The 144,179-nt window shown below is 41.1% G+C and overlaps 5 protein-coding genes across 22 annotated transcripts; all 5 read right to left on the bottom strand.

Annotated features, from left to right (window-relative positions):
- Positions 1-25,450: 25,450 nt before the first annotated feature.
- uacab (uveal autoantigen with coiled-coil domains and ankyrin repeats b) lies at positions 25,451-61,294 on the bottom strand. Its single transcript, XM_069525845.1, has 20 exons — positions 61,154-61,294; positions 43,576-43,661; positions 42,846-42,976; positions 39,185-39,273; positions 37,736-37,800; positions 36,148-36,205; positions 35,786-35,856; positions 35,351-35,457; positions 35,045-35,226; positions 34,409-34,446; positions 33,889-33,930; positions 33,366-33,473; positions 33,200-33,232; positions 32,751-32,843; positions 32,362-32,392; positions 32,198-32,244; positions 29,136-31,838; positions 28,767-28,919; positions 28,568-28,633; positions 25,451-28,050 (listed from the first exon to the last, which is right to left on the bottom strand). Coding segments are annotated over exons 1-20 (4,176 nt in total). The 5' UTR covers positions 61,155-61,294; the 3' UTR covers positions 25,451-27,978.
- Positions 61,295-65,382: 4,088 nt separating this feature from the next.
- Positions 65,383-74,060, bottom strand: LOC109637190 (mortality factor 4-like protein 1). Its single transcript, XM_020099396.2, has 12 exons — positions 73,837-74,060; positions 73,473-73,519; positions 72,788-72,855; positions 72,573-72,659; positions 72,358-72,438; positions 72,148-72,173; positions 71,434-71,522; positions 69,296-69,397; positions 68,916-69,004; positions 68,117-68,289; positions 67,367-67,451; positions 65,383-65,958 (listed from the first exon to the last, which is right to left on the bottom strand). The coding sequence occupies exons 1-12, from the start codon at positions 73,874-73,876 to the stop codon at positions 65,874-65,876; spliced, it is 972 nt and encodes a 323-aa protein (XP_019954955.1). The 5' UTR covers positions 73,877-74,060; the 3' UTR covers positions 65,383-65,873.
- Positions 74,061-76,119: 2,059 nt separating this feature from the next.
- On the bottom strand, positions 76,120-78,488 carry rxfp3.3a1 (relaxin family peptide receptor 3.3a1). The gene has a single exon (XM_020099425.2). The coding sequence runs from the start codon at positions 78,320-78,322 to the stop codon at positions 77,336-77,338; it is 987 nt and encodes a 328-aa protein (XP_019954984.1). The 5' UTR covers positions 78,323-78,488; the 3' UTR covers positions 76,120-77,335.
- A 345-nt stretch (positions 78,489-78,833) lies between these two features.
- LOC109637305 (E3 SUMO-protein ligase PIAS1-like) lies at positions 78,834-122,908 on the bottom strand. Of its 4 annotated transcripts, none has more exons than XM_020099570.2 (13): positions 122,804-122,908; positions 103,359-103,866; positions 91,172-91,256; positions 90,945-91,083; positions 90,715-90,849; positions 89,991-90,096; positions 89,308-89,381; positions 88,867-89,027; positions 87,692-87,828; positions 87,067-87,292; positions 86,293-86,432; positions 85,691-85,731; positions 78,834-83,398 (listed from the first exon to the last, which is right to left on the bottom strand). In XM_020099570.2, exons 1-13 carry the CDS (start codon positions 122,825-122,827, stop codon positions 83,033-83,035), a joined length of 2,142 nt encoding a protein of 713 aa, XP_019955129.1. In that variant the 5' UTR covers positions 122,828-122,908; the 3' UTR covers positions 78,834-83,032. The 4 variants fall into 4 exon arrangements, with proteins under 4 accessions (XP_019955129.1, XP_019955130.1, XP_069381945.1 ...); XM_020099571.2 differs by having other exon boundaries at positions 103,371-103,866; XM_069525844.1 differs by lacking the exon at positions 122,804-122,908 and adding an exon at positions 105,909-106,141 and having other exon boundaries at positions 103,371-103,866.
- A 5,125-nt stretch (positions 122,909-128,033) lies between these two features.
- skor1a (SKI family transcriptional corepressor 1a) lies at positions 128,034-141,059 on the bottom strand. Of its 15 annotated transcripts, XM_069529377.1 has the most exons (11): positions 140,952-141,059; positions 138,634-138,697; positions 137,149-137,421; positions 133,696-135,487; positions 133,056-133,131; positions 132,896-132,967; positions 132,664-132,726; positions 131,723-131,797; positions 131,522-131,629; positions 130,868-130,933; positions 128,034-129,245 (listed from the first exon to the last, which is right to left on the bottom strand). In XM_069529377.1, exons 4-11 carry the CDS (start codon positions 135,475-135,477, stop codon positions 129,148-129,150), a joined length of 2,340 nt encoding a protein of 779 aa, XP_069385478.1. In that variant the 5' UTR covers positions 135,478-135,487; positions 137,149-137,421; positions 138,634-138,697; positions 140,952-141,059; the 3' UTR covers positions 128,034-129,147. The 15 variants fall into 15 exon arrangements, with proteins under 15 accessions (XP_069385478.1, XP_069385474.1, XP_069385457.1 ...); XM_069529373.1 differs by lacking the exons at positions 137,149-137,421; positions 138,634-138,697; positions 140,952-141,059 and adding an exon at positions 136,593-136,830; XM_069529356.1 differs by lacking the exons at positions 137,149-137,421; positions 138,634-138,697; positions 140,952-141,059 and adding an exon at positions 135,931-136,545.
- Between the last annotated feature and the right edge of the window lie 3,120 nt (positions 141,060-144,179).

The raw sequence follows: 144,179 nt of genomic DNA, 5'->3' as shown, positions 1-144,179 counted from the left end.
AATGGCTGTGCTGTCTGTCACAGAGATGTGCCATGCATTATTCAGCACACTGCTGTCCTCCTGCAAACAGACAAATAGAGCACTGGCGCCACTAAGGCAAACAGCAAACAATCAAAACGGCAGATATTAATTGCTTAATTAGAAGAGAAAACCAACAGAAGTTAACAACGATAAAGAAATCACTTGATACTGGCAGCTGTACATAATTAATTGGATGCAACAGGTATATTTTTGGGTTGAATATTCAGGTTTTTGCTGCGTATTAATGTAAAGGACGATTAAATTTCATAATCCTGACTCATGTTCTGCCTTTAAATTGCAATAGTGTAGCAACTGCAGTTCTATTTCAACTATGTATCTATATGAAACATTTTTTTGTCAACATATCAAATTGTTGGCTGATGTTTAAAATGTAAACATTACATAATGTACATTCATAAATCTCATAGCTGCAAACAGCTGCATTATATTCTGTGCTGTAAATCATGTTCTACATGTAGGGGGACTTTGAATGTAACCTAAAACTTCTGTTTGCTATGAGTTGGAAAAAAAAGGAAAATAAACATTCTTGTAAACACGACTTTTGGAAGTGCCAAAGACCGATGATGAATGAAAATGAATTATTTAAAACGTACTGGTCATTCTGGTTAAATTGAAGGGAAGCAGGACTGGATTCCTTCGTGTTACTCAATCACACTGATTCAATCTGACTTACTTAGAGGCCCGCCAAAGATCAAATAAAGTAATGGCCTGGGTGTATGTATAGACCTTCTGTTTGATCATCTCGGTCAATACTGTCGATGCAATCGTGGCTCAGAAGTTAGAGGTGAGGAAGCAGGACGTGGCTGCTGCTCCAAGTTGATTAAAGGCTGACGATAATCCCAGGCCGACTGAGAGTCTCAGTGGACAAACACAAGAGAATCAACACGACTTTTATCAGGTGCTCACTCCACAGTGACCAGTCACATAATGATCAAAGTGGGTTGGATATGAGGCTCTCAAGTTTTTCAATAAACCTTGTCCCCTGCTAAAATGTTCTCCCCATCATGTTGTTGAAACAAATGTCATCAATGGCTTTTGTGCTCAGTAACCTTGACCTCTGACCTTCAACCACCAATTGTAATCACTTAATCCCTGAGTATAAATTAATATTTGTGTCCAATTTTAAATGGTTATCTCAAGGCATTCTCAAGACAAAATGAGGGAAAAAGGGATTGGCAACATCACCATTACCTTAAACTTTGAGCTTCAACCACCAAAATCCAAACACTTCATCTGTGAGTCTGAGTTAATGTTTGTACCAAATCTGAAAAGATTCCCTGGAGAGGTTCTCAAGATATCGTGTTCACAATCGGGACGGACCTAATGTCTCTGCCTAACACATAACAAGAATTTATCTAATAATGCAATATTCACTGCACATGCAAAAATATTAACAAAAAATTATTTTCTCAGTAAACATGAATGAAAATGTAATCTGCTTGTAAATTATAAATATATAAATAGATGATTTCAGGTGAGAGGGATGTTTTTAGTTGATGATCCACAAGTCTCCTGCTGTTGAAAGCAGCCACTGAAATGACAGCACATTACCTTAAATCTCACGCAGCACAAACCCAGTTGACTAAGAGCTTCCAGCCCAACAAACTGGTAACATGTCCCCTCACATACAGAAGTGTCTAAGAAAGAGGGCGATGATGTTCCACCCGACACGGCTTCTCCACCTCCCCGACAAGGCACTAATTCAGGGAGTGGTTGTTCCTTTGTTTTCAGAGGAACAACCACCAGGTTGAACTGAACCTGTCTGCTGACGTCTCATCACACACACAATCTCACACACATACAATCACACAAGAAACACACACACACACAATGCCTCTGCCACCTCAGATCCGCTGTTGGACATCCAAGCGTGGACAAAAACACACACAAGTGCACGCCACACATGAGGCTCAGGGAGCAAAAAGGAGGAGACACTTGTTCTGAAAAGACACTGATTTATATTCCAAAGTGCTCGTGTCAGATCCCGCCGTGTAAAAAGGCTTCTATTACTAATAAATGAACATGCGATAAAAAAGAAAGAGTCCCTTCAAATCTGCCTGTGTTACGTGAATCTTTTATGCAAATGGAATTTCAAATGAGGTGCAGCCATCTTCAGAGACCTTGACTGTTTTTCCACCGCCGCTATTAAAATTTATGCCACCGCTGATTTATAAATTTTATTAATAGCTCGCTGCTGAGGAAAGAGAAGCGAAAGTGATGAAACAGCTTCACTTCAGTCTTCCTCCTCCGTGGTCCCTCTCTCCGGCACGTCCCTTGTCACTCTCTCCCTCTCTCACTCTTTTATGCTCCCTCTGTTCCTCGCTCTCACTCCTCTGTGGTGTCTCAGTGATTTTATAATTGGGCTCCGCTCGCTGTTACTCAAAACCCTGTAGAACCAATTAGTAGCAGACCTCTCGACCTTCAGTTGCTATGTAATAGTGCTAACTAAAGACACTAAGTGAAGCAACTGAGAGCAAAGGTCTGAATTTTCTTTAGTTCCTGATTAATAATTCTGTCAACCCTATCACATCCAGACATTAGACAGAATTGCTAGTTTAAGGCCTTCTCTCTCTTTTTTTTTGCCTTTCTTCTCTTTTTACCGCCTGTTATTAATCTTTAAACGTGGCCTGGATGCTCCCTCCCTGCTCTCTTGTCAGATAAATGTTGGAATAAAAGGATAATGAGACTTTGCGGGTAACCTGTGGTGGGTGGTGGGGGGGTGGTGGCAGGTGACCTCTGCCAACAAGTGGACAGTCAGACACTGAGCTGAGTTCCAGGCAGGAGGGTTTTTATTTTTTATTGCTGGTGTTAGACCCAGTGTTAAGACCCACTTTCCACCTCATCTCAGTATTTTATCCATGATGACGACTTTTATTAAACCTATGACATCCGACAGTGGCAGCTTCAGATCTTTGTGCTTCAGCTGCATGACCATGAAAGTCTTCATATTCGGTCACAGACAGACCAGGGATTATGATTTAATGCTGTTACAGAAATATCCAAATATCTGACGCTGTGAGATTTTGTTTCATTACAACAGATTCCACCAAAACTTGTCAGTGTCACGAAAATGTTCTGTGAGAGTTACAATCACAAAAGTGCGTCAGATTTTCTCTTACTATGCTTATTAGAGTTATTATTTTAGTTATATAAGGGAATTAGGAGGTGGGCTAGTCTGACTAGTTATAGAGGAGCACTCACAATCCTAGAGAGCAGATTATAAATAACTATCACATTTATTAATATCTTCCTTATTGAGCTTTTATGCAGCACTTGAAGTTTTTTACATATTTTAAGTTTAGTTTGTACGTTTGTCTGCAGTGTTACATGATCCCTCCTCTATGAGAGTCTAAAGACAGAGGAGGAGGCTGCACGGATTCTAAATGCCCCTGAAGCACTTTTGTGATATTGGGCTGCATAAATAAAATGAACTGACCTGTCGAGTTCCATTCTCTGGTTTCCTTTTGAGGTAAAAAAAAGGCCTTTAGCCAGGTGATGTCAGCAGGTGGTGCCCAAACTTAGTTGAGAGTTTCAACCATTAAATCACAACACTCTTCAGTCAATGGACCAAATCACCACCTATGTGCTCCTGGCTGCCAGTTTACCTCGTCTCGCCTTCTCCTTATCTAGCAAGACCCACATTCTGCCTCCTCGTCCTCCTTCGAGCTGCTTGTTTCCTGCTCCTTATGTCAAGGCCCTGCAGAGCTGACAACAACCATCAAGTAGACTGAGCTTGGAAACCTCCGCAGCCAATCACCACAAGGAACATACAATACCTGCTTCTTGTCCTCACACACCTGAACTATAGGCTGGTAATTCAAAGTCTTTCACCCGTGGGCCTCTTTATATCTGTCAAGGCACGATCACCTCAAACAGAATTCATATCTGGTCTTCAGGCAATGTGGGATTGACCCACAAGCGTTTAGCAGGTCTACCAGGACAACTCGTAGGTCACCATTCTTCAAGGTTAACTTCAGGTCTCCTGAGCGACCACAAACTTTTTTTGCAATCATCAAACCTCCAGCTATTTGGGTTGTCCTTTAATTTCTCTGTGTGCAACCTAAATAACCTTGTTAAGTATTTCAAACTGCAGTGATCTTGCTCAAAGTTCCCATGATGTTTTATTATAGCTCTTTAAGAAGTTGTTTAGAGAATTATAAAGAGTAATAATTTGAGGCATCATGGTCCGTACCAAATACATTCCCCAAATAATAGAGCGTATCTAAACAGGCCAGACATCTGTTACAAAAATAACGGGGGCACCTGGAGAATATAAACCAGAATATGAACTGGGGTGCAACAGAACTGTTTCATATCTTGCAAATACAAAACAGATCAGAAAGCATTTCAGAGTTGTAGTGACAGACTTCCCTGATTCTTATCTCTGTGAGTAACGTCCTCAGGCCAAACCCACTAAGCTGTTATTAAATGTGTGATACTGTACTCTCTGCAAAGACAGAAAAAGGAAGCAGGGCTATGAAAGAGGAGGAAATGAGAAAGACAGAGAGGGAGGACATAAAAAAAAAATCAGCTTCACTCAGACACATCTGGGAAGTTGTCCTTTGACATCCACGGGGAAATGTCTCTATCAGCCCATCCTTAACAAAGACAACCTGCCACAGTCTATACATGTCCGACTGGGCCCTGGTCATGCTCCCAACAAACAGAAGATGAACTCTCTGTGCCCTTGTCCACTGTGAGTCACAGTCGGGAGGAGAAGCCTTTGTTTACCTACAACAGTAAATACTGACAAATGTCATCAGACAGTCCACAGTCACGACGGATAACTCAGACGTAACATTAGGCTGAGTCAGATGTCACCCAGTAACACTTAGGCAGCACCTGACAGCACTCGGTGTCACGAGGAAACATCCAGCATGCAGAGAGAAAGCCTCAGGAAATCCCTATAAATATATCAGCAACTCACAGATGTAACGTTGACTTATTGATGGACGTGCACGCAGATGGAGGCCGACAGACTCGGAGGAATTACGCAGAAAGAAGATGTTCACAGGCTCTTTCTTCTTCTTCTTCTGTTTTTCCGAATTTAAAGTTTCCCGAGATTAGAGGTGAAGATGTGTTGAAGCATTGAACCAAATGTACGATGCAGAGACATGCGTGTATGTGCACGATTATGTTGTGGCTTGTAATCACTGTTCCTACGGAGGCAAGTTTACATTCATCAGTCAGCTGTAACTGACAACAAACTACAAACAAACAGATGTTCGGATGTTAATACCAGCATTGGAAATGCCTCTGAAAACACCAGGGCGGGCATCGGCAAGCATGCAAATCTACGGACCGATCCGATGCCACATCTTTCACCTGATGAAACTGCAATTTTATTTGTAAAAAAACAGCAGTGACACTCTGACATCATTTGCAAATAAGTTCACTTCTAAATCTAATGTCTGTTGTGACATTGTCTGTTTCAAGTGAGAGCATATTTGCAGAAATGATTTGCCAGCAGGAGCTGGTGGAGGAGGCTGGTGTGAAAGTAGAGTCCTTCTTAGTCTGCGTTACCTGTCAAACTCCTGCAAGTATACGAATTGAAATCTCATATTAAATTGTGATTGACAGCCAAATGTGTTGTTGACCTGATTGGTCTGAGAATCTAAATTTTACTGCCACATGCACAGTAAAGTAATTGGAGAGTAATTGGACCGAAAGTCAGATTGAAAATAATTGTTTTTATCGCAATCGGCATGACGTGCGATGATTGACATCGACAAGCCAGAGCTGCCGTCCCAATAATCTCACCTTAATAAGAATTCATGAGTGCAGTCTGCCTCATTTTCCCCTCGACGGGTGGTGGATGTGTGCATGCGTGTGTTTCTAAGAAGAAGAGTGTGTGTGGGTTCACATTTGTATATGTGCATGATTGAGTGTGAAAGAACTGATGGAGGAGTGGGTGCAGGAAAGACAGACAGCAAAACAACATCAAATATCTTATTTTCACTCGTGGGCTGGCAGACGGAAAAAAAAAAAATCAAACGAAAAGCAGAAAAGGTCTATTTTCAGTCCTCCTGTGTTCAGACACCAGGGCGCGTGTAGGAGAAACTAATGACACATAAGAAAACAGCCCTCTTTAGTCCCATTAGCTCTACTAATAATGGAATGAGACCTTTAACGCAGTGTAAATTCCCTTCAGCTCCGGGTGCTAACCCATTACACATCTACAGTTGCCCTTAATCAGCACTGGTCCAGCGTTTTGTGTGATAAATACTGGTTCATTTAAAATGGATGCTTCCTCTCAGCAAACTGCCAGTTAGCAAACAAATCCAACCACAAACTCGAGTGAATTAATTGGTTCGACACATGACCACGAGTGAAATCACAAACAAACACGTTCCCCCACACACACACATGCACACTTCTGCACAATATAAAGAATGGAACCAATGACTGCCGGATCATTTCTACTACAGACATGACTCCAGTATGAAAACACATATCGGTAATTGAGAATATCATGTTAAGAGTCTGACAATTTTCATTGAAGGCATCTGTACTTAAGATGCCGAAAATTCTCTCTCGTCTGGAGCAGCACATGCCTGTCGCATTCCTAAATTGTTTTGTTTTTTATATCTTAGCTGGTATCAAACCACCCCATCTCCTTTGGCCCAGCTTTTATTGTAACCCCATCTGTCACAGGGAGATAGACATCAACAATTCCCCTTTTATATATTGCAGAAATGCGGCTGGATTCCTCACACGGCAGCCTTGTTTACTCTCTTGTAACATCGGCCTTGTTTCAGTGTCTTCTTTTATTTAAATCTGAGTGCTTGTGAAGATAGGGGAGGACGGATGAGCAATTCTCTGGCAGGATAGGAAATTAAGCTTCCTGCTTTTTATTGGGATGCTGGTGGGATCACACGACACGGCCGAGGATGTGTGGCTTGCGGGAGAAAGAAAAGAAAAACCCTGGTGGCTTCGTCACGTGCCTCAGACATACATGTCTGCGAACACAAGGGCTGAGGCTTTTTTAATTAAAACATTCAAAATGTAATTATCTCAAACTAACATGTAAGTAAGTTATTAATTTAAAGAGACAATTTCGATGGTTTTGGTTGAAGTTCAAATATTTTAATATGCTCCTTTAAGTTTTAGAGGCCAACAGACAATACACATGTACACACAATTAGTTGATATTAATACACATGCTAAGATATTACTTGCAGTTACTTCATGGCAGAGGCTTAAGACTAAGAGGAAAGATGCCAGGACATTAAAGGTTACATCCAGTGTCTTGAAGGGAGTTATTTTAATAAATTGCCTGTCACTCACTGAGATGGTAACATCACTCATGCTGCTCACAGTAACATCAGAATTGCCAGGTACCAATCTGTATTCAGCCACTGCAAAATGATTTCGTAAAAGCTTTCAGAACTATCTAAATAGGGAAAATATCTTTGGAGAGTACAGCGTCAGCGTGACCTTTTCCTTTAAAATTACTATTATCTTGGCGTGATGTGGCAACACCAAAGACTCAAGAGTTTTAAAAGAGAAATGACGCTGTCGCAACGGAGCTCGGTTGTGGGTTATTTGAAATGACACAGCAGAGGGCGAGTGGTAAAAAAAAAAAAAGGCAAAAAAAGGGAAGCTGAGGTCACACAGAGGCCCCTGGAAATAACAGAAAGTCCAGAAAGAGAGGAAGAGAAATTATGGAGTAACAAGAGACAGATTGGAGGAGAGAGATGATGGCTCCGAGGACGCAGATGAGAGGGAAAGGTAGGAGACAAAAGGAGAAACGAGAAAGGGGAAGTAGAGAGATGAGAAAAAAATTGGGTGTGAAGTGAGAGATGAAGTGGTCATTTTGTTAGTGAAGCATCATGTGGTTGTGGCGAGATACCATGGGCGTGAAAAGCAGGTTGTGAAACATGCTGACCCAAACCCATGATGTTCCCCAAAAGTGTTGTGATGTTCACACAATTACTCACAAACAAGGGCTGAACATTGAAGTTGACTAACATGTCATGTTCCCCTTTTTTCTTTTTAGCTCCACACTAAAGAATCAATGTGAAAAATTGCCACTGCCTATATTTGTGTATATATATATATATATGTATATTTCTATACAATTTTGTTGACGGGTGGTGCATGACCACAGGAAGAACCCGTCCAAGAATATTCACTTTCTTTGCAAGTAATCACACAAATTAAATAAATATGAGCAAATTAGAACAGTTAATTCTTACATGTAGTTAAAATAATGTTTCTGATGATGCATATCGAGCACGCGTCACATCATGAAGCTTAAATGCATCAATATAATGTTGAATGGATAAGCATGACGACCCCTCAAACCACCACAGATTAATCCACAAAACTGTTTTCCTCACAAGACTCAAAGTAATGGAGCAGAATGAAATTGGCCGTCGCCCTGATGCAACAACTCAACAGGAATATTAAACCCTCCCAACGACACCAGACTTAATTACTTTCACACTGGTAGGGTGTCATGTTTGCATCAGTGAATCTTAACACTTATTTCCATTTCTCAACACCAGCGCCGGCACTGCAAGTACAGAACGCACCCGCCCCCTCCCCACCCCCACCCCATGACCGCCTCTGCAGCCCACCATAAATCCTTAACGACAAACTCTATAAACTTCTCTGGGTTTGAATATTTATGGGTGCCTGTGGTTCCCCAGAGTGCCGTTTTCCGTCTGGGGCTCAACCCATGACAGAAACTTCTCTGGAGCAGCTCTGACCTGTTACAGCTCTCATGGTGGAAAGAGCTTGTGAACACAGACGTGGTGGTCTACTCGGCCTGGGCCATAAACAAAATGGCCCCCTGCGGTATAAGAGAAGTAACATATCAGAGTTTATACAAATACCGAACACGAGCATGAAGGAGCCTCGTCCAGCTGCCTGCAGCTCGGACTCATGGCTTCCTGGCTTTAAGTCTTTTAATCAAACAAAGAGTTGATGGGGAGTAAAAATCACTTCAGGCTGTTTTTTCTCACCAGATCTTTTTAGGAAGTCCAAGTTCCTACATGGATTCAGAGCCTGAACCCAAGCCGACATTAAAGTCAAACTAAGATGAACACTGGAGTATCAGGCTACATTCACTTTAAAACATACAAGCTTCTGATTATAGCCATTCAAACTTTTCAATATCAAGAAGTTCCGGGCCACACATATAGTAGCTCACCTGGTAGAACTGGTGCCCCATGTACTACTACCTCAGCCCTCTGCAGTGGCTGCAGGTTTGATTCTGGTGCCAGTCATCTTTCACTCTCTTCCCCTTTCACACTTAATTAAAAAAATGCCAATATATATATATATATATACATAAGTAAAAAAGATCATTAGCATGTGGACACATTTCTTGTTCTTGAGACTCTGAGCTTCTCTGAGTGAGATTCAGCTTTTCTTCCACAAAGAGCCCACATCTCAAAGGGTCAAAAGTAAATGGACGGCTACAAATGAAGTTAATCAAAACCATCATATGTAATATTTTGTATAATTTGCAGTCAATGACTCTCATCCCAGAGCAGGTGCTCTGTATCTTCCTTGTGCTGCTCTCCCAGAATTCACAGCAGCTACTGTACCTTCAGCTCTTACTTGGTGTCTGTCAATCGCTTGATTTTCAGCAAGTGTGATACAGCTGACTGATTTCACTTGATAAAACTCGGCCAGTCCAGGATATTCATCGTCATCCTGTCAATTCTTTGGTTGCTTCGGTCGTATGTTTAGATCATTGTCCTGCAGAATGAACGTTGTCCGATGTGTTTTGATAGATTTGGCTCAATATGTGCACAGTCATTGGTCCTGAGTGTAACTGTCCAAATACTTACGGCCTGGACTGTATGAACAGGGAAATTAAACTTTGCACACTGGGGAGTTCCTGACCTTTGAAATGTTATATCACTAATAAACATAACGTGCAAAAGCTGTTTTAGTTGATATTATGTTTAGATTTGCTCCATTTTCCCACGGAGTAATTTGGTGAATGAAAAGTGTGCAGTCATGTTTACATCCCGAATGACATGCCACACAACGTTCCATCATTATTGAGAGGATGTTTCGAAAATAAACCATCTCTTCCCTGTCTCACATTTCAAACGTTAATCCAGTTATTTGGCCAGAAATAGTTTCGCATCCATAAACTACACCACAGGGGTCATGACCTCCCCAGGCTTTACTTAGTAAATTCACTACAAACAAACACGTTTTGTCACGTGTTGCGTTTGAAACCGACTTATCTTCTTGTAAAGGCAGCATGAATGAGCCTTTACTTGTTGATGTAGAATGGTTTGATGATGGATACTCCCCGATTCTCCTTCACATCACTACGATAACCATTACATGCAGTTATGTTCTCGGGGCCTCTGCAGCCTCCAGCGCCGGTGGATAATTTTAGCACAGGAAACAGATCCCCTGCTTCACCTCATGAAACTCTGACAGAACGGACACAGACATTTTACTGTGCTCTTACCTGTTTGCAGAAGTGTTAACACGTCGTCCGGTGGAGGCGGCGCAGTCTGTGCTACCGTGTTAAAAACCTCTGACCTCCCTGGTGAAAATGCTTAATAGATTTTACAAGTCTCTTAGCCCCCCCACCCCGACTTCTCAGTGCTAAAGTCTCACTTTTACTTTTTCTGATAACTTTCACTCTTTCTAATAACACTTCATTCCCCCCCCGTTCCCCCTCTGATTCATAAGTAATATGTCTTTAAGGGGAAAACAATACGGAGGTCTTGCCAATACTCAGCTTGCAAGTAATTTCCCTGCAGAGTTGGTGGATGTATTAAGCCGATCTGACTGAGCTGGAAGTTAATGTGCGTTTGATTCTGAGAGGAGGGTGGAGGATGCTGGTGGTGAGATTGCATGTGTGTGTGTGTGTGTGGTTGTTAACGTGTTGACATGATTACAGTAACAATCAACCAGATGCCAATAATACTCAGCATTCCCTCCTTATATTGCTGATTTTTTCCTCCCAAATACACAATCGGGTGCTAAGTAACCGAGCTAACCTGTGGTAAGGAGCGAAGAGTTCATCAACAGGCAGTGTGTCAGTGTTGTGGGGCAATTATGAAGCGCTGCTCCACCGAGCGTGTGATTTCCACTGACGAATCATCCACAGCCTGCAACGACCTGCTGTTTTTGAGTTCTGGCCCACAGTAACATTAACCTTGTAATACTAACATAAAAGTTCACCGAGTGTGAAAGCTTTGATTGTCCGCTACACTCTCCTATGGCAGCATTCCCCGGGTCTTGAGTGGCAGCTCTGACAAGCGCAGGAGGAAATCATTTAAAGAGAGTGTGGTATAATGTTATCGCAGACTTAGAAAAACATCTCGGTGAAATATATATATATACAGTATATTTCAGTCGGACGGCTCATGTGGAAAAGATTAATATGTGAATACAGAAAATGTAGGGTTGATGTCGGGCGTCTGGGCTCCGACCTCGTCACTCACGGAGAGCAAACACCACACTCGGCACAGCAGGGACTGGATAGCTGCAATCAAAAACCTCCCCCCACTAAAAAAAAACAAATTAGATCCAGAGAACCAGAACCAGCCGTTAAGTTGAATCGACTCCGTGTAGGAAACAAATGTGTCACTAAAACTGTTCTTTCCTCCATCCAGACATAACCTGGGGATGGGCTCTTACTAGGACCATATGTAGCACAGTGTACAGTTGATGCACCTGAACCTGAACCTCCTTCATGCGTAAGAAAATTACACAGCTTTCTCACAAAGTAATATTTGCCTTCATTGTTAAAGTACTCATGACTAACAGCTCGAAAAACTATATCGACAGTAAGATCAATCTAGTGAGCAGAAAACACAAAGTTCAAAACTGACATCAGTATCTAGGATTATTTGAATCCACAATAATTATTCTATAATAATGACTGATCAGGTTTCCTACTGAAAAATCTGTAGCTACAAACACACAAATCTATACACTGCCTGAATAATATCACAAAGCTTTTATTAACTCTACTTGCATCAAACCACACATGCACCAGTTGCCTGTTAGGCAATAAATAGACGGCAAATAGCAGAGCCCCTTTGAAATACAGCTCAGTCACAATCAACTATTTTCAGCTCGAAGGTACCGAGGAGATCAAACATTGCAGGAGTTTATTAGCATCCACAGTATCTCTGCTAACAACCGATGGATAAATAATTTATAGCTTTTACCCAACTGCTGTTTCGCAAGGAACTAGAATGCAAAACAACCTGGCTGGTTTATGGAGCAGAGAGATTTTTACACACAAGAAACAAACGTGTTCGAGTACAGAGACAAATTAAAGCCGAGGGAAGTAAAGGCTGCATCGGGCTTTTTATGCCATTGATCTGGAAAGACTTCCTCGTGGCCATTTCAGGAACCTCAGAGAGCAGCAGCGTCTCACAGACAGAGTTTGTCTTCATCTCTTTGTCGACATATGGATGCTGTAATCCACAAGGCGCTGCGCTGAGTGTTTTTCATGATGATTGGAGCAGATGTTGTGGGACAGGAAGCTGAAGCATTCTGGACAGAATTTATGACCACGATTGTTTCCATTTGCCAAAACTGATGCAAAGGTGTGAACCTGGTGAATCATCGGTCAAAGCGAGAACAAAATATACAATATAATTTAATAGAAAACAGGATCTGCACTCAGACAGAACATTCCTCCACCAAGGCTGATTGACTGCTTCATCACCATACTGCATCTACTGATACAGATATATAACATTTACAAAGAAACGTCCTGCAAACAATTGAACCTGTTCATAGACATCACCACTACACATGTCCAGATCACAAGACTTCAATTTCAAACTCTTTGAGGAAGTAATTGTTGTTTAGTCCTAAATCTATTTATCTGTGTTCCATTTCAGTTCTTACTGTCAAACTAGATAATAAAATAAGTTCCATGTGATTTGTTCTTTGGGTTTAACCTGAGCCAGGCCATATAAGGAAACGATAGCAATCATGACTTCATACAGAGTTAGTTACATAGAGCTGTTAAAATATGTTATACAAGTTGTTAAGCTTTTAAATGAACTGGTATCAGATCAGGACTCAGTACTGGCCGATACCCAAAGTCCAGGAATAGGAATCGTGAATGAAAAATTGTATCAGAACATCTTTAATTACAGGTGATTAGAGATGAAACAGATGATTTATATTATCAATAAAAATGCTGATAGTATTTTCATTATCTATTGCAGGTCGACCAGTTGTTATGTTAAGTGCAGACATCGGGACAAAATATCAGTTATTGTTAAATGCACGCAACGTGTCATGGACAGTATCCATCAAATCATCACTGTAATTATGGTAACTAAAGATTAATTGGTGCAAATAACCGAGTGGAATTTTACAGTAATGGTTTCATCCCTGCAGGTGATATTCAACGCACAACAACGATATACATGTTTCTTGTTACTTCACCATGGTCACAGGACTTAGTCCAGTAGCTGCAGTAATGAGCTCCTACACACACAGAAGACTTTAAACACAGAGGTATAACTTTAACAGTTAAGAGTTTAAATACAAATGAGGGATTAAAGAGGCTGAGAGAGAACGGAGGTGGAAAAAAACCCAGAGCTAATCTAATTAAGATCTCAATCACTCAATTAGTCTGGAGCAGGAGAAACAAATGGCAAATAAATTCTTTCATCATAACAACCGGTTTAATTGCTCCAAGACGGAGCACTGACATCTGGCATGTCCCCTCCAGACTGCTCACACACACACACACACACACACACACACACACACACACACACACACACACACACACACACACACACAGCAGAGACTTTGGTACAACAACATGAAGGGATTGGGCGGGCGGGATGACTGTGCTTTCACCGAGCCCTGACTGCGTTTATGAGCGTGAAACTGCCCGAGTGCAATGGAGCAGCAGCCTGGTTTATCCATCTGCACTTCAGCCACATGGTCAGTGGAGAGTGGTTGAATTAATGGGATTGGGGGGGGGGGGGCGTTTTTCTCATGAGAGCACGCCGTTCAGACGCAGAATGAGGTCACCCGCTCTCAGGGAACGAGGAGACGCGGTTTAGTTCGACACACAAACATGCAGCTGGGTCGTCAGCAGACAATCCCACAGAGTTTGTGAGGGACAGGAACCGGCGGCCTGAGGTGCCATGCCAAAGAAACAGCACTTCTCTCCCCTCCGCCTCAGCTTCTCTCTCTCGCTCTCTTGTTATGAGTCTGTTTAACCACTTCCTCATGCTGCTGGCAGAGAGGTCAGGGTTCAGGCAGGTCCTCTGACAGCCAGAACAGGCTGCAATAACAAGAGTGCTGGAAACAAGAATCTTCTTTTCATTTACTCTGCTCAGCTACTACCTTTTTTTCTTCTTCTACCCACAACCTCTTTCCTTCTCTTCCTGTATCAAGAAATCACACTTTTCAGTGAATTGGTCTCAGAGGTGGCCTCGTTATTTACAGCCTCCGTGCACGTCAGCGTCGTCCTCACGTTCTATCTGATCCGTGTCAGAGTGGAGAAAGGTCCACGTTTGAAAATCATCTGGACGTATTTTTGAAATACCAAAACAACCACAGATTTTGAAACGGCTTTCATGCAAGAATCAGGGCGTGTTTCACAACAATGATGAAATCTGTGAAAACGATTGTAAATTATTAAAATGGTTAAACGCCTGCAGCAGCACTGATGGATGCTGCTTCCCTGAACTCGACTCATCCCTCATCAACACAACCTCCAGTGAGGGTGACGGCACCATCACGGAATCAATTCACTGGTTTGGTTGCTTTGAAAATGGAGCTCGCCGCCATCAAGTAGTGTATAGATGGGGTTATGCTGTCCTCTGCTGGTTATGACTGATGCTGCAGCTGTGATAGAACTATATTATGCACTCGTAGACTTGAAGCTGCTAACATTTACTTTTTAATGGAATTAATGGGTCTTTGCATTTAAAATGTACAATAATTTACAGCCTGCGTTTGTACAAGAGTAGTCTGTGGACATCATTAAAAAGAAGATTTTTCCTAATTCTAGTTTTTATTATTTTAACATTTTTAAATGTATCTTTACTTGTGTTTTTATTTGTGAAGCAATTTGTTTTGAGAAGTGTTTTATACGTAAAGATATTAAATTGTGTTGCACATAAACAAACCTGACCAAGTATTAAAAAAATCACACATCTGTAGTGTCACTAACTATTGTTTTCACCATTAACATCATTAATAACAAATTAATAAATCTCCTTAAGACAAACCACAGAATACTGAAGGTGATAGATATGATTTGTACATATACAGTATGTAACACAACGACCCTTTATTTTTTATGATACAACAACAGACAGAACAGACAACACTCATCTGCAAAGTACCCAAATCATCTCATATTCATTATCAGTATTTCAATGTTGATGCCCCTGAGTGTATAAAATAACACTGGTCAAAGTCCACATACACGATTCCTCCCACATACGTCCCAGTCATGTCAAGCTGCATCAGACTTGATGTTCATTCACATCACCAGCAGCATATTGTATTTTTAGGAGCAGTGGATAAATCACGGTGTTCTAGGAATACTACAGCACCGTGTTTTATCCAGCATATGTCACCCTGACTCTCACAAGTCCTACAACTTTATGGAAGTGCAATATAAAATCACTGGAGTACCAAATTTAAAAAACCCCATATCTAAACCGTTCTTTGTGTAGTTTGCATGTTGCTCCTGTGTTTGCGTGGGTTTCTTCTCCAGGTGCTCCTGCTTCCTCACACAGTCTAAAGACATGCAGACTGGAGTTCGGTTGATTGGATACTGTAAATTGTCTTTAGGTGAGAATGTGAGTGATTGTTTGTCTCTGAATGTTGCTGACCTGTCCAGGATGTATCCACCTCTCGTCTAATGTCAGGTTGGCTCCAGCTCCCCTCAAAGGATAAGCAGTATAAATACAGATGGATGGAATATGCAAGACAACAAAACTGAAAAACGGAGGAAAACGCTGCTTCAGCTGATATTGCGTTACCATCTGAGGCATCTAGTGACGATCAAATCAAATGAGTCTGACAGGAACTAGAAAAACAACAAAGAACAGATGCAGTGTGGTGAGGAGCGGCTGTTGAGATTAGATGGTGGAGTTGTTTTCATCGCTGAAGTACCAGATGTTTACATTTGATCCTCCAGCAGCAGGCAGCAGCTCACAGTCCCAGAGGGAGCATGTTGGTATTAATAGGTCTAAATTGTGTGTATGATGTATAAGTCGGATAAGTGGGTCAGAGATGTGGTTGCATCGACACTCCAGTGGGTCGGCGGGCGGTGTCAGAGGTGTGTTTGCACATTTCTGGCGAGGGTCTCCATCGAATGGCTTTGACCTCACAGGTTGGCTTCAATATTAGTTGTGCGGATGATGTATAAATATTTCCCTTTGGTCTCCCCAAGGGCGAGATATCTTGGCAGGGGAAAGCTCTCTCTGAAGTGAGGCCATGAAAGTCAGGTCTGTGAAATGCCTGCATCCTTGCACACACAATCGACTGTGAAACTCACACACACCCACAGACACACACACACACACACAGAGACACACACCTCTGCAGATCATCAAAGCCAAATAACCCAGATCAGGTGAACAGGAGCACTTCCCATGAGACTACAAACTGGAATGGCGGAAACCACCAATCACTGTGAATTTCCATCAAAGCTCAAAAACAAAGCGGCAGTCAACTCGCAAGCAGGCTGTGTCACAGAGACGCAAACACTACAATATCCTGCGATGAAAGCAACAATTTGAAGAACACTCTGTTTTAACCCTCAACTTGTCCCTAATGAGGAGAAAAGGGCATCAATTAAATACGGATTCTGCACAGTGGGAGTAGACGTTATGAGGTTAAGTGACAAGATGTGGCTTTTTCTGCCTGAACATCAAAAGGTTAGAGCCAATGATTAAAAGAAGATGACATTCACTGTGTGGAAACATCATAAAACCCAATTAGGACGTCGTCATTTATTTATTTTTCAGGAAGTCTTAACAGAAAAAATTGGATCAAGCCAAGATGAGTTCATTCTCTGAAGACATATTTAGCTGAATGAAACCTTTCCCACCCCCTTTCCCGCATGACATAATAATAATAGCTTGAATTTAAATAACGCCTTTCAAGATACCCAAGGACGTGACAAGACATTAGCAATAATGGAAAAGCAGATTATAAAAGTATATAAAAGTATATCTGACCTAAAAACACTGAACTCAATGATGTAATCAAGTCATACAATTCAAACGACACTGCAAAACAAGCTGTTTTCAGTTTCTATCCGCAGACGTTTGATGAAGACTTTTATGAAATTAAGATAAATGTGGAGGTGGAAAATGTCCGTTCTTACACCTGAAAGAACAAACCAAGGTTCACGTCTGTGTTACGTTTCCGAATTTTGATCTCGTTAGTTTTGGTTTCACATTGTAATTTTCAGTAATTTACTTTTGTGCGACATACGTATGTCCTGTCATCATCACCTATGTGAGCTGCGTCTACCTGTGCTTGACATTGATTGGTTTGTAGACGGGTGTGGGTCTGCGGTCTGCAGGTGGGAGTCCTTACGTCAAGAAAATAAATGAACCGGTGCATTTAGTTGATTTTGTTGCCACAATGATTCCATCTCAACTTCCTGTGATTGGTCCAAAAGTCTTTATAAATGTTTTCACACTGCAAATGAACCGAACCCTAGTTCAGTTTGATCCAGACAGAGACTTCCTCTGAGGCACGTTCAACAACAAAATTAAGTAACAAAGTAAAAGCATCAAAAGAAAAAGTACTTTCACCTGGCAGTCCAATAATGGACCATGATTGATCTACAAAGCTTTAATAAATTACTTAAATACTTAAATCCATTAGTTATGTCAAATAAGGGCTTATATTTTTATATTAGACATATATTTTATAAGATCATCATTTGGTTTGTATATTTTGCTTTAATCTTACCATTAAATAATATATATGCAGTACAATCAAGTAAAGGTATAATATTACCCCGTGAAATATAAGTCAGTAATGAACCTTGAGTAATAGAGCTATGCCTTTTTTCAAATTTTCATAAAATGTTCACCTTTTTCAGCAGAAGATTTAAACATTTAATTGGAAACATTAACCCTGATCAGTTCTTGATTCTGTTGAAATTTACAATCGCAGACGAAAGGAAAAAATGAAGACAGACGTTTTACAGCCTGTTTACATCCTGTGAACTCCTGCCCAAAGAAAACAGTTTCCTGTTATGTGTCTAATTAGATGGTGTGTGACAATATGGCCTCGTATAACTCGCTCAGCTCTTAACCACCAACCACTGCGTCCAATAAAGTTGATTTGAAGTCAGACTGAGTAATTAATCTACAGTACGCCCCAACGAGACAATAACTCTGAAACCACGGCTGGGACAAGAAAGACTTTTTGAGTGTTTGACCTTTTGACCTGTTGGCTACTGAAATCCCAGCTCTATTGAGGAAATGAACCCCCTGAACCACTTCATCATCATCAGTTCACTACAAAGCAAAACCAAAAGCCAACTCTGGAAAGAGGCAGCAAATTAGACCAAGACGTTACTCTGAGTTCTACTGAATGGAAATCAAACAGGAACTGTTGCTGTTGAGCACTTCATTTCTGTAGTGATTATATTTTAAACACAAATCCTTGAGCTATCCAGTTATACCAGACTGCGTTATTTCCTAGGAGCATTTGCCACTAAAGGGCATACAATTGGTTATTATTGTTTTCCATTAACTGACTATAGCTATTTCTTCACAAAAAAAATCTAATGAATCGAGATGCTTGGATAAGAGCATCTGAAATGTGTCCAATACGTCCGAAAATGCCGTGTCGGGCATTGGCAAGTACGTGAATCTACGCACCAATAAAACAAAGACTGCAATAAAACTGCAACTTTCCTCTCCCAGAAATCACTTCTTCATCTCTCCAAAACAGCAGTTGCACTGTACTACCACTGACAGGTACTATTTTTAGAGCAGCAAAGAAGACGTGATTTCTGGTAGTGTAGCGTTAAAATGTCAGAAATATTGGCAATATTTTACGCTGGAAAGTCCTACAAGTGAAAACAGACTTCAGCTTTGTGCTCGTCAAATGGTTTATACTGAGCCAGGCCATGCAGCAGTGATATCAATCATCACTTCCATACGGAGTTAGTAGCATACAGCTGGTGATACAAGTTATATAACTGGTTGTTTGTCTTTTTGATGCACTGCTCTCGGATCGGTACTCTGTGGCGACTGATTCCTCTAGCCCAGGTATCAGAATCACATTCAGGAAAGGAAACATGGTATCGGAACATCTCCATAAAAATGCTCTGACAGTGGCTGCTCACAGTGATTAACTATCACCTGAGTCTGCAGCTTTCCTCTGCTTTCCATCAAGTCACAGCTCATAAGCTTCTGATTTGAAAATCAACTCTGTTCATTCCCTCTTATTGATCTCATATGGTTTGGTCGCAGTAGGCAGCTGTTTTCAGTTTAAAAAGTTCGATAAAACCCACTTTACACATCCTGTCGAGCACTGACCAGGAAACAGACACAGTTAGCGTACTAACTAGCCGGTGGACACGGTGCAGCGTTTAGAGGCTTAACAGTCAGATATTTCCCTCAGGAGTTGGCAGAGACCAGAACGAAAAAGAGAGGGAACATGGGACCTCTGTTTGCCAGGTGGACAGAGACTTGACTTTTGCTAACAAGGTCAATACTGAACAGTTGGAACCCAGCTGTTGTTTACAAGGAACACTCTAGCACATAAACCATGTAAAACAATATAATATTATTACCATTTCTGTTTGTCTATAGATCAGATAAACAAGATAAGCTGCTTTCAACCCTGGACTGAACTCCGGATAATCTCCTGACATTATCCAGGGGGGCTGTATCTAAGAACACAATTGTCCAAATACGATGCTGCAGACATTCCTGCCAGCCCCCTAAAAAAAAAACTTGGTGTGCGCCTTGATGATGTGTCGAATAAGAGACAGACACAAACTAAGGAAACAAAAATAATACAAATATCTAAGAATGAAAGAGGGGGTTTCATTCATGTAGAATATGAAGACAGAGATGTCAACTTTAAAAGACGATAAGTTTCGACGTTTCAAAGACGTGATTGCTGCAGCAGGATTAATTCATTACGTCCTGCCTCTGCCTGCTGAACCACCACTCACCTGAACACTCCAGAGATTTATTGTGTTGTTGTGAACGTGTCTGACCAGAGAATCTCCGTCATCATGTCTGAAAGGCAAACTCTGGAGAAAGTCCGGAGCCAATTGTGCAGATGTTTGCGGAGTTCTGAAAACGACTATAGTGTTGTAATTAATACGTTTGTTTTATTTTTTAAATTCATACACAAACAGAAATGGGGTTTTAGACTCACCACACATTTCCAAATGCAGTTTTCAGCTGTCCTAAATTGTGGGTCTTGGCCTTCCTACAGTGAAAATGCTGTTGAAGCGATACATTCAATTATAGCTACAACTTTTTCCAAATAGAGCAGCTCTGTGGGACATCGAAGCCTAAATATCCACACAGCTCAATTCTCTATCTGTATGTAAACTTATCCCATTTAAATGTAATAAATCTTCGCTGTAGCTTTGAGGCATCCTTCACATCGGCGGTCTGTTTTGGCTGAAATGGCTGCCCAACCAGCACGACATCCAGAGTCACCGCAACTGAAAACGGAGCAACTCCCAAACGCCAACTTCAAATCAGCGTCAGTCCTCGAGACTCGCAGCTTTTCATCCCGTCCTCATCACGGAATCAAACACAGCCTTTTCCAACCACGCTAACAAGCTCAAGCTAACACCCTCAGGCTCATGTCTTTAAGATGACTGAAGCAACCAGAAGTGGCCTCTGCCATGTTTCCAAGCACCCAGCAACCCCAAAAGCCTTATCCTGTTAAACCACACGCACTGTCTCATATGTTACGCCACAAACAGACATGCAAAACTGGGGCGATTTTCCGTTTGAGAGCAAGGGATTACTGTAAAAGAAGTGGTGGGAAGGATGACAGTCGGAGGGGAGAGGGAGATGTGGCGGTTTGGGCCCCATCTGTTTCTTGCTAAGTCAATGAAGGGAGGAAGAAAAGCTGAGCAGATACACTCAGCATTAGCGGTTAACCGACTACTAATGAGGGAAAAGAAAAACATTGAACTCAGATGAAGCCGTTTAGCATACAGCGGTGTACAATGTCCTTACTGGGTTTCAGGGAAAGACGGCCAACGCTTACGTAAGCCTCATGTGTAATAACCACGGCTATAAAAAAGACATGGAGGCGGGCGTGTGCGTTTTAACTCATCCTCAAACATCTGTTTTAACGCACGTATCCTTTACATGTACTTCCACACCTTCCATAGGATCCGAATGTCCGCGGCACACGGCTCTGTATAGTCTTAGAATGTAAAGCTTGACCTTCTGTCAGGTTTTCGGGGCTTGCGGGTTTTTTCGTTCCTCTGATCGCCTCTCCTCTCTCCCCTCATCTACCCCCGCCGCCGCTCCCCTCAAAGCTCTGGAATAAATCCTGGGAAATGAGAGGGCCTCCTGCCCCCTCGCTGCTACTCATTCCCAGGTGTGCAAATCCCAGGTCAACCCAGGATCAGGCGGTTACACAGCCAAAGTGTTAGAAAGAAGAATAATAAATGATGGCGGATCAAGAGTACAGGGGATAAAAGGTGAAAAAGGTGAGAAGTGGAAAAAGATGAAGAAACAGGATGAAATAAAAGGCAGAGATGGAGAACAGGCAGAAAGACAAGTGAGCTGGTTTTAGGAATGTGACCCATGCTGAAACCATTCAAGTCAAATCAGCACCATGTGTCCTCCAGAGCCTTATTATCCCATAAATGAACTTTATTGAGGCAACAAAGTGCTTCAGAGCTCCGCAAAAACATTAAAAGGGCCTCGCCTGTCTCGGCCCGGAGCCAAGAGCGGCCCAGTTCCTCTGGGGACTAATGAAAAAAAAGAGGGGCCCCCGGCCTCGTGTTTGCTGCCCTCAGCGTGGCCTCACAGGCTGGCCGGACAGTACTGCCCGAGTAATGGCCTATTAGTGACAGACACATAGTTAGCAATTACACCAGGGAGACAAGTATGCCACAGACCTCTGGACTGAATTGACCTGCGGAATTAACCAGGAAGGAAGGATGAGAGACGAGAGGTAAAATGGGAGGAAGGAGTGGAGTGAGGGATGGAAAGAAAATAGAAAGGGGTGGACAAGGAGGCAAAGTGAGAAACTGCAACATCTCAGAACTCAAGGGGCCTGAAATGTCCCAGTTTCACCATGTCCTCTTTGGTCCTTTGATTATCATGTGGATGAATTGAAATTGCCAAATTCGCCCACTTACACACATGAACACACATAAACACTGACGCTCTGTGCAAGGTCAGCACCTTGCACAGAGCGTCTACAGTTTGGGATCAAGTGTTTTGTCCAATGACACTTCAATGTGTTGACAAGAGCAGTTGGGAAACGAACCAGCAACCCCCGGTGCCAGGTTTTGACAAGAAAGAAGCCCGACAGTAAATTCAGGCTCTGGGGCAAACACAGGTTAATCTGTCCATGTAGGACAGGAAGGATGGAGATAAAAACAGAGGTGAAGAAAGAGAAGAGGGTGAGAAAACAATTTGATACGTGGAGTCGTCACGACAACAAAACAATCTAGCGATTACTGCATGTTTAGATAAGAAGGCACAGCAGCGTCGGGAGGAGAGAGGAGCAGCTGCAGAGGTGGAGGACTGCCGATAACAAATGTTCGTGACAGCTCACAGGACTGGAAGCAAAGATGTGGGCGTGTATCTGATGTGTATATAACCACCCGCCTGCTTCCTCAGCCAGTTTACCACTCATGAGGCATGTGGTGGACGGCCGGGGCTTACTCCAACATAAATAACATCTCTGATCCTTCTGGGGATGACGAATTTTATAAAGATGGGATTTTTGTGGCCGGGGAAGGGGTTACAACGGTTAACCAAATGGCCGCAAGTGGATGTATGGAACTGATTAGGACCCTGGAAATGAGATTAAAGAGAGATCTACCAACAGATTGAATTGTATTTGCCATGATTGCTGAGAACAGCTTATTCAGTGCAAACCGCAAAAAAGGGAATCATAAAACCGAGGGAGGAGGAGGAGGAGTGCAGGGGCGGGAGGGCTGCCACTTAAAACCAGCAAGCGTTCCTCACAGAAATCAAACCCAGGACAAGTCTTGTATCAATTTGAGGGTGTGTGGCTGTTGTGTGTTTGTGTGAACACAGGATAGTATAAGGGATTCATCAGCTCGTACTCATAAGCTTTGAGTTCTGCTTGAAGGTCATATTGAATGATATTTTTTGTAGCATTAGTAATCTTGATTATCAAAAGCAAAGGCCAACTCTGCCATATTGTACCTTTTAAATGGAAAATTCCCCCGTGCTCAGTCACCGTGCATGCCATGAATTTATCTGAAATGAGCTCACTTGAACAGCCCTGACGTCTGCTCTCAGCATCCTGCTGAAGAGCTTTAATGAAAAATAAATCTCGTGGAGGGAAAGAAAAGAGCAGGAGACAAATCAACAGAGGCACGGGTTCAAAGATAAAAGTGAGCGCTCTGTGCCAAAGAGCTACTCGCTCTCATTCCTGGGTTGATTGTACTTAAAGTGAAACCACATGAACTGAGCTGTTCCCACAGGGGCAGAGTGTGGGGAGCTAAAAACACATATACTGTATGACCCGAAGCTCCCGATAACTCAGTATGTCAAAGCAACATGAAACATTTAGGACTAAATGAGCAGCCATCAACACATTCAATTCAGAATAACAGGAAATCTGCTTAATCTTAATTTACCTTCGTGATTGATAAAGTTGTGATGTATGATTTGATTTGATCCCATTTGATCTTCTGGCATAAAAAGAACTCAACTGCACAACTGCCATCAGATTTTGATTGAACTCTTTAAGTGTGTGACACCACATGTCATCAATTTCAAACCAATGAGAAAATGAAGGAGAAAAACACAAAGACTGAAATCTCTCATGTAACTCTCATCAATTAAAAGATGCTTTACCTCTAACCTTTCTGATGAGACGACTGCTGTTGACGTCCGATGATGATGATGATGATGATGATGATGATTCTTCTCACCTGTGGTTTCAGCTCCAAACACCTTGCTGAAACGAATCCTCACCTCTGGCAGTAGATTGGTGGCAGCTTTAACTCCACAAACAAAACTGCAGAGTTGTTGCTAAGGTTGTTTCCTGGCAGCCCAGAGAGAAAAACAACATTTCTTGTGATGCAGTTCAGTGTTTTTCTGTAGCTTCTTAGCTGTTAGCCGTTAGCTCACCATGAAACCTGTCTGTGTAACACTGTCAGAATCTGGTTTCATGGAAGCTACTCAGCTCTAAGTCCTCCGAAGGCAACAGAAATAACTGTTTGTCCATTTCTGCAGGAAAGTTTCATATTTTACATTTACTCTTCTCGACTTGACGACCACCATGTTTGTTCCATGAGGCCTGACACCTGTTCCTCCACATGTTAATGAGCTCTTCCTTGTAGCCAATAAGAGCAGAGCTTCCATAACCAATCAGTGACGAGTAAACCTAGACCAAAACAATCCATCAGTGAAGAGTGTGAAGTGTCTGTTGTGATGTTAGTGTATATCTCTGTTTTTATCCACTATGCAGTATATCAATAATATATAATAATATATATTCTTTATACACCATTGAAAAAGTCCAACAAAAACCTAACCCAGTGGTTAGGTTTAAAAGTTAACCTGACGTAAAACCAGAGGAGGCCTCTGAATGTCATGTTAGACTATTTCATTTATTTATACTTCCATCCTGGAACAATATGAATTGTTCTCATAAGATTTTTAATTTTTTTTTGCATTTCCAAAGTTTCATTTATGAATCATCTCTTGGCCGGAGGTTCCCAGTCCCTGATGAAGCATGCTAACAATTGCTAATTAGCACCAAACCCTCAGTAGAGCTGAGACTGATGGGAAATATGTCGCTCCACTTCCTGTCTTGATTACGTGATTAGCCCGTGATGACATCTCCATCAAGTGCCAGGTTCGCTCCCTGTACATTTGTGTTAATTCAGCACAAGTTCAGGTGACGCTTGTTGCAGAAGAACTGCTCCATGATCATTAGTCTGCATCTTAAAAAACTGCTTTAGGAAAACAAGTAGTGTATAATCATGCATTTTATATATACTTATCTTTGAGACAAACTATTCAGAGATTGTAGATATACTGATCAATCCATCAAAAGATATTCTACAACATATATGAATAAAACATCTGTGGGTGCAGCTGGAGAAAAAGCAGAGAGATCATCAAAGTCTGTAGGATTCATCCTGAGGGAACCATGAATGTTTTCACCAAATTCAATGGAAATCCATCGAAACGTTATTACAGTATTTCTGTGGTGATGTAAAAAGAAAAAATACACAGACGCATTATGTAGTTTTCTATGTTAGGCACTTTTATTAATTTTGTATTATTGATTCACAAACACGAATAATGTTGCCAAAGAAAACAACACATTTAAACAGTTTGGTATACAGTGGATGTATGTAGAGATTTCATTGGATTCAATTTACAGTTAATGTAAATAGTAGACAGAAGTAATACCAAACATAATTAGTGCTGCTCTCTAATATCTGCATGATGTATAGTTTTCATTAACTATCTGTTGGTGTAAACTGACTTTTTGGCCACAGTATAAAAAGAGAAAGCAAAAACTTGGTAAAGTGTGTTAGCTTTAAAGGGAAAGACAGGAGTGCTTGAAAATACTAGTCGTTAAAGGGGATGTCTATCCTCATAACAAAGATCTGTTCTATTGCTATCGAATGGATTCCTACAGTAAATGTTACCCTGAACGTGTTTGTGCCGTTCTACTTCCAGACCTGCTGAATATCAGAATTGTCACACTGTAGTACATTAATTAAAATAGTACAAACTATGAAAAATATATCAGTGTAAAGGCACAAGAGACTCGCTCAACAATCACAACACCACTACACGACACCATCAAGACTCACAAAGAGCTGGCTCAGGGGAACGCAACCATTGCTCCGAGAAAGCTGCAAAGTCCGCACATCAGGTTTTACATAAACTCTAGCTGGGACATTTGATGTAAATAATAAGTGGTTTGAATTAAGAAATGCAAAACAAGCGATATTAGTCATACAAATTCATACTGTAATCATTTCTTATTGTTCTCCTCAGTGTTTACACAAGTGTGCGGATATTACAGCTTCCAAAAGCAACCACTGCTCACCCCTGAGCCGCACTGATTATTACAGTTTCTATCAACTTGGCCAGCCAAGTCTTTCCTCTAGAGGACACTCTGGTTTCAACAAAAGGACGACGTGCCACTGCAATCTGTGGGACACAGCAAGAGGTCTCCACTCTACCTCCATGACTCAAATCCAGCAGAACCTGGCGTTACCAGACTTAACTGAGATCTCCAAGAAATCTACATCAAACTGTCGACCATCTACCATAATGGCAAAGCAGGATTTTAGATTTGGATGATCATCAGATTTTGGGATTATTGCGAAAACGTGCGACTTTGGACCTCCAGAGGACAACAACTGTGACAGAAGGTGAGAACAGTCTGACTTAGAAAGTAGCTGAAGTGTTACAACAGACATGAACATGGTGAAAAAGATAGGTTCACATTCAAAGAAACAAAAACAAAGCACTGTACTCTGCTCAACACAAAACCCACAAGCATTTATGTATATACTGATTCATTTAGAGTTCTATTCTAATGTAGAGAGAACGCTACAGTCCAAGGTTAATATACAAATATGTTAAAATTAGTTCTTTTTTTTTCATAATAAAAGTACAAATATCAGTAAAAGACTCATCTGCATCTTAACTGTCTTATTTAATCTTTTCAATGAAAGTATTTAAACTTACAGGTTCTACATTCCTTTCTTAAAAAGAAGAACAAAAAAATGTGTGTAAAATTATCAAGGAGACATTTCCTCCGGACTTCTTTAAAATAATCCCAACAAAAACAGGAAAAATGTTTTAGATTGATTTGTAAACAGCTACAGAACAAGAAATTGTCTTTTGCCTTATTACTACATTGATAAATCAACCAAAATTTACACACATACATTTTTTAATATATTTTTTGTTGTTTCATATTGTTCGCTTTTTATGGATTGGCCACTGGCATTAATCCTTGTGTAATTTCAACAAGTTCCTAAATTGAAATCAGGTTAGAAACGTTTCTCTTCACTGGAATAACTATATCATCCAATAACTCATTCAAATGTACAACTCGTGCAGGCTTGTGAGTGTTGTATTGAGTTCAACCTGAAAAATAATGTGAACCTACCTTTACTATTCTAGCAAAAATGTTAAATAGGAAAACACTGTATGAGAGCTGACTGTCATGTGGGAATGTGAAGAGTGGTCTTTGTGTTCATGTCCATTTCACATTTCAGCTGAGCATTTCAAGTAATCTGTGGAAGGTGACCCACATTTCAAATAACTTCCGAATTATTGAATATTACAGGTAGAATCCACAAAGTAAAAGCAGAGATTTTCATTTATAAAAAGATTTGACAGAACTGTACAGAATTGTATTTTAACAAACTGTACCAGCAACTAGAAAAAGTTTCTACATAAACAGTAGGTAGATGATGAGTCAAAATGTTTCCACTGGTTAGTCTGATACACACGTTTTAAGTAAATTCCAGTTGGCTGTGTTTCTAGTATCACATTAGTATCAAGCAAACCTCCAGCTATTAGTTTGCATCCACAACACAGAGGAGATATCTGGGAACCAAAGTACAACCATACTTCAACAAAAATAAATTCAGAAAACCCTGTCTGGAGAAGTTTTGCTGAGAGACAATCACACAAACACACACACACTGAGCACCCACAGGGGCCACAGCAAGGGACACTGTGAAAATGATGAATCTGAGTCCGTCGGCAGCGTTGTGTTTTGTCGGAGGAAGGTTTAACACACAAACTCCTGCCTCATGCGGATGATCTGCAGTAAGGCGGCCTGGACGTCCTCATCCATGTGACCCTGTGAGACCAACAACAAGGCTTCTGTTAATCAGTGTCATATTTATCACAGGTCAGACAATTTGTGTTAAGAATTACCTAAAACTGATTTTAAAGTTATTTAATGTGTACTTTTGACTTTTTAACTTAGTCCATGTCCCCTTCATTAACTTGGAAGATGAGGAAGAATTTATGACCCTAACTGCAGCCAGCCACCAGGTGGCGATCAAGACGCTCTGGCTTCCCCTCACCTTTTCTTGTCTCCTGAAAATCATTCAGTGTTTGACTTTATAGTAAATAATGTGTGTTGTCATTGAGCCATAAATGGCAAGTCCATAATTCTACCAATTATTTTACAGGAGGTAGTTAAAAGGATGTTGTGGCTGAGAACATCTCATGAGTTGATTAAAAACTATTTTTACAAAAGAGCTCATTTTATTTATATATATATATTAGACCATTAATGAGAACATGACAAAAGTCAGTATTTTAGCACTTTAAAAGTTTAAGAAAGAAATTACTTGATGAGCGGATCTTACCTGCGCTGCACTGAGGAGATGAGTTCGATAAATTGAAACCACCTCCCTGTGTTGCCTCTCAGCGTCCTTATTGAGCAGAAGGGGGGGGGAGAAAGACAACAAGACAATTATTGCTTCAATTCAGAGTTTTCCTGTCAGTCACTAACAGAGAGACAGTTACTGTGCAGTGAAGTATAAAGCACGTAGTGTGTCCACTCACAGCCAGCTGTTGCTGTAGGCTCTTGATCTGGGCGTGGAGTGTGTCGATGTGCTGCGTCTGCCTCTTATTGGGTGCGTTGCTGGTGTACGCCAGCTGGGACAGACCGTTCAGTGCCTGCTTCAATCGCTCGACGTCTGTCAACAACTCTGTGATCTGACACGCAAAGACACGCAAAGATTATGATTCATGTTGGGAGATTATTATTCAGTACAACTTATACTTTCTTTCCAAATCAGCACATCATAGGTTTGAAAAAACACATTTTTAAAAGTGGATTATCACATTTTGAATCTACAAACAAACACTGACTGTACCAAAGTATGTTTAAATAATAAACAGAGTCTGATTATAATGTCTGTTATTTCCTACCTTCTTGTCTTTAGCTTCAGTCTGCTGAGCTGAAGTCTGAATCCTTCTCTGAAGATCACAGATGGTGCTCAGTGATTCGTCGTATCTCTCCTTCAGCTCCCTGATTTCTCTCTCGATGGCACATCCCTTCTCCTGGAGAGCCTCCCTCTCTGCCCTGGCCTTGCTCTCACCCTCTCGTGCTCCTGCAGCCTCCTGATGGGCCTCTTCACACTCTACCGCTAAGCTCAGTAGCTTGTTGCTTACGTTAGCAACCTCCTCCTCCAGCTGCTGCTTCTCCGTCTTCAGCTGGTTCATTTGGTCTTCCTTGTAGCGAATCTCCTCCAGAGCCTGTGTGGCCTGCAGGAGCTCAGACTGCAGGGCGGACACATCTTCAGCCCTCTGGGCGTTGTTCTCCTCCTCCTCGCGTAGAGCCATTTGTAGCCTAGCGACTTCAGCCTCCATCGCTTCGTTCGCCTTGCTTTGTTGTTGCAGCAGAGATGCCTGATCCCCACGGCGCTCCTGCAGCTCTCTCTGTAGGGCACTGACCCTCTGGGCCTCCTCCTGCTGAGCCTCTCTTGCTTTCTTGCAGTCGGACTGCGCTTGTTGCATGGCATCGTGGAGGGCCCGGAGCTCCGTGTCATAAGTTGATATTCGGGTCAACTCTGATTTCAGACGATCCTGGAGATTCTGGATCTGAGAGTTGCAGAGAGCGTTCTGGTCTTGAAGATCGGCTTTCTGACATACAACCTCCTCGTGCTGCTGCTCTAATCTGACCAACTTCTGAGTCAATTCCTCAAATTTACCCACAAACTCTTCCTCCACTTCCTTGTGCTTTTCACCGCTAACTAATGCTGTGTCCAGTCTTTGTTGAACAGATTCAATCTCAAGTTCAAGTTTCTCTTTCTCCTGCTTGCTGTTCTCTCCAGCAGACATTTCTCTGTTGTACTTCTCCTCCATTTCCATGAGCTTGGCATTCAGCTCCTTCACCTGGGCACTGTAGGAGTGTTCTTTCTCCTCAGCTGCTGTCAGTGGAATAAACTTGGACTGAATTGCCTCCTGGATGGTATCAAGTTCTTTCTTCTGGGCCTCTAATTCTTGGGTGAGCTTCACTGCTTCCTCCTGGGCCAACACATGCATATCTGACACTTCTTTTGCTCTATTCTCGGCCTCAACCACAGCAGCGTTCAGATAGTCTGTTGCCGCTTTGTGGTCTTTTATGCTTACATAGTTCTGTTTCATGTCCGACAGAACCTTTTCCAACTCATCTTTCAACTTATCATTTCCTTCTTTCAAATTCTTTAATTCTTCTCCACTTTCTTTTTCCTTGGTATCCAACTTCAACATCTCCGCTTTTACACTTTCTAAGGTGGAACTTAACTCCATCTTCACTTGCTCATGCTGTTGTCTGGAAACATACTCCCCCTCCAGGCTCTGTTTCAGAGTCTGGCTCTGTGTGGTCAGCTGTACACACTCTTTATCTCTGTCTTCACATTTCTTTTGCAGCAGTTCAAGTTTCTTCATCAGATCAACATTCTGAGACTTCAAAGCATCCGTTTCACTCTGGTGCCCCTCTCTGGCAGTTTGGAAACTCCGGATATTCTCTTGCAGTGTGGCTCTCTCAGCGTGAAGCTGCTGGACTTGACCCTCTGCTTTTCCGTAACGTTCACTAGCTTCAATCAGTTTGTCTTCCAGCTCCTCCAGAGCTGTGACCATGTTCCTCCGAGCTTCCTCGTGAACCTTTATAGGAATAAAGTCCATTTCGATCCTGTTGTTGAGCTCATCAAGCTGGTCTCGTAGGATATCTCTTTCCTCCTCACTCTCCTCCACCTCTTGAATTAGAGCCTGGCTTTTGGCGGTCACATCCACCAGTTTTCTTTTCAGTGACGCATTTTGCTCTTCGAGAGCTGCTCGTATCCTCTGTTGCTCCTCGGCTGACATCACTCCTGATCCTCCCTGGGATGACGGACTGTCCAGTTTTCGATGGAGCTCTGCCACTTCCTCCAGCACACGGTCGTAGTCTTCCCTGAGCTCAGCAAGCTGTCGTTCCTTCTCATCAACGGCATTGGTCAGCAGGTTTTTCATGTTGTCAAATTTCTCAGCTGGTACTGTGTTGCCATGTTTAGTCTGGGTCTCTTTCAATTGGGATTCCATTTCTAAAAGGGTTTCGGCAAGTTCTTCTCGTTCTGCATTTAGAACTCCCACCTCTTGGTTCAGCCTCTCTGCCTCTGTAGCTAACTGGCTTTCGCTGGACTTGTACTCCTCTAAGGCCTTCTCGCTCTGTTTGAGTCGGTTACGAACACGGCCCACTTCAGCCGAAGCACCTTCATACTTGGCTTTGACATCCTGGAGCTGGACCCGCAGTTCTTCTGTCGCCTGGCCGCCCATGTGTTCCTTAACGGCGACTACATGGGCTTGCAGCTGTTTGACCTTACACTCAGAGTCCAGCATCCTCTTCTGGACATCTCCCAAGGCGTCCTCCAGTTCTTGAACCTGCTGGTCAGCCTGCCTCTGGATGGTGTCTCGGCTTTGAACCAACTCTTGGCACTCTCGGTTTTTACGGTTCAGGGCAGATTGAAGCAGCGCCGTCTCTTCCTCTGACGCATGTTGCCTTCTTTTGACTGTCTCAAGTTCATGTCGGAGTGAATCCAGTTCACCAGAGAGGTCCCATCCTACAGCTGGCGGACTCTCTACGGGTCTGGACAGGGAACGCGACATGGCAGGATGCTGGAGAGAAAGAAGAAAAACATTTTCTTACCAATACACAGCAAGTAACAAGACCATTATGTTATTTCAATGGAAAACCAGACACATCATTTGAAAGTACAGAATAGCTGTTGATTCCTTTGTGATACATTCACAAAAGGTTCTGCTGGGTCGCCTCAGACTTTTTTTCCCATTTTCAAATACAGACTGATTACATTTGTGATGGAGAACGAAGTGAATGAGTCACAAAACTCTTTTATTGAAGGAGACAATGAATCCCTCCAGGATCTGAATATGTTATTACAAAGACTGTATAAATTTAAAGTACTTACACTGAGTGTTAGTCATTTTCAACATATGTTAATCAGATAGAAAGGTACCTGATCAGAATCCAAGCTGTGAGTTTGTTTGACCAAAATTTCTTTGCCTGGAAACACAAAAGTCAACAAACACATCATTCAAACCAACTCATAACGTACTGGTGGGGTTTGTAATAATGGTTTAAATTGTTTCTTTATAATAATAGAAATAGAGGGAAGCTAACCTTTGATAACAGACTGCCCAGAGTAGTCCCCCTGTGAATGCATACAGATACAGATGTTCATTACAAACGCTTGAAATTAGACTTTTTAGACATAGAAAATACATATAACATTATATAGAACATTTTAGCTGCACCAGCATCAAAAAGAATGGGACATTTATAAAACATGCATTAATTAATAAGTACACTAGATTTATTCTACATTTTCTAATAGGAGATACAATCAGTTGCAAATGTATTATAATAACGAAATGAATTAAGTATATTTTAATTCTGATGTTTTAATTAAATTCCCCTGGGGATTATGGTCTCAAAGTAGAAGACAAACAACACACAACACACAACACACACACACACACACACACACACACACACACACACACACACACCATAGTACTCCGAAGCTGGACTTTGACAGTCTCTGGGCCTCGAGCCCCTTCCTCTCGTTCTTTGGCACTGAGTGAGACTTTCAAGTGATCCTTCTTGAAAAAAAAAAAAAAAAGAGCGAGTCAATGATTGAGTCGAGCAGGAGACACTACAAATGTTAAGATAAATAAATGACTGATTCAATAATATTTCACAGAACAGTTCTGTTTCATTGTAATGATGCTATGAAAATATACATTTAAATAACTTCAATGGTCAGAATCTTCCTTTTGTTCCTAAGTTATGGCATTTAATCAGTGTTTGATGATTATCAAGAGCTACCGTTCTGTGTTGATACAACACCAACCGATATCCTCGCAAGATTGTTTTCACAACTTTGTGTGGCTTTACTTGATCATAGACAGAATAAGTAATAATAGAAGTAATAGTTTAAGTAGGAAAAGATTCATACCCCTTTTGGAGAGCCTTCAACTGCTGTTTTTTCCTGAAGATTAAAAAAAGAGAACTTTAACTGACAATACACCATTAAAATACATTTTAGTAAATTTCCTCATTCTCTTGTGAGTGCAAAAACTATGTGCATTGGAAAAAGGTCCCTGTGGCAGTGTATTGTTTACCTGTGAGAGTTGTTGCTGTAGTACGTTGACCTTTTCTATCAGTGTCCTCTGCTCCTGCTGGTACTTCCTGAGACTTTCCTGAAGGGTGTCGTTCTGTTTCTCCAGGTCCTTCAACACACACAAAAGATTTAAAGCTAAGAAACTTAAACTTGCAATAACTATATTGACCATTTGGAGGAAACTGGAAAGTATTGTTTCTGCTGGACTGAGATTTTGTCATCTTTTGAACTGATATGTCAAAACTATCTTTTATCACTTTACGTCTGGAATTAAAATGTGTTCAGGATCAGGATCAAGGGGCGGAGAACATTTCATTTATCTTGATGAATAAAATCTGACATGTTCAAGGGACAGATATTTATGAATATGTGCAATTTGGTGCAAATAGAAATCCAGTTCATTTAAATGTTGTTTCATAGGGAGACTGGTATACACTATACTGTATTTAAATTTGAGTGCAGGGAATTCAAGTATGAGTGATAATGAAGCAGAGTCAATGTGTGTTTTTGTGTGAGACCCTTACATGTATGATCTGATCCCTCGCCTCTGATCGCTCCACCGAGTGCTGAGGATGAAACAAGATCTTTTTTTACAATCATGTTTACAGGTTATAACATTACCACAAGCTTGGATGGTGTATGGAACAACTTCCACTTGTAATCACTAGATGGCAGTAAAGTACAACTGACTAGCTCAGAGGATCTGAAATATGAAAATCCAACAAAAGCAAATGACTGTATGTAAAACAATGCAGATTCCTGTGTTTGTACAACACAGGCTTCACAGTTTGAAATCATTTGAATGCTGCACGGGAAGGACTCTGACCTATTAATATCCACAAGAGCTTTGGGATACGAGCAAACTTTTTTAAGAAAAGCTTTATGGAAAACAGAATGTATACACAAATGTTACTTCATTACTATTCCTGCTACATGTACACATAAATAAATATGTAGTAGTGTGAAGGGTGTTGCAGCTTCTCCTTTCTATAAGCGAGGTGTAATGGATGATGTGGGAGGGTAAAGTGAAGGCTGCAGGGCTACCTGTCGCTTCCACTGTTCCTTCTTTGCCATTTCTTTATCTGCAATAAAGCAAGGAAACAGCAAGATCAGATTTAATTCCTCCCTCCACATGTCATCAAGATTTGACAAAAATAACATCACTGTAAGGTTAAATAATAATAACAGCACAGCCTCTCTTGAAAACATGTTCCAGGAAAAGAGACTGTTCAGAAGAACAAAACTTTAACTTAGGATATAATTTATTGAAAGTAATTAGAGACTCTACATGTACTCTTCTTCTCTTAAAAGCAATTGATAGTTATTTTCATGTTTCATATGATTTTTTAAATTATTTGTATATCTATTGTAGATTTGTGTTTAACTGTTTGTATGTAAGTAAAAAAGAAGAGATATCATTTATTTAAACTGAAAAGTTACAAAAGAGATTTCTAGACGTAAAGTGGACTTTAAAAACACAGGAGCTGTTTTTTCATACAATTTCTTTTGCATCATTGGGCAGTAATCAGAACACACTAAACTAACGACAGAGGTTAAAATTTCAGATGCTTTGTTGCACTAATGGTCACATTTAATATTCTATTCTTGTATTCAAACTGCTAATGATGTTTATTTAGCCCGTTCCGCCTCAGGTGGTGTTTTTTTTTTTTTTCATTCTACCTCTGGTGGCTTTGTCAAAATAACTTTTGACCATTGCAACAAGCTCCTGGTTCTTGCTGAGGCGTGCGTAGTGAAATGCATCGTGACCCAAGCCATCAACCGCCTTCACGTCAGCGCCACTTTTCAGCAACACCTCCACTGCGTCCCTGCAGCTGTACTCACAGCCCAGAATCAACGCTGTCCTGAGGGAGACCAACAACGACAGTTTAGGACAATGTAACACCTGTGCAACTGATTTGAAATTATTGAAATTGATATTTGACAAGTCGAACAAAGACGAGCGCGGTGAGGGGCGACGTCTCTTACTTCTTTTGCTTGTCTCGTATGGCGATGTCAGCCCCTCGCTCCAGCAGCAGCTGACAGATGCGTGAATGACACATCTGGGTTGCCAGCACCAAAGGTGTCCTTCCATCCTGGAGAAAACCCACACAGGCAGACATATAGATACACACAAAGTCCCACTGGTACGACACAATATAGTTAAACAATACACAACTTCATCCAAGGTGTCAATATGTCACCTGAAAGCACCCAGTGTAACCCACAGTATACAGAAGGTTCAATCAAGTGGACCAATTGAGTTTTAGTGAATCACATTTTGTGTTGCTCTAATAGACCTTACATGTGGTGAATTATTCCCACAATGACACTACGCTGGTGGAACAGGGCAATGAAAAAAAATATATCAGAGGAGACCATTAAAACACAGTGTGTGACATAAAGTGCATCATTAATCCTCACAAAATCAGTGGCATTCACAGATGCTCCGCTGTCACAAAGAAGTTTCACGCTGGATGAGCAGCCTGCCATGACTGCAGAGAAAAAGAGGAGAAACAACTGCAATCATTTCATCCCATTGACAGTAACACAGAGAAACATGTGTTCACCAGCTTAGAGCAAGTGCTGGCGTGGACCCTGGTTTATATGTTGAAGGTATGCAGTCAAAACTAAAAGACAGCTCTTTTTCATCATTATCCTCGGTAAGGTGGTGTCGACATTCAGAGCGATATAGCTGAGTTAGTCCTTGTGAACGTTAAGTAAAAGGGAGTTAGGACTAAAGTTAGTAAAGTGAGTACAGCAGAGTTTCAGTGCTTGAGTCTTACCAGCATCATGTAGAGCTGTTCTTCCTTGTAGGTCCACATTTCCAACTGGACTGTTGTGCTGTGGAAAAACAAACACGACATGTTGGCACGACAGAGTGATGAAGCAAATCATTTTACTAGTGTTAAAACATGAAGGATTAAAGCATAAACTAGTTCTGTAAAATCATGAGGTACAAAATGTGTCATGTATCTAAGAGCACTATTTAAAGCTCACTAACAGCACTGTCAACAGTTGATCTGTAATTAATTAAATCAGTTAGTGACAGGTAAGCACATATGAGACAACACAGATTTAAAGAAAGTTTTTTCATAGCACATTGTAAAAACACAGAGCCAGTAAAAGGCCTCAAACTTAATTTCTTGTAAGTATATAATGATGTTAGTGGAGAAAAATTACAGCTGGGTGACTAATAATTGGTTCTCTGCATTACAGCCAACTCATCAGGTCAAATATGACTATTTTCTCTAAGTGGATAATGATGTTAGCTTGATTTGATTGTTGAGTATTTAACATGAGTCTAGATTTTCAAATTATTCAAAGTGAAAGGACTGAAAAATAGACTGATATACCAAATCACTCAAGTTCAAGGCTGTTAGTTTTAGAGAATTATTCAAAAAGTCCACTGGTTGTCTGCCATTCCTGCATGAAGTAGTTATCTTATTAAAACAGAAAAATAGTTTCACTGAAGAAACAAATGATTTTTTTTTCCACTTGTTGGCAGGGGAACCTAAGTAGGCACCAGCAGGCGGGTCACATAATGCGCTGACATGTTTGAGACGTCTCTTTGGAACCGTGGTGATGTGGACATGTTATGGACGCCTTGAGGACTTAATGCTAACAGGGGCCTGATGTTGCTGGGTAAGCTTGCCAGCGAGCTCTGCCCCCCCCCACTATAAAAACCCAACTCTCTCTAGCAACAAGGACCAAAAATTAGCTGTGCGCTCAAGTGACAAAGCTTGGGGGGTGGAGGCGCTAGAGTGGCAATGGGAGCCGACAGCAGAGCATGGAGGGGGGATACCCTATACTTTGAGGTTTGGGCTGACAGAGGGAGATAGTGGGGGTAGTGGGTGATGGCGTCCAGCTGCTATGTCTGGTGTGATGACGGCACCAAGAATGGACGGCAGGTTTGCAGGAGGGAAGGCTTGTCAACACCACTGACAGCCCCCTGCCAACAGCCACTACCTCTGTTAGATCACTACCATGTGAGAGATAGGGGTGGGGCTACGAGAGCACAATATTACAGAGCTAGCTCCCTCATTGTAAACACATAAATCCTAAAGAGGGGCATGGTGACTCAACAGGTCCTACTGTTGACCCATACAGACTGGACACAGCTGCCAGAGCTGTTTGGCAACAATTATTTAAAGGAGCTGTGACCGACCAGTGACTGAGAAGCTGCTCTGACACATTCAACAGTAACAGCAACATGAGCAACAAATAGAGGAACGGAAAAAAACAACCTAAAATGTAAAGAACAACTTAATATGAGTTGTTATCATGTATTGTCTCATGTTTCCTCACAGGAGTAAATCACAGTCCAGGCACAGCGTGTTTGTGGAGCATTTGCGGAGAACAGCGGCTGTTTACCTGCAGGAGTTTCTGCACGCACATCGAGTGTCCGTTCCTTGAAGCCAGATGAAGAGCATTTTTACCTGAAAATGAGAAATGAGAAAACATTCACACCCTCATGTTTGCATGTATGTATTTTTCGGAGCCAAAAGCCACAATGTGTAATTATCACAAATATTGTATGAAGCTTTTCCCAGAGAATAAATTAAGTCTGTGGCATTATTGAGGGTGCACGTTCACAAGCATCACTCTCACACACACAACAGATTCTAAGCGACAGATAAACAGGCTAAAGGATGAAAGACAAGTTCCCTCATGAGAAAGAAAGTAGGTTTTCCCTGGGAAAAATCAACAGACAAATTTAAAATGCAGCAGTTGACGGCTCCTGTTATGCAAAGATAATGTGAAAACAATTTATGATCCTCATAAGTAGATGGAGTTTACCAATATCAATTTATTGATATAGCTAAATGAGCAAGAAATAACATCCATGTCTGTGCAGTGTCTGAGGATATCGTTTAATAAGTCATTATAAATTAAGTCATTGTGTCTCTTTGGCATTGGTTGTAATTTCTTTAAACAAACATGCTCATTGATAAACATAGATGGTCGAGTTTAACGAAATGGAGATAGAAGCGCTCAACCCTTTTACACCCTTTCAATTCTGCATTGAAATGTACAGACAACACTAGTTTAACATTCTCTTTGAACAGCATTTGATTTATTAAAATTCTTACTCACCACTTTCATAGTAGAATATATTTTTTGTATTTATTTATATTTTGTAACTTGCAAAGAAGCAAAAACCTGAATACAAAGACCTTGGACATAAATCGAAGTACATTGTCTACACAGAGTTACATGTGGTGATGATTAGAATGAATGCTTTTTCGTTTGATGACAGTCTTGATAACTATAGGCTAGTAGTTGCAATGATAAAATAATATAAGCGATAGTCTATCTATTTAAAAAGGTTTCTGATTCCAGCTTCACAAATGCCTCCAATACTGCTGCCTCACTTCGGTTTTACCTCATTGTCCCTTATGTCTACATTGATTCTGAAAAAAGGATGAATCATTTCACAACTCTCACTATTCAGCCAACACTGACATTTTAATATGAACTGCCATGAAGAAAATTAATGTCTTTGCTTGAGAGCAGCACTCTTTTTAGTGGATTAATAGAAAAAGACTGAGAATTGGAAAATGTGGTAATGAAACCAACTGTATGTGAGAACATGGACACAGAGGGATACATTCTTAATAATGGCATAGAGAAGTACCAGTGTCTTCATGAAATACTGACCAAGTACAAATAGTGCTTCTGTGCTTTTTTACCAATTAAACTTTTAAATGTGCATTGAATGTTATAGCAGTCTTTGCTACTGATGTAATTGCATGGACCAAATACGAACACTTATAACAAATATTTATAAGTACAGCTCCAGGGTTGAACTTTGATCCTCACCTGTGGCATCAGTCGCAGTGACATCAACGTTGTGTCCCAAGATGAGACTGAGACAGTCTTGGTGTCCTCGTGTCGCAGCCAAATGAAACCTAGTAATCAAGACAGATGGAGAATATTTAAGAGAGGAAAGACAGGGCATGTGGCAGAGTGAGACGCATGGGAGGGCAAGTGAAAAAGAGATTTAAGAAAAGGGGGGTGAGGGGGGTGAGGGTGAAACTTAAGGACAAGAGAGTGACTGCAACCGTCCGCCTGGCTCCTGGCTATCAGCAGGATCAGCATTCTCAAAGTAAATAAACCTCAGGGTCTGTATTGACTTCAAACAAACCAGAAGCAAATTTTCTGTTTCCTGCTGTAACCCCATATTTTATGCCTCAGCAGTATTATATAATTATTTGGCAAAGTTGTTCAAATACTGCAGCTTGACTCTTTGTGTTTAGTTTGGCCAACAAAGTTACAAAGAGCTAATTTAATATTTAGATTTTATAAACAATAAGGGACGGTTCATCAGCTTGAGGACCATGTGGTTCACTTAACAGCACCAGAGAAGTGATTCAATGAACAATGAAATCTGATTGTTTGTATTCATGTTTAATTTGCAAAAAGTCTGAATATTCGCTTGTTTAATGCTTCATTAAGCAGTTTCCAACCACAAGTGTTTTCCAACCTGTCTTTCATCATCACTTTTGCTTGGAAACATTCCCGTTCTCCTCTGATTTAACAACCAGCAGCACTGCCGCCACAAGCCATGAAGCTCTGCAAAGCACTTGTGTGTAAACCTATCTCAGTCTGTCGCCCGTCAAGTCACATGAACCTGTTTATACACTAACCCCAAAGTATCTGCCAAGGAGACAGCTAGGCTGTCACCTCAACACTGGCGGGGGTATTAAAAGCCGTGTTGATGGCCACGAGATGCTGGTTCTCTGAGGAGCAGTGGAGGGTCCTGACCTCTTGGGGCAAACAGCAGTCAGGAAGCAGACCACAGACCTCCAAGTTCTGACGACAGAACTGATGTGAATCATCAAGTTCTTGTGCCACAGCACTTTCCAGAAAGTAAATGAGAGAATTCCTCTGAACAGAGTCACATGTGCATGTATTCTTTCTTAATTCTCTCTGTCCAACCTGCTCCTTCGTTGTTGCACATTGTCTGTAGGTCCTCTGATGGCTTTATGTGCCAATCAGAAGCCATAGCATCCATATGATGTGTATTATAAAAGTGATTGCTAATGATTAGCCCACACTTCACTGAATTCTGCAGTAATTTGATAACCACACTGTCTCCTACGTCAGCCCTGAACAGCAAGCAAAGAAGCAAACTTCTGAAGAATGGTAAATAACATTATTGTTTTGTGGTTATCGTTCCTTCAAATCTTCGTTTTAACAAAAATAAACCAGAGCAGCCTAAAAGAAAACACATTAAAGCCCATAATCCTTTTCATTCAAGTCCATGTTTGCTGACTTTTATGTCTTCATTAGATTTCTACAGTATGTGAATGCAGTTGTGTCAGTGTTCCAGAGCTTGAAAAGAGCACATGTGTAAATGCCGTACTCGGAAGGGATAGGTTTCATCATGAGGTTCACTGGGATTATGAGCAAGATTTAAATCTTTATCAGCTGAGATGTGAACTATAACTGAATTAATCAAGGATCAAGGATTATCTAGTATTTAAGAAATACTGGCACGGCCTTCGCAGCAAAAGAGTTCCACATGAGATCACAGCACTGGCCTGGCCCTGCAGCGCGAAACTCACAGCTTATTCTTAAAAGACAGTTGAGCACAAAATTAATTGCTGCTAATTCTGACAAACAATGGGAACGCACCATATCTTTAGTCAGTGCCAGTTTCACGCTGCAGGGCCAAGCGAGTGCTGTGATGTCATGTGGACCTCTTTTGCTGCGAAGGCCGTGCCAGCACGCTTTCACAACTGCACAGAATGAGCAGGTGTGATGGGTGGGCTTACCTCATTGGGAGCAAGCTAATGCCACAGCAGAGATGTAAAGCATTTACTCAGCTGGAGGTCACGATGGAACGGTTAGAGCTGAATTCATTAGCTGAACAAAATGAGGTTAATCTGGCTCCCACCAAATTATATATTGGAGGTAACAGTTTGTAATTAGTTTCCCCACAGAGTTCCATGATTACGTGGGATCACCATTCGACATTCCTTTGCTGGCGTTTGCAGTAGTCAGAATGCCACAGACACATGTTGGACTGTGTGTGGCCCACTGAACTATAAGCAGACTTGCTGAGTTGCGATTGTGGTTCACTTTTGTTTTGGGCAGACCTGGCAAGTGTGCAACCTCTTTCCATAAAAGTCCAGTTAAGGTGATGTGTTGATTTTAGTGTGAACTAGTTGTGGTTTGACTGCTCTGCAGGGGAACACGAAATAATGATTGTAACTGTGTTTAGCTACAACAACCTCTACAGTCCGTCTTTGCAAATTTGGCAGCCAAGGTTCTGGATTTAGTTCTGACGAATTCCAGCACCTTATAATGAGACCAGACATTTAACAGGTTGTTTGTATGATTCTGTTTATTTACACCCATGCATGTACACAGTCACTAGTCTGTGCAATAGTGTGACAGGAGAATTTCACACACAGCTGAAAATACTTGGAATCTGCTGCTCCATAGATATATGCTATAACAAAGCCTTTGTCAAAATAAACCTGAAGCTCAGGCCAGACACCACTGACTTCATATATCTGGGGATTAAACTGGGGGCGCCCAGTCTCCCAGAATGCTGGTGCTGGAATCTGGTTAAATTTAGGAAGAAAACAAAGTACCTGCTTTTTTAAACAGCTCAGTGTATTGTTTCCCAAGGCTGGGCCATTATGATCATTGATAGGACCAAAATATAGGTCTGTATGAGATACCTGTAATATCTGTGGTTTTGGATGGACAAGCATCAGTGAATTCCCTGCACATATTTCTGTTAGCTTGACCTATTTTTCCCCCACACACCTTTTATTCTTTCCAATCCTATCTTTCTGTTAAACCTCCCCGTCTAATAAAAACTTGAAAAAACAAATAAACACACCTCAACCTGAGGTTCCCACTGAAAAATACAATTAAATATGGGCTTTCAAAATGTCATCTGATCCCAATAATGGCCTGCAGCTGGATCTAAATGTATTACTTGGTGTTGCAAGCACCACAGTGGTTCTGATCTGAATTTGCAGGGAGTCATTTCCTGTGAGGACTACATAAACAGTCTCAGGCCAATGTGGTCAAGCCTTCAGTGGCCACGAACATTCTTTACAGAAACTCCCACACTGACCTCCAATTTGAGATGGACACCAACAGGGCCATTTCTGGTTATAAAAATGGTTACACAATAATATGCAACTGCAAGGGCTTTCACATGAAGTGCAGCTGGATGAAGGAGTCACATGGGAATTTGAAACAGGCAGGATTGTTTTGGGGTTTGGAGACTTGATGTCGTAAAAGAAGGTATGAGGTACAACATTGTTTCTCAGTAAGAGTGACCTCATTGTAAAGGTATTTGTGCCATTTTTGGGAACCAGGGACAGGAATGTGAAGTGAGACGTCCACTGCAATGTTTGGAATTTGTGATACTCAGCATTTTAAGATTGCAGATTGAAACAACTGTTCACAAATGTGTTTGTGTCTGCAGATGGTGAGAGTGTCTGTGTTGACTCACGCAGAGCGGCCTTCCACATCGAGCTTAGTGGGGATGATGCCCTTCTTCCCGAGAACAGCAGCCACTTTATCCACTTCGCCCCGCTCCACCGCCTTCATCAGCCGGTCATCATACTTGTTCCAGTCTGTGTTCTGACAATGATGATAGTGAACCATCAGACATGCAGTGTGTTTGACAGCATTTCACAAACCAATCAAAGAAGCCAAATTCAAGTAACAGCACTACTTCCCACTTCTTTAAGCGGACTAATTAACACAACAGTGACAAACACAAAGTCAAGTTCTGACACAAAAACAACAACAGACATAATGGCAATGGGATTTTTCTTTATGTTGCACATTAATAGACTTGTGTTAATAAAGAATATGCCAAGAATGTGCCGTAATGCAGATTCACTAAGTTCCCTGATGAGTGACAGCTACAAAGCATTGGAACAGAGTACTCTTAAGGCTTCTGGGAACAACATTCAAGTGGAGTGCTTTATAATGGAGAAAAAAAATGAAATGACATACGGTTATCATTTTGATAACATGCACATTATCATGTAGTTAAGAAACAATTAATGAGTCACCAAATTGATCCACAGATGATTATGTCCCCATTTGCCTCAAGAATAATTTCCTCACTGCATTACCACTTTGTTAAAGCACAGCGATCAGGGAATTGAGTTTGTGATGAAAGCACAAGACAAAAGCAAAACTAACGGAAATTACTGACAATGAATACCTACAAAGTGCATGGAGGTGCATTTCAGCCAGCGGCTCATCTTGGGTGAGTGGAGCTGGTCCTTGCACCGTGCTACTGAAAAGGTTGCCACTGTTCCGGTTTACAAAAAACACAAATTGAGAAAATTGAGAAAAACAATATAAAAGCTCCTCAGTGCACTCAGCCAGTGAGCACAACAAAAAACGGATCCGAAGAAAAAACGATGGCAGTCTCCTGCAGTGGAGGTCCTCTAACAGAAGGCTCAGCCTCTGGAGTTCCCCTCACTTGAGGCAGTGAAATTAAGTTGGCAGGATTTTCTAAGCATTCCTGTGTTGCTCATAGGCTCTGCCTGTAAGTTCATCACTGCACAGCAGCTTGGTTGATGATGGTTAAAGGAAGGAGAAGGAGGAGTAAAAAAGGAAGAAGGAATAGAGGTGGAGAAGCAGAAGGGCCAGCCCTGCCAGCCCTGGGACCTGCCCTGGCCGGCAACTGCAACTCCTCCTCTGGGGTAAAAGTCAGCTCAGCCTGGCTACCTCTCACCACCCCCCAAGTGTCTTGCCCTCTATTCTCGCCTTTCTCCTCAAACCTTCTGTTTCTCTCAGTCTTCTTTTGTTGTGATGATCTTCCACTTCTTCTTCTCTGAACTCTTTTCTACGTGCAGAAGCTGTGAGCTACTTGTTTATCAAGTGAGAACTGAAGAGCTCCCCCCTCTTCACTTCTCTCTTCTATGAGTGGTCTCCAGCGTCTTCACCCCACCAAATGGCAAGGTCAGTCAGGCTCAGTGGGGTAAATATGTGAGCTCTCCCAGGTTTAAAATATCACCCCCTCCCTGGTAAACAGCGGTGGTGCAGACAGCCCTGCAGACTGGTTACCTCTTTATTTTTTGACCCTCCAACCTTTCTGTAGTGACTGATAGGAAGACAGGGGCTAAGAATACATTCTGGACATGCCTGCACCATGAGTAATGGTGATAGTGGCCATCACCGCTGCCAGCATGAAACAAGGCCAGCCAGAAAGACCTTGCTTACACTGCCACCCCCCACTGTGCTCCCTGTTTGCCTCTATCTGAAAATATTAATGTCAGAGGGGGATTATGGTTTGCACATTTGAAGTGGTTCTGGCACTGACCCTCACGGGGCACTACTGGGGGAAAAGCTACGTCAACCCATCCATCTAAACAGAGTGGTGTGGCTCCAAAGCCCCCTGATCCTGGCTGCACAGTGGCAAGGTTAGATGTCAGCCAGTTTACAACTGGCTGTCTGAGACTGCAGCCCCACCATAAACCACACTGCCGCTTTACTTACACTAATACCATACAGTAAACACTGCAACAGCACAACTTTCATTTTCAATAGGTAAAAATATCACAGGAAAACAGCCACAGAGATGGCACTCGAAGGAAAGAAGGGGAGGTATAGGGGGACATGTTTAATTTACACACCGCATCAGCTCTTTGCAGGCTTGTGTTACTGTCCGCTGCCAGACTGGCGTTAGAGCAGCACTGATATCCACAAACATGCAAAAAGACCTGCTCCACATGACCCGTCATATGAAGAAGTAGGTGTCAACTTACGAAAGCTGCACACCCTCGCATGGAGACAAAGGCGCCAAAATGGCACCTAGCCATGCAGCATACTGTACATCGGTCACGTAAATATCTCACATGGGTGTGCTGGTGTGTGTGTGTGCGTATTTGTTTGGGAATCTGTTTATGTACTAGTTAATAATAGGGCTGTTAGCAAGCTAGACTTGCCACTGCAGCAGCCAGTCACTCACATATATTGACACAATCAAATTTCTAAATGGTGACATTGTTTAATTGTGCCAATATTTGGTTTGAATTATGTGTGGGTGATGTGGTTGCCGGGTTTGGGTTTATGGATATGATGCACTTTGTTTTGAAACACCAAGAAGTCTTATTTCATATCAAGACGTCAATCTATCTCCCTGCTTAACTTTCAAATGCTGGAGCAGTACCCAGCTGAAAACGTGTTTATGTATGTAAAGTCTGTGTAAAGTAATATATAAATATCTAATCTGAGGTGTGTGTGGGGGGGGGTAAAATGTGGGAAAACTTTTGTTTATGTAGATTCCTTTGCAAAACATGGTAGTAAGTATATATTTATTTAATTCTGCATCGGAAAAAAAACTATGCATTGTACAATTGGTCATTTGATGTGAATTAAAAACACAAAAACCTTCATCGTTGAGGTTCATCCTATGTGCACCGTGAATATGGACAAATCTCCACCAAAGCATTGAACCGACTGACCACTACTGACATATGACAGCCACATCACGAGTATGGAAACAAAGAAAGAAGGACCAACCATTCAATGCAGAGAAGTAAAAAAATATTTGTACAATGTTAAATTTGTGGACAAATGTGAACCTTAGTGCGTAAAAGGAGCACAAACTAACTTGGACTAGCAGCTTCTTCTCTTCATTGTCTTCTCTGTAATGTATTATGATGCAGATGATGAAATGAAATTTGACCCTAGTAGCCTGCAAACATTACCTAAAGCTTCTATTTTAACACAGACCTTTGGGACAAAACATCAGCTGACACTTGATGAGCTACTTTGGCCCTCTACCTGTCCTCACAGACTATTCTGGGTGTCCGGTAATACTTCAGTTACACGCTGCTGCCATCTTCACTTCAGGTTCTCCATCACTTTTTACAAGCTGCAACTCTTTCCAACACCTCAGTTTCCTGCCTCTCTAAGCTCCTGGCCAGACTGGTCTGTCTCCAATGTCCTCACAGATGAAATCACCAGTAGAAAATACCATACTGGTCATCTGATAACAGACTGAAGCCAAGACCAAAACATAAAACTATACACCAATAATTTATGTGATAGCGGTGTCCAATGCCAAACTGATATGGTTTCATAAGATGACGACTATGAAAATGATCGTGATCGTAGGGGACCTGTGAAGAAACACCATGTCAGGAAGTGATATTCAAGGATAATGGTATTTTGGATTAATGACCTTCTGAAGTACTTTTTACAGATTTTTTTCATTTCATATTTTTTCATCTAGGGTTAAAATATACCGTGTCACACAATAGGAAGAAGGCCGTTTCACATTTTAAGTGCCTGAATGGATGGGTCAGTGATGATAGATTAATCATCCACTGTTCTTTTTACTTGGATTACTGAACCTTTGAATAAATGTCAATGTTGTTTTTCACAGAATTAGGACGTTTTGTCCTTTATACATTTTTGTAGAAAAAGATTCATGGCCAGTTTTTAGAATATTTATTGCAAATAAATGGAATGGCACTCAGAGTGCATGCCTCCACCAAGGCCCATCAGTCCTCTTAAATCCAATCATGCTGCGAAAAATTGCACACTCATAGAGGTCAATCACCAAAATATTCCTGATACTTTTAATCAAAGTTATGAATTATTCTCCGTGAATCTGTGAAAATGCCAAAAACTATATCTTGAAGAAAGTGATGAAAACGTCACTGGATACGGCCCTTTGTTGGGATCCACAGCTAAATTTAATGGGGGTTTTTTTGGTCCACGTCCCAACTTTCCACCACATTTCGTGGAACTCCACTGAGTAGTTTTTGCGTAATGATGCTGAACAAAAGATCCAACTGACAGGGGTGCAAACATAATTTCCTTGGTCGCTGTAATAACTCTTACAAAGTACATATGAGCACAAGATGGCTATATCACAACAAAGCAGGGGAACGAATATTTTAAAAATGATGACATTGCATCTGCCACATCCTTTCGTGTTCTTGCAAAAAGTATGCTTTGTCTAATTACAGCTGGGTTAGTTTATTGGTATGAGTTAAATGTACCAAATCAAAATAAAAACTAGTTTAAACAAAACAACAGGTGAGAAAATGTCCTTAGAACTCAGGTCTACTGACGACACGTATCACGTCTCAACACGAAGCACATAAATCTTTACCTATATTTTAAAATGGATATGTCCCGTTGATGACACCAGTTATATTTTTATATTTTTATGTGTGAATGCCACAGTGACAAGTTGATTCATTGGTGAAATATACCTTGGCAGTGAAAAGCCAAAACTCTAGCTGCATCAGTGTTAATGAGAACCTTGAGTACCAGCTCAAATACCGAAAGGGGAGTTTAACAAACAATTAAGGAAAAAACAGTGCAAGTCCCAGTATCATCCATTAAGAAACAAGGGAATATAACAGAGGGAGAGATTCTGACTTAAAATGTCTTGAAATAAAATATGTTATTTCAATCAGCCATTCCAAGAATACCTGCTGAGTAGTGGACCACAGCTACTATTAATTCAGTTTTTTTATGAAAATGTTCTCGGCTGAAGACATGGAACTCCCTCCATACTACTAATGCTGATGCCTCGCAATCAGCAGACTCTTCCTGGGGCTGCTTTAGCATTAGCACTTTTACACCCATTCTTACAACCCAACATGAACCTCGGCTCTAATTTGTGACCACAGACCGGTGCATGAAGTGGTGAACTGTGCAACTGTCTGGGCATGTAGAGTGTAAGTGAAACCCCTCTGGGGCATATGCAAAAAGAGCGGAGGACAGACGGAGACAATAAATGTGTAAGAGGACAAGGGTTGAGGTGAGAAAGTGGCAAGATACAGCGTGCTTGCAGTCAATCTGTCATTAAGGAACAGGTAAGTCGATGCCTCAGAATGAAAGCCCCTCTTGAATCAGGCCAAGCCTCCACTGATGGTTCGGACCAGGTGTCCTGAGGAAAGAGGCACTCTCTTTTTGGTATGTACATGAGGCACTGGCGGCATATCTGGGCGGCAGCTAAACACAGGGCCGCTCTCGCTGGGCAGAATGTGGACTAGATGCAGGACAGACAGACAGACAGACATGCCCTCTAGTGGTCAATAAGAGGAAGGGTTTACCAATGATTGTCTATGGTGTTGATATTCAAACTATTTAATGCATTTTGGATTTAAAGCAAACATATCCATCAATCATGTATCAATCTATAACTCTTATCCTTTCATGGGTTGCAAAAGCTGGCACCAATGTCTGCGGACATTGGGTGGGAGGTGATGTGCACCAAGGACAGGTCGACAGCGAATCACAGGGAACAACATATAGAGACAAACAACCATTCACACTGTCAATTCAGAGCCTCCAGTTAACCTAACCCTAATCCCTAATAACTGTGGGTGGAAGCCAGAGTACCTGGAGAGAAACTATGCAGAAACACAAAGAAAGACCACCACCACGCCGCTCCCGTAAAGCAAATACATATTAGAAAATAATTTTACAAGAGATTGTGACCCCTGTGCCAAACCATCTACCATCCTCGCTGCAGCTTTGTGTGCCCTGTCAGCAACAGTTATTGTGTAAATACTTGCAAAAGTTGCACACTCACTCTTGGAAAGATGCCACTGCTCTGTTAAACTGTAGTAACACTTGTGAATGCACCATTATGTGATTAGGAGTAAGTGCCTATAAAGGTCTTTTTCATGTTTTATTGTTTCTACCTCAGTGAATCTCAGTGGTGTGCATGAGTAAGGCGTCCATGAGCAACTGAAAACTAAATCAAAGTAAACATTAGTACAAACTGACCTAAATTCAGTACAAATTCAAAAAACACATTTACCAAGAATGCACCCTTTGACACACCTAAATCATCACAAGTGAAGCCAATTTTTTTCCACAGTTAGATAATAAGAATAATAAAGACTAGTCTTCTGAAAGGCTACAAGATAATTTCTATCGCACTGAATATCCCTCAGTTTTAAATCTGCCCAGAGCAGGCTGCCCTCAGAATTGATAAAACATGATAACATGGGTCTGTTTTGTGACAGCTGAGCTGTAGAGAGCACAATAAAATATAGTAAACCGGTTTACATGGAGTTCCCTGTTCACCTTCTCATTTCTTCACTTGTGCTACACATTGAACATTTTTACGAATTGAGGATCGACCTGCAAGGTCAACACCATTTTAGTGTAGTTATGGCCCAGCTTGTCTTTGCTATTTTCCCCAACTTCCAACACCTGCTGCCAGGGCAGGAGCTCAGCTTTCCAGCAGCCCAAACCCTACGAACTTTGCCCCTGCCAACTCCCAGTATAAAACCAGGATCATAAAAAAACTGGAAGGCCATTATAATTTTTCTGAAAGACAGTTCTAGAAAGACTTTAGTGAGAAACAGGGCAAAGAAGTCCCCTATAATTTATTGATATCTGAGTAAACTGTCTATCAGGAAATCTGGAAATAACATATTTTTACAGAAAAGTGCTTCTCATCGCTACCTTTATTCTAAATGGAGCTTTAAAGTTTACTGAAGAATGTGTGAAGAGAGAAAATATTAATGTCAACAGGGCTCCAAGGGAAACACTTTGCAATCACTCTAGAAGCATGGTTAGCAAGTGCACAGCATGTCTTTAATCAAATGGAATTCACTGAGACAAAACAAAATCACAATATGCAGAACAGATTTGTGTATTTCATGGCAGGAGGATGAGCTCTGTTGCACTCTGCAGTGGAAATGAGTTTTACAAAAACATTGATATACAGAAATAATCAATAAGATGCAACTAGGTTAAAAAAACCAAAATAAATTCTAGACTTCCATTTAAGCGTGTTTGGTTGGTGACAATTTGCAAATGCTGGAATGCTAAAATGCTAAACTACGATGGTTTGCATGGTAAATGTTTGACCCCTAAACCTGTCTCTGTGAGCATGTTAACAGGATTTTCCTTGAAGCACAGCACCATCATGGATGTAGCCTTGTTCAAATTGCTTTTTCTTATTGTTCACAAAAATGACTAAATGTTCTAGAGGATTTTAGTCAACTGCACTGACATTTAAAAGAAGTCAATTTGAAAACCATTTAGAACAACAACAAAAACTGGAGTTATCATGAAAGCTGCAGTTCCTTTGGTATAAAATGAGTCAGCAGCATAGCTGACACCTTTCCAATAATGTGTGTTAACAAGGTATTGATTTTATTTAAGAATTATTATTTTTTCAAAAGTCATTAGAATCAGAATTTAATGCCACAAGGAACCCTTTCCACCACATGAGTTAATACATGTGACAGTGACACTGAGACAATGTTATGTGGCTCATGGGAGTGTTGTGAAGAATGAGGGCTGCTGTTTTAATGTCACCTGGAAAAACATGAAGGAGTATTAGGGAAAACAACACAGGAGTCTTGTGCCTTACATGCCCGTATTTGGTTAAATGAGGAGCTCTGTGGGCATGTTGCTACTTGGCCACAAACACTGATGATGATGATGCTTATTTGGCCAGCACTTACAAGTCACACACACACACGCACGCACGCGCACGCACGCACACGCACACGCACGCACCAGGAATGTGACTTGGGGGGGGGGTTGGTGAAGCTTCATAAAACATGATATTTGTTCATAGTCTCATGGAATGTATTAAACAATAGTTGCTCAATGCCATAGCTCACGTTTCATTTGCTGTGTGGTAACAAATGATTTTGGTCGGGTTAAAAACTTTCCACTTAGCCACAATAATCGAGTGTGTCACCAGTTACTGAACACAATGAAATATCCGCTAAGATATGTCACAAACTGCATAAATCACATCTGTCAAATCCCGAATGCAACAACCTCTTTTTATGTTAAAAAATAACATATTCAATGCAAATAAAACGTGAATTTAAGTGTAGTTAAATTGCTGTAGAGATTCAAATACCCAACACATAAGTTCCACAGCGCAACATAAGGTCCAGGTAAATAGAGCAAGTAAGGACACGTCCAACCCTCCACCTATTCTTTACTGTGACCAAGATCTGAGTAAGCAGGAATATCTGGAAAAGTCTCTTCCTGCTTCTCAAAATACTGCAATACATGTGGAAAAGAGTCAACCCCCCCCAAGAAGAAACAATCTACCTGCACTCCAAACAGAGACAAGGCTGCAACGATGTAGATATTGAGAGTATCAAATGCAACTATATTCATAAACTAGAGTGTCACTCAGAGTACATCATCCCCTCTTTAATTAATATGTGCATCATGATTTATTCAGTTCTTACCAGGCCCCTTTCTTCCAGCAGGTTTGGTCATATTATAAAAACATAAAGATAAAATAGAGGATAAAAGTGCTTTTTTCTTTTGTTCTGGCATAATGGAGCCTGAAATGCACACAAGAGTAGGATGAACCTTTTGCTTAACACTGTCACAACAAACAGTATTTTAATCTTCAATGCGTAATCCATTTCCTAACCTAACATCTGCTGGTATTTTCCTTCCCTTTTCATATCATGCATTAGTGTGCATGTCTATGCAAGATGTCATATTTTTATACCGCAAACTGCTGGTGTGACATTCTTAAAGACAAACATACTGCACAATGTATTCTGTCAAAGTTATATATATATTGCAATATATTTGATTCATTTCTATGACACATACTACACAGTGTCCATTAACTACTTTGATGGATTAATTATATAGTGGGTGGCAGTCAGCCACAGTAATTAGACTGTACTGGTCCGCCACAGCTTCATAATGAACCAAAAATATTCTTTAGCAAACTGTTTTGCACCATCGCTTCAGCAAGCATTCCTCACTCCCAGTCGGCGCTTTGCTGTACATGTTGTTTCAGGTCACTTTTTGGGACATCATACTGATTTCTATGCCTGGAGATTTACCTTATTACAAACACTGACCCAAATGTTTCCTAGTTGGGGGACGTCATTTTGTTATCTGGTCTTTCGAGTGAAATTTGTCCCCAAAAGTTTAGCCTACAAGACATACACTCAAAAACACATTACCGTAGCCACCGTAGCTTCCATGAATCTGATCTTAACTCGTGTACGACAGTCAACAGATAACGTTACTGCAGAATGGGTTATTGATAATAAATGTTCTGATATGTTCACATAACACAACACAAGGTGTACAGAGGTAATTAATGCAGACAAGTTAGCTAACCATTTTTTATACATTAACATAGTCAACCATAGGGGTTGTTCAGCCAGGATAGGAAGACTATTGTTTGCAAATTTCCCCCCTTTGTTTCAACAAGATGAAACCAAACTGAACCTTCAGTAGACATCATATATATTAAACCCATCAGTCTCTATTAGATTGAGCAGTTTGTCCTTCCTGCGGCCAAAAAATAATGCATGAATCTAGGGAGGCTTTCCATGTTGCCCTTTAGTCAAGAATGTGACACCAGCGGTTGTCTGACCCATGAGTATTTGCTCGGATGAGAGCATATGGACCAGTCGAATGGGAGACTGCAGCCCAAGCAGAGTTGCTTGTCTGATCTGCAGAAAGACAGAAACATACAAACACACACAGAGCACAGCTTGATGAGGCTTAGTCTGAGCCATTTCACAGCAGATTGTCCCTCATCAGCAGAATCTTTGTGCTCCTGTTGCTCAGCATGCCGCACTGTACCTACATGTGTGTGTGCACCAGCAGCAGCCCACCCAATGTAAGTCAATAAGCTCAGCCCCTCTAATATGCCCCCCTCCCCCAACACTGTAATCTCTCCATCACTAACCCAACACAAACTCAATTCATATTCATGCTTTCCTTAAGTCAAGCATGACACAAAAGCGCACACACATGCACGCACACATGCACGATACCTGTTGGTTATTACAGAGTGATCTCTCTGGTCCTGACCCTAGCAGGCCGCCTCTGGAGCCGCATGGGAACACAGACTGTCGCCATGACCTCATGCCCCCCCCTCCGGAGCCAGACTATAATCCTAAAAACACAGACCATCACGCTACCACCCACTATACAGCCAACAAAACATCCAGTCTAAACCAAACTTCAGCTGATCCTGTCTGACACTTTGTCTTCTACAGTGAATATAAATAGTGTCTCCTTCAACTGCAGTTTGTCCTGCAATCCTGTTTAAAGGGGAAAAAGCAAATCTAAAGGAAAATAAACAAAAACACAAATAATCATGGAGGTTGTGGCGCATCATTTGGACCAAGAATAATATACTGACCACTCAATGTTTTTGCTTGAGTGGTTTTTCAAAATAGCCTGTGAAGAATTTCATTTCATTTCCAGTGACTGTTGTATGTGATTGAATGAATCTGTGGACTGCAGAAGTTTTAAACCGTATTAGCAGCTATTTTCATAATCAACCAATCTTTTCAGTCTCCTAATCTTGGACCCTCACAGACTGTAATGGCTAAATAGTTTAATCGTAATGAAAAACAGGGAGACTTAAAATCTAAGGGGAACGCTGCAGTGACAAAGGGCACATTCGTCTCCCCTATAGGATGGAAGTAATCTATAGTCTTCCTAATATCCGACTCTTATTTATTACAAATATTTACTTTCTCAGGGCATTTTTTTACCTAAAGTGATTTGTTTACTTGAACTGACAGTTGTCATTTTGGTCGTTCAATTCAAAAGCTCGCCTGTAAGCATTCATTTCTACAGATTCACAGACACAGGTGTCTGTGAATATCTCAGAAAATAATGACAGCTGCAACGTTTATGGATAAATTATTCTATTGTGTAATTTCAGACATGAAATCTTAAGCATCTGTCAGTATGGTTCATCATTCTGGATGAATGGGAAAATGTTTTTGAATGACAAGATTGGGCACTTTGAGATCCCTTGTATTCATGGGTGACAGCAGTCCTTGCTCCATTGTATGGTATTAACATCTTCCTGACAGGGCAGCAAACAGAGCAGTAATTTAGTCTGACAGTTGCTTGTCACAGGAGATTTGAACAGCCTTGTAGTCTGACCTCGGATTAACTCAAATGAAACGTTCATTTGATCACAACTCAAACCCAAAAAGCAAACGAAACGCATACTTTGAAAATGAGCAAGGAAGGAGGGAGGGAGGAAAAGAGGATTTTTCAAATCCCAAACCTTCTCACCCCCACCAGCAGAGGGTTAATACTGCCTGCTGGGTGTCTCACAGTTGAAGCCAAATCGCTGCTAAAGTAAGCTTCCACTTGATAATGTTCAGCAGTTACTCTGAGCCTTGAAGGCTGATCAACAGAACGAGAACAAGCCCTCAGTGTTTCACAAGGCTTCAAAACATACAAGTTCCCACACCAGGGACATTTTTGTCATGAATAAACCATCTTCTCATCTTTCTGTAGAATAAACAAAAATAAAATAGTGATTACGTTTCCTAATAGTGATTCAAATAGTGATTAGATCATGTGAGAGCAGTTTTGAATGAAGCTGAGAGAAATCACTTGCTGCTGTTTGACACTGAGTCAATTTGTTCTATACAGTAATTCTCATTTTTAAAATGTATGCAAAAGTGAAGCCTAAGCATCTTGATCGTAACCTAGTGGCTGGCTGCGGTATAGGTCATAAACCTACCTCCTCCATGTTAGTGCATGGGACCAATGACTATATATAAAGATGGACGACATGCCTCCACTTCCTCCCACCTCAGAGAAATAAAACCAAAACAGTCTGCAAAGCAGTGAAATAATAATAATTGTGAAATCATCTAAAAATCAGCATTGGCCATGTAAGTCTAAGCTTCACTTCACAAAGCATTTGAGTGAAATACAAAAGCAAGTTTTCTGATGAATTCCCACTTTTTATAAAAGTAAAATCAAGACCATTGACAAGGACAACCTTTAGTTCCACGAAACAAATAAAAAAAGATTTTTAACGTTAACTTTACCAAAAATACAAATTCCTCTTCCTACGAGACAGCATCAATGTCAAACAGTGCTTCACTCTTGCATTCAAACATACATTTGTAATTGTCTGAGGAACATTCCAGCAACATCGCAATCTTACCTCAGACACACATTAAAAAACAGCAGATAGTGATCACTGCCAAAGGCCCGGAGCCATCATGCTCCCTGCACCCATCCCTGCTCTTCTTTTGTTGGAAAAAAAACAAAAAACAACCTTGAAATCAGAGTCGTTCCAACTTCCCAACAATACATTCCAACTGCATCTGGCTCCTCTATCCTACTCTGCCACCATCAACAACGCCCAGCCCTGCTCTGTGTTTTGTAAAATAACACCACTTTGACGGGAGAGAGGCTCTTACATTTCAGCCTTTTGGAGCATTCCTACCGGGGGAGAGAGGAACGACTGGGTGTGATCATCAGGACAAAGACAAACACCAAACTTATTAATAAAAAGAGTTTGAGTCCATCGTCAACAAGAAAGCTGATGATGCACCACGTGAAGGCAGAATTAAAGACACGCTTCACACTGATATACTGATTCTAGGGAAGCCACAGAAATAGACCCTGAGTAGCAGCAAAAATCAATGTCAATTTCTGACATAGACACAATCAATAGCGTAACAGCTGTGCGTCACATGTGCCACTTAAAGTTGTAACCTAATAGGCAGCCAATAACTAGGCTGGGTACACTGGTGAGTCAGAAAACACAGGAATCAAATAAATAGGTGCTCTATCATTTATTTGGCCCTGTCATTACACTTTTCTGTGTCTGTGTAGAGGCAGCCTCTCATCATGTGACTGATCCACTCCTCACTGATGAAGGCTTTCGAACCAAACGACTGCGTTCTCCGATCAGACTTTGTTAGCCTGAATGCTAATGGAGCTGGAAGCAGAGTACCGTCTGTATGTGTGAACACGTGGGTGGATTTTCATCACTTGGTCGGATTGTTACTAAGGAGGTATCTGTAGATGTTTCATTTTTGGAGTTGACTGGTCAGTGGTCAAGGTCAACAAGAATACGATGAAACAAAACACATCTTACAAAATATCTCCACAGCTACAGAGACAATGCAAAGTTTATACTGATAAGAAAATAATTCCACATCATATGACACTGTTGTTGGTAATTCATCCAGAGCAAACAAACAAAAACACAGAGGTTACACACAATTACAGAGGTTAAAATGCAGCATTACCCTATATGAGTATATGCAGCTTGTGAAGAATAGGCATCTGCCTTTACTACATTATCACTGCAACATTAAATGGATCCTAGTCTGATTGACTGATCTTATCCAAGGACACTGCAGTGTACAGACTGGAGGAGAATATCAAACCTCCAACCTTCCGGCTAGAGGACGACCCACTCTTTCTCTTGAACACCATTATTGTGCATTTAACATAGCTACACATTACATGGTTATAGTTATTACTGAATAGCACTACTGTAAAGTGTTATTAGTATGAGTGCATTCATCTTCAAAACACAAGCAAAACCCACTTGTGAAAACACTTTTTAAATACACAGTCGTCCCTCCAGCAGAGTGTATTACTCGCAACACTTGCCAGCCAGAGTATCATCGCTGGGCAGACAGTGGTAAAGAGTGTGTTATCCTGAACACCCACTGGCTGTACCATGATCCAGAAATGTTACAGCTGACAGAGCCAATCTCAGCAAATCTGTCCAGCGTGCCAATGTCCACAAGAAGCACAAGCCGTGCTCTTTCTTAAACACACTGCCAGACTATTTATGAGCTTTTTCTTATCAAAGGAGGTCACTATCTTGAAATGTTAGGAAATCCTTTCAAATATTTGTGGATCAAGATAATGCTGAACCACGATTCGCACCGATAGATGACATGCTCTTTGACCACCACCTCACTTCAAGTTAACTGGTGTTATAAGACCTGACATTCCCCAAAAACAACAACACATTAAGTACAAACACGGAATCAATACAGCAGAGGGAATCAATACAGAACATTTACAACAGAAATTAAGTTCAGCCCAGTCCATATATCCAGAGCCGTGGGCGAGTTCAGCAGAGTCCACTCATCATCACATTCAGATCCTCACTTCACCCACTTACAATGACATCAGAAAGAGGTTTTAGCGCCGAAGGACTCTCATTTAAACCCCATCTATTCCTCCTATATACTGTGAAAACAGGTGAGGCCTTGTGAAACCAGACAAGTTACTGTGGATCAGTCTTCCTCATAGAGACCTCATTTCATTTTGACTATAGAAGAGATGAATGTTGGGTACAGACTGAAAAGACTTATTTCCTGCCTTCTCTCTCACTGACACAATATAAACAAACAGCAGACACAGTCCAGCTTCTACTGACAGTTGAGATATTTGCACTGACAAGCGTTAACAGTGAGTGACATCTTTGACTTATCTCAAAACTAACCATGAAATACAGTTTCTCTTTTTCTTTTCTTGATCCAGTGATTTTGCTTTAAATCCCTGATTATTTCCAAAACACTTGTTTTATAATTTAGAACCTATTTACAGACTGTCTACAATAATCCTTCAAAATAATTCCCTGCATGTTTACACTTCAATCAATCAATCAATCAATCAAATGTCATGTGTATTCACAAATCACAATGTATCTCATAGGATTAATCAAATAATACTGATAATGCATAAACTGGGACACCCTGAGCTGGGTGTCTAGGTCCCATTGGCTTGCTACTTCATATCCTCTAAATATTTAGTATTATTAGAAATGAAGGTTTGGATGTCAAGGGAAAACTCGTTTGAGATGAATCACTTCAGATAAGGATGTGAAAGATTCAGAGAAGCACATAAAATACCAAATAGGCTTATCTGAAAGAGATTGGAATGGATACATGAATATTTCAGGACTCCTCTTGTCGCCTGAGAGTATGGCAATTACACAAGAAAATGCTTTTCATGAAAAGCCTTTCGATAATTACTCATAGTGGGAGAGAAATAGTCAATTTTACACGGCTGGTGTTCACCTGAGACAAACCTACAGAACTCACCCTGCCTTTATAATCTACAGCTGTTATTATGGAATGTGTTTGAATCCTTGTTTTTTCTACTACTTTAAAGTTGTGTGGCAGTACAGTCACCAGTCTTTGGCCTATATTAGTGCATGGGGATATACTTGAAGTATTGAAGCTAATTCCAGAATAAGCAATATATCTGAACCGTGTTAAGGAAGGAGCCACTGTTTCCTCAAATGTATTTTCTCTGGCCACAATTCACTTGTTGTACACACACTAAAAAGAAAGTTTCCCTTGAATTCCCTGGCACCTCACCCACTTGGAAAAGTGTTTGTATTTCTCTCAATTATTAGTCACCCCACCAGGAAGGAGTGAGTGAATTCACGTCTGTAGCATTGTGTAACAATGCAGGAAGCATGCATCTAAAACATTTACAAAAAGGCTCAGTACTGTCAATGTAACGCCTTGTTGCAAGGCATGACTTATTGATCTTGCACGAGCATCAAACGGTTTCAGAATGAAAGTGGATTAGGAGGTGATGGGCTGATATGAGATGAATGATCACTATGCAAATACCTTCAGCACTCAGCAGATGAATCAGAATGTCTTCAAATAAATGTAGGAACGCAGACCTACAGGGATGTCGTACTGCGATCTCTCCAGTTTTTTTAAAGGAATGCAGCGTGGGAATGTTCTGGAATTATCACTTGGAGCTGAGTAAATGTGGAGCCCGTTTCCTGCAGCACGGTGTACCTTCAGCTTGCCCTGAGGTCGGTTTTGTTTTTAAACAAACAGTACGGAAAATGCTGCATGCCAAAAAACAAGCTTTTCTGCTTGAATTTCAATCGTCTTTGTATCTTTGCTTCTGGCTGAAGGAGCGAGTCAATCGTCAGTGCAGACACAATACCTTTATATTCCTGAAAGGCTTCATCCCACCTCTTCCCTAAAAAAAAGGCTCAGATAGTTGAACACACACACACACACCCTGTCTTTGTGTCTTTCTCATGCTAACTGCTGTGAGCTGGACACAGAGAGCAGTTCCAAACGCCCACTGCATGTTGAACTGGACAGATTTGTAATGACTGTCAATTAAGCTAAGTTAATAGCCCATAGCTGGATTGTGTAAAGTTAATTATACATTATTGCCTGTGATGGGGTTACATAAGTTAGCTGAAAAGCGCGGATCTAATGGATCTGCTATACTTGTATCACTAATTGTGCAACGTTATTAATTCGGGACTCTTGACAGTAACATGTTGAGACTACTCCAGAACAGAAATCACAGTAAGAGCCCTGGTGGGAATAATTAGTTCTGATGATTAATTAATTAAAACAAATTCTAAAAAAAATAGGACCTTTCAATATAATAGTTCATTCATTCTTTTGTATTTTACTTCCAAGATTACTACTCAAATATGCAATGATTGAATGCCGGACATTTTCCCACATTTTTTTTCCGAAGGAGCTGTATACGAGAACGCAAATATCCAAGTCAGTTTCTCCGCAAATGTCTGGAAAATGTCCAAGTGATATAACAAGAGGAGCCAAGCATGTTGAAGACACTAACAAAGATGTCAACTTGGACAGACAACGCCCGAGAGCTCTTTGTCAAGTGGTGAAATGCTGCATATTATAAGAAAAATAGCCAATGTGAATTTTATTCTATTATTATTTATACTCTTACGTTAATTTAAAAACCAGCACTTCATTGTTGTATTTCACCAAGCTCATTCTAAACTATGTTATATCATGTTAAGACAAGGAAGGATATTTCTTCCATTTGTTTTTATCCATTGACTCATCTGGTTTCAACAAGGAGCTGAAAACATTCACAGATAATGTCACAATTACCAAGAGATTAAAGTGACACTTTCCTCATTTGTGAAATAGTCCAAACTCAAAGTTAATCAGCAAATCATATCATTGCAATGGATGAAACAAAGTTTTCAATACATTCGCTCCACTAATTATTTCAGTTCTATTTGTACACGGTGTACTGTTGGGTAGCTGGTATCACGTGTACAAAACATTTGAATCTGCACAGTAACTAGTATCTTATCAGTAAGTGTAGTAAACAACCAAATACTTCCCACAGATATGTGGTGACATAATACAAGTAACACACCAATTATAAAGAGAAACTATCATTTTACTATTTATCCTCATGAATGTATGTGTGTGTACACAGCCTGATGCTGTATTTACTGAAGTGCTGACCTACTTCTAACTTATATTATTTTATAATGTACTGTATGATGATATATTACACTGTGTAAAACAGAAACAAAGAGTCATTTCATCGACTCACTGTTTTCTGGATTGAATGAATTAAATGTTGATTCCAACATTACTTGTAACTGGGAACAGTTAATGTTATGAATCTGCAGAGTTACTGATAACTCTTCCTATCAGGAAAGTGGAAACAGCACAATACTTCCCACAGAAATGGTGAAATCTAAGTATTAAGTTCCATAAAACTTGTTTTCTCGAGTAAAAAGGTGAGTGGAAACACGAGTACACTTCATTACACGCCAGCAGAGGAGTTCGAACATGTCACACGAGTTGGTGAGGAACTTTGAAAGCAGTTTTTTTTTTTTTTTTTTAATGGAGCTGGGTTTATTATTCCCAGAGTGTTGACAGGACACAAAGGAGAGCTCAGTGAAAGACGTCTCTCTGAGAACCAGCTCATGTGGGACCTGCTTCAGTTCCTCCTCTGGGACTAACACCGAACATGAAGCTCCGGTCCACACAGGGGGGGGAGAAGCTGGATCCTCCTCCAGCGGAGGCGCAGGTGCTTGAACCACCGCAGCGGAGCCACCGTGGGAACGGGCCCGCGGTTTGCTTGGCTGTTGCCGGGGTGGAGGGGTCAGGGTCCCGAACAATAACACCACCCCCGTGTTAAAAGTCACCCTCGGGCCTGAGCTCGGTTTGTCAACACGCGGCTGCTCCCGCGGTGGGAGCCGGAGAGTTAGCTTGAGAAACAGAGTTCACTTACTGTGATGGTCACTTCGTGCTTCTTCAGCCGGTACTTCAGACTCTTCATGGTTGGAAGTCAGCGCCTCCTCTCGTTAGAAGCCTCCTCCCGGGAACTCGCTCATTAATTAAGGGAAAGTCTTCACACAAAGTTCGCACGAAGAAACTTTCATCGGCTCCTGGTTTTTTCCTCGCGGAGCCAGTTTCACCTGACGCCCGACCGCAAATCCCCGTCGCGCCTTTGACTGACAGGGGCCCGAGCCAATCGAGCTGCGGGTTTCCGCGTCGCCGCCTGGGATTCTGTCCAATCAGCGCGCGGGGAGGGCGGGACTTCCTGGTGAAGTGTCTTTGGGAGAAGTTGGAGGAAACATGGGAGAGAGGAGGAGGAGGAGGAGGAGGAGGAGGAGGAGGAGGAGGAGGAGGAGGAGGAGGAGGAGGAGGAGGAGGAGGAGGAGGAGGAGGAGGAGGAGGAGGAGGAGGAGGAGGAGGAGTGATGTGGCTCACCTGAGGACTCCACACAAACTGAACACACACCTGACACTGAACACACACCTGAGACTGAACACACACTGAACACACACCTGAGACTGAACACAAACTGAACACACACTGAACACACACCTGGGACTGAATACACACCTGAGACTGAACACACACTGAACACACACCTGGGACCTGAGGACTGAACCAGCACTGAACACACACTGAGGAAGTTGTGTGTAAATTATGTTTCACCAAGAGGATTGAAGAAGTGCACGTCAAACTTTTAAACCGTATCCATCCAATTAGTTTCTCAGGCACTAAATGTAATGACAGTCTAATAGAAGAGCCCTGCAGAAATTTGACTGCACTATTCAGCGGTGTGTTGATTTGACTCTGGGCCCAATTTTCAGGCTGTTATGTGTAAATTACAAATTTACATAAACAGAATAATATGAGAACCCCACATTCAGCCTTGTTGTTCTCATTTAATTTGTTTTCTACATTGTGCACTTCTGCTTTGTTTATATATTTGTATTTGTGAAACAAAGTAATAGATAGAAAGTGAGTTAAAAAAAAAAACAGGTGGACAAGGTTATTGGCAGAAAAAACTGCCCCCTTGTGGTCTCTAATTATGAGCTCGAGCTTGAAGTACTCAACTACTGTAAGGTATTAATACTTTAATTGAGTATTTTATTTCTCTGTTAGTTTATACTTGGAATCCGAGCACTTTTTACTCACTACATTAATTTGACAAATGTAGTTACTTAGCAGATATAGATTAATAATACAAAATACAACCAACAAATACTATCATACATTAAGTTATAGGATAAGATAAGTGGTGTTGGACAAACAGTTATAATCCAGTGTATCTCATAACTTTGAGATGAGTCGTGCTCCATGAGTACTTTTGGAACTTTTGGTACTTTTGTGTTTTGGTACTTTTACATAAATGCAGGACTTATAGTATTTTTCCACTGCAGTGTTGCTGCTTAACCTTAAGCAACGACTCAACCACTGAATGAATGGATGTAAAAAACTGACCTGCTTAATATAACATGGGTTTGAACATGTTTACTACAAACTCACTATAGAGTGACTCTATGTCACATGTTTAAATCACATCTCTGCGTCTGTCAATAAATGGATAATATTTTGTTTATGACAACACTCTGTCTCTTCTCTCCTGTTATACATGGCATTCTTTACTTTGAGGGTATATTTAACTAAATGCTACTGGCCGTTAAATGGTTCTGTGTCTTTGTCTGTGACTCCATAGCAACAGTGTTACCACGGAGTTACCATGGAATTACCACGGAGCTGCCACTGCTGTTCAGTGTGTCTAGGTTGGGGGTGCACTGACCTCAGGATGCTAATGGGACTGTAACTCAGAGACCACAGAAACACTAACATTGTTATCCAGGTCCCAACAACTGATGAATGTCAATGAATGTTTTCTTCTTGTACGCACAGTGTGCCCATGTTTAATTAATCCATACGTTCATGTCTGAGGTACTGAGCAGTTTAATTATGTGTGAAAGTAGAATGCGTCATGAAAGAAACAAAGTTAGTGAGATCTGACTTTCAGTAAATTAAATACCTGAAAGTACTCATTCTCACCTCTAATCATACTGCATTGCCACAGAGCAGCCCTTGTCATCCATTTACAACACTGCTGGAGGCTACTTGCCAAATACCAGATATATTCAGTGGGTTGCTATCTCAGTGGAAATCTCAGGGTCCAGGTAAACCCCATGGTCTAGATGGTATTGACTGTAAAGTGCTGCAGGCGTGCACTGATTCATTTGCATCTTCTTTTCAAAGAAACGTCTCAGCAGACCTGCAGAGAGGAATGACCTGCGGCCAGTTGCTTTCACCTCAGTCTCCATGAAGGGTTTATAGAAGATTGTGCTGTATGCAAACCTCACAGCTTTGTGAAAATTGTATTTGTGATTTTTTCCCAATGTGTTTAATGCCTCCCGTTAGTGCATACACATATGGATCCTGGGGTTAATCCAATGATCATTCTGTGAATAAATGATTCTCTGCTGAATTGAACCCAGGAGGGCAGATGTGACTCAACTGCGTGTTCACCCGAGCTTATACATGCAGGCGCCCCTCAGGTTTTTGTATCTTCAATACTGTATCCACTATATACACCAACTGGCACACAGGAGAGTACATACCTCCACCAAGACACAACAGTCCCCTTACAAAGTCACAACAAATCCACACACTCATAAAAATCAGTCCCTTAAATATGCCAGATTTTTTTCATCAGGATCCACAAATTATCCCTTAAGATATCAGTGACAAAACATCATATCTCACAACATTAAAAAAGTTATACCAAATTCCTTGATCCACCCTTTTTTAACACAGATTTATCTCTTTTACACTATTCTAAATAGTTTTCTTTTAATCTTTGTCTGTGTTTTTTATTGTCAATGTGCAGCACCCTGAATCTACTATCAGTGTATGAAAGGGGCTTTATAAATAAGACTGACTTGTCTTGCCTTTTGCCCAAAAATGAAGTGGGTTCTTTCTTTGCCTATGTCCAATCCTTCCACCCAGTTTCATGGAAATCTGTTTGGTAGTATTTGCGTAATCCTGCCTGCAAACAATTAAACAGGGGTAAGAATATAACCTTCCTTGTTGAAGTAATGTGTCGAGCTTCAGTCTCACCCACACATTTTTGAAGTAGGCAGATGAAACAGCGTTGGTGAGGAAACTAAAAACCTAACTCATACTTGGGTGATTTTGTAGAACTTCTTTGGACGGTGTTCAGACGATTTCTTGCAACCAAAACAAAGGAAATGGTCACAGATGTCAGACGAAGTAAGAAGGTCCCTCTCAACATTGTCAACAATATTCTCTATAAACTCTGACAGTGAATGTTCTTTTCATGGAAACGGAATCCTTTTTTTATGTTAATCATACATCTTTCAAGACCAAGATGAGTTGCAGAGCAGGATCAAGATGGAACAAAGAGATAGTGCGATCAGATGTCACCTGCTCAGTTGTGGAAAGACCCTGGGTTGTGAGAGCAAGGAATTGATTTTGCAAAGACAAATAACAACAACCAGATTTGACAAGTCTTTTGTTCCTTCGGGAATTAGACTTAAATGAAAGAGACGGTGCAAAATAAAGCATTTGATGTATTTCTAGAAAGGGCCATGGGCAATCATAACTTGCATGAATCATAGTTTGTAAGAAACAAATGTAATGAACTTGTGACCATCTATTTGGATATTTGTTTTAAACAACATAACAGTAGGTGTAGCAGAACATTTCAGTCTGAATCGTGTCAATTAATATTGGGCTTTAGGGTTGCATTTTCCCAAACAAAGTTTTAAGTAAATTAGCTAAACATTATTAATTTCTCATGGGGGTGAATTTCTTCAATTTACTCCCAGAGATCCCCCCCCCCCCGGTTTAATAAAGGGTTAAAAAGTATTGCTATGGGCATATTGTATTTTTTACATTTGCACAGCTTGAGAATTTTGACTCCTTCACGTGGCGCAACCTATATATTTCCTGAGCTGAACACGTGCATGAAAGATGGATGTTTTTGCTTCTGTCTTGGCAGATGAATATTAAACCATGTTCCACGAGGGTCTTTGAAGGCTTTGATGTGTGATGTGTGATGTGTGATGTGCTGCGGTACTGAGCTGTGTCTCGAAGCCACTGTGAGCTGTTCCTCCACAACAGTGATGACACAAACTAATCTACAGAATACAAACAAGAAGACAAAGTAAACAAGGCAGAGATTGTTAAGAAACTTCTTTTTTTCTTTTTACAAATTGATACAAATACACAAGATAGAGATATAAAAACATCAACTGTTGAATGCTGACCTTGTGGTCCAGCAACTGATTGCACCTCGTGTGGCAGAAGAAACACTAATAAATACAAGCATGCAACAATAACAAATATTTGATGGAATGCATCAATAACACCAAAGAGCTGCTTGTGGAACAGTAACTTTACAACAGTGAGAACATTTTTTCTTGAGTCTTTTCAAAGAGGTGAGAGAAAAAGGGCACAAAGGGGGAGGAGAGAGAGAGAGAGGAAGGTTAAGCGAAACTTCAAATATTGGACATCTCAACTGTGATATGCTCCTGAGAACGAGGAGGAGGAAGCGCATCATTTCAAGTGAAAAATCTCATCCAAGTCTGCACTCAAAAGATAATGTTTATTTTACATGTGTTCTGGGAGCCTGGGATGATGTGTCTCAATGAGCTGTGTGCTGAGAGTTCTCAAACTGCCTTGCGGTGGTACTCTGGGGGTGCGACCTCGTAGTCACTGGCAATGAACAGGGTGGACGAATTCTTCACCAGGTACCTGGAGGACATGCAGAATTTATTTGTCATTGTGGAGAGGTGGTTATGATTATTGCTGGAGACAGCGACAAATGTGTTTCTGTCATCTCTGACTTGTTACCAGCCACAACAGCTGTGTGTCTGTGTGTGTGTTTGGGTTTCTGCCTTTTGGGACAGATTTCAAACCAGTTTTTTGGGGACAGCTTGTCTGATTGAAGACAAAGGCTCTGTCCCAAGATGAGAAAAACGATTTTGCATCAGTAATTAAGGATTAAATGGTGGAATCTGTCTCAAGCTGCTTTCAGACTAAACTCCACAGTATGTGACAATGCCAATGTCCAAGATTGTCTGGCCAGCACCGAATGAGCCGATGTGAGAACACAACAGGAGATCCTCTGCAAGATTCACCATCAGCGAGTTAGTGTGTCGATGACGTAAATACACGCTAATAAATAATACTAATATAACAGAATAAAAGAGTTGCCATACATGTAGAAGACACAGACAAAGATGTCAATAGAGTTTTTTGGTGATAAGTAGACGCCAGAGGTGATGTGCTGTAAACAAAAACGTGATCTCCACTGTGGAATGTGTACATTACATCCTGCTTCTAGGCGGAGAATCTCCTGCTGTGTTGATCATGTGTGAAAACGTTTTTGATGACTCCCTCTGCTCATCCATGTTTTCATATCATTGTTCACATTGGATCTGGTTAGTCTTAGTTTCACATTGCAATCTGGGGAGTGCTGTGTGACGTCCTGTCATCATCAGCTGTGGGCTGCATCTATCTATACTTGATGTTGATTGGTTTACAGATGGGCTTGCGTCTGATGTCGGCATGTTGTCAATATGGCAGGCAGAAGTCAAAAATGAAGAAAACTGTTCATTTTGTTAATTTCATCTGCCGTGTTTCCAAAATGAGATAATGAGACTGAATTAACACAGATCTCTGCAAATGTTCACCCCCCCCTTTTTTTCATGAACAGCACAAATGATAATAGCGAGTAAATCGATGCTGGCATATGTAGCAGCAATATAACTGAAGAAGAAGAAAACCATTTAGTTTGGTGTCACAGATGAAAAGATTTCACTTTCACAAGAAAAGGTCATTTTTGCTCCTCGAGACCATTTAGTTAGTTTTACATCTAAAATGGAAAATAATCCATCACCAAGCACAAATCTGCTGAAGACATTTTGAAATTGCATTTGAATAACGCACCCAAAAGTTAAATCTATCTGTTAAAAGCTGTTTCACGGTCATTCTGAGCAACAAATATTTTCTAGAGCAGAAAATCGATTTCATGACTTGTGTTTTGAGGATTTGCAACAAGCCTGGCTGCACTAATCTGAATGTCAATGTAGCATCGCATTCAGGATTTGGCCAAACATGACATGGTGTCTGTGGTGGTGTGGTGGGAGTTAAAGCTCACTTGAGGAAATCTTGGAGGTAACTGAGCAGCAAAGCCAGGCTCTTCTCGTCCAGTGGAGTGTAGGCCAGCATGGCTCCGATACGAACTGTCGGAGGAAAGAGTGTGTATGTGTGTGAGGAACAACGCAAGAGGAGACTCAAACATTTTTAAGTTCATAGGATAATTACTGACGATAAGAAATACAAACTTATAAAACGATAAATCTGTTGTTTCTGATACAGAAAAAATGGATTTGCAGTAACAGTGCTGTTCTTTTCACTGGATTAGACCTGTTTGGAACAGGAAGTTTACCTGGCATGTGGTGATGCTGATTGCAGTGTTCTTTCTAAAACTGACCTGCAGCAATTGAGCTGCAGCAAGTAAAGACCTGCTCCAGGATTCAGTCCACAGAACCATGAAGCGGCACAAAGAGCTGTTCACCTGTTCCCTCTGAACTGGGAATCCGTTGTCTTTGCCATTATCGTGAACACACTGTTCTTTCAGCGATTTGTTTGAAATACGACGTCTCTCTTTAGCTTCACAGTGTTTAAGTTTCTATAGAGAGCATTTCAAAATTCTCTTACAAAGACAAATACAAGAACCCTACGACAGTATTCACTCTCACAACTACTGTACCTGTATGAGAAGAATTCTCTAGGAGTCAAATTAAATATTTTCGTGTACTATAGTGAAATAATATATTCAGTCACTCCTGTCCTCTGGGCAGTGTGTGTTTGTTTGTGCTTTAACTGTGTGTTCAGGGATACTTACCAAATAGTCGCAGCAAGTGTGGAGCTCCGTAAACCTGCGACATTGGCATGTCTGGGTGTTCAGCCAGGATCTCAGCATACTGCGGCCTCTCGAACTTGTAAAGCAGCTGCGTGCCCAGCATAACGTTGAAGTACTCACGAATTCCTGCCACCACTTCGTTTACTGCATACTCCCTACGTAAACGGAGAAGAGAGGAGTCACGTATTTCTCTGGAGACCGCTTCCACTGAGACGAAAAGAGATCGCAGCTTTACAGAAACATCAATCATATAGTTTTGAAAATGTACTGAGATAAGAAATCTGTCAAAGCTGACTTTATGGTTGGATTTATTTACTTCAAAGTTGTGTTATCGTTGAGATGTGATGCAGCTTTGACAGTTCAGAGTCTGATATGTTCACATGAATGCCCCATTCTTTCAAACTCTGTCCTTTTTGATAACGTACAACATCACCACAACTTAGATTGAGATGTGTATGCTTGTACATTTACAGCAAGTAAACAATCATAGCAAGTTGATTCCTGTTACCTTTACACATCTACAAAGATGTGGTCTACCAGCAGGGAATGGCCAGCAGCATATACAGTATGATTTGCCAAATGTGGATATTCTGGTGTCATGCTGGGAAAATTGCTCATGATTGTGTTTACACCGTTTGAAACTCAGGAAACTATGAGAGACGAGTGTGTGACCATACTGCAACACTTGGTATGATGAGGTGGACACATGCAGCGATGATGAGCAGGTTTGCTCTATTCTTGCATATAATCTAAAGGGAGCTGGGGTGTTTTTTATTCTCACTTGTTGTCCGAGTTTCCTTTTGATTTCTTATAGTTTGCATAGTCCTCCAGGACAGTCTCTACATTCTTCTTAGCAGGCAGATGAAATAACTGTAAGCAACAGAAAAATCTTCTCTTTATCCACAGCTTTCATTCAGTCAGTCACATTGACAAATCATCACTGTGAGGGATCGATATCGGTTTCCATACAGTGATTCACTCCCTGGTCCATTCTATGATCATTGATAATGATAGAAAAAAGTTGTTAATTCTGTATTGTAAAAGCAGAACAACCAGATTAATTTTTAAACATACAGTTTGACATCATCACGTCATTTTAGCTGAATATAGAAAAAACATGTGACCTTGAAGTGGTTGCGTGTATGTATGTTTTTTTTCCACCTGTTTCTGTCGAGTGATGAGGTCCCAGTCGTCCACCAACCAGGGCTTCAGCTCCTCGGGGATCTTCACCTTCACCTCCACACGGTTAGTGAACATCTCCTCCTGCACACAAACACACACATTTCTTCTTTGTTGATTATCACAATGGTTGCTTGAGAGCAGCAGCTTCTGTCCTTCACCTCAACAAGGACACAAAAAAAAGAGCGAATAGAGAATAGGTTCACCATACAAGGTTGAAAGCAGTATACAAATACATTTTTTTATTATAATCTCAGATATTTTCTCCATTTTGAATATATCAAGATCTTAGATAGTGAAGAAATACAAGCACATGTATTCCAACGTAACCCCTCAAATATTCAGTAATTTTTTTTTCTTCTTTTCCTTCCATTTTATTCTGCCATTAAAACAAAAAGACAAAAGTCCAGCTCTCCGTCCCTGGTGCAGAGAAACCACAGGGCACAAGGAGGATCACTCTCTTTGACAACTCCAGCGCTGGCTGAGGAGCCCTCTGCACTGATGGTGGCCCAGGCTGGAGGCTCTTGGGAGGTAAGGGAAATGCAAGCTGCTCTTTCTGAGGAGGTTCTACCTGTACTGTAGAGGCCAAAGATTTGGATCTGAAAATACAGCAGGCCCATCGATCACTGGCACAAAAACCAAGAGAAAACCTATTATTATTTAATTTCAGGAGTTCACAACCAAGGAGAGGGTACTGAGAGAAGCTCGAGGGGGAAAATCCTTTAAAAACTTCGAAAAAAATAAAAAGTAAATTTAACTTGGAAATTGTGGACCTGTTCAGATATTTACAGTTAAGACATTTCTATGATACAGGAAATTAAAAAAGAATCTCAGCAGAAGGTAATGAAGTAATTTAAGTGTTGACAGGTGCATACAAACAAACCCCCTCAAAGATTGTGTCTAAACTGTACAGTGGATTCAAAGTGGAAGAAATGTTCTGTATGTAAATCAAAGTGGATATTAGAAATTAATATTAAACTGCATTACATGTGCAGAACACAGCAAACATCCACCAGCTCCAAAAGGTGGAAGGATTTGATACGCTTCTTTACTACACTCCACTTAAAAACAAACAACTGGGTAAACAAGAGACATGCTGTACCCTCCCCATTTGTTTTTACTTGTGTTATTTGTAATTGTAAGCTCATTGTTGTTGTGTTGTTGTGACCTTACTCAGTATAACTGAAACTGAAAAGTTAATAAAAAGGTTAAACATTTGTCAAACACTTACTGTCCATTTACTGTCTGTGGAATGCCATGTAATGTGTTATTAATGGTATTGTTTGGTTAACAATGGCTTGCATCCTTCCTGTGCAACTGGAACGCTATCTGAGTGCCCAGTTCAGAGATGTAAGGGAACGCAGCATGAGTCTGCCGAGTTTGTCTGGACTTTCTCCGCCTGGCCCCCAAGTACAAAGTCCACAGAAGTCCCCCCGCTGGATTCCCTTCAAACGAATGGGTCAGGGCGGGGGGGGGGTTAATTGTGCTTCTAACACTCGACAGTAAGAACGACCAAAAAAACCAAACCATGTGATCTCTGCAGAATTAATATGTTAATACTGAATCTCTGCTGCACCACCCATCCCCTGAATCCTGCAGACAATTTGTTACTGTTGTGAGCACGTCTGAGCAGAGAACCCCCTGCTGTGTTGTGCATGTGTGAAAGGCGACTCAATTCTCTGCAGATCCTCCGTAGGATGTCTGAAAACAGCTCATGGTGAGGTGAGGCACAACTACAAGGGATCAAGGAAGGTACCAACATTTTGTGCTGTTTCTTTTTTGCTTTTTACCAACATACAGAAGCCATTCTTTTCTCCTCAGCCAGACTCTAAGCACGAGTGAAAGACCTTTGTGAAAGGGCAATAATCATTCGCCTATTGTGTACCACGGGGGACAGCAGTCACATTTATGCATATATCACTGACTCCTAAACCATATTTATGAGCCAGATGAGCTGTTATTATGACCCTTTGTTAAAAATGTCACAAACATTTGGTCACATTAAGAGCATTTACCCTGAAATGTGACATATTTTTCCACTCTACTCACGCATCAAATAAAAAGTTGGTAAAATGGTTCCATGTAGTTCTATAGGGTTAACAATAACTGATGATACATACACTCTCCACAGTGGGATCGACCCGAGCCCTCTTCTTCCGTGGTCCCTGCGGCGTTTCTCCGCTGCTGGTACCTTCACCCGGCCCTGGGGCTAAAAAAGAAAAGATACCTCATTATTATAAATCCCATAGAAATTAAAGTTAGGGGATTTAATGAAAAACTCTGGGATCAAAAGCATCTTCAATTACTGAGCAGATCAATAACAAGTTCCCCAAATGAGACATTGCTTTTGGGCTCAATGGATGAGCAGGAAAACAACAACTTGCTATATGGTCTGCATTTATAGCAGCAAAAATTACTTTGCACGATCTACTGCTGGGAGCTTTCAATATTCTTTATCTTCACAGATTCACTGTGACATGTAGCAAGTAATAATGATGTGCTTGTTAAAACCTCATATCTATAAGTGTACCATTCAATCAGTTTTTTTTTAATTATTTCTGACACGCTCAATACAGGCTCATTGTACCTCACTTAAAAATATCTGAATGCCCAAAATAGCGAATACAAAACATCATCATATATCATAAAATGATGAAACGCCTATTTTTGAACTTGAAAAATCAGCAACCCACGAACATTTTGTTGTCAAATTTAAAGTTCAAAGTCTCATGTCGATGACCATACAAACTGTCTTTTGAATTACATAAAGTAAATGTAAACAATGTGTGACTTAAATCCACTATGAACATGTCTTGTAAAAACTTTTTACTTACTCTTCTGTTTTGCCTTTTTCACTTTCCTACGAGCCAAAAAGAAAAAAACGTCATGGTGAGTGATGACAGTGACTATATTCAGCACATACTGTACATGTGTACATTACTCCACTCAATAGTTTACATACCACTGGGCCAACACTATGCCCATTTAAATGATGTGTTAGAAATATGTTTAATATTTGATGGCAAACAGGGGTGGACACTTACAGATCAACATTTTTCTGCTGCACAGCAGCAATCTTCTTACTTGGTGCTAAACCCCTCATCTTTCCCTCAACATAATGGTCCCTGCAGAGGAGGAAATTAGGATTGTTACACAAATACACACATGAATAATATGCTGTAATGTCACAAGCAATGTTTCCTCTCATAAAATACTTCTTTATCGATTCCACATTCTGTGTCAATAAAGGGAAACTTACTGATTAGCCTTTTGAAGCTCTTTTTGTTTCGCAAGGTTGCTGTCCACATATTTGAGAACTCTGCTTTCAGGAACCCATTCATCCCAGCTGCAAAAGAGAAACATATCAAACCTTGAAGCTGCATGATAGGGAATAAAAGAGAGTCCAGAACATAGACCAATATCACACAGTGGACAGACAGAAAATCAAATTGTATTTAAAACCAAGCTGCTCACTTTTTGTTCCATCCGCTGTAATGAATGAAGTATTTAATCTGCTTATCCTTTATGCTGATCTTTACACACTGTAAAACAAGAAAACACACACGCAGGCACGCGTCAGTCATTTGGCTGACATTTGTTTCGCAGTAAATATTTGACTCATGATACACACACACAGTTTCTTTGACATCTATCCTGTGAGGACACTCATGGGCTTAATTCATGAAAGAGTCTAATGCTTAGTCCTCATCCCAACCGTAGCCCAAACCTAAACTTAATTTTAACCCTGAGCCTAAAAGCAAGTTTTAACCTTCAGACAGTCCATTGTAAGTTTGAGAACTGTCCAAAATATCCTCAGTCCATAAGTTTGCTGCAGCACAACCACATGCCTACAACCCCAACACTGAGATAAAGTCTTCCCTGGTGAAGATTCCAGAACACTATCCTCACTCCATGGGGTTCGTGGTAACTGTTAGTGAGGGATATAATGTATTCTCTGGCAACTTACTCTAACCCTAACCACGCAAGCAGGTTAAAGGTTTTTTTAAACGTGAGGTCAAAATGTCCTCACCTCCACAACATTTCCTCACTTCGTGTTGTTTTTGTGCTTACTCCAAATATTCCTCTTAAAGATGCACGTACAAGTACACACACACACACACACTGTAACACACACACACAGACACACACTGTAACACACCTTTGCCTCGTAGAGCAATGGCCCATGAAAGCACAGGACTCTTTCACCTGCGAGGAGGGAAACACAAGAGAGACAAACACATAGCATCAACAACATGCTAGCTAGCTACCCAGCTAGCTGTTAGCTTAACGTTATCGTCCGGTTGAAACACTTAGCTTCCTTATCCCCCCCCCCCGCGATGAGCTTTAAAACACGACACACTCGAGTGTAATGAACCCGTGTGTGTGAGTGGATCCAGGTTTCGCTGTACAGTGAATGTCCCCGCGCTCCTCTGTGGAGACATTACAGCTGCAGCAGGGACAACAACAACAACAAACCCGCCCCCCTCGCGCAGATCCCTCCGCGCTCTTCTTTCCCAACGCACCTTCTTGAAATTTGGGTTTCGGCTCCTGTTTTGGCGCCATTCACAGACTCAGCTGGTCGCTCGTCCGACGGATCAAATCGGAGCATCTCCAGAGTCCATGTCTTCCAGCCACAAACACCCCCGACATCGGAGCCCAAAAGCGAAGGAGAAGCCGAGACTGGCCTGCCCACCGCCGGGTCACCTGACCACCCAGCCCCGGGAGCTGCGCTGCGTTCCCGAGCCGCCTGAGAAACCCGTAAAAAACAAACACATTCTTTTGTTCACGCTGAATTTTTGAACTACGCACACTCGTTTTTTATTTGTTCATGTAATTTCATATTTATCTACTCAGCTGAATTAATGCCGGTTTGTGTTTGCTCGGATTTGATACCGGTGTTCAAAATGTTTTCGCACGATGCTGTTGTTTTTATAATCTGTCTTAATGGTGGCATCACGTGTTGAGTTGTTATTCACAACAGTTTTATTTCTTAATTGAGTTTAAATTGTTGACATATAAAAGCGAAGGATTCAGGATGAGAGCTGCATGTTGTGACATTTCAGTCAAAGACTCACAACAATGGAACACATCACAGAAAATAACATCCAGAGTTTAGAGTCTTTGGTGCTAAACAACAAAATAATGATAATACTGAATCACTTTGGACAGAACTGTCTCCATTACTTCAGAGGACATTCCCTTAACTTACAATGACTTCCCAGAGACTTTCTTAATCACAGTGACTACCTAACCTGCGAACATGTCTCCACCTGATATCACAATGATTTGCATGATGGGGACGTGGTTTTTGTCCCCATGAGAAAGACAAGGCCACATTATGTAAATTTAGTCAGTGAGTTATATTGCAGGTCGTCACTGTGATGTCAACAGGATGCATCCGTTAATATGTCTGTATACACGTCGTCCCTGCTTGTGTTGGTAACTGACCTGTTTAAACTGCTGCCCCATTCATTCAATTTAATACGGTTTCATTTGTATGTCACCAATTCACATCTCAAGGACCTGCGCATAATACTATTGGAGCTACATCAACAAGGTTGTGGATAGAAAAATTATTCGTTCATCCCCTATTAACCAGACTCAGGCTGGGAGAGGGGGACAATTTAATCAGTATACCTACTGCTGTTAGGTCCAATTTTCAGGTGCTCGTGCTTTACTTGAGTATTTCGAGGCTTAAATAGGTATCATTATAAAATAAAAATTGAGAATATCCCAAAATTGGAGGCAAACTTTGGCCAAACTTAGTTTTTTCTGCTTTGTGATCCCATTTTGAAATCTCACCCAAAACCTGGATAGGAAATTTGGCTCAGAACTACCAAACTGCATTTAAATATATCATCTGCATATAAAATACACATCAATAAATGCTGCTCACACATATGCATTAGTATCAAGAATCTAATAATGTCTAATATGATAAATATCAGTTACCAAGCTTTATATTTTTTCGATGTGTGCACATCAGAGAACAAGACAGTTCCATCTTGTAAATGTGTCATTTCATTTCATAGATTCATTATTGAATGCTTACAGGAGCATTCTGTTTCTTGCCTTTTTCTTTTCTCATGTTACTTGGATTGTTTTGTCCTGGTTCAGGTTTATTGAAGTCATAATAGTTTGTAATGGCAAGAAGGCGTAAAGGGAAGAAAACAATCACAAAATGCTCAGGATGATTTGAGTTCTGTTTTTACAGTATTGATCTCTCTCATTGCACTCTTTTATTTTCTCAGGGACACGATGAAAGACAGTTTCAGCGTGGGCTGGTGCGAGGAGAGGAGGCCTGATTGTTGCTTTAAAGAACCGTGTTGCTCCCAGAATGTTAAGATTGTGATGAACCCTCCCAGAGTCCGGACGTGCAGCACATCCTCGTGATTAAAGCACCAGCAAAGATCAGTGGCACTGAGGTGACACATATTTCTTTACATATATATAATATTTCTCATAATCCTCTGTGAAAGTAATTTAACTTTTATTACCTTACCTTAAACATGTTGAGTTGTAGTTTACAATGCACACACAGAAGACTTTATCCCTCCAACCATGATCAATTCAAGCCAAACCCAAATTTTAACCATAGTTACAATTTACATAACCCTAATCTTCAACTCACCTAAATTGAACCTTAAACTAAATCTAGTTTATATTTAAATTGAATGATTTACTTCATGAAACACAAGAAGTTCAATAATGTGACCGTGTAAACAGATTCAAGCCCCAACACCATGGATAATACCAGGACCACACACACACAATGATAATAATAAGATTTGTTGATGGGATTTTTTTTGTCATTTAAACTGTCTTTAATAAAGTTGTATTATTTTAACTTACTTTCTAATGAAAGTAAAAGGCAGACAGGCACAACTGATGAACCATTACAAACACTGTACATTTAAATAAATAAATACATCTAACAGATAAAAAGGACGATCCATCCCAGGACATCTGAACAACAACAAAACACTTTGCTGGTTCCTTTAAAAACTAATATGAATACAAACAGATTCAAATCTTGTTCTGTTCAGTTCAGCATTTCACATTCGGGTCGACAGGATCCTTCCTGTCAGAATAAGAAATCACAACGACCCCCAGCTGTGCGTGCACGTGTACAGCTGCAGCTCCTCTGACCCACTCTCAGGCCTTTTGTGCTCATGCGGTGCTCATCTGTACACAGCCACTGTCAGTTGAGAATAAAATATCCATTATAAAACCTGTCTCATCTGTCATTTACGGGTTTGAGCCCTTTAGCTGGAGTCAGCGGGCCGTGAGTGTGAATAGTGAGGCCTGCTCCTCTGTTCTGTTGTTCAGTGAGACCACCTGCTGTTCACACCTCCTCTCCTGCTGCACCTTTATCTTGTAATGAGCCTGTGGGACCCATGTTAGAATATGAGCACATTTTTGCAGCCACACTTTCTTGGCACATACATATTTTATACATTTGGCTCTTTTGGCTCTGGCCTCTATTCTAAATAAACCCATGTCTTCCCTCACTTTGCCTCAGCAGGTGAACAGGTGATGTTTGTAGCCATTAATCTTAAACACGTATCATACACTGCTTACATTATTACATTAAGCGTCCAGCAACTCATCACTTGCTGAATTACAACACCAGCGGTAAAGGTAAATGTCATGCGTAATTACGCACGCAGTCAAGTAGACCGTGGACTCGACATACATCACACCTAATAACTATTTAACAAGCAACTTCACGGGAATCATGCGTGTAATATTTATACACAATTGCAACTCTTGGACGAAAGCAGCCACAATGATTTCCTTATAGAAATCGACGACATTACGCACAGCATTAAAGACAAGAAGCTGATCAAAAGTAACATTCTCCATGAGCAGACATTCTCCTCGGGATGCTGCTTGTCCTGTTGTCTTTCTGACCTGTCTCTTATCTCACTCCATGTCTTTCTGTCGTGCGCAACCGGTGCGCTTTGGTTACTGTTTCTCCCCTTTACGCGCTCTGTCAAATCCACAACCCTCCAAAACCCACTATCCTCTGTGTACAAGATCTCTGAGTTTGTTCCTGAACTCCGTCCTCATGAGGCAGTAAATGATGGGGTTCAGGCAGCTGTTGGTGTGCGCCAGACAGACGGTCAGTGGGAACACATACGTGTGGACTATGTAATACGCTCTGTCCCAGTTTGCAACGTTCAGCTTGACCAGCACACTCCACAGGGTGATGGCATGGTTTGGCATCCAGCACAGGAAGAAGGACAACACGACGATGGTGATGGATCTTGTGACCTGGGATCTGCGTTTGGGGTTGCTCGTTTTCATGCTCCGATTGCGGATGAAACGCAGCAGCATGATGTAGCTGATGGACACGATGGACATTGGCAACACAAAACCCACAAGTATTTTCTGTATGTGATAAACTGCCAACCAGTACTGTCCACCTGGGAACCTCAGCAAACACAGTTTCTCTCCGCTTACGTTGCTGACAGTTGAGAAAATCGACGTTGGCGTCGTGGCCAGAGTCGCCAGAGTCCAAATGATTGCGCACACCCATTTGGCTGAACAGGACTTGTGCGCGGTTCTATTCTTCAGGGCAGAGGCCACCGACCAGTACCGGGTCACACTCATCGCGGTGAGACAGAACACACTCGCGTACATGTTCATCACGGTGATGGAGAGGATGATTTTGCACATGGCGTCTCCAAACGGCCAGCTGAAGTCCAGCGCGGTGTCCACGGCCCAGAAGGGCAGCGTGAGGACAAACTGCAGATCAGTCACCGCCAAGTTGAGCACAAAGAAGTTCACGCTGGACTTCTTCCTCTCCTTTTTCACCCTGATGAAGAAGAGGACCAGCAGGTTCCCCACCAGCCCCGCAGCGCAGACCGCTGAGTACACGAGGCAGATGAGGAATCTCAGAACCGGGCTGCCGTCCGCTGACACGTCGATGTCCTCCAGGTTGCTGAAACGGTCCGTCTCCGCCAGTGACCTGTTCAAGGACACACTTTCATTTCCCTCCACCATGTCAGCAGACGATGTTCACTCCTGTGCGCAGGCTGCGTTAAAGTGAGACTGAAACATCTGGGTCCAAAATCATCTGGATGATTGGGTACATGGCGCCATCCTCACTCCTCTGTCAGTCAGCATCCACCCCACCCTCCTGTCCTGTCATCCTGCCTCCTCTCATCCCCCAGCATCCCTGCTCTGACCGTATGAAAAGAATGCTCCAACACCCGCCCTCCATTCTCTCAGGCCGGGGGAGGGGGTGAGGTGTAAACTGGTGAACATCTCCATCCGTCCTGTGCGTAACGGAGGTTCCTCGGGGGCGTGAGGCGTCTTCCCATCACTTTTAATCCTAAAGTAAAAGTCGAATTAATAATTTAAGACGCTTCCTATTAAGTCCAGCTTGTGTCACTTACATTAAGGCGCCGGCTTGAGTTGACAAGTCGTGCGTAATTGGATTATTACCATGACAGCAGGGGGACGACTTTCTGCTGCCACCTAGTGTTCATATAAACCCACAACAACAGAGAAATAACAGAATGCATTTTATTACATCTAAACTTTTCTACATAAACAGGTAACATTCAATAAGTAAACAATTTCTTCCAATGCAGGTAATAAATATTTTTTTCACTTGGTATATTTGTACAAATTGACAAGGGGTCTACTGTACACCGTCTTCTCTCTCCCCTCCTCCAAATGCCTTGTTTGAGATATTTCTTGGATCGGAGCTGTGAAACAGAACCTGTGAATGTTTTTAAGGCAGTGAGTGCAGATGCCGACTTGAGTCTGACTTGAGATTATTTCCCTTGTGTGAGACTCTTTATTGGCCACAGTCCTTTTTTATTTTTCTCAATAATCGTACAGCTTTAATTTTTCTAAAAAATATATAAATTAATTTATTCTCTCGCTCTGAACTGACACACAAAAAAAGCGTACAAACGGACATCAAATACCCACGTTTGGATCTGAACTTTCAGAGTTCAGGTTTCCATACAGATAATAATATACACATTGTTGACCTTTCCCTTTTATCTACGGAGAGACGTAATGACAACTGAAGAGTTGAGCTGCTTGCAGAGCTCTTGGAACCACTTAAGATCAACTACTGATAAAACCTTTGTCCCCGTGTCCTTCCACAGAATTCAAAATAGCCGACACAAGCTTCTGAGAAAAATGATGTATGGATAAAATGCAGGTTCAGAGGCACTCAGCCTTGTGCTTTTCCATCACTGCAAGTTTTCTTACACACATTTGTTAGAGAATGAAAAGGAAGAGAAAACTCACCCACACAATAACGACTGTCTCTCCCTCAAACTAACCAACGGGAACCACAGGAGGGAGCTGTGAACGCTCAGTGGAACAAGTCGCAGGGGGAGAGGATCTGATTTGATGGTTTTCCAACATAGAGAGTACGTCGAGCACGTCAACAGAAACACATTCAGAATGGTCTCACACTCCATATTGAGTGATCTACTGCATGAGGAGTCTGAAGAAAGATTAAATAAATTAAATCATTAGTTGTGTATCCAAACACTGGTGATTAATATTCAACTGACACAAGGATCAAATTCTTGGTGAGTAAAGATCGTCATGGTGACATTAATAATAAAGGCACAAACACGCAGGTTCATGAGATTAGTTCACACTTGAGAGATCATCACTTAATGAATGTGAACTCATTCATTTTTCATTTCACTGGAATCTACTTATGAAGCTCAGTCAGGGACGAACACTTGAACCAGTCGTTTTTCTCTGGGTCTTATTTACAAGCTAGCAAGTGATTGGTCTTAATGTTGTCTGTATAATTACCTCCAACAAGGAGGTTATGCTGTCATCGCTGTTTGTCTGTCAGCAAGATTACAAACAAACTACGGGGGTGGTTTTCTTGAAACTTGGTGAGTGGGTGTGGTCTAAGTCGAGGAAGAACCTGTTAACTTTCGGAGCACATCTGATTGAGGAATGATCCAGATGTAAGGTTCTTTAACATTTTGAGATAAAATATAAATATCTCAGGATGAAGAAGAGGAGATGAATGACTCATGTCATGTTCACAACTACAGGATAATGCAGCTGATACCTCGAGGTAATTTCAGCAACACGTTAATGTTTTCATCTGACAACCAGTTTGATTTAAAGAAAAAGCCTGAACGGCTAATTTAAATGAATGTATGAACGATTCATTAGATTTTACCTAATCACATAAACTCACACTGAGACCATCATTCCTTAATGATTATCAGCAAACTTCATAACTGAATTAATTGACCTATTATATCATTATGAGTCATTAATTATTAATTAAGCATGTGTTTCGTGCCCTTATTATAAAGTGTTACCCAAGTCAATACTCAGAGATTTTTCCAAGACAAATAACTGAACAAGACCTTGTTGAAAAATTGCTCCGCTGGCAAATAATAACAAAACGCTTATTAAATAAAATCACATTGCAACAGCCGACTCACACGCTCACCCACGGACATCAAACATTTGTGTAAAAAATATAATATGTAGAAATAAGATGACAAAATAAATAAAACACTGCACAACACAGGAAATACACGAGACTTGCTCCAGCAAATGATTGAGTCAGTTTGAAAGCTGGGGTTCCCATGAGAGGACGGGGAAGAAAGTTAGAGATGTCGAGAGTGGTTGAGGGAGCGAGGGAGGGAGGGGGGAGCTGGGGGTAATGCTAGGTCGTCGACTGCGCTCAGTTAGGACAGGACAGGGGACGTCAGGTCATGGGGGGGTGCTGTCAGAGGTGATTATGTTATTGTGGTTGGGATAATTAGGCTTTGACGTGAGCTGCCTGTCTCAGACGTCCACAAGTGGGAGATTGAGGAGAGGCTGATAAGACGGGACTCTGGGAAAGTTTCAAGGACGCACAGGCAGAAGGAGGTGGAGGGGGAAGGTGGGCAGACGAGGCTGGAGGTGTTCCAGGTCTCACTGCACGTCACCAGTCATATGACCAGACCACAGCGGATATAATAACTGTAATGAAAGCAGGAACTAAAGTGAGTCCACTCTTAAAATCTTACATTACATTCGTGAGCAAACCCGACATTTTCAGCTGAATGGCAACAACACGGAGGAATCCTGAAAAAAACTCTGCCTCACTTTGACACTTCCACATTGTACACTGACTTATCTCCTGGGGTGTTTTAGGTTCCAGACAGGTCATGTATTTTTAAACTTAACGGGCTCTGTGCACAGTCTACGCTGACATGCTAAGATCAGCCGCTTTCACTGTGGCTCCAACGTCCTGCTTACACCTGTTCTTTGCTTTGTCCCCGAAGAAAACTCCAGAGACAGAAATCAATCGCAGCTCAAGTTTTTTGTTCAGACAGAGCTGGGCCTCGGCTGTGGTGGGTGACCATAGAAGACATTCCTCTGAAAACTCTACTTCAAACGTGTTGTGGAGAAGCGTGCGCACAAACAGGCACTGGTTTAAACTTGGTCACTCGCTCCAGTGAAGCTGTGGCACATGTCAGGGAAAGCCTGTCTCTTTAAAAGGCCCGGCGCTGCTACAACATACTGACGTCTGTCTGAATTACTTCCTAACAGTCCGGCAGAAAAATACAAAACTAGGAGATGAGGGACAAAGAGGACAAAGTTAAAAGTGTCTGAACAACCACCAGCTGGACAATTGACTGAAAACACTGCGGCAACAGACAGATGCAACTGCACTCTTATTATTGTGATCACTTTTCATAGGTACCGTATATTATTTTTTTGGCATTTTGGCAAAAAAAGGAAAAAGCAAAAGAAACTTCCAGCTCAAAATGTAACTGGTAAATATAAATAGTCTAAAAGTTTGCTGAGTCTCTTTCTGGAACTGGAAATCAAGAAGTGAAAAACCAGAAATGGCTAATTTCCACCTACACACTCCCAACAGCATTAACCTGAAGGTCAAAGGGAATGCACGTACGCACGCACACACACACGCACTCACGCACACTCGCGCACACACACTCACACACACATATATATGTATGCATAACCTGTTTAAATATCATACATAACTTAAAAGCATAATACAATTATTAGCATATGAATAGACTTTAAATTCAGCCTCTGAAAAGTTCTTGTCTTCGATAGAGAAACAACAGTTTAAAAATGAGCTTGAGCAGGAGAGGAGGAGACTTGAAGTTAATTATGGAGAAATTCAAAGAGAATAGAGACAAAAGAGGAGGAAAATAAAATCACATGGCAACAGGCATATGTATAAGCTTTGTGTAAAAGTCCTCATCTTTAAAATGGCGACAGAAGCAGCCCACTCGACTGTAAATGTTCAGATTTAACATACAAAAGTAAAAGAGGAAAATATATTTTGTTCTCTGTACACGGTGCTGCTCCTCGCTTTCGTAAAAAAGAGCCGTCCTCCTTTGTGTTTTTGCTCAGGTAGCGTCTTTGCTGTCTGTGCCAGGTTGGTACCACGAGAACAGTGTGACGGTTTCTGCTCTGAGGTCAGTTCACCAACACAGTGTCACTGATGACTCAGTCCTGTCCTCAGGTCAGCGTCGTGAAGGGAACCCTCAGATCACCCACTCATTACTTTAGTGCTCTTCTTGAGGCAGCCTCGTCATCACGACATCACACTTGGAGTTTAATGACTCAGGGGGGCCAGTCTAGTTTCTGGATCAAAACGTCACCCTGCAGTCAAACTGTTTGTGATTGGTTTTGTTACTGGATCGTAGCTTGACCCAAAGTGTGTCCTCGGCTCTTTTACAGTCAGTCCAATGATATGACGTCGGGTATTCCGCCGTAAATAGCTGCCACTGCTGCTTCAGCGCTGCTACGACTGGCCACCACTCCGGGGTGTGTGTGTGCGGAGTGCGAGCCCGAGTGTGAAGACGAGTGTGTGGAGTGAGTGTCGCGGAGGCTGCTGGACGACACCAGGCTGCTGCTGCTGCCCGAGCTGCTCGCACCGTTGGTCGGCACGGTCAGCGAAGTGGCCGACGAGGCTCCTGATTGGTCGAGGAACAGCTGGGAGGCGGAGGAGGAGGTGGTGCTGTAGGGCAGGAAGCGGTTGAGAAGCAGCTCGTGGTCGTCTGAGGCTGAAGCGGCGGCCGCTGCTGCCATCACCATGTTGTAATGCTGAGAGAAACACGAGAGAGGAGGACGTGTTAGAGACAAAACATCTTGACGCTTACGAGAAACTCCTGAATGTGTGTGCTGGTTTTTTTATGGATCAAAATTTTTACTTGAAAACACATCAAACCGTGGCCCTTCTTGCTGGGAGGTGACAGTGCTGATTACAGCACCACCGTGCCACCTCATTTCTTCCGGCAGGAGCTGATGACAGACCTCTGCTGTCATATGCTTTTTTTCTATTTCACCATCCATTCATTTCAAGGTGCGACACGTCACAAACTGATTGTCTGAAAGTTTGACAATCTCACACTGTGACGTACGGGAAAGTTTCTCGATCGCTGCTGTCCTGCATTTTCAAATCACAAAGCATTTCAGCTGTAAAAGTGGGAGAGAACTCAGAGATACTGTTGTGAGCTGCTGCAGGTCTGCGAGATAGAATAGAATAAAAATAGAAAATGAATACAATTTTAAAGCATATTGTGATAATTGCCAAGTTAATAACAATACACTCACTGCTCCAATGAATTTAATTTAACACCCGACAGGAAGGTTTTCACTGCTCTGCACTTAACTCTCTCAGAATTATTCATCAATCAATCTCTGATCTCTCGGCTCTCACTGAATTATTATTATTGAATTACTGATGATAAATGTGAAATGACTCCATCAAACATTCATACTTTACTTTGTTCCATTAAAACATTTGTTAATGCCGTTCACGCAGATTGTTAATGTGAATCTATCAAAGGGAATTTGTTCTCTGTGCTCCTTCCTGTGTACTGATGAATATATTCATCCACGCTGACAGGTCATCTGTCAACCTGTCGCTGAGGAGACAAAAGTGATGTCATCTGTATCAACGGGGACGACTCCTCCCTTTTCTTATCTGTGATTTCTCACTTCCTGTCAGCAGCTTTGTGAACACGTCTGAAGAGGAGACAGAGCAGCTCACGTTTTCTGTAGTGACTAGATACTTCGAGAATATGGACTGAAAACTAGACGTGAGGTAACCAGCAGTAACTGAATGGACCGAATGAATGAGAAGCAGATGACATTTCAAAAACTCGAAAACGTCCTGTTGTTTCAAGCTGTTCAAGTATTTTTGTTTTTATTTCTCTGAGCCACTGACAGTTTATAAAGACGGACAATATGACAGCTCCCTTTAAGTGAAGCCAAAGCATCTTGATCGCCACCTGGTGGCTGGCTGCAGTATAGGTCATAAACTCTACATCCCCCATGTTAAGGGATGGGAGATACATTTTTCCCATAAATGTTTTTATTTTATTTCAGGTAGTTCAAGTGTTTATTTAGTTATTTGATGCTATAAAAACTTGATTAAACCTCATGATTGACAGCTACTGACTCTGGCTCCAAATATGCAAGATGGCAGCTTTTGTATCTGGGATGTTTTTGGCATAGTTTCCGGAGACATCTTTACACACAGCCTATGGTCTGGGTTTTCTCTGATTTCCGACGCCTCTTTCGTGGTCCACTGCTCACGGCATTAACATTTAAACAGCAGCATCTTTCCAGGGACAATGTTACTGTTAAACCACAGAAAAATCCATTTACACATTCAATATGAGGCTATTTTTATCCATTAGGAGAAAGTAGTTCTAATGGAGTCTGTGGACTAACCACAGTAACAAGGGTATTGATTCTAGAAATACAGCTCCAGCTAAATTGATTGAAATGTCATTTTTTATACAGTATGAGCTAAATGTGAAAGTCTATTCAGCCTCTCTGTGTTGAGGTGGCAGCAGAAATCTCTTCATCTCTGAAGGTAAGAGAACATTTAGTAAGTTTTTTGTCATTTGTGAGAACCAACCTTTCAAAATATTGATTTCAAATAACAGCAGAATAAAAGAGGAGGACTTCAGGGATCAGGAAATTTCATAACTGCTTCAGTGAGTTCAGCCCACCAGTAACTGTAGGGTAACAACCATCATCTGTCAAATGTCTCTCTCTCATTTCTCCTGTAACAGGCACACAGTGTTCCAGGAGGTGTGTGACACTGAAATTCACTAAAACCAGGATTAAAATGTGTTTTTCAACCTCAGGTGATTAACACTGCATGAGGGATCTCCCATCGCTGCTGTTCACTGAAGAAAAACAAGACGGTTATGCAAAGTTAAGTGTGCAGCCTTTTTGCTTAGTTTTTCAGCAGATGCGTGTTTAAAGTCAGAGCCTCCGTGTCCTTTTAAAACCAACTGTGGCTTCAGGTTTCTGCTTCTTTCACTGCAATCAGAAGTGATTCAGCATCTCCACGTAATGTGATGCAGTGTTCTTACGTACCTGATGATTGTCGCCTTGAAGAAAAGAGAAGAAGTTCAACTCTGGAAATCAAGAACAAGCAGCGTCAGATTAGAATAACAACAAAAACTCTTAAATTCAATTCAAGGTTTGAATTGTACATATTTTGTATTTATGTTGTGTGAAACCAAAAGGCCACTATTCAGGTTTAAGTAATAATAATCAGCTCTTCCTGCCTGGTATTATTGATATTGACTTAAAAACTGCCAAAATGATCATATAAATGATTCAACACCTCTCTGAATTTATTTAAATAGAAACTGAAACACATGAATTTCAGGGAGGAAGATTTACAGTAGGGCTGATGTATTAGACTGTAATTCTGGAACTTTTCCCTTCAGCCCCCACGTAAAATGTGTCTGGACATTTTCCAGCAAATTCACTGTGAGCGAGAAGGCGTGTTGATGACGTTTCTAACTTGGGACGGACGTTAAAAACTGGAAGACTAGAAATATCTCAGGATGAATAAGAGGAGTACAAGTAGAAGGTGCAGACGAAGATGCCATGTCATATTCAACTGACTCAAATGAATAATTATTGATAAATGTTACTAAATCATCTCGTGTGTGACTGTGTGTGTTTACCTGAGAGGTCGTTGGGGGGGTGGTAGTAGGGTCTGTAATCTTGGATGAGTGGGGGTACAGGAGGGATGTAGCTAGTGTCCATCGCTGGCATGCTCGGGGTGCAGCTCACGGGAGAGGCCTGGTGGTGCAGGTTCAACACGCTGAAGGCAGATACACAGGGACAGATTCAGAGATTAAGAGCCAATTAAATCATAATTAGACTTTTATTTCATGTCGTGTTTGATGGGGAGTCAAGGGGCGTGCCGTCTCCTCCACTGAGCTCCAAACAAACCTCTGAACAATAACAGTCACGACTCATTAAAGTCTAATGACGCACATAATGAATTTTAATTTGAAAAAAAACGCTCTTGTTAAAGTTTGAATGAGCAGAGATTCAAATCCTCAGCATGTTTAGTTTTTTAGGCGAGAGTTAAGAATCCTTCCTGATCCAGGTTTGCCAAGTGTTTATTTCCATTTTGACAATCTGCTGAACGTTAACCCAGCTCATGATGAAAGCAAATAGACTGAGTCTTGTTGTTTTGGAAAGTCGGCTCTGTCTAGATCTGTACAAATAAAGTTGAGACACATTTTTCTCCTGTGCCAGCCCTCCTGGCTGCTCACTGTGAGTGCTGTTGATGTGGAATTGTCAAAGATACTTGTGTGTTTCAACTCATGAATCATTTAACATCTAGAATCACATCCACCCATGCAAGCAGTTAAGATGAGCCTCCTTTCAACATTTAATGAGATCCAAAATGAGTGTGGAGGTGAAATCACAGTTTCAACGTGTCTCACCCTTTGTTGTTGATGGGCGGCGACGTCGGAGACATAGAGGGACACGCTCTTTTGGCTGGAGGGGGCGGAGGTGGCGGCGGCGGTGAATCCTGCTCCTCCTCATCTGAGGAGCTGTCCAGTGTCAAGTCGATCACTTCCACTTTTTTACTGTTGCTGCCGCTGTCGCCGCCGTGGCTGGACGACGAGGAGCTCCGCTGATCTGATCCCGAGGACGTTCGGCATGAACCTGGAGTGCAACAGAGACACGGACAGGAGGGTTTGCATTTGTTCGGATGTTTACGATTTTATGTTTATGGTTTTATGAAAACAAAGTGCTGTCGAGACGCGTGAGCACGCTCAACTGCACACATACACTTCTCCCCAGCTCTCGTAGGAGATACAATATGTTTGTTACTATGGAGACAAGCAGTTTACTCTGTGGCCTCATGATTGATGCTTCACTAAATTAAAACTGACAATGCATAAACAAAGGAGTGGATGTAAAAGCACCTTCTCTCTCTTCTCACCACGTCTCTTTAATCCTCATTTAATCTCTTCCACCCTCTTCACACAGCTGCAATGTAGAAACAACATTTCTGTTTATCACCCCACCCTGTCTCCATCCATCCCTTACACCCCGTCTCACCATCCACCCCGTTGTTGTAAGAAGCAGACGACACCTCCTGCACTTCCTTCTTAGACCTCATGGGGGCCCAGCTGCCATCCTCTTTAAACTGGATCTCATCACAGTCCAAGCAGCTGTTGAGGATCTCGACGAAAAGCCTGAGAACAAAGATAGGATACCATTCACAAAGATACTGAGGATCTGCTGCAACAGAGTCTGAGAAGTTTTGATGCAACATTTCTGATACTTTTTCTGCTGAGAGTCCAAATTGACTTCAGCTGCTGATTTCCACAAAGCAGACAACAAACCAGCCAGAGTCACGGTCAAGCCAATAAGATGCTCCTAACAAATATTATCCTTCAAAAGGTGACACATGATCTGATGTAAAGAATTTGTGTCTGTGTTTTTGCGGTGTTGAGATGATTGTATATAAAATAGTTAGAGATGGGTCGAGTTGTGTCCTTTCAAAACCTAAAATAAACCACAGGTTTTAGAAAACAAACAAGAAAGTGCATATTTGATAAATAACTGATTTTAAAATATTTGTATTCAGTGTTGACAGTGAAAGTCAGAAGTCAGTATGACATCTTAGTTTAACAAAAACTATTAACTAAAGAAGAACTGAGGAAGCCCACAAAAAGAGATGACCCTGAGTTTTGATTTGTCAAATTAAAACTAGTTTAATTGATTTGTTACTTTATTTTTAATTGGATGATATAGTTTGATAACAGTTGATCGTTTCAAGAACAAATTAATCTGAAACCACGCCCAATTTCTGTGACTATGAAGCTCCAGCCAACAGTGACTTCCTGGGACAGTGTTTTAACTCAGCCTGAATCTGTCTCATTTTCTGCTTCTGTTTGTCATTCATTTAATCTTATTTACTTTTATGTTGGGTGTCTTTTACTGCATCACAGTGTTATTTTATTTTCATTAATACTTGTATTACCTTTCCTTTGCCATGTGTGTAAAGTACTTTGACTTATCGCCTGTTGTTTTTATTGGACTGTATAAATAAAAGTAGATTCTATTCTACATTTTCCTAAAAATCCTTAAAATCCTTTTAGTTTTAGTTTACTGGGTGTTCCGCCCTCTGTAGACGGGAACAAGTCACAGCAACTCATTTAATAGCTTTCTGAACTTTCTTTGTATTATTTCCTCACAGGTCACCTGCAGGTGAGGATTGGGTGACGTACCCGTCAATGATGAGGTGTTCATAGGGAGCCTTCTTGTCACACACGGGACAAACCCAGGTGGGTTTCTTCTCGTTCATCTGGATGTAGAGTGTGGCGTCAAAGCACTGCAGGTGGGAGCATGTCAGCGCCCGGCATGGGATCATCAGCCGCATCTTCCCCAGCTGCACAGTGTGAACATGTAGTCAGGGCATGAGGATGAAACACACAGCAGGGATGGAGGTTATACAAAATGCACAAACATGCCAAGCCCACATGGAAAATATATTTGATAGGGGTGAGATGAAAATTTGACAGGATCATGCATCATTCATTCAACCAGGTGTTAAGTGCATGAGTCATATTCAGGGACAAGGAAAAGAGAAAAGAATGGACGGACATGTTTGGGCATGACTGGATCTCTAAACACTGCCCTCAATTCAGAGGAGCCGCGAGCATGTTTACCGGGCAGAGCAGGGACACTCGAAGGCTGGTCGTGGCTATTTCACTGTCTGGGTCTGCTGTTAGCTTCTCTTTGACTGAAGAAAAGAAGCACAACACACACATGAGAGACAGAAGCAGCTGCAGGACTTCATACAAACATGATCAGTTTCTCATTTCAGGCTGCAACTCCTTTACTACTTGTTTCAAACTGAGGTTGTGAATTAAGCTCCTCACTCTGTGTGGGGCTAAATGAATCACCTCTGTATCTGAATCACTTGCTTTACAGTATAGAATATATATAGATGTATAAATATTTGAAAAGCATTATTTCTACAAAAGATCAATGTTATGATGCAAAAAACACATTTCACTACCAGCTTCTTTCAGAAGACATAAGGGTTCAATAAAAACCTAATGAAAAAACAGAATTAACCAGAATACCATGTTGTATGCCTCTGCCAACCAGTGCAGTGTCCGTCCAGAATTCTATAGGATCACATTGAACTTTGCCTTCACTGAAATCTATCAGTCAACCTTTGAGGCTACAGTGATACTTTATTACTGTGTCTTCTGTTGCATTAGGTCTTTTGGAAAAGTCAAAAACAAACAAAAGTGTCTAAATAATGTCAATATTGTCTCTGATGTTAATTTAGTATGTGATGTAATTACGGATGTAATTGACTGTATAAAAAAGAATTGCTTACTGAGCGCCCTGGAGTGGTCTGGGTTTCTGATGCCCTTCGCCCGTAGTCTCTGCAACAACGCTGTTGACGACTGCTGCTTCACCAAGTACACTGCCATGGAGTAACTCTGCGGACACACAGGACCATAAAATGATAATGTGCAAAGTGACACCTTAAATCTCACATTGAGACAGTTTTTGTTTGCCAGGGTCTACGTTCTGGGCCAGTTACAGAGACTGTTCTTCAAATGGTTTTACTCAAGGTCACTGTGCCGCAGGTTTTCTCATCTAAAGGGAACTTGACTGCTCTGAGACACAGATATGTTTATTTATATGTCAGAAGGAAAATAGGGAAATAAGAACTTTTACACTATAAATTATCGACTGCGGCCAGTGGGACAGATGTTTCCTTTACTGCCCTCTACTGTTTGTCTGCAGATGGCGGGTCAGGCTCCACCCACCTCTATATAAGTTGACACTATAGAAAATAAATATCAATAACTGTAGCCTCAGTCTTCACTCAGGATACGTTTCAAACATCCAAGGTTTTACAATCAAGTTGTAGTTTTACATTACTCATATCTAAGTATTTTATTGTCTTAATAAGAAAGATTTGAGTTAAAATTACATAAAAGAGAGAAAAGTACATAATTTTAACAAGCAAATATTTACAATTTACAGTTTTTGTTTCACATCAATACAACTCTTGTTACTTAATGAGAATTGTGAAAGACTTTGGTCCTCACCCTTCCGATTTCAGCGGTCCACGACACCACGATGGTATTGGGGACAGTGGTGGACAATCTGACCAATGAGGTAATGTTGATGGGCCGGCTGGGCCGCTTGGGCTCTACACCGTTTTTGGTAGGAGGAAGATAACCCTGGATCACAGAAATCATTATTGGAAACATTACAAAGTTTCTCATCCAGAGGCACAAAAAAGAATGATTTGTCTGTTTAATTCACAGCCGCTCACCGGCAGGTTACACGGCTTCCCGTTGACTTTCACACAGAGATTGGGTGGAAAATGGTCTTCCTGAGGACAGCTCGTCTCCGACAGGCAAAACCGCAACTGAACTTGAACTGAGAAATCACATTTGGTCCCCGAGATGTCCCTGTGAGCACAGACGCAAGTTTATCACCACATATCTGCAGGACATGAATGCTTGAATGATTCATAAACCATTGACAGAGCGGCCTTACATTGAGCTGCTGATCTGCTGGACTTGCTGTGGTGTTAATGCGAAGGCGAAACATGTCTCCTGAAACCGCTGGCTGTTGTCTGAGGCTACAAAGAAAGAAAGGAGATTCAATTTGAATAACTTACACAGGAAAAACAACAAGGAATTATTATTATTTATAAGTTCTGCTCTTCAACATTCACATTACAAGTTTGAATTGTGTTATTGTGAAACAATAACTTAGTGGGTCCTGTCAGAATGTCCCTGCTGCTCTGGAGCCCTCCCTGACAATAACATGTTTATGACAATAAATAATTAATATGATTATGGTTACTGAGAAGAAATTATCATCATAGCTATGGTTATTATTTACTGTTATTATAAATAAAATCAGTGGCGAAAGGAGAAGGATTAATTCAGCTTTATTTAGTTATTTATCTCAGATTATCAAAATTTTAACTATTATTATTTTGTATTTTTTATATGTATCATTATTATTATCACAGTGGTTGGATTTTTATATCATTCTAAGATTATCGTTATTTTCATTATAAGATAATTATTATATATTTTCTTGAACCTCTCCCCTCATGCTATTTGCTAAATTATAATTATTATCATTAATATTACTGTTACAACACATTATTATTATTATCAATATTTTAAAAGTGATGCAAAGAGACGTACAGCTCCATTCGGTTAACAGGCCTGTATTCACTGTGCTTGTCCCTAATATTATTTTAGTCTTGTCTCTTGTCTTGCAAAGTTAAATGAAAATGAAAACTGAACTGTGACAAAATGTTGGCCAGTTACAAAAAACTGAGATGAGGAAGAGCAAACCTCTGCAAGAAAGACAGAGCATTAGGATGTACAGAGAAATACAATACAACTCTGATGCACATAGAGAGAAAAGTGGAAGAGGTGTGCGCACAGCAGTGTCTCAGTAGGTGTCTCTTGCACCTTGTAATAAAAATTTCAAAAGTTAAAGAACACCTGGACATCAAAACCACAACACCTCACACAGAGGTGAAGACGAAGAAGAAAATATGTATGGGTGTGTGCGTGTGTGTGTGTGCATACATGTTCTATTTATAGGCCCACCCACAGGTGCTAGAAATAACTGGTGCTTCTAACCCAACCTCCATTAAAGAGACAGCAGTTTCACAAAGGCAAGACATGTTTGTTTTTTAGCATGAACCAAGGAGCTGAGAGGGTTCAAATCTGACTGTGTTCTGTATTTGTACTTAAAGGAATGTTTAAACATATGGAGGGAAACCTTGATAAGTTATTTCCAGAAAAAAAGATTTCCACACATGTCTGTGTGTTCAGTATAAAGGTGAGAGGTGATTAACTTAGCTTAGCATAAAGACTGGAATCAAAGGGGGAAAGCAAACCTGTCAAAATCTAAAAAAATGCAGTAATGCTAAAACTGTGTTACATTTTTTTTAATTTAAATAAATCCATGTTCAACTTTAATTTGAGTTAATGTACTTGAATTATTTTTGATGAGCAACAGTTTTTTCATTCAACACAAAAGCCTCAGTGAGGTTAATGATGAACCTCCACAATCGGTTCTGTAGTTTCAACTTTTCCAGTTCAGGTTTCAAGTTAATCTGTCATATGTAAATAAACACAGGGGAAACGGTAGAAGTGTTGGACAAGGACAGGTCCGCTCAGCAGTGCAATAAGAGCAATGTCATAAAAGATATAAAGTAAGAAAAGGAGAGAGGGAATCTTGAATAAAGTACATTGAAATAAAGTTAAAGAGCTCAATATGTAAAAAGTCTAATACAAGTGGATGCAACACCAAAGTAACAAGAGTATACTGTACAGTGAGTCATTGCAATTTTTCAGAGGTGACTAATCAAACAGGCAGGCAGCAGATATGCAAAGGATTTTTGCACGTGAGCTGAAATATGAGTTTCGAAACCTGATGGCCTGGTGATAAAAGCTGTTATAAAGTCTGGTCGTACGTGCAGCCCTAATCCTGTGCTGTCTGCCAGAGGGTAGCAGAGAGAACAGTCTCCATGCTAGATGACTGTGGTCTTTAATGATGCACCTTTACACAATAGTTAGTCTCTACTTTCAGTTTTCCTTTAATTTCGAAGGTACATAATGCAGGAGTAAGAGAACCGTGTTTTGAGGAGCCAGAAAAAAACCCAACAGACACTGAGAGAACATGCAAAGTCACAGAGAGACTTTGGATTCGCCAACACTTAAAATCTTTCATTTAAAATACAAAAGAACAAAAAAGAACCAAATTCAAAACTCTCGACCTTCACCACTGGATGCTTCCCACAGTGGTGATTAAGAATTACAGGCTGTTAAAACACAGTGAGGTTTGATACCGTGTGTGTGTGTGTGTGTGTGTGTCTTATTTTGGCCTTAAGGCTACGTGGATGAGTGGGGACGATGAGATAATGAATATCCTATAATGAATCATGATGGTGGCTTTAATTTCTTGAAGCAACATTGAATTATCAGTGAGTGACAGCTGTGTGTGATCACACAAACACACAAACACACACACATACTTCTGTCTTAGTGAGGACACTCGTTGACACAACACATTCCCTAGCCCCTTACCCTAACATTAACCATCCAAACTAAATGCCTAACCATAACCAAAACCTAATTCTAAACCTTAAACCTAATCTTAACCCTCAAACACCCCTTTGAAAAATTGAGGACCAGTCAAAATGTCCTCACTTTCCAAACATGTCCTCACTATGTGGGGTCAATGCTTAACTGTTCCTCACAAAGACGTAAGAAAGATATAAGTGCAGGAAAACACACACGCACACGCACGCACGCGCACATGCACGCACACACACACAGAGGGGTCATTTATTTCCATGTAGGCTGATGAGGGGGGCGAAGCTTTCAGTTCTGCACATGATTACTGGACCAGTCGTGTTTCTCCTCTCATCAGTCTTTCAAACAGCCGTTATTTTTCCCAGTAATGACCCATCTCACCACCCACATGCTATATAATTTGCATGGCATGCATTTATCATATGTTCCTGCTCCTGCATCTTTTGAGTGGCAGCCTGCGTAACACAGAACAAAAATCATATGCACCGAGTGAGCTTTCGAACAACAGTGAGCCTTCCTCCTCCTCTCTGGGCACACAGGCTATAAATAGAAAGTGCTCTCTCACTCTCTCATTCTGTCCTTGCTTGCTCTCTCTCTCTCTCTCTGTTTCTCTCTCAGCTATCCATCACCCTTTAAGTCACTCTCTCTCTCTGGCAGTGGAATTGTTTCTGGCGTTTCAATGTATGTGATTAGGAGATATGAAAAGGGTTGAAATGGGCTTTGATAGATGTCTTCCCCTCTCTATCACACTCTCCCTCACGCACTAACACACACACACACACAAGTAAAACAACGTCTGCTTGCATTTGACTAACTTTATACTGTTTTCATTTGTCTGAAACATTATACAAAAAAAAAACAGGGTAGATATGAGACATCGCCATGGACTTTATATAAAGATAGGCAATGAGTCTCTACTTCCTGTTACTATCAAGAAACTACGCTAAAATACCCCAGGTTGGAACGCTGCCATCTTGCGACGATGATGTCTGGTTTGGTCCGTGTCCCATCTGCTAACATTGAGAAGGTGGTGTTTATGACCTCTTCTGCAGCAAGCCACCAGAGGGCGATCAAGATGCTCTGACTTTACTTTAGGGGAGCCGTCATGTCCATAATTATATGCAGACTGTGGCAGCAGCTCGGAATTGTACCATCCTTTACCTAATCATGGCCACAGAGAGGTCTGGTCTCTCTCACAATGTTACTGAATTATCAGATCCAAATACTCCACGGCTGCTTGTGTTAGACAACATTTCTAAGAAGCTGATACCACTTTGATGATCTTTATGCTAAATTCAACTAAGTGGCTGCTGAACGTGTCCAGCTTCATATTTAGCAGAGAAACAGGCTAAATATAAAGTTATCGTACTGATGCCAAAACAGAACCAAGATGAAAACAGGCCTTCAGTGTCTCACAATAAAAAATAAATGTTGTTTTTTACTTCACTTACTTTTATCACATACAGAATAATTTCAATAAATTAGGCCTCTACTTAACTTCACTGAAAAAAGACACAAAATTAGCAACGCTGTGAGCAGAATTGTAATTCTCTTGTTGAGCTCATTTTTTGCCACTTCATGTAAATCAACAGGACATTAATTTTTTGAGACACAGGCCTAATTACAATAAACACATAAGAGCTTATGGGATATAGCAAGAGTTTGTTCTGACTAAACATCACAGCTCGTGACGTTGCTGTCTGGTTTAAGGTGAAATCAGATCTGGTCATATTTCTACAGGGTGTTAAATTCATGCTACAGATTTCAAACGTGCTGCTTTGTGAGGCATTGTGAGCTTGACATTGCATTGGAATAATTCCAAGTGTTTTGAAAAAATCTTAACTTGCCGGAATTATGTTAAATGTGTTATTGCAAACTTCAAAATGCACATTGAGAAATGATGAAAACCTGCGTTCACAGCCACGATGCTGCTGCTTCTGGTTTGTCATGTAAAATGTATGTGTTGGAGAGACAGATGGTGGGAAGGGTAACAGATGGGAAAACGACCTCTACAGAGAAAAAAAAAAGTATGGACGAACCAGAATTTACACTTAGTTGCCATTTTAATATGTATCATGAATAAAACTACACTGAGAAATATTTCTAATATTTGGTCCCTCCCATTTTCAGATAATTATCTAATTAATATTTACTTTACCTTAATTAAAATAAATGAGCTGGAAAAACGTATCAATGCAATTTAACGCAATGCAGTTTAATGACGCCATAAACTATCGGAACTAAAATAATCATTAAAAAAAACACTTGTACTTTCACGATCATCAAACATCTGGCTCTTCAGTGTGAAAAGGTACATTCAGCCTTCACTCTCGGGTCAAATGACTCTGCTGTCATCAGTCGTGTAAACATGACACCTGGGAAGACATGATCATTACTGCCCCCCCCACCCTTTGTTTTCAGAGCGCAAACCGCAAACGCCTGCTACCTGCCCAGAATGGTGCTGTGAATCAGAAACACTGCAGCTATACCATATCTTTATACAGTCGTCTGTTCTTCTTTTCTCAGCCAATGACCCCCTACGAGAATCTGGAAACTTTTCACAGACCCCCTGGCATTTTGTTGGGAGCCCCATTTGAGAAAGACTGGGCTACAAACAGCACAGTTATGCTAACGATGCTCGGCATTCTAAATAGCTGCTAGGAGCCATGCAGGCCTGCTGAGTGTGTGCTGCTCTCAGGGCTTCTTACACAGATACTTCCAAACAGACATGCTCCTTATTGTGTTTCTAGCCCAGAAATAAGTTTTAAAAACACGAAGTCACTGATTGAACTGTCTCACAAGGAGCCTTTCACAGGAACTGATGATCCCTTTTACCAGTTTGCAAAAAAAACGGATCATTTTGAAATGATTCGATATCATTTATTGTAGGACTACAGAGCATTAGACTATAATCATGGTTGTCATTGGACGGAGGTCTAACAAATATTAGACACAGGGAAAAGATCTAGTAAGAAAAGTGTTTGCACCCTGCATATTCATGTCTGTGAATAACTTAATTTATGAGCCGGTGACATTTTTATACAAGTTCTTCTACAGCTACACTAAAACCAGCACTTTGACAGTATGTCATGCTGGAAATATGGAGGGGGCTACCAGCGAGCGCAGTTGTGGTCTGTATTTATATTGTGGCTATCAATACCAGCTATAATGGAAAGTTTGCATATTCTTGCCATGTTGATTTTGACCTTACAGTAAATAAAAAACAAGGACAGCCTTGGTTGTGAGTTTAGGTTTGGTTTGAAAAGAAGATATGTGAGCTAAGCTACAGAGAATGTGCTCAGCTCTACAGGCGGACTCCAGCACAACAAAGCCCAGCTGGAGTTTATTAACTTGTTAGTGGTGTTGCTACTTTTTCTGTGTTTAGTACCACACACACACACACACACACACACACACACACACACAATTGTATCTTAGCGAGGACAATCATTGGCATAATGTATTCTCTAGCCACTAAGCCACCATAACCATCACAGCTAAATGCTTAACAGCTAAGTGATATAAGAGGTCCTGAAGAAGTCACAAAAACGAGTACACACACACGCAAAATGTTGTCATGAGTCACTTTTTGGATATTACATAGACTTGCATTCATTTCCTGCAGACTTGACCTCACCCTAATCACTACTTGCCCGAACCTACGCTTACACTACCCGTAACCACTGACCCAGAAATCTTATTTTTCTCAGTTAGAGACGCAGCTTTTGTCACCAGTTGGACAAACTGTCTCCAATTAACTGCTCTTTAGTCTGAAATACGCCCAGAATTGTAGGTTATGATGGACACAAACACATCCACACACACACACAGTGCCAACAAAGACAGAAATCCTTTCAGCGCCACTCAAATTCAAAACTACAGTGCTCGAAGGATCCTCATCAAAAGGTCAGGTCTGGATGTTACACCCACACCGACAACTGAGAACCTTCTAGTGTTACTTCTCCCCCTCACTGCACTGATTACCCTTTATTATCTGAATAAGGGCGCTGTGCAGATATATACTGACAGCGCTCATTAAGGCATTCCAGTGAGCTTAGAGGATCGCTAAGCCCGGCATTAAAAATCTGTCTGGCAGCCAGCCCTGCTATCTCTGTCATCTCTATCAATGTATATCTGCAGTGGGTATTTTCCCAAATCACAATCTTTTGAGCTGGCTTTGTGCGCTACACAAAGATCAGTTGCAACACTGAAACTGCTCTTAACGTTGTGGCTGAGAGCGAGTGAGAGAAACACTGAATGTCTGACGACGGTGGAAAGAACAGTGCTGTTTATGTCTGAAGTCTAAAAGAGCAACAAATGTTGACAGTTACAATCAGGGCTCAGGTCTGTGCAATCAGGCAGCTGTTGGGGGGGGTGGTGGTGATGATGATGATGATGATGATGATGCCTCAACGCGGGCTTCAAAGAAAATGATGCTGGTTTAATAGGCTCTGAGCGATGAAGGCCATTTTGCGCGGCGTGTTTATAGTTGAGAGCTGCCAGGGCTCCTTTGTTGATGTTCATCTGTTGTGAGAAGGGACGAATTGTTTACATCGAGGAAAAGATTTTGCTCTGGATCACGCAGGGGTCAGAGTACGTGCTGGTAAATGTCAGCTTGTGTTCTGATCTTGTGAAGAGGAGCTTTGTTGTTTTCCATTCTGTGGATGTTTAGGGAACACGACCATCATAATCTGTTGTTTACAGCTGATACTGTATAGCTGTTTTCAGAAGTCCAGACAATTTCCGGAAATTTTCCAGCGAGTCTGTATGTTAGAACGCAAATGTCACAGTCATTTGCTCTGGACAATTTCCAGATATTTTTCCTGCCAGCTCCCTGGTAAAATGTCTGAGTTAATCCATGTGGGACATTTCCATTTGCCACAGACATAAAACGTTGCATATTACCCTGTTGTTGGGAACGCGTCTAACACAGAGAAGCTTCAACTGCCTTCTTCATAGGTTCAAGACAAACCCCAGAAAAATGCCAGGAAACTGCGTCCGGACAGTTCATGTCTGAAAACACCTTATGTAACATACTATCTTCTGATTCACTGATGTGACATGTATTTGTTTGACAATCTGAGGGCAACAGACAGCTGATATGCACTGATAAAGGTTGCTCAAGGACACTTCAGCAGTGTGGTTAACTGCCCCCTTCGGTATTGGACCTGAAGCTGATGGAGGGTGAGACCATATTGAAAAAAGATACCGACATCCTGCTCGGTGGTGTTTGCTGCTTTGTGACCAACAAATAAACATGAACAAAAGTAGTTGGTATTCACTAGTAAACTGCCTTTGGGTTTTAGACTAGTTGTTGGAGAGGAAACCTTTTTCTAAGTATAATATTATTATCAGGCATCTTGAGTAAATGTGTTCACAGTGTAACTACAGCTGCAGGCAGATGGCACTATACTGACACGATTCATGTCCTGACACCAGTTCACAGTGTGCATCACTAAAGATGAATGTTTTAGTTTTCTGGGCATTTGGAGGAAAAACATGATCTATTGCCTAAATGAGTAATAAAAAAATCATAATGTAATCCTGACAATTACTTTTCCAAGAAGTTTTCAACATCCAGCACACAAACAAATCATGGAGCGGCTCATCTATGTAAGTGATGTTTGAAACGCTTAAACTGACATTATTTGTTGCATTCTTTTCCTCCATTGTATGAATATCACACAAATCTTCCCATGTAACAATCCATTATGCAGGAAACGCTCATAAAAAGCAAAATGGGCTTGCATCTTTTTCCTGGAGATATGGTGATTAAATCATGTATAATGCATGTGCACCACAATGATATACATAATGAGAAGAGAGGCACAGTGCAGCTCTCTATGGAGGAGGGATAATGATGGAGATGAGACTGGAATTCAACCAGTGAGGTTGCTGTGGTAATAAAAGAGAAGCCAGACTGTTGACCAGTTTGTACTGGCGAGGCTGAAACTGTGGGCCTGCGATCCTTTTCTCCTACAGACTGATAAGACTCAGCAGAGAGGGAGAGACTGCACAGGGGGGAGGAGAAGTGAGGGATAATGACAGGGAGGAAGAGAGAGAGAGAGGGAGGGAGGGAGGGAGGGAGTGAAAATAACTACATTTACAAGCACACAAGAAACCAGGATACTGTGAGAAATCAGGTTAGGGCAGAAATCAAGGGACACGTTTACCCAGTTAATTCCTCAGTTGCTGTAAATCTGAATATACATGCAGCTGATCTGTTATCACATTTCTTCACAACTCCTCTGACGGGTTTGTGAACCAAAGCTGAAACATTGGGATTATTTGTGATACAAACAGCAGCGGTTTTCAGCATCTGGGCTGATGTCAGAGTGAGAGGACTGGGTCTGCAGAGAGAGAGAACAGGTCTCTTCTTACTGTGCATGTAAAGCTCTAAGGTTCTAAAACAAGCAGCATAATGCAGCTTGTACATTGTTCAATTATATTTTACTCTCATACATTACTTACTGTGTTAAGTGAGTTAAAAAAATGTTTTATCACTTTATATGCGCATTGTGTATAATGTAAAATATAAATTACTGCCTGAAACAGATTAGTTGTCAGATACATACAGACAGCAACACAACTGCCATAATTCATGTCACAATCCAAAGTTATACAGTAAACACACACACACACACACACACACACACACACACACACACACACAGTCTGGATCTGTACAGCAGCGTCAACAATGCAGTTAGTTTAGGGCTGCGATGGCAGAAGGGACAAAACTTCTGCCAAAAGTCCTGCGTCTACGACCAGACGGCAAAAACCAATGAAAGCAACCAAACGTTAAAAATGAGAAAAAAATGACATGAGAGGAATATATACACGGAAAAGAAAGAAATGGTCAGAACTGTTGTAAAATCTATATTTCAGTTTATGATGTGAATTTATAGAAGAGTTATAGCGAGGAACTGAAATTGTGCAGCATGAGTATGAGAAAGAATAAGATTTTATCTGATGCTGCTTTTAGAGGATTTTGTTTGTTTATTCTTTTCTTGGATGTGAACGAACAAGTACAACACAATGAAAATCATGTTATTTTAGCCCTGTATTTAAACAGTTTGATTGTATCTGGCCTCTCTTTGTGACGAGAGGCACAGACCAACCCTTGTCCTTTTTGGCTTTCTACTGCACTGCTATGTTGACATTTCCATTTCTTATTTGTCTATTTTCTTTTACACCAAATTGTTTATTACAAGCAGACCAAAGCAATTTTCAAGTTTCTCTTTCACGTGCCTCTGAATGTTCAAATAACCACTTCAGCTGTGAAAACAAGACTTATTTATTCCAATTCTAGATGCAAGGACACAGCAAACAAGTGATAATCTTTCATTCTTTGGTCTGTCGTGCACATGTGTGCTTGTAAAAACCCTGTTAGAACCACAGCTAAGCACAAACATGGCCAACAAATCAGCCTTCTCCAGCACAAAATAAAAACCGAGTAAGCGGGTGGGGGAAGGGAGTTTGAGAAATGAAATGGGAGGCAAGGCAACAGGAGAAGGAACAACAATGGGGGAGAGCAGGGGGTTGAGGGGGGTAGTAGCATTGAACAGTAATCAGAAAATCACAGGGAAGTCAACAAGCAGAGAAGAGAAAGTCTGAGAAAGTATGTGTTCGGGAGGGAAGAGACCACCAGTAAAATTCTGCCCACGACTGGGGAATCACAATTAATCAAGTGGTTTCATTACTGCCCTCCATTATTATTAGGTTTAAGAGGGTCATCACCTCTAAGCTGCGGCTGAATTCCATTTTTTTTAAGCCGATTCGGTTCATCTAATGATGTGCACCATCTTCCTCTGGGCTTTGCCTCCCCTCACTCATCCCTCCACTCTCTCCGCTTCTCCGAGACCAATATGATCAACATGCATTATTTATTGGAAAGTACGTTTGTGTTTTTTTGAAAGTACAGTATGTGCAGACGGTTGTATATCTGTGCGTGAGGGACTGATTCAAATGAGGGGAGGGTGTGTTCTGCAGGCACAGGTGTACGCCTGTGTGATTTCATCACTTTGCATGCAAATTTTAACCGAGGACGGCCACAGAGATGGAGCGATGATGGAAGACAGAGGGAGAGAGTGTGTGTGGAGACAGAGAGGGAGGTGAAATGTACAGGAAATGGATAGAGTGAGAGAGGGAAAGGGAAGAGGAGAAAGATGGTGTGATGACAGAGCTGCAAGCGCTGTGTTTGTACATGCATCTGCAGGCAAATTAATCACGAGATGGTCTTGTACTCTATTAAAATGCTAATGTAGGAAAACCTAGACATTTCCATATATTTGCAATATATCCCAGAGCCCTAAGAGTGTTATTATGCTAAATGAATGCTGGGTGCTGAATGCACAGCTAATATCATGACAAATTTGACCAGGATAAAGCCAAGATTAAAAGTCTCTTAAGTAGTAAATTAAAGGGTAGAGTGGATACAGATGTGACGCTTCAACGCAGGGTCTTCATGAAATTAGACAAGATAAAATATCAGATGTGTGAATTATTCTCTCAATCTGCTTCCTATATCTTTTAGACCAAATGAATGAGAAATGCAGGTTTTTTCTAAAGGTTCAGTGTGTGAGATTTAGGTGAAAGGGATTTTTGGCAGAAACTGAATATAATATAATCCTAGTGATGTTTTCACTGGTGTGTTTCATCTAAATTGTACGACTTGTTGTTTTCTTTGCCATAGAATGGAGTCTTTATATCCAAACTACAAATATACACATACAATGAAACTATAATGACATTTAAAAGAAATTACAGCACAGCAGTCCATACATAACAATTAACATCCAAATAAGTGCCATTATTCAGCTATTATATATTCTAAAAAACTATCCAGCGACTGAATGCCATTCTCAAAATTCAGATCCATAAAATATATTATGTATAATTTATTATTTATGTATTGGTTTTAAGCTTGTGAGTTAACTGCAGGATCATCAATGGAGATAAGCACATGAGTACAGTACAACTAATACAGTATATAAAGTCTGTGAAGTCATGTACGAGAATCTGAGAAGACGAGTTCTGCAGCTTTTAATTTTTTATGTTGAATGATGGATTAATAAACTAATTAATATTTAACTTTTCGCCTCAGAGAAATTAGCATTTCTTAAAATTAAATTATATTTTTTATTGCTGTAACTCTGCGTCCCATCAATGCATTAGCTGCCAGGACTGGCAGGAAGTCTTTTTACACAACAGACAAAACACATATGTCAATGTTTTCAATATTATAGTAATAATATACTGATATAAATAACCCCAGAGAGTAAAGAGGTAGAAAGAAATCAAATGGAGGGTGGGAGAGAAAAAGATAGAAGGGGAGTTTATGATGATATCCTGAACTCGTTAGCAAACAGTTGCTTATTTATAAATTCAGCAGACGCAATTGTCGTGTTTCTGGCCGCCTGGTAAAGTAAATTCAATATTTCCAGCTGCCTGCTGTGGCACCATGAGAACAGGGAGAGTAAACCAGAACATAAAAGTTGTGGTGTGATACAGCTAAACTCAACATTTTTTATGTTTAGCCATTGTCATTTCATATATTGATACTACAAAACTCTTTTATTAAAGCCACTTTAAATGACAAAAGCCAGACTCACATCTTTCCTCACCTAGACTTGTGGGCTTGATGAGCTCGTCCAGCATGTCATAGAAGGGGAGCCTCTGGAGCTTGACATCTGGATGGACCGGGTGCAGTGTGGCTGAGGTGGGTAGATGATGCGTCAGCCCAGTCAGCTCATGTTTCCCAGGGCCGAGCAGTGAGAGGGGCAGTAGGGCAGCGGGCGAGGGGGCTCCACCGTGACCGGCATGACCCTCATAAGCCAGCTGTGTCAGGCCAGCGGGCAGCACGGCGCCCCCTCCTCCAACCATTCCAGCTGTGGCTGGGTGGTGCGGTCCAGGCAGGGCCAGCTCTGAGTGGGACACCATTTTGGCAGGAAAGCGTCGTCTGTAGAGCTCTTTGATCTTCATGTGCACAGCGGGGCTGCAGCCGGCCTTCAGCAGATACAGCGCCTTGGTCAGCAGCTCATGTTTGCGTCCGTGCTTGTTGCGCCCAGCATAGCCCAGCAGCACCTGTAGCTCTGACACCCGCAGGCTCATCACCATTTGCTGAAATGGGAAGCAAATGGGAAATAAGATCAGAAATCATCTCTTAAGATGCAATGCCAAAACCAATGTCTCCTGACATGTAAGTGCCAGGAACCTGTTCCAGAATGGTAATGACAATCATTAATATTGTCTTAAAACAGTTTCAACTTAACAAACCTTGTTAAGACAAAAAACAAACTGCTAAGACTGTTAAGGAAAAAACAGGAAATAAAAAACGTCCCTGTTTATAGAACAGTGGCCACAGATTGCGTAACTTGTGTGCTGAACACAACACATTGACAACACCACAGACTTATGAGAGGCCACAAACTATTATAAACTAGTTTGTGTGAAAGCAGCGATGCTCTCAGCTTGGCTCGGGGAGGAGCAGGAGGGGGTTATTCAAGAGGAAGATGGCTGCTCTGCTCGTCCTTCTGCCAACCTCAACCTGATCAGGTATGAAAACAATTGTATGGATTGAATTTTAAATGTATTATTGGATATATTTGCATCAATATTTATTAGGTGTGATGCAGGTGTGAGGCTTCTTAACAAAGCCAACGGCAGAGCTGAGGGTCCCCACACATAAAGATACCTTAGGTCAGCACAGCTGGCTGTTTGCCAAACAGATGTTTAAAACACACACACACACAGAGTAGTTCACCACCTGGCAGAAAAGCATTTGACTGCAGTGCATACAATAAAAGTCTGAGTACAGCGACAGCTTCATTTTCTGTCAGCTGGATCAGCACCTGTCCTAATACCACAGACACCATTGATTCTGGGAAGCAGAGCACTTAATGCAAAACATGTCCTTCTCAGTTGAAATGAGAAAAACCAACGAAGGATTTTCTCTGGCTCAACACGAGGCTCAACGTGAGGCTGAAGCGGTTCATCTCTGGAGGCAGTGGGATAGAGAAGCTGCAAGAGGATTCTGGGAAAAAGCAATGAAGGTTCAGCATAGGTTTGAACAAAACTACAGAAAGTGCAAGTAACACTTCACCTAACCACATTATTTGTTCAGATATGTGACTGTGTGATCTCTCATTATCCAGCTCGTGTTACACCCTCCTCTCAGGTGAGAAGTGGCAAGTGGCCATGGCTCAAAATCTGAAGAAATTCCTTAAAGGCAGACTTCACGAGGCCAAACACAAATTTTGTGAGGCCACCATGTAGAAAATTAGAAGAAATTCCCTCCAGGTATACCTGAGATACTTCATTAACAAGACCAAAGATGTGTTTTGCAAGTTCTCAGAGAGATTCACCTTTAGCCAAAGAAATCTAATCAGTTCATCCTTGAGTCCAAATGAACATATGAGCCATATTTGAAAGTGTCCCCTTGATTTGTTCCTGCTATATCACATTCACAAGGGAACAAATGTGTTTTGTTAGGTCACGGCCAGCGTGACATTTGTCCTTTGATCACTGAAAGCTCATAGTTTCGTTCTAAAGCCGAACTGAACGTTTTGAACCAACTTTGAAGAAAGAGTTGATGAGACGTACGTGTACATATAAACGGACAGCCTGAAGAGCCCACACATTAAAAAGCCATTGATGGTGTGTCAGAAAGCGAGAACTCACTCCACAAGGTCTAATAATGGAACTGGTCCTAACAAAGACAGCAGTATACGAACACACACACACACACACACACACGCATGTCTTGTAAAAACCTCCTGCCTTCATCTCTTTTAATGACAGAGAGAGGATAAAAAAAAAAACAGATGCACACAAACACACGCCCCTTAAATGACAAAGTACACAGGGCTATTAGTGCCCAGTGTGTCAGTTTCCATTAGCCTACACCCACAGTAGTTATTACTGTTGCTATGCACAGAACGTGCAAAGGATCAAACCTTTACGCATCGATTCCTTTTCTTACTATAATGCTCATTCTCCTTAAGTTACTCTGAAGTTCTGCATTCAATTGACATTCAAAGGACTGGTGTGTGCAGCTTTTTACACTTGAAAAATGAAAACACTAACATGCACAATACAAACAATGCATTATTATCCACATATCAAAATTAGTGTACATCATTTTGAAACGACAGAGCCCTTACCTCACTCGTTAGCTTTTGTTTTATTTCCTCCCGGCACTTTTTCATGATGCAGGAATACTGCCAAAAGTCTTTCAAACTTATTCTACAGCTGCGCTACTTTGCTTTGAGTATCATCTTAATGTTAAAGAAAGAACTATACTTTAACCCCTCTCATTTTCTGTGAGTGCGAGTGGCCCAGGTGTGAAAGAAACCGCTCCATCTCATCAAACCGCAGGACGGTGTTATATCAATATAAATGGCATATTAACAGGGAGGAAGTGAAACCTCCACATGTTGCAGTTTACTGTAAAACCGGTTTCACTTTTGCAAACTTAGCTTTCAGAACCTGCAAGTGCAACAGACCAATAAGTGAAACAACAGTTGAGACATCTGAAGCCAACAAAAACATCTGATGCAGAAATTTTAGGCAAAACAAACCATGGATCTGTTCTGAAGTGTTGATTTAAAAGGAACGCAAATTAATTCAGAATTAATTAAAGATTAGAAGTAGATTTATTCTTTCACATAAATCTAATGGTAAAATTAGAGATACCTGAATGATCAGGGATGATCACATTAGTAAAAAAATCATTACATTAAAAAGATTCCAGACACTGCAGTTACATTCTCAAATGTTTAAAAAGTTTTAACACCCACAGAAAATAATAAAATCCTTTTCATGAAGCTGTTCTCCTTTCAGGAACAGACCATTTTAGACAATCTGGGCCTGGACCAAGCTTCACACTGCTCAATGTGACACGGCAGCGGCTGCTGTTTACAGACTAAACACTGCATCTTGTGTACAGCTGCCACATACGTAAGGCCACGCGCACACATCCCCTCAGGGGACTTAGCTTACATTTCATGAGCTGTTTTCAGACATGACCTGCAGGTAAAATCCTGAGAATTGGCTCCAGAGTTTACCCGCAGTTTGCCTTTCACACATGCACAAAGCAGAGGGAGGTTTCTGCGCAGATGCGTTCACAACAGCAACAAATCTTGTGCTTTATTTACTCAGACACTTGCGTTCAGCGCATGTCTGAAAGCAGCTATGGAGTCTGAGGCTGTTTTCACTGAGAAATTTGATCCTGTAAGTCGAGTTGAAGGAACAAACTGACGTATTTAAAAGCTGAAACACAGAACAGAGGTTTGTAGTACTGACAGGATTTTACAACCCTGGAGAGTTATCATGTTCACAACTGTGGCGACGATGCTGAGGAACACGATTTCACAGAGATTTAGAAGTTCACCAGCAACAAGCTGTTGCATGTGTGTGACTGGCCAATACTGTGACTTGTCGGATGGCACTATGTTGTGTTGCCTGAAGAAGTTGAACCAGACTCGGCTTCATTGCCCGACAATGCAGCTACATTTTGTCGACTTCCCTGTGATAAACCCGCAGCTGTGTTTTAATAACCACTGTCTGAACATACGTGACATTACTTTACTCTAAATCTAACACTAACTTTAAATCTTCTTATCCCCAAAAGGAAGTAAGGACCCGTGAGTGTGACTGTGCTGAGAGATTTATGTCTCCCCATCATTAGTGATATAACTACTCACACATGCACATGGGAAATAACATCCAGATGTTTTTATCAGTCAGGACAACGACCTGTTCTTGTCCTTTGTCACGACACACATATGGTGAAGAAACATTCAGGAGGAGGAAGAGAATCAGGAGGCGGTCGCCCATATGTGAATGTAATTCTGATGCCTTCAGTCTGAACCACACTGCGGTTATAAAAACACATCAGTCATTCGCAGACGGCTCCTGCAGGAGGATGATGAAGCAGGAAGCAGCTGTCTGTGTATGGATTCTCAACATTTACAGAATAATTTGATAATTCAATATTTTTCTGTTTATTATATATAGACTTGGATAGCACACAGGGACACACACACACACACACACAGAGTGTTGTGTGTCTCCTGTTGGCGACATAAATGACCAGTTCCATGAAATATGCATGTGGAAGAGGGGGATGTGAAAAAATGATGACACTGCCTGCCCACAATTTCTCTTTCCCTCACACACACACACGCATTCGCACGCACACCTTAACACAAACACACACCAAGGCCCCCCCCCCCGTCCACTCTCTACAAAGCAAACACTCACAAGAGAGAGACAAATACACACAAGCACAAACACTGGCTCACATAAACCTGAAAAACACAAACACACACACTTTCACCATACTGCGGATGTGTAACATTCCTCTGGCCTCACAAAAAAATTAGAGAACACAAACCGAAGAGCGAAAACAGTGAAGTGAGTGGTGTTGGAGGAGAGGAAGACGAACAGCTCCCTGCTCTCACCATCACCTCGAGGTTTTTCCTCCTCCTCCCTCCTCTCCTCCAGTCATCACCAGGACAGGTGACCCCAGAACTCCTCCATCTTCACGCTCAACAACCGCTGAATAGGATGTTGTTCCCAGCTTTTGTTTACAGGGTGATTTACTCGACGAGACATGTCGGCCACCAGACTCTGAGAATCTACTGCACCAGCTCAAGTCTCTGAAGAGAAAGGACGGGGCTGTCCTTCAAACACTAAGAGAGAACAAACCTGATGGAGTTTGTTGAAGAAAAAGAGGATGACATATCAAGAATCAGCATTATTTGCTTTACAAAATATGTAACATGGGTGTAGTCACTTTTAGACATTTTAATTAAGAATTGTTCCGTATTATATCCTAAAATCATTTGCTATTGTATGTGGGTAAATTATGTGGCCGTCTACAGCTGCAAATCCTCCTGCACTTGCCTGATTGTGTTGGCTTAGTCATGAGACTGAAAAACAACAAAGAAATGACTTAAGTGGTATCAAAGATGCAATTCTGACATTTTCGTGTCACAACATTAGCAGCCAGCGTTGCTGATATTGCTTACTTATCTCCTCAAACTAAAAAGTCACACTGGAGCTGAATTCAAACACGAACCTCATGCGGTGCACTGAAAATGCCAGACCTCATCAAAGCCTGTGTGAGAACGTGCTTTATTGTAATGTTTTACTGAAACAACTTGACATGTAGGTGCAAAGGGAAGCTACAACAACGGAGGGAGGGAGGGAGGGAGAGAGGGAGAGAGAGAGGAGACAACACAAAGAGAATAGCTAGTGGTAACGGAGGGTTTGTTGCACAAAAACACACACAGCATACAGACCAGTGCGGCTTTTTGAAAACAGAGATTCTTGCAAAATTACAAGACGGGATATTTAACACCAATATGTGAAGGTGACGGTTGAAGATTCACAAGAGTGATACTCTCTGATATCTTGAGCAGCACATGGACCTGAAACTGAAATCCACTGAAACCCAGAGTTTTGAAAAAGCTTCAGGCGAGTTAACCACTGCAACCAAAAGAAGAGAAAGGAGAAAAAAAAACATATAAAAACTGAACTTCAGATTTTACTGTCGTGATGAAATAATGTGAATAATGTGAAATATTGAGAAAGAAGCTCCAACCAGTAAGACACTAGGGCTGCACAATATATCAAAAATGTATCGTCATGGCAATATCAACCAGTAACACACTGGACAATCTTGTTTTCCTATGTATCTTCTGATATTCTTACTCAGAACCGACACCTTTGCATGGTTAGATAGTGAATTATTCAAATAATTAAACATACACACATTTATCAACACATAAACATTTTAAGAATCTAAATCGTTCCTAGTCTTTATATTTTATATTTCATCTAGTTTGAGGTGTTTCCCACCATAAATCTAATATATATATATATATATATATATATTATATATTATATATTATATATATATATATTATTTTTTTTAAATGTGGGTGAACCTGCTAAAAAAAGGGAATTGACTCTTGTCACTTTGCCAGTAGAAGAGTTTCCCTTTGTGTTGGGACTGTGAAAAGAGCTGCAGGCAGCAGACTGGGAAAATAGATTTGTCGTGTGCACTTCGAGTTCATTTAGAGTCTGACTTAAATAATAAAAACCAGAACGTTATCTTTCCCAATATATTTGCTTGATCAGGGTTCACAGAGTTTAAATGTATGACTTTTTAAAACCTTCTGAGGAATATTTTTCTTTAAAAGAAAACTGAATTCAATGCTTCTCAAGACTTTTCGAGACCTGCAGAGACCCTGTAGATTCTTGTCAGACTGGAGAGCGGTGTGCAGGGTAATAATTTGCTATGCCCAGAGCTGGTGAGAGTGATGGATGGATGAGTGAGATGATGGGGGATGGGGAAAGATAGAGAGCAGCTGAGCCTCCAAACCAAATGAAATTCTCCACAGCTCCAGCGAAAACACAGGAGGGAGGGGGAGGGGGAGGGAGGAAGGCGAGGCTGGAGGGGGCAGCTCAGATGGACGTACGTTATCAGAGGAGCAAAAGATCCACAGTCATGCACTGGTCAGACTACAAACACTGCTGCTGGAAATATACAGTATTTAAACTTTTGACTGTAGCAAAATAAATGGTGCAAGGCAGATAAGCATGACATGATTATAATTGATTCAATACATATCGTGGATAAGCACATCCAGGCTGATAAGACTTTTGATGGGGACAATCTTAAAGTAAATGGAGTAAATGTGGGAGAAACTGCTTGGAGCTTGTAGATTTTGGGAACTTTAAATTCCAACTTCACTTTGCTTTAAATAAATCAGGATCCTACTCTTCGATTTTTAACAATATTCTATCAATATCCTACAAGCGTCAGTTTTAATAGATGGTTTCAGGAAAAAAACAGTATTTAGTTCAAACCTGGTATAGATGGTGACATCATTGTAAATGAAACACCGACTTTGTTGAACAACCAGTTTTTGTCACCTCAGCCCATCATTTTCTTGATTAATCGTACGACCAAGAAAATATTTTAAGTTAAGAGCTCTAAACTCTATGTTTTAATCGTGTTAAGTCCAAAATATACATTTTAAAGAGATATCAGTGGTATAAAATGACATTTTTGCCAATAAATCAACACACAATACCCCATGCTAACGAAGTAAAAATAAGTTTTCGAATTATAAAGTTCTGTCATCTCCCTGCTTAAGGCCAGTTCTTGCCCAGTTTCACTCCCTTTAACTGTTAATGAGGACGCTGCAGAGGACTTTAGCCTCAATACATTTATCCTGTGTCATCTCTAGCTTCTTTTAAAACTTCATTTTTAAGTTTGGTAATTTAGTTTTTCTTCCACTAAATGCTAGTTGGGAACTGCAGTCAAATACCTCCTGTTACTCCTCATATTTTGCACTTGTGATTCCGCAGGGCTTTTACTGCAGGGCACCTGAAATAACACCTCCAACAAAGAACCAGGTTCAGAGTGACACTAGTGCATCTGTCAGAGGCTAAGATGTTGATATTGAAATAACTGTACACACGCACACACACACACACACTCCAGTTGACCTTTACATCAACCGTAAGCACACACCTGTAAGTGCCGCTGCGCTGCAGCTGAGAGCAGTCGGCTGCAGCGCAGCCATAATGAAAGGAAACAGGCAGCACAGAGGCCTGTTTGATGAGGAGGGACAGGTTGGAGCTGGCCAGTGGCCGAGCCATCCTCAATGGTTTCATCTGTCAGGAGAAACACTGGCCTCCAAACCTGGAGAGTGGCTCAAGTTTCTGTGAAAGCTATGGAGGGAGATTAGACTCTAAATGACCACAAATGTGTCTTACAAGCTCTAGAAAATTAAAATTAAAACCATTCTGATTTACAAATAAAGGCAAGTGTGATTTGTGTTTCATTTTAGAAACAAGCAAATATCAAGACATTAGAACACAAGTAAAAACATCTAATCGACACAGACCCCATGCATGTTGTGTTTAAGTGCTGGTGGAAAACACGGACAGCTGTACAAAGTTGATTGATCTGCCAACAGCCCAGATGTCCCAGTTTTTCACCAGCACTTAAACACATCATACATTTGTAGTTGTGTGTGGAGCTGGACGCTGAAAAGTCTCAAAACTCGACATACAAATGTAACCTGATCTATGCATCCTGACCTATCGAACAATGTGTAAATAACACTAAATGTTTGTATACATTACTACACACAGGAAGCTAGTCACAAGCAAAGGGTATCAGATCTGTGAAGACTTTCTAGCAGCTACTTCCAGTTTGATAATGCTCCATGTCACCGTCGTCTCAAACTGGGTTCGTGATCATAACAATGAGTTCAGTGAACTTAGATGGCGTCCACAGTCACCAGATCTGAATCCAGTCGGGCAGCGTGATTGTGCAGCTGACAAATCTGCAGAAATTATGTGACGTGATCACGTCAGAAAATGTTCTTTCCAATTTCCCAAAGCACAAATCAACATCCTCCTTGACTACTCATCAGCACCACACACACATACATGCAGTTGAGAACGTGGCAAAGAGACTGATCGGCTATCGGCAGCAGCAGGAAAACACCCACCACTTTAATGGCCTTTCAAAATATCCATAAAGATTTTATCATCCACGGTAGGCTGTCAGAGCTAGAGCAGTACATTCCGCTGTAGGGTCGAAAGCCCTCAGTGAAAAATGTCTAATATTGATATTTTAATCAGGGCTTTTTTTTTTTTAATCTTGAATTTAATCCCACACATTTTGCTTTAAAATTGTAAAAGGGGAAATGACCACTGACAAGTGCAAACAGGAAATTCACATGAGTAAGATGTACACACACACACACAAGTGCACTGTGGTTGTCATGTGAGGTGCTTCATTTCAATTGAGCACATGAAGGGCAGTCACAAAGACAAAGTGCATACTTGCCACAGATCTGGCATACAAAGAGGTAGCATGCAAGGGGAAACACACACACACACACACGATCAGCATGTCAGGACCCATGCACAACATGAGATCATTACGCTCACAGAGATTGCATATGAGGGCCAAATGGCTGGTATGTGTGCAAAACCTCAAATGTACTATTCAGTCCCCTGACCATCAAATGACATGCACACTATGACACTTTCTGCATGTGCTTTAGAATAAACCACAGCCGCCGTCCCTTTTCACAGGGCTGAGAGAAATCGAGGAATAGATTCTGGTTAATGATGATGAACGCTACTTCGGCTTCAAAATCCTCGAGTACAAATTTAGCCCGCATAGGAAGACAAATTTAGGCTAGCCTTTTTCCCCATTGCCTGAGGTGACACGGTGCACCATAAATATTTTTTTCCCACTGCTGACAACACTGAAAGGTAAAGATGTGAAAAATGAGTCTCTTAAAAACACCTTGATTCTGACTTTCACTTGAAGCGTTTGGCAATATCACAGTTTTCTACTTCAAAACTTTACAGATTAGTCAGAAAATGTTGGCAGGCATTCAGGTTAAGGTGTGGAATGCTCCATGTTTCTGTCACTGTGTTGCCTGTATTTACTGATAGAGGATGCATCGGTTTTTAGGGCTCAAACTGCAATTTATGCGTATTTTGTATCAAACTCAAACTTCATGAGACAAGAGAGGAAAAAAAGGAAAATCAGGCAAAATTTATAATTATTTTAATTATAATAATTTCAAATAAGAATTGGTGCTAGAAAATATTGAGAAAATTGATATCAAGAAACAAACGTTTTTTTAAAATAATAATTTTACTATACATGTCACATGTTTTCTTTTAGTTTAAAAACTGATTTCTGCACCTGAGTGAAGTTTGGCTCTTCTGTATTTGGGTCAGATTAAAAGGTTTTCATCAGGCCTGTTTCATGAGTTAGAAACAAGTAACTTGGCCATTAACACATATTGGAAAAATCACTGAACCGGTCAAGTGTGCTTACTGAGGTTCTCTCTTGCTTTCCCCTCAGTAAACTTACATTTAAAACGTCAATAGGATTAAATACAATTTCCATCCCCAACACAAACAATGGTGTAATAGTAATAGCAATGGCGGATAGTAAAGGTTATCTAGCGGTTATACTTTCCATTACACCTAGCAAGACCAAAGTCGTGGCTTAGAGCAACCAACATCTTTTCCCTTTGAGCTCAACACGTTTCCTAGAAAGGCTAAAAAAATCTATTTCATTTTACTTTGTTTTGAGGTGAACAGTAATGCAGTTCCTTGGAGTCCCGGGAGTCTGGGAGATGGTGAGGCTAATAATGTTGTGCCAAGCAGTTTTTGTAAAGGTTCTGCAAGATGTGTGCATTTGTGTGTGGGTGTGCAGGGGTTGTGTAGGCGGATGGGGGTGGGGGGGGCACGCACACTACCTGGCCATTATATAAAGCTCCCACTCTCAGCTAGAGGGCTCTGTACTGAGTGCCAGCTCCCTCCCCATCCTCCACCCTCTCTGTCCTCCCATCCCCCCTCCTTTTAGGCTTCCAGCTTCTCTGACTCAAGCTTAACTCTGAAATATCTCTGCCTGCTGTTTTTCGCTCCCTCCTGCTTCTGTGGGATCAGAACCAGTGCACACTGTGGATCAAGTCAAAAACAGAGTTTGGGACAAAATATGGATCAGGCCGTCCCTCCCCCAAGCAGGATGGGTTTGTGCGGCCGAGCTGGAATGAGTTCAGAAGGATTTCTCTTTTAATCATTAGAATGTTAAATGCTGTGCCGCCACACCTGAGGATACAGTGCAGCTCGCCACAGGCAGACAGTGCAATCTGAAACCCATCTCTTTCAAGACTGAAGAGCAAAAAGTTGTGGTGACAAGGGGGTTTGTAATCGGGTGTCAAAACAGTGCAGCACCACACTGCTGGTAGTTTTGCTGCTGATTTTGAGGACACAGGCAGGAAAATCTCAACGAACGATGGCAAAATGGTTGAAACAACTGAGCAGCATTTTATCCATTTGTTGAACAAAAGAAGGAACAGAGGCAGAAGACATGAGACACCAAAATCCCACTGCACTGGTTTGAGGAAATGAAAAGTAGGGAGACACCAGTGAGCTGCACTCGCCCTCTGCAACCTTCACTTCCTGAAGACCTGGTGGAGGTCGGCAGACATCGAGATGAAGTGGAATAACAGAGACAGAAGCCTGTGACCTCAGACTGCAGCAAACACGTTGCTGGTAGACTAGAAAGCACAGATGAGTTTTGAGCGTTTGACTGACCTCTCTGATGTTGGGCTACATCTCAGGACCACCAGGGAACTGTAGTTGCATTACTGCGTCTCCTCCTGAGTTTCAGAGATAAGTACACCAGGCTGGTCTGTGCTGAATGAAGTCTCCAAAATCAATTTAGACTTTCCCTCCATATCTCACTACAGCTGAATGATGGGGGGGGGGGTGTAGTGCAATTTGTTTTTTTGTGCTGAAACCAAGATATACAGTGAAGAGAAAGTGTTTTCAGTGTAAATTATTCATGTGAAAAGTTTAAATAAAGACAAAGTTCAGAAGATGCTCATGATACATCAAACTTCATCATACTTTGTTTAGGGGCCTAAAAATAAATGTTTATTAAAAGCCTTTGGCAAAACCCCTGTCATGTTTCCTGGTGAGGGCTGTAGTAAGTTTAATGAAGAAGCTAAAAACATAAAAACTTGTACTTGGTTAGGTCTGGTTCTAGACTAAATTTACGACTTTTAAATCCAAAGTCACCTGCAGCGTCATGGTTTATTTCACACTGGAAAACATTTTCATTTATTGCCACCACCGAGGAGTTTATGTTTAAATTGCTGTCTGTCAGCAAGTCCTCTTCAGCCCTTGAGAAGATTAAGGAACACAGTTTTCCACCATGAACATATTCACAAGAGAATAATTCATTGATCTTGAGTTTGGGTAATTTGATGTGGATACAAATACAAATCTGGATCTAGTTGTAAAATGTTTCAAAGGAGTTTGCTATGCACTCTACTGAGTCAATCAAGTTTGGAGGTATCGCATTCTTGAAATAGTAGCTTTATTGTATTGTGTATTCATCTTGCTGCTGTCTCCTGCACAGCGATATTATAAAAACGTATATATTTACTCTGAATATTGACAATTGAACTAAAGCCCTCATTAACACATTTATATTTTAACATGACAGTAAAACGGCAGCTTTACTGAAAACTGACGAGAGAGAGTTCTGGAAATATTTTCCCTCTGAGATAATACTGATTGACAGATGGTACATTAACTCGCTGGAAAGAAATGGACCTCTGACATGAGGAAGCATAAAGCTACACCCACTTGTATATGACCTTTGCACATTCATGTACAGTTCCCATTTAAGTCGTTTCCTTTTTCATTTCTCATTTATAATAAGTGAACATTGTTATTGTATCTACACTCAGTGTACAATCCCATACACCAGTTTTACCACAAAGTCTATTTGTATGTCTGTAATGTTTTTCCTTTTTTGTTGGCACCGTCATAGAGGTGTTAAATAAATGTTTTAGCACTGAGGTCATAATTACACATGGCACTATTCTATACTCTTCTCATACTGGTGAGTTGGGGACGACAGAATTAAAATAATTCATGATACAACATACTCCAGCGTAATACCACCTTAAACTATGACCTCAATAATAAGCTTATATTTCAATTTGTACCAAGAATCACAGACTATAACAGTTGCTGCAGATTAGATTTCAGTTATTCTTCTTATTTTTAAGAGACATGTTGGATTGTTTGGCCTTTGCGGAGGTATGGTTTCTACTGAGGGCCATTATTACTTCAGTTGTTTGGTTTGCACTCATATGTTCTGTCTCTGAATAAACTACTAGATGCATTGATTTAATTTAAAATTAATAAAGTACAATATCCACGTCTTTCTTCTCTCATTCTCCCACAGGGTCCTTTAATTTCGTCCTTCAGGCACAGCACACACACGTATGTTTTCCTAAACCTGCCGGGGGATTTCTGCTCATCGCAGGATCCTTCCTAAAGAATCAAGAGTGTTTGGTGAATCAGTGTCTTAAGCTGCCGTCCTTCAGGTCACAGGTCACAGGAGAGGCTACGTCATTCGCACACTTCTATCATTAGCCATTAACCCCTTCAAGCTCACAGCTCAGGGCTGAAGAGATACATCTTAACCTGCTGACGGGCTCTCAAATCCCCTCGCCTGAGACGAAAGGCTGCCAAGCTGCAGGTGTCATGATACGACTTTGAGGTGACACAATAGAGGAGACTGTTTGCCAAGAAAAACAAACACCTGGGCGTACATGTCTCTTTTCATTTGATGGTATAGCCTGATATTAAAGGTAATTTTCTTCAAATGAAAGAAAAAAACCTGGGGCACGTAAAGGTGATTCATTAATTTCCTTTGTGTATGTTTCCCAACATAAAACAGCTTTTCTCCTTGTTGCTTCAGTTGCATCTTGGTTCAATAAATATTGATATATAACTTCTGCATTGTGCAGGTGGTGAGGAACATAACCGATCTACCTCAGATTTCATCAAATGTTTTTCTGTTTTTTGAGTGTTTGTCTCTGTCCACAAGTTAAAACCACAACCTTCACTGTTTTAACATAAAAGAAATAATGTGACATTTCTCATGATGATTATCGTTATCGGCTAACATGAACATTTTGTTATCTTGATATCACTTAAACCCTGAACTCTTACTTCACCTCGTATGCAGCAAATTCGAAGTCTGTATAAATCAGATGTTTCAGGATTTCTTTCCCTCACCAGGTTGTAAATCTGTGCAGCAAAATGTCATAAATTTCTTCTCAAATGATCGTCTCCCCTTTGTTTTGTGTAACCTGTTGTGTCGGTGCTATCAGGTGTTACTGGCAGCATGACGTCTAACACACTGCATCGAGACAGTGGGACATAAAACTTGGAATTTATTGGAAAACAGCCGCTAATCTTGACGCACGTCTTACACAAAACCAAGTGGAGAGTGAATTATGAGTCACAAATTGCAAAAGTGAAAGTTTAACTAAACTCTGCACGGAAGTAGCACATGCCTCGGGTGGAGAGATTTATGAGCTTCAAGGGGAGGCTCTGATAAAACACAGCAGACTCCTAAATCCTGCAGGAGGATAAAGAAATATTTTATGACGGCAGCCTTTTCACAAGACATTTTTATTCATCCATCCCTCTTAATTCACACCAAATTATCTCTTAATATTCCAAAATCAAAATCAAAAAAAAAAAAAAAGGCAACTTACAAATCTGCCAGGAGGGAGGCCAGCGAAATGCCCGTCTTCCTCTGGCAGTTGGCGACAAACTGACGAGTTTCAAACCACGACCTGCCCGTGTCCATCTCAAATGTGACACGTTTCCACGGCAACAGGGCCGTGTAACAAAATCACCACAGGAGCTAAGAAAAGCTTAGCTTGAAAGTCAATGGCTGCAGACAGCGTGAGCTCTCAGAGGACAAAATATCCGACAATAGCAGAGCTCTTATGCTGGTTGGACTGGGCCGACTGTACAGAACATTCAGGGCATCACGCGGCCTGAGATGACATACTTCTTGTCTTCATCTGACGGCAGCACAAACGATAAACTTCACTAAATGCAGACAACGGGAATAAACCCTCGCGACAGTTTGTTTCCTGCTGCTTTGATGCTAAACACCTCTGATTTCTCTGTTCCAGACGAGATCATTTCTCACACTGCAAGCTTTATACATTATGCTGTGCGCTGCCATACATCTTTAATGTGCCTATCTCCAACCAGATTACATTCTCCATACTTTTCTCCGTGAGCTGGTGCAAGGAGATGCATCTCTTATCTGTCTAGTATGAGCTTTAAAACGAGCATCTGCACATGCACGTATGTTTTAAATAGAGCAGCAGGTGAGAGCAGGTACCAGTCACATCGGTAATTTCCATGCAAACATCTAATTCTCTTTGAAAACCAAATATTAACTTTGGCAATAATGACGATGACAGAAAGAGAAATAGGCAGGTGCTGAAAGGATGTAGGGGAGTGGAGATGAGAGCCTGTATCATTAGGGATTAACCTAGCCACAGGCTCTACAAATAGACTGTCTCCACCTATGAGCCGCCAGCGCACAGACAGTCATTTGTATTGCCAGGTTGCTGCTGCAGCAGCTCCAGAGAAGAGAGAAGACAGTTCAAAGAAGCTGAGGCAGATCGGGACTCCTGTGAAACAAATGCGAGGCAACAGGACGCATTCGGGGGCCTGGCAACATCAGAGGATTTCACAGGCTCTGGTTTTTGTCTGGGGCAGCTGCATCACAGATTTATGCAGCAGTTCAGCTATAATAATCTACAGCCTGAGGCCACCAAGAACACAACATGCAGTATACGGCATGTTAGAGCTGGAATAAATCAGTCATATAATTGATAAGTCGATTGATAGACAATCACTTAGTTGGTTGAAGAAAAAACACGCAATTTAAAATCGTATCTGAAAGCATGTGGAGCTCACTACTTCTGAAAATGTATTTAAAAAATGCTGAGTAAGAAAATGAATCCTCAAATAAAATGCATCCTATTTTTTTGCAGTTGAAAATGTTAGAGGGCAAACCTTTTAGTTTTTTTAAACAAACAACAGCGCTGGAATGTTTTTGGAAGTTTCCATGTGATTTTTCTTATCCTTTCATTGATATTCTCTCCATCCACAGCTTCTGCACTCTCTCTCTCTCTCTCTCTCTCTCTCTCTCTGACTGTGGTGGACTGATGACTCCTGCCACACACTGACACTGTCGAATGTTTGTCTTCAGCCCAGCGCTCAGTATCACAGTCAGTTCAGAGCTCTGCAGCTCGATGTAGCTGACAGACGAAAGATGCATGTGAAGCATATGGACAGAATGAATTCATTAAAACGAAACATTTTTTATTTGAGGTGTGAAATGAGAAAAAAAAAAATCTTATGCCACAGTTACAGGCGCTCATTTAATTATCTGATACTTACGTCACCACCAGTTTATTCTCATGACACAGGAGGACGGAGGGGAAATAATCAGTGTGGTTACAGTAACTTAACAATATATATTGTGATTTCTTTGAAATACTGTACACACACTGTAATGCAGTGCTTCAGCTATCTACTAAATCAGACAACATAACAATGTAAAAACTAATTGTATGCTGCAGCTTTGGTTTTCTCTCAAATCCAGAGGAATCAATAGGTGACTTTCAAATCTCTGCTAAACCAAACCTCACCTGTTTGGATTGTTCACAAAACCCTGAGGCCTGTTTGTCGGATCGTTTCACAGTGAGTGTACGATGCGGTGATATTTAAAACTAAGATAATATTTACGCTTCGATAAAACTTTCAACAGCAGAGAGAGAGGTTAACACTTCTCCATCATTTTTCATTCAGCATCTCACATAAATCACCTCCATCCTCAGCTATCCTCAGTCCTCATAGATCACCATGGCTTCATCGTTCAGTTCCTCAGAAAACTATTAAAAACATAGCTGGACAGGACATTTGGGGATTTGATGAACAGTCCAAAAAGTCACATCGTTTGAATTAGGACTGAGAGTAATGATTATTTTCATCATTGGGTAATCGGATCTTCCTGATTCATGGGCGTCATAAAAAAAGTGAAAGGCACCTGGTATGAATTACCAAAGCTCAACATCCAGATCACCTGATTTACTCACATCCACTGATGGCAGAAAATCAACTGACAAGTATTTCTCATAACTGATAATTGTTTGTTTGAGAAAAGTACCAAATGTTCCAGGCTCGAACGTGAGGACACTTCTTATTCTTATTCTTTGAAGCTGATTTCAGACATGAACTGAAGTCTGTGAATTCTCCTGAATTTTTCTGGAAGGGCTGAATATGAGACCTGTTCCTGCCAGCCTCCGAGGAAATGTCCAAGTGAGCTCATATGAGAACACAGCAGCTAAATGTCCAGAAAATTCACAGCGACCAAGTGGGCGTGCTGGCAACATTTCGAAAACGCAGAAGACCCTAATTTCACCATTTCAATTGATTCCTGCACACTTAACAACTCTGTGACGAAGAATCTCAACATCTTAACCATTGTTGCATGGTTGACATTTTCCTGTTGTTGTGAACGTGTTTGACCCAAAATATCTCCAGCTGCGTTTTTCACATGTTTAAGACAATCATAGTCCAAACAAGACTAAACAAGGAATCTGCAGATGTCAACTTGGGTTTTATCAATCCGATTATAATCAGCATTTCTTACGTTACCCTGACATTGTGTAGATTCAGCAAATGATTTGCAGGTAAATTGACAGTGAGAAAAAACATCGGTTGCAGGCCTACATTGAACTTATATTATGAAGAGGAAGAGTAAAAGCAAGAGGAGCTCTCTCTCCATAAAGAACTGCCTTTAACTATGATTAATCAGAGACAGACCATGATATACAGGCGCTGGTAGATTATAGACCACATCAGGCTTTTGAGAGGAGGCAGCAGGTCTGTTCATTACGGTGTGTGGAGCCGAACAGCAGCTGGCACAAAGGAGCATGTATAGATCCACAGCAACACACTGGGGAAAAGTCTAAAAATAGCCCAAGACTGGGATCAATATCAGCTAGATCGGTTCCAACTCTGCTTTACTAAGTTAAATAACAATATGGTTTCAGTGACAACACTTGTGATGTAAAGGTCAGGGGCATCAAGGTGCACGTGTGATCACTGACCCACAACTAACAGCCTCTGATTACAAACTCCAGACAGAAAGACCCCGGTCAAAGTGGGATCCGAACCAAGAACCGTCTTGCTCTGATCCGTCTCACAGCACAGACAAGTGCTCAGATGCAGGAGTGAATCCGTGTCAAAGGATCACTCTTTGTGGCGGCACTGACCTTAATGAAACTTGGCGCGCTGACCTGGTCACATGTGAGAGCCATGGCACTGAAATTTCACCTCTCTGACCGTAATTATTATTAGGTTTGAACTTTTAGGGGACTTTGACCGGTCGTATCTCCCTTGATACAGTTCACAGAGAAAAAGTATGTAAACATTAAACACTGCGTCATCCGCAGCATAAACACATAACAGAATTAAAACAAGTTATTATTACATTTTGAAATGTGGGGGGGGGGTTCAACTTTTATAAACGTTTGTTTATAATGTGATCAAGACCTCCAGAAAGTTCGGTCTTCACTTTTTCAATTCAATCTTATTTGTATAGCGCCAAATCATAAAATATATATGATCTCGAGGCACTTTACATAGGAAGGTAGAGAACTTAAACTTTTTCTGACACTTCACTGACTCCTTCTCATGTTGTTGAACAGCGGGGATCAGATGCAAAACACCAAGACACGACTCTGACTGTGTACTAATTTAAAAGCTAAATGTTGATTCACTTTATTGCAGAACTACACAAACAGAACTGTTCAGTGTTGAGGTGGTGATGCAGCTTCAGCTCGTTCTTCTCTTCTGAAATAACTTGACTGATCTACAACAAATGGAGCCTTGACTTTAAGTGAGGCTCATTTCTGATCGATGTGCAGTGGATGGACGAGTTATTGGATCATGTTCGTGATGTAAACATGCGTCTGATCGAACCTCCACGTGAAGCTGCGTGCTCTCATTAAGCATCAACAGGTCACGTCACTTCAGCTGCAGACGTGAAGCACCGATGTCAACTTTATGATCACAGCTGATCGGTAATCAACCAGATCATCTCAACATGAGGAATAACAACATCGACCCGCTCCGGATCGGGAGGCGCGTTTCCCAACACGAGCCCGCTCACATGGCGCTGCTGTCACATTCAAACCCACTGACAGGCTGGAGCCGTCGCCCCGAAACTCAGCGGAGATCCCTCCCGAGAACACCCGCCGGCAGAGCGACCGGAGGCGCCCACCGCGGAGCGTCGCCCCCGCTGTCTCCTCCGCGGACGAGGAACCAGCAGAGGGAGATTTTTTTTGAAGTGAATCCCGCCGCCAGCAGCGGGTGTGCAGGAGAAAACGGTCCGTTCCCCCGGACCGACATCAACAGAAACACGCTCCGGAGGCGGATTCAATAAAGTTTGTGCCGCGTTTGGAGGATGAACCCCGGGACTGAGCCCGGCTGAGCGGCCGGAGCATTAAACCACCGGAGCGGACTGACACCGGAGCGTCCAGCGCCCGGAGAGCCAGGAAATTTAACGTGATTTCGGGCTGCGCCTTACCTTCAGTTCCGCACTCTCCGCCATCTTGTATTTCTCTGCGCAGGCGCGGTGAGCTGCTGTCACATGACTGGGACGCGCAGAGTGCAGCGTGAACGCGCACAGAGCGGCCGGGGTGCGTTCAGGAACACACGCGAGGAGAGGAAAAGACAGAAGCCAGTGTAGAAAATAATATCATTATCCTAATTTCATTATTAAATGACGTTGAACCTTTTGTCCTTATTCATCAAATAGACACAAATAGCAATTGGGACTCAAGAGAAAGATAAGAGTCAAAATATAAGTATAATTCTAAAGTCTGACTCCTTATGACATTTCTAATTAATTGGAAAATATATATATTTTAAACTGCCTCTATTCAAAATTGCTAGTTTGTGAAGAGTGGATGATTTTTCCCCTTTTTCCAAGAAGATTAAAGAAACCAAACATGTAAGAACAACCACAACAACAATGACATTACTAGTAATAATAACAACAACAGTAGTAATTATAACAATAATAATAAAACAACAATGATAATAACAATTATACAATGTTCACTGAAGCTTATAATTTGCAAATTTGACTGGATATCTGAACACTTCTATTTTTCACTTGGATCCTTATTATTTGACATTCTTGATTAATTGTTTTTCTACTTATTTTTATCCTACTTCTGTTTTTTCATGTTAATTATTCAGCACCACTTAATAAACTGTAAGGATTATATTTAGTTATTTTATTCTTAGTTAGTATTTAAGAATATTCTCTTAAAAGGCAGGCCATAAAAACACAGACATAACATTATTCTCATTTCAGTCTCATGTATAAACAAATATCTAAAAACGGTGTCACACCTCAACATGCTTGGTTCATATTTCCCAGAGTTCACCACAGAGCAACCTGGAGACATGAACCACTTGAGACTTATCATCTCGTCCCAAAATCTGGTGCAGGTCAGTCTGACTTCTTCACATTTCACCAACAGAAATCTAAAAATGTAATCTTCCATCAGACCTGTAATTAACAGTGGCTGTGATCTTAGTCGACCTCCATTGTGTCTGGTGGACGCAGAAATCTCAGAGTGACACAGAACTCCCTTCAAACCATAATGTAAAAATACTCCAAGTAAAAGTACCGCACAGAAAATGTAACTCAAGTAAAATGATCTAAGTATAATGAGGAAAATATACAGTAAAGCTAAGAAAAATGCTCCCAGTGACTGTGACATTATTCTATTTTACATAATTAGGTTATAAATCACAAGCATTAAAACTTCTGCAGCATTTTACTGCTGTATATTTATTGAAGTGCAGCTAATTTTGAATCTCGCATGAGCCTGCAAGTAATGATGAACTAATGGAGTTCACATGTTCTCACATGTGCTTCATATTGTTTTTTCTATAATAAACAGAGGAAAACAGAACATTTGTTTTTCACCACTTTTTTCTTTGATGGTGGATCCAAATAAACAACAAGTATAAATCCGCCATTGATTTTATTACCAGTCATCGTTTCAGCAACTACAATGTCTGCACTCATCAGTGCGGCACTAAATTCTTTCTATTACACGATTTCTCTGATGTCCCTCATCAATCATTTATAACTTAAGATAAAGTAAAAAGAGTTTCCTCGAAGTTGCACGTCCACACTGAAGACCAGAGTTCAGGCAGGATTAGAGCTTCTCATCAAACAATGAGAAAAAAGCCTCATATCAGCAGCTCTGAGAGGCAGCAGGCACTTTTTGATTGGTTCCACAGAAGTTTTTATTCCCCTCTTCTCTGGAAACTTATGTTTCATACATCAAGGTCAGTTTACTTTTGATGGGGAATAAAACTCAGCCTGTGAGAACTGTATGATGGTTTGTGGCTGTGGAGGGAGCCACAAAAATGCAAATGACCTGTCAGAAATGTCAGAAACTAGAAGCTTCAAGTTTAAGGCCGAACAGGGTTGCTGGCGTGGAGAGTGACCGACTGAAATTCAGACTCTGCTCGCTGGTTTTAACTCATCTGTATAAATCTGTTCCTCACAAGTTTAAACTGAAAATAGTAAAATTGACAGGTTTGCTCTATATATCTCCACATTAAAGTCCACTTTCCAATGATTAAATCAACACGTTACGTGTACTTTGGTTGTGTGTGGTTTAGTTTTGACAGGATTTGAACTCTAACTTTGAATTTTAGTACTTATGGTCTTTTATTTGATGAGACTTAAAGCTACAGAACACAAAACAAAAGTAGGACTGAGGATAATGACATCATGTCCTTTGTACTTTGTTTTTGGAAAAATAATTAATTTTTTACAGTTTACAATAATACGACAACTTCTATATGAACATTTCATCATTTTAGACACAGACACATGGACTTTACTTGGCACATAAAAATGAAGGGCTTAATATTTCTCCATTTCTTATAACTAAAGAGAATGATTCGATAAAGCATTAATTTATCTGCAAAATATTGCAATGAGGGGAAAAGACAAGCAAAACAAGCACAAACAGATGAAAAAGTCGAACAAACAAAAAGATTTAAAAAATCCAAACAAACACAAAAGGATGAAAAAGTCAAACAAACGCTAAAAGATGAAAAAAGTCAAACAAGTATAAAAAGATGAAAGAAGCCAAACAAATATAAAAAGATGAAAGAAGCAAAACAAACAAAAAGATGAAAAAAATCAAAACAAACACAAAAAGATGAAAAAACATCACAAAGTGAAGGAAAACATCCATAGAAGAAACACAAAACAAATACACAAAGATGTCAAACAACTACGAATAAAAACAAAATGCGTACAGATGCAAAACAGCCACAAATAGATTCAAAATGACGACAAAGAAAGGAAAAAGTAAGAAAATTAAATATACATGAAATAATTCAATCTTAAAACTCAGATTTTTTCAGTGAGATGTGATGAGCGCAGTTTTACTGAAAAAATGTAAATGACAGGATCTTGACACTAATTTGACACCACTGTTTTAAATCATCTGTAAATATCATCAGAAAAACAGATTTAGGTAAAAGATGATATACTGATTAAGCCAGTAGGTGGCGCCCTATCACTTCAAATAAAGCTGAATCTAAAATAACATGGAGTGAATCGTCAGCTCCAGATTCTCCTCAGTGTTTTGTCCTAAACTAAACTTCAGCCTGTTTGTTATGAAATAATTGAATGTAAAGATTTAAAACAATACAATGAACAAAAAAAATCACTTTTACATCAAAACACATTTGGCTTTTTGCACGATTATCAGATAAAACTAGATAAAAAACACATCTCTGTTCCTGTACGGTGTAAATTATTAAACGAGAACAGTACGACAACTTCTCACAATAAAGTTTGGTGATGTGACCTGACGACAACACACACTGTGTTCAACAACATGTTGTGTGTAGGAGGGTTTTGTGTATAATCATATGAAATGATTGACAAGGCAAAAGAGTATATGTGATATATTTGGTTTATTGTTTTGTTTAGATTATTGTTTAAAATATTGTTCCCGTTCGCTCTATCTGTCTAATTCATATTGTTTGTTTAATATTTAAATTACTTATTAAATATGAAATATCAGCATCCAGTGTGAAGTGTGGTAGTGAGACACGTTTTTTTTTATCAGGATGTCACGTACAGCACCTGCACTGTGGAGCATTGTGGGAACACTTTTAGGATGAAATCTTTGAACCCTAATTCAAAACCATTATGAAGCTATAATGAAATAATTTGTCATGCCAGTCAGTCAGTAGCTTTCAGGCCCAATGTCCTTAAACTCACCACAGACTCTACATCTCTTGCAATATTTAGAAAAGCCTGAGATCACATTGTTTAGGACACATTTCTTTCAGCTTTTCGTCATAGGCATATGAACAGGCCTGCTGGGCAACACCTGGGGACACAAGTGGTGAAGGAGCCACAACAGTAAAGAAAACACACGACAGAGTGACGTAGAACAACAACAAGAAGAAGCTGCAGAAACAATAAAAACTAAAAAGATGCCAAATGACTGCAAATAAATGCAAAATCTGTACAAAAAGTATACAAATACTGCAAAGAGCACAACAAAAGATTGAGATAAAATGACCTGAGACACAAAACAACCAAAAATGAATGAAAAAAAAATTCCAAAAGACAAAACAACCTTAAAGAGAACTACAAAAGATACACAAACATATCAGAGGAAGATGCAAAGTCACCACTAGAGACGCAAAATGACTAAAAGATTAAAAAAAATTAAAAAAATATGCACAAAAGACACAGACAATGAAGAGACATGTGGCTATAAAATGACTAAAACCAACACAAAAAGGCAAAAGATGCTAAATTAATTTTGAAAAATGTGCAAAAGTGTCACATAGAAACATAAAGCAAACACAAATACACGTGAAACGACCTCAAAGATGCAGGACGACAGGAGAGAGGAGCCCCGGTAGATCACACGGTAAAGAACTGTCAACCAGTAACCAGACTTTTCTACAGAGACTCTGTGCTGAGAGTCAACTCGTCTCCATCACCTGTCTTTAGAGTCACTATCCTGTCAGCCTCTGATAAAGCAGCTAATCAGATAAAATACATTAAAAACAGATGCAAAACACCAACAGAGAGACACAAAAGAGATTCAAAAGAACAAAAAGTCACAAAAGAACCATGAGAGAAAAAAGGACCACACTCATGTAGTTGTTGGTCTTCCTCTGTATTTGTGCTGAGGAGGAGGTTGTTACTTATCCCCATTGTCACATAATCCATCCCTGCTGTCACCACACATCAACCTAAATCAGGTTTTGTGTTTGGATGTTAAACATCTAAACAAAAAAGGAGTGAAGCAGCCGATCGCTGCCTCAGGACTTCAGCTCAGCTCAGCGTCGACCTTGTTAGTATTCAAAGGGAACTGGTTTTGCCACACAGGGCAATTACCTTCACAAAAAATTAATATTCACCGTGCGTCAGTGACATTATGTGAGTATCTATCTCAGTATGAAGCATCCAGGGACAGAGGGCCGTGTAATCAATATCTATTAGTCCCTCCATCAGAAGAATTAGATTTCACTATTAGATCAGCCTGCTCCCCTGACTCCACGTCAAACATTATAAGTCGACTGCACATGTCATGCACTGATGTAGCCGCCTAATGAAAGAGATCATGTTGATCTCAAATACAATGAGAGGAAACATGATCCGTCTCAGGAGGAGTTATTCTGTACGGGAGCCAGCAGGTGTCAGGCTCACACCAGTGGAAGAAATTAAAGATATAAAGCAGAAAGTAGCTTTCACGTTTTATTCATATTGACATGGGTACATACATGAATGGTCGAGACAGTGAAACCAGGATTTATTTCTTTTAGAAGGACTCTTTGTATTTTTTTTTTTTTTTTTTTTAAATAACAAACCAAATCCAACAAATGAGAGGAAAAGAAAAGCAGCTGTGTGGCAGTTAACATGTATTTTTATACAGAGTCTTTCTCTTAAAAAACACCATCAGATGATAGGAAAAAGTTTTGGTTTTGTCTGTTTGGACTCACAGAGGCGTGTGATGATAGAAAAAACCCTGAAACAGAGGAACCTATGTGATAAAACACTGTAAACTGTACATGGTACCTAGAAATGGCTCAAGACTTTTAATCATCACTTCAAAGTTCGTATGAGACGCAGCTCGGTGACAGAAAGTGTTTTTTATTGTTTGATATCAAACCTGAACGGCTGCTGAAGTAAGTGCTCACAATAATGTGCTCCATTCAAACAAAAGCAATCTCTCTATTTGAAGAATTTGGTATCGGACGGCATGGTCAAATTCAGAAATGTTGCCCATTTAAAGTGCTTAACAACATACAAATCATCTGAACAACAAAGGAAAGCAAAGACGGATAAATAACACAGAGATGTAAAAACTCAACATGTTCAAACAAGCAACAAAAGCTAAATAATGAGATACATCTTCAACTTAATATCACAAATATACAAACCATTGCACATTGTCACGTGATATATATTTATGTATATGTATATTGTTTTTTTTTCTCTTTTCAGGATAGCTAGAGAGCAGACGGACAGAGAGGCTCCTTGGTGTCAGCGTCGCAGCCTCAGATCAACGATCCCTTGATCCGTGTTTTTAAAGTAAATCCTGATCTCTGTTTACTCAAGAGTTCAGTTTTTCTGAGGAGACGTCGCTGCCAGAATCTTCTCCGAGGCTCGACGTCTTCGCTCAGGTGCTGAGATGAGTGGTGTGTCTGTACAGCAGGGGGGTAAATCCTGGGGTCACAGGTGAGAGGTGAACACACGAGAGCTCTCGAGGTGGATCTGTGTGTGTGAGTGTGTTTTCCTTTCTTTTCTTTTTTTTTTGGCTGTGCTGGGGTCAGGTGCAGGGGTTGTGCCGGGCACTACGGAGGCAGCAGCGGGGGTTTGAAGGTGCAGGCTCCCGTGCACTGACGGGGGGTGAGCATCTTGCAGGAGAAATGGTGAAGGGCGTCGTGAGCTTCTGGGGAGGAACGGGTCCACCAGTGAGAACATGCAGACACACACAGAACACTTTCACAACCTGTCGTCCAATTGATCAGCTGTGAGTCGTGAGCTGTTTATTTTCTCCTGAGATGTTGTCAAAAGGATTGATTCACATTTTTCACAAGTGTCTTAAAGCAAATCTCACACGTCCACACAGACCATTGGCTGGATTCACCTGTTACGAGGCACGGGGGCACAAATGTGTTGTGTTGTGGCTCCTGTTCAGCCCAATATGGAGATCTCATTATATCCATATCGTCAGACACGAGGCAGCAGTTGATAAATTCATTACTAATTAGAAATGTATGGTTTATAAATACTTTTAAAGCATAAAAGCTAAATTTGAATATTTGCTTTAGTCTCCCAATTTTTCTATGATAATAAATTCAACATGTTTGGTTGAAAAAAGGGAGAAATTGATTATTAAATTAATTTATAGTTGGTTATTATTTTTTCATATTAACTATTTCCCAGAAAAAAATCACAATTCCAAAATTTTGGATACAGTCTTATGTTTCCTTCATGATGGGATAACATTACACGGCCCCAAGAACTTAATGTCTCGACACAATTACAGAATTAAGGCAGTTTCATGAAATACCCTAATAAACCCAGGCCCAGGAGATGGAGGATGGAGAACCAGTCCTAGTTGCAGTCACACTTCAGCAGCACAAATTTCTGACAAATATGCAGTTAATCAAATGATGCAGACTCAAATTAAATGGAGTAAACCTGGCGGCCCCCCGGGGACCTGGGACCCCTGGGTGGCTGTATGCGTTGCCAAGTTGGCAGTCGAGTCCCGATTGTTCTTCTGATGATCTCAGTGGAAGTGATGAGGGATAAAAAAAAAAATCCTTCAAGAGCCCGAGTCACAGATTTGAAAGTTTTTAAGTTTAGTTTTCTCAAACCAGGATTCCATCTAAATGTGGTTTAAATAAACTTTGTTCCCATCCACAACTTCTGGGCCAATTTTAGGAGCTGGTTAATCGAGACAAATGTTGGTTCATTCAACCGCTGCAGAAGATGACGTAGTTAAAAAGAGCAGCAGGCAAAGGTCTAAACAACAACATGTGTAAAATACACTATTTATGTTTGTCTGAAGGATTGTGAGTCTGCTTCACTTCAGTCGTGTGAATCCTGTACATCATGTTTTATTCTTTTTTTTAGGATATTTCAAGTGTATTTTCAGTGTTTCCACTAAAGTTTCTTTTGCGCAAATTGAAAATACAGTGAAGTGTTTCCATGCTGAGCAACAGAGTAACGACAAAGGGAAAATCTGTCCAGAAAAGTTTGTGACTCCATTAAAAGAGCAGATTTGAGTGGATTCAGATTAGAGCCTCAAATGATCTTGAGCTCAATTGATATGTTTTCTGCAGAGAATGAGAACTGTTGACTTTAAATATACATTTGGTCGTCTGAACATTGTTTTAAGTCTAAGTTGAATAAATGTGAACCAATCCTTTAATGGTGTCTCACTGTAAATATCCATCACAAGAGATTTTCAATAAAAAAAAAAAGTAGCACTTGCATATTATTTATATTTGTAGGTTAAAAAAAGTGTCATGTGTTCATGTTTCTTTTGGGTCCAGATAAATTTACCTTTTAGCTTCTGCTGTATTGCATAACGAGCCTTTCTCTCTTGGTCCAACTCGCTGCACAAAGTGTCTATTAAAAAAAAACAAAAAAAAACGAATAAAAACGGACAAAAAAGAAACCAAAGGAGAAAAGAAAGAAAACGTGAGCTGCTGTGTAGCATGGGAAGTGAAGGAGTGTAATGTATGCCGTTTGCCCTTATGGTATTTAGAGTGACCCCTCTGTGTACTTGAACCCTGTATTTAAACTACTGTAACATTAAACCAATCCTTTAACGGCTGGCATTAGTTGCTGTCTCGTGCATGTAACTGATACAGTGCCACATAATGGGCTGTCTTTTCTATTTTCCAGAGCATGATTTAGGAGAAAATAACCTTTGCATACAAAACAAAGTGGTGTCAGTTTCACCTTTTAATATCTCCCAATAAAAAAAAATCCACAATTCAACTGCAGGAGGAAAAAAAATATGGAGTTTACAGTAAAAAGGCTGCACACAAATGGCCAATATTTCAATATGCAAGTGTCACTTTTCCTTTTGCAAGTTGGTTCCGATTGATTGATGATTTTAAATTTATTTTCCCATAAACCTTAAAGAGAATTGATCTACATCCACTTCACAGTCAGGATCTATGAAGGAGCAAAGTTTAGAAAGACACCAACCTCGAACAATCTGCAGCTGCTGGACCATTTCCTCTCTGTAGGACAGCTCACGCTTCATCTGATCCTGAAAATTATCTGAAGAACCGAAGGCCACATCAGATGCAAAGTCTGTGACATTGATAAATTTAAAGACACTTATGGATTCACAAGGACAAAAATACCCCTCTCTGTGACTTTGACTCAGACTCACTTTGCTCCTACCTTTTAAATGCTGGAATTCTCTCTCCAACTTTTTCCTCAGCTCCACTTGCTCCACGAGCTGCTTCTGCAATTCCTCTGCAAAGGAAAATAAAAACCAAACCATGTCAGTTTAAAAAACAATAAGAGTATATTTCACCAAAAGCCACTGAAACAGCCATCTGTCACAGAGCTGATGAATAACCATCAGGGGTGAGAATGAAACACCAAATATATGAAAACCACCTTCTCTGTCCTCGTCAGTGTGATTTGACCGATGATATATTTTGAATTTGTGCGCACACGGATCCATGTCAGGCAAAGCAAAGCGACTTCAGGTGCGTTTACATCGTGGATAACAACCATTTCACTGCTTTGCTCTCGCTCGCTGCCACAGTAATTGCCATGCATTGCCTGGAGCCTGAGACGATAATAATGGAGTCCCAGGGTTTTTCCAAGCGTTGTAAAATAATTAGCTGCCGAGCCTCGGGGTTATGGCTCTGTTCCTTAAAATATTAATAGCCTCTAAACGATTTCCTCTTACAATAATAAGTCAAAACCCCCACATCTCGTGATTAAGTGGTTAACAACTATGGAAACACTTTAGGCCTTGAAAATGTAAATTCACTGTTTAGATTTTGGCACGTCAGCTCTGGGCTTTTAGCAGATGAAAATGAACATGTATGAAGATTTTTATTTTATCCTCAACAATGAATCCCTGAACACATTTGTACAGAGTTAAATGTTGTGTTTATAAATGTAAAATCTCTATTTAATTAGTGAATAATTAAATGTAATGTCTTACATTTAAAAAATAAATATCCTGCTTATTTAAATGTGGTGCACAGGCCTGTTGGCGTCCAAATGAAAACGAAAACAAGAATATTTACTCATGATAATTAATCACCTGCCTCCTTTTTCTAACTCTCCTTTATTTGCTTTTGATGCTGAAAACAGCCTCTTACCTTTCGCCATGTTCTCCAGATCTCTTTCATGCACGCTGATGTCGATGCGTAAAGCCCCATCGGCTGCGCAAGAACAACAAAACACGCAATTAAACCTGCAATTAAGTCATCACCGTGAACACCGTGACATGGAAGAGGTCTGTGGACACACATGAGGAAAGCTAAAAGAGATAAAAATTGGTATTTCTGATATTTTTAATTAGTAATAGTCTAAAATGTAATCATTGAAGACCTTGTCTGTCCCTGTGCTCCTGATAGGCTGCTGCAGTGCGTTGGTTCTGTATCTCAGACACGTGATGAGCTCCTAAACCCAAAACAAGCGCAAATATCTGTCAGACAAAACGCCTCAATTTGCGTAAATAACCAATAAGATAATTTGGGTAAATAATTACCGTTGGATCTGCGCGGGCTGCTCGATTGTTTCGCCCCAAAGGACGAAGGCTCCTTTTCCTTTTCATGAGCGTACACCTGCAAAACCAAGCGCACACACGTGGGCCTTTAATAACGCGCAGCAATTACACGTCATTTACTGCGGTTCTTCACTTAATTGGAGACCTCGGTTGTTCAGGAACAAAAACACGGAGCCTGCATGTGAGTGATTCCTACATGAAAACACTGAAAAAGCCTCAAGTGGTAAAATATCTCATGTATCTGAAGAGAGAAGCATTTTAATACGAATGCATCAAAAATAAATCAGGATAAATTAGGGTTTTATAGTTTAATGATCCTGATTCAAAGCTGCAGAAACATTAGTATAAATTAAGATGGAGCCTGGTTGATGGATGAGGCCTCGTTGCTTTGCGCACCTCGGCAGGACAGTGACTCTTTCTCCAAACGCCAGGTCTCCTTATTAACCTTGACACACGTCCATCAAACACCTTTATCTTTTTTTAAATTCCACTTCACTTGATCTTGATTACATTTTGATCGACCCCCCCTCTCTTCTATAAACTCTCCATCATATTCTCCACCACTGCGACAATTCTACTTCCCCCACGGGGATCATTAAAGTTTCATTTAATCTAATCTTACTTCATGAAGAGGAGAGCTATTACGCATCAGCCTGTCCTCGTCTGATGACCCAGTGTGTGCGCACTCCTCCGGTGATGCTGCTGATGCTGATGCTGCTGATGCTGCTGATGCTCCGGGGCTGGAGGCGCCAGGCTGCTCCTGGCTCTCCTCAGCACCAGAGGAGACGCGCTCCGGCACAGGGGAGTCACGGTGGCCCCCTCCCGGTGAGATCCGAATGGGCTCATTATCGTCCTGTCCCCGGTTGGACTCCACATCCACGTCCAGGTCGTCGTCTTCGTCCACCACGCTGTCCCGGTCCGGTGATATCGATCTGTAGCTGGAGCTCTCGCTGATAAAATCCGGGGACAGGTAGCCAGGGCGCACGCCGTAGCTGTCCCGGTTGCTGTATAGTTTGGCGATGGTCTCCGCGTCTTTCACCACGGGTCTGAAGGCCGACATGTAGCTGATCTTCCTCGGGGGTGTCTCGTCCCCGGATTTGTCCTCGTCGTTCCTGGTGGATGAGGACTGGGAGCTGGGGCAGCGCTCCCCGCCGTCCTGCTGGTGGTGAGGGTGGTGGGTGCTGGTGTCTTTGGGTGTGTTCGCGCCCCGGTCACTTTGGTCAGATAAGTCGAGCTCAGCCTGCCGGATGCCGGGCAGCTCAGGGAGAGGTTTGGGTGGGGAGCCTGGGTATGGTGGCAAGGGGAGGCCGCCGGGTGTGGGCCAGAACATGGGGAAAGCAGGGTAGAGAGTGTCCTTTGCGCCAGGCCAGAACATCCCGGGCACATTGGTTTTGTTCGCGTCAGGCACACCATCACTCTTTTTCTGACACAGTCCGTAGCTGGGGAAGCCATAGGGGTGGTGGGGGAACAGAGGTGGGGGGATTTTCTGGAGCATGCCGAAGCTCTTGCTGGGCACTGGGATGATCGGGTAGCTCCGTGTGCCGCTCGCCAGACTCAGGTTAGTGTTCCCCTGGTCCTCGTCGCACCGTAAAGTTTTGTGGGGGATCTCAGGGGAGCTGGTTTGGGCCAAGCTGGACGAGGCCTGTGATTTCATCGACGACGACATGGACGACCCGCTCATGGGCAGAGTCCTCTTTCTGCTCCCCCCGTTGAACATGGCCTTTACATCCTCCCACGCGTGGTTAATGTCATCGGACTGTTTTTTATCCGTCAGTTTCAAGTGGCGTCTCCACGAGTTGAAGTTGGCCGCGTCCGGCTGCAGGTACTTGGACTCCGGGGTGCGGTGCGAGTGGAAGATGAATTTATTCGGGGAGAAATACATGTTGCAGAGGCTGCACTTGATGCACTTTGCTCTGGAGCTGTTGTACCTGGCCGGGATGAAGCTGCCTCTGCAGCCCCAGGCGCAGTCGTGACACACGTCAAATGCGAAGTTCTCCGGCAGCTTGGGGGGGCTGTGCGCCCCCAGGAAGGACTTGCAGAGCCTCTCGGCCTCCCGCTTGGTGATCATGCCGCAACGCCTGGAGGAGATGGGCATGGCCCCGGCGCGCCGCAGGAGCTCCAGCTGGACGGGGGTGCACTGCACGCAGGTGATGCCCAAAGCCACCCGGCGGTTGTGGATCTCGTTGTAGCTGTAGTTTTTCAGCAGCGTGTTGGAAATCTGCGCCAGGCAGAGCCGCTCCTTCCCGTCTATGACCAGACACACGATGGGGACCCCGTACAAGGAGGTCTCGCTCACTTGGTTTGGCTTCAGGCTGCTGGAGAAGCTCGGTGCGTCCTGCTTGGAACTCGGGGAAGAGCTGGCGTCTCGTCCCGCGTCTCGAAGCTGTCCGGGCATCGACTCCATCCCTGGAAGCCTGCGAGTCACAGAGAAAACTGCAGTGAACCGGAGGCCTGTTTTACAGCAGGATGAATAAAATCTTCTTTGCAACATGTTGAAATTAATCAGTTTGGGTTAATTGAAACTGCAACATGCAAAAAAAAACAATCAAATCTTTAGAGTAATAGAAAAATAATAAATCATAGTCATGATATTAGGGAAGAATGCTGTTTCTAAAAATCAGGCAAAAGGAGAAAATAACTAGTTATTAGTTATTATTAATTACAAGCCTTATTATAAAATATTATACAATTATAATATTACAGTTATAATAATATGTAATTACAATTATAGTATTAAACAAACGTCGTTTAATCTGGATGTTCATATGGAACAATAAAAACAATAATAACATTAATAATAACAATAATAATAACAATGGTATTCTTATACATTTTAAATAAAATTACAATAACTAACGTTGGGCTGTATTTCATGAGGTGACAGTGAGATGTGAAATCAATCAGTCGTGTGGTTAATTATTTCTCGTCTCATTCCTCCCCGCGTCCCTCGGCCTCCTCTCTCAGGTTATCTAGGTTCCTGAGCTGCAGTGGATCCTCTGCTCCTCCTTATCCTCAAAATCAGCTCAGCACTTATGGGGCAACTGCTTAAGAGTCACATAAGATCCTTACGCGCGGATCAGGACAGAAGGAAGATGCATCCTGAGCTGCAGCAATGCGCTTAGCGGAGAGGAAAAGAACAAGCGTAAGCTGCTTTCCTGATAATTACACAGATCCAGGCGTGCGTCTTGGCATTGTTAATAAAAGACCAACCCTATATATAATTAAAGCTTCTGCGCAGATTAGCCTCAGCCAGTTGCTCGGAATTAGGTTGAAGCGGGCCTATCTCACGTTCTCCTGCGCATACTTACTTTTTGCCTCCAGCCACTTTACGCAGGCCGCGGAAATGCGCGTAAAGAGCCTGCGGCCGCTGTATTGGTTCACCTTAAATGACTGACGTGAATAGGAGCTATTTTGGATCCGTTGATAGCCAGCGTTTGACCAGCCCCTAAATATGAGGCCATGTATGCACAGAATAACTCACAACTCCTGGTTATTAATTATGAAAAACAATAATCATACCTTTCTCTGCGTAAAAGACGACACGCTCCAGTGGAGTTAAGGATGGGGAAAAAAATGATAATAAATAATGTGAAAATAAAGAAAATGTCAATTCAGGTCCAGTGAGTCCAGGAGGTGAAGACGAGGCGGTGACAGCAGAGACTCTGAGCTGGAGTCAGTTAATTTCAGTTTGTTTCAGCAGCAGCAGACAGGACCTCCATCCTGCAGGAGCCCGGGGAGGTAAATGGCGAGTAGAAACGGAGCACATGGCATCTCTCTCTCTCTCTCTCTCCCCCTCCCTCCCACCCTCTCGCTCTCTCACACACACACCAGAGACACACACACCTACACATCCAAAGCCACTATACCAGTTTTAATTTACAAGTGGATGTTTTTACGCACAAACGTGACCAGAAAAAATAAGACTTCACATCAAATTAGGGCCCTGCTGACCTTCAATTAAAAACATTTATCATCACAAATGGGTTTTAATTATAATTAAGAGAAAAAGCAGCATCAAACAATCAAACAAAAAAATCTGAATCTGTAAAATTTCAATAATGAAAATCATTCTCACCCCCTCTCTTCCTCCTCCTGGATCCCGTCAAGGATGGACCCTCTAGGGGGCCCCCAGACCCCATATTGGGAACCACTAGGCTATAACTGGCCTATCATGCACAGTGTGTATTGAGGATTATTTCCACTGCAGCAGGAGCGAGCTGACAAACAGAGGCAGCACGAGTGGCACGATGGAGGGGAAGAAGAATGACAAAAGGCCCGGGCTCATTTATCAAGTTACACCACCATCTGTTAGGCTTCCACACCGGCCAGGCAAATCAATCCGAGGCCTCTGTGATGGAAGGAGTGAGAAGAGAAGAAGAAGAAGAGATGGAGGAATTAAAATAAACAAACAAATCAAATATAACATGGTTTGTATTTGGAGGCTTTTATTCATCCGTTCACAAAATAATCTGTGTGCGTTTGTTTTCAATGATTTGAAAATGAAGTGAATCTGGGATGAGCTGACGCCTCAGGCCACACTGTCACACTGTCTCACACACACACACACACACACACACACACACACACACACACACACACACACACACACACACACACACAATCTGTAAATGCAAGAAGGGAAAACATATTCAGCCCATTTGTCACCTTGAAGACCTTAATCCATTATTAATAACCAGAATATAGCTACAACAACAAACACAAGTATTGACACCTTTAAAAAAAACAAACACTAAAATTTGGTGACAGATCCATTCATTCTGTTTTCATCACTATAGTATATCCTACCTGGTTTTATAGTGGAGGCTGCATCCAAGCTGAAAATATAAAAGTTAGTTGTTTTATCATTCTCCTTTAATAAAAACGTCACTTAAAGGAACATTCTGCTCCTTGTCATGGCCGGATCAACGTCCTGCAGGGCTCAGGAGCTTCAAAATGGTCATTGGGCCCAAATCGAGCCTCACATTTCATGACAGCTTCATTATGTTGTCTAGTGATACTGACTCAACCGCTCCTCTAAAGATGGAATGATTTATCAATAAGTGGCCTGATAGAGAAATATAAAACAATTCTGATTAAATTAACTAGCAGTTTACATCTTCTTATATAATTATTTTTTTAAGTTAATTCAGCATCTTAGAATGTTTGACTGACAATAAACAAAAAATAATAATAATTTCAATATGCTCACCTGATATTGAGAGACTGATTAGCATTTTTATTTTCTTTGAACATCTAATAAATTAAAGATTAAATCGCTATAAAGCTAAAGTTAGCATTAGCAGTTATTTATGTACCAGTCTAGAAGATAAGTGGCGAATGAAGCTTTATTATAATTTTAAAGGGACATATGTCTTAAATACTGCACCCTCTAGTGGTAGTAGTAATTATGACGGGGATCGAAGGAATTAAAGGTGACAATGAACCTTAACAAAATACTTATTTTAATCCAAACTGCGATTTTTACCTAAACAAATCTTTACTGCAGCACTGTCACATCACTAATGGTGGGTTATTTATATTTTTAACAGTAAAAGCTCACATTTATCTGCAGCGTCTCCTGCTGCTGTAGAGGCACCACTTCAATCCAGTGGTCGTATCAAAGGCTAGAGACAAAAAACAACAACACAAGCAGTTTAGTGAATTAACTGTGAAAGTTAAAGAAATAAAAATAATATTAAAGAAGTACAAGAGCAACGTAAGAGGAGCCAGCGGACCCCAGAAAATGTTACACCGGCCCTGCAGTGAGTTATTCTATGAATCTGTCAAAGGACAGAAACCATCCAATGGTTTTTATTAAAAATAAAGTGACACCACGGCAGATACACTTCATGCACTCCTGAGTGTGTGTGAGGAGAGAGTGTGTGTGTGTGTGTGAGTGTGTGTGTGTGTGTGTGTGTGTGTGTGTGTGAGGAGAGTGTGTGTATGTGTGTGTGAGTGTGTGTGAGATGACTGTGTGTATAAGCACCATCAGACTGTGTTCGAGCTACACCAGTTTTATCTCCCTGCAATATTGATGCTGAACCTGATCCTGAGCGCATCCTCTCCTCTTTCACCGCGGAGAGGCTTCCCCCTGCAGCCCCCGCCAATAATTACAATTTTATACTGTAATTATTCCTTTCTTTTTAATTATTTACGCCGCCGACTTGAATGCGGCCATTGTCGCTCCTTATTCCGGGGAAACGTGAGCCTGACGCGGCTGGATCAGCAGCGCGGAGTTTTTAATTAGACATTTCAGCGGTAATTTTAGGCGACTCTTGTTATTACCGCTGGATCCGAACGACACGGGCCTCATTCATATGCGCTCGATTGTTTAAACAAACCTCGCACCTGAAATATTCATGCGCCTCAGGTTTTAAACTTTAAGAGTCACCTCAGACCTGATGGATTATTCAACAACGACGGAAGAAAGTAACGTTCAAAACGCGTCCGATTTACGCGTCATTTGCGTAATTTTACGCACGTTTTGTGCCACAGAAGAGTGGAGACACTGGGGACACTGGCGATAAAACAACATTCATAATCACCATCAATAAAAACATGGACAAAAGTCCAATAGGTTATAAACATATCGATGTGTTGTTTAAGGACTGTGCAGCAGCTGTGACTATAACATTCTCTGCTCATTAAGAAGAGATTGAACCAAAACCTTCACTCAGCAGCAAAACGTCTTGAAGCTAAAAAATAATAATAATGTGACATTTATCCGGATAACAATCCACTGATTTGTTTTCATATTGCTATTATTCCCCCCCCACCATCAAAATATGATACAAGTCAGATACAAGATCTCCTGTCCCCCCCCCCTCCCCCTTCCCCCCACACACCCCCTCAGTTAATCTCATTCTCTTTTCTTTTGTGCTTCTCCATCTTTCAACATCCTCCACAGAGGAAACACAAAGACTGGATATACTTGAGCACATTTCACTGCTTTAAGTAAATATTTGATTGAATGACTCCGTCACTTGTAAAAGAATATTTTGCACAGTGAAGAGCTGTTCAATGTCAGTGCATTTTTTTCTATTTTAATTGATTTGATTTTCATGTTTTGGAAAGAGAAAAAAACCTTTTGCACTTTTACTCTAAAGTATTTCTGTATGTTGGGTTCTGCACTTTGTTTGAAAGGTTTTATACAAAAAAACTTTCACTTATTCTATAAATACATTTGCTGTAGCCGGGACAAATGAATGCCTGTTTTATTTGTTGTTTTATTGCACAAAAGTCCAAGTCTCTTATTTAATTAGTGCAACATCAGTTGTTGTATTATTGTCCAATTACAACCTAGAAATATTTTTTTTTAAATGTGTATTTTGTCAGCATATAAAAAACTTCATAATAACACGTGTGTTATGTGTGTGTGAGTAAGAAATAGTGCATGTGAGTTGGTATGGAAGCTGAAGCATGATTATATTTTTCTCTAGTGTGTGTGTGTGTGTGTGTGTGTTTCTTCTGTTTCATGTTAAGAGGCTGATTCCTCAAACACACGCACTTCATCATACAGATGTATAAAGATAAATCAAACCTGCATCAATCAGCACAGACTTAATAACAGCAGCAATTGAGGCCAAATGTTTTATAATTAACACTTGTATCAGCACCATATAAAACCATGACCCCTATAAATCCCATTTTAGAGACCAATCAATCCTCCTCTCGGACTAAAGGGTCTATTGATCCCTCACTGCTCGGCTCACTTTAACGCTTTCTACCCTATTTTGTTTTTCTTTCCGGTGAAAAGAGCATTTCGATCGCCCCTTTTATTTTATTGGGGGGAAAGATTCTGCAGACGACTGGAAAATGAAACAGTGACATATTAATTACAGGACACTGATGAAGGGATGTGGGTGATGGTTGACTTACAGGGGCGGTCGTCATCAGACGCAGCTCGGTGGGAACCATAGACTGTCAGTAGGTGGGAACCTTTGGCAACGAGCATGTCCCCCCCGAAATGAAGACGCATCTCTGGACAACACCTGGGTCAATATCCCGGAGAGAGAACCGACACACGACATTATGGAGCGTCACGGTTTTCATTGTGCACATATTATCTCTAAAGGTCACATCGTGGATCATCAATTTACATGCAGCAGAGAACATCTGAGCTGCCGTTTGAACTCACGCTGCAGCAGATGGTTGTACAAGGTATGACGATAATAATAATGATTATGAAACAAAAACGAAAAAAGAGAAATAGGTGTTGCAGCTGCAGTCGTGCACCACAATCTGCAGATTCTCCTGACAGTAAAAACTTGGTTCATGTCCAGAGTGAGCTCACATGAGAACACAGCAGCAGATCCTAGATTCTAAAGCTGCTGTCAGACACGCACTAAGTCACTAAGACATGAAGTTTCTCTGGAGGACGTGCACGTGTGTACGCATGAGCCTCCGGAGTTTCTGCGGGCCTCCTCCGCCTGGCCCTCTGGTACAAAGCTCGCAGAAACTCCGGTGGAGAACACAGCGGGAGATCCCGTGCTTAAGTCAACGTGAGCACGGAGGGTTGAGATGTCGAGATTTTGGCGAGAAGAACCGATGCCAGTGTTGATGTGCTGAGAACAAACACACGTGATCTCTGCAGCGGATGGAAGACGTGACATCCTGCCTGATGCTTCACTGTGTGTTGCTGTTGTGAACGTGTCTGAGCAGAGAACCGCCCTGCTGTGCTGTGCATGTGTGAACTGTAGAGAAGTCCGCATCCAACTCTCTGAAGCTCATCTGCAAGTCAGGTCTGAAAACGGCTTGACACTCACTGAACTCCCTGACATCATCTGAAGGGGCTGGACGTCAGAAAGCAAACGTCCGTGTGACAACTCCATTAGTGGTCCACCTCGCAGGCGTCCAAGGTTTTTGTAAATGTATTAATTAATTAGTTTAATATGCTACAGTAAATGTAACATTAGCAAAATGATGAACGCTGTGGCTGAAGTCACTGAAGGTTTTTCACAGATGCTGTACAACCCTGCAGATTATCAACCTCTGATCAACTTTCTCAAACATGACACTTTTCTGTGGCACCAAGTTCACACAGTTTACAGCCGCTTCTCTTTCCACTGCAGATTCTTATCATAGAAACCAAATACAAGGATAAGCAGCATTCTGACTCGGGAGAGTATTTGTTGTAATATGTCGCAGCGTAAAAAAAAAGGGGTCACATAGCAAAAGAAATATCTGTCACAGCAGGAGGATCAGCGAAGGTGGCCTCGATCACAAGATCATTTCACTCAAGCCGACTTTCATTTAATGATCAAATACAGTGCGGAATGAATTTCTGCATAATTATACAAAATCAAAGTGTGGACGAGCTTTGAAATCAAACCGGTCCTCCTCCTCCTGCCCTCTGAGATGCCTTTGAAAAAGTCGATAATACACACAACACAACGCAGACGGACTACGGGCTGATCAGGTGCGTGTCAGGGTCCTGAGATGCCTTCATGTTGCACACAGCCACATAATTATGAAATACCCAAGCAGCCTGTCGATAGCTCACATTATAAATAATCTCATACAGGGTGTTTGACTGCAGAACAAAGTGCGAGCAGCGTTAAGGAGGCTGCGAAGGCTACACATCTGTAGAAGCCCCCGAGACAACACACACACATATAACAATACTTTGAATATCTGTATAACGGCATTTAAATGCATTGGCTCGAGTGAATGCAGCTTTCCTCTGGAAACCAAATTCAGGTTTGGTAAGAACGTTCTGTTTGTCTCTCATTCACACGGACGTTTAGCACAAAGTTCGATGGTCCTTGATCGAACGTCAAAGGACAGTGGTGGAAATATTACAAACATTCTGATACTAAATACAAGTTCATTTAACTTCATTATCATACATGTTACAGCTTTAATCTATGAATACATCTGTTCAGAAAGGTTTTAAGGGGCAGAAATCAAAGCATGTACAGTATCTGTGAAGGCCTGAATGGATAGAACTTTTAACTTGTGGCTTCATTCTTGTCTCAATTAAATGTTATTCAATGTGTTTTTTTTGTGAAAATCCTGATGAAGGCCACTAGTTGATAGATGTTCTGGATATTACACGTTTTTATACATTCAGGCTTTCTACACACTTAACAACTTTCCTAATCTGCCTCTGCAGGTCGCAGAAGATGCTCAAGCTCAGAAAATGTTGCTTGTGTCTTTCTAAATGAGCGTAAGGTGACCTGAACTGTAAGATCGCTGGACATGTACAGCGGGGCCGATCTGATGTAAAATCTTTTGTGCAGTGCGAGGGGCTGTAGGGGTGAGAAGACCGTGATATTTTCTCCTTTAGGTAAATTCCCTGTATTTTATTTTCAGTTTTTTTCGTTGTGAGGAGAGTGATCGCAAAAACTATAAATTATAAATATTCCCGATGCTGCCGTCACTTAATTGACAGGCCTTTAACTACGTTGAACTTCAATATTTCTACATTAAAAGGAAAAATCCACATAAATAAAACAGGCGTTAGGTTCGTTCTGGCTTGTGTTCCGGCTTCTGTGAATTATACTGCGTTTTGAGAAGACTGTCTTCTAATTCAAAGTTTATTTGTGGACAAATTAAGATTCACCACATTCATCAGTATTATTGTCTCAACATTTTTAACATTAAAAGACTTTAATGAATCAATTTACCCAGTTTCTATTCTCAGGCTCATGGTGGCATTTGTGGAATTTATGAAAATCTACTGAATCATAAAGATGAATAATTCAGTGCTACAGTCCAAGGCTCGTCTGGAAATCACCAGGATTAGTTCGAGATCTCGAGGAAGAATTGTGTTTTTGTTAAACGACTACAAGACGCAGATGGTTGGATGGTTTGAAGTTAGAATGGTGTTATCAGGATGTGAATGTTTTACTTCAGCACCTCTAACAAAATCTAACTGACAGTGTTTTAACCTGTGGAAAAGTAAACATGGTCCGTCCTTGATGCTTTATGAGAATAAGACAACTCGTCTTCTTACTGGACTGACGCATAGATTAATGATCAAGAACAAGGCTGCTGTTAATTAAAGGTTGACTGAGATTAATTATGAAATGCAAATAGTCAATGAACTCACGACAGCAAGGTGTTACAGGTTTGGCTCATTTGACAGCGACACATTAAAATGCC

Source organism: Paralichthys olivaceus, chromosome 1, assembly GCF_024713975.1.
Source record: "Paralichthys olivaceus isolate ysfri-2021 chromosome 1, ASM2471397v2, whole genome shotgun sequence".
Classification (NCBI taxonomy): Eukaryota; Metazoa; Chordata; class Actinopteri; order Pleuronectiformes; family Paralichthyidae; genus Paralichthys; species Paralichthys olivaceus.
Note: the sequence above shows the minus strand (reverse complement) of the source record. Positions and strands in the feature narration are given on the sequence as shown.

What these genes read in the sequence shown, in the direction of transcription:
- uacab (XM_069525845.1), bottom strand. An exon ending in GCGTGCAGAAACTCCTGCAG is followed by an intron (nt 36,206 to 37,735) that starts GTAAACAGCCGC and finishes GTTTTTCCACAG; the next exon opens with CACAACAGTCCAGTTGGAAA. An exon ending in CGAGGGATCAGATCATACAT is followed by an intron (nt 33,474 to 33,888) that starts GTAAGGGTCTCA and finishes TGTGTGTTGAAG; the next exon opens with GACCTGGAGAAACAGAACGA.
- LOC109637190 (XM_020099396.2), bottom strand. Translation starts at nt 73,876, where the DNA reads ATGGCGCCAAAACAGGAGCCGAAACCCAAATTTCAAGAAG. An exon ending in TCGATCCCACTGTGGAGAGT is followed by an intron (nt 69,398 to 71,433) that starts GTATGTATCATC and finishes GTTTGTGTGCAG; the next exon opens with GAGGAGATGTTCACTAACCG. An exon ending in TCATCACTCGACAGAAACAG is followed by an intron (nt 69,005 to 69,295) that starts GTGGAAAAAAAA and finishes TGTTGCTTACAG; the next exon opens with TTATTTCATCTGCCTGCTAA.
- rxfp3.3a1 (XM_020099425.2), bottom strand. Translation starts at nt 78,322, where the DNA reads ATGGTGGAGGGAAATGAAAGTGTGTCCTTGAACAGGTCACTGGCGGAG.
- LOC109637305 (XM_069525843.1), bottom strand. Translation starts at nt 105,953, where the DNA reads ATGAAAAAGTGCCGGGAGGAAATAAAACAAAAGCTAACGAGTGAG. An exon ending in GGAAGCCGTGTAACCTGCCG is followed by an intron (nt 90,850 to 90,944) that starts GTGAGCGGCTGT and finishes TCTGTGATCCAG; the next exon opens with GGTTATCTTCCTCCTACCAA. An exon ending in CCCCCCCAACGACCTCTCAG is followed by an intron (nt 85,732 to 86,292) that starts GTAAACACACAC and finishes CTTGATTTCCAG; the next exon opens with AGTTGAACTTCTTCTCTTTT.
- skor1a (XM_069529356.1), bottom strand. An exon ending in ATAGCTCTCCTCTTCATGAA is followed by an intron (nt 133,132 to 133,695) that starts GTAAGATTAGAT and finishes TTGGTTTTGCAG; the next exon opens with GTGTACGCTCATGAAAAGGA. An exon ending in AATACAGCAGAAGCTAAAAG is followed by an intron (nt 129,246 to 130,867) that starts GTAAATTTATCT and finishes GTTCCTCCCCAG; the next exon opens with AAGCTCACGACGCCCTTCAC.